Source organism: Eschrichtius robustus, chromosome 4 (genome assembly GCF_028021215.1).
Source record: "Eschrichtius robustus isolate mEscRob2 chromosome 4, mEscRob2.pri, whole genome shotgun sequence".
Taxonomy (NCBI): domain Eukaryota; kingdom Metazoa; phylum Chordata; class Mammalia; order Artiodactyla; family Eschrichtiidae; genus Eschrichtius; species Eschrichtius robustus.
In genome coordinates this window covers 52850109-52994287 of record NC_090827.1, presented here as the reverse complement: position 1 = coordinate 52994287, position 144179 = coordinate 52850109, and the positions used below count along the sequence as shown (strand labels likewise).

The window sequence follows — 144179 nt, the reverse complement described above, 5'->3', positions numbered from 1 at the left end:
CAGAAGGGGGTGACACATTCGGATTTCATATTTTGCGAAGATCAGTCTATTGAAGAATTACTTGGAGGGGATGTGGGAAGGCAGGGCAGACAGAGTGAATGCAAAGAGACCAGCTGGGAGACCATTACAGTGATCCAGGCAAGACCGCAGTAGCATGCACCACAGTGTGCAAGCAGCCTACGTAACCTGCCTTTTTGCCTTGGATTCTTTTTTTGTGAAAGCACAGTTATATTACTTTATTCACAGGTATGCAAAGATCAGCGATAAAACATATAAAGTGTCTAGCAGAGCGTCTGAAACATAGTTGTGAGAAACAATAATTGGAGGCTCCCTGTATCCCATGGCCCAACAACTGTTATGATCTCTTATTAAGTCCTGGACTTTCCATCTCTTCCACCAAACCCTGGACCTAGTCTCTCCAGGGATGCCCACCTCTACCTCCTGCCTCCTGACCTCACACTGCCCTTCTTGCCTCTCACCCCTATCCCACCTGGTTGTTCCTGTCCAGAGGACTTGACTTCTGCTTCAGTTCTAACTCTAAAGATTTTCCCACTTCTCCACCCGGTCTGTAATTCCGGCCTCCTTCCACAGCTACAGCCCTGTTGTGAAGCCCTACCCCAAGGAGTAGGAGGAACCCTGACGGCCTGTCCTCCTCAGGATGGGGCCCAGTAGCCTCCAATGGGCAGGCTTGAAACAACAGCTGCCTATAGGCTAATCTCCTGAGCCGACTCTGCCTGGACTTCTTCCTGCTGTACTTCAATTGTTAAAACAGAATACAACGGTTGCATTGCCAGGCCCATAAAACCAGACCTTTGTGGCCAAGTCAGTTCCCCCAGGATTCCTGTACCTGAGTGCACTGAAGTCCCAATTCCCTCCTAATTCCATTGCCTTTTGTGGAGTCCTCACTCATGACATACACATATTTGTCAGATGTATAAATATTTTCCCCCTGCCTTTTCATTTGTTAAGCAGGGTCTTTTGAAGAGAATTTTAAAATTATGATGAAGCCTATTAAATTGATTTTTTTCTTTCATGGTTTATGGTTTTTGTTTCCCACGTAAGAAATCTTTGCCTACCCCAAGGTAACAAAAATTTTTCTCCTAGATTTTCTTCTAGAAGTTTTATTTTAGCTTTTAGGTCTAGGTCTATGATCCATTTTGAGTTAATTTTTTTGGACAGTGTGAGGTAAGAGTTGGGGTTAATTTGTTTGTGGTTATTCCATATGGATATCTAGTTGTTCCAGCACCATTTATTGAAAAAAAAAAAAATCCTTTCTCCATTTAAATACCTTGGCACCTTTGTTGAAAATGAATTGATCATATATGGTTCTAATTCTGGACTTACTGATCTATTGGTCTATATGTCAATCTTTGCACCAATATCACACTGTCTTTATTATTGAAGCTTTACAGTAAGTCTTGAAGTCAAGTTCTTTTACAAAACTATTTTTGGCTATTCTATTCCTTTGCATTTCCAAATAAATTCTAGTATCAGTCTGAAATTTCTACAAAAAAAACCTGTTGAGATTTTGATTAGGATTGCACTGAATTTATAGGCCAATTTGGGAAGAAGTAACATCTGGACAAAAGTGAGTGTTCCAATTCATGAACATGCTATCTCTCTCCATTTATTTAGGTCTTCTTTAATTTCTCTCAGCAGTGTTTTATGGTTTTCAGCGTATAGGTCTGACACATATTAGTTAAATTTATCCCTAAGTATTTCATGTTTTTTTTGAATTTATTGTAAATGGAATTGTTTTTCCAATTATTTGCAGTGAGTATACAGAAATATAATTGAGTTTTATACATTGACCTTGTATCCTGTGACACCACTAATTACACTCTAGTTTTTTTGTACATTCCTTTGGATTTTTCTTGAACTCAATGCCATCAGCAAATAAGATAGTTTTACTTCTTCCTTTCTAATCTGTTTGCTTTATTTTTTCTTCCTGTCTTATTGTATTGGCTACAAGTTCTGATATATGTTGATTAGTAGGGTGAGAGCAGATTTCTTTTCCTGATCTTAGGGGAAAAAACATTTAGTTTTTCACCATTAAGTGTGATGTTACCTGTAGTTTTTTTTTTTTCTTTTTTAAATAAACAAACTTTATCAGATTGAAGAAGTTCTTTTCTACTCCTATTATGTTGAGTTTTTATCATGAATGAGTGTTGAGTTCTGTCAAATGGATAATTATCTATACATTGATGAACTTTGAATGTTAAACCAACTTTGCATTATTGGAATAAATTCTGATTGATCATGGTATATTGTTCTTATAATGTATAGCTGTATTATTAGTACTTTGATATGGGTTTTTATATGTATGTTTACCAGAGACATTGGCTTGTAGTTTTCTCTTCTTGTAATATATTTGTCTGGTTTTGGTATCAGCATAATGCTGGTCTCATAAGATGAGCAGTGCTCCATCTTCCTCTACTTTCTGAAAGAATGTGTGTGTGACTGATATTATTTCTCCTTTAAATGTTTGTTAGAACTCACCAGTGAAGTCAGTTGGGCCTAAAGTTTTCTTTGTGGGAAAGTTTTAAATTATAAATTCAATTTCTTTAATAGCTATAGGACTATTCAGATTTTATATTTCTTCAGTCAATTTCGGGAATTGTTTCTTTCAAGAATTTTCCCCACTGGAATTCCCTGGTGGCGCAGTGGTTAAGAATCTGCCTGCCAATGCAGGGGACATGGGTTCAAGCCCTGGTTCCGGGAAGATCCCACATGCCACAGAGCAACTAAGCCCATGTACCACAACTACTGAGCCTGTGCTCTAGAGCCCGTGAGCCACAACTACTGAACCCGCGTGCCACAACTACTGAAGTCTGCGTGCCTAGAGCCCGTGCTCCACAAGAGAAGCCACAGCAATGAGAAGCCTGTGCACCTCAATGAAGAGTAGCCCCCGCTCGCCGCAACTAGAGAAAGCCCGCACACAGCAACGAAGACCCAACACAGCCAAAAATAAATAAATAAAATAAGTAAATTAAAAAAAAAAAAAAGAATTTCCCCCATTTCATCCAAGTTGTTGAATTCATTTTTCAGTATTCAAGGATACAGCTATTCAGGGGTAATTCCTTACTACCTTTACTATCTCTGGGATATCCAGTGATGACCCTCCTTTCATTCCTGATATTGGTAATTCATGTGTACTCTCTTTTCCTTCTGATCAATTCAATCAATAATCTTACTGATCTTTTCAAAGAACTAGCTTATGGTTTCATTAATTTTTTCTCTTGTCTATTTTTTGTCATTGATTTCTGCTTTTATCTGTTATCATTTCCTTCCTTCTACTTACTTTGGGGCTTTTTGTTTTGTTTTGTTTTAGCTTCCTAAGGTGAAACTTAGATCACTGACTTTGGATTTTCCTTGAATTTTAATAAGCATTTAAAGCTATAAATGTCCCCTTAAGCACTTCTTTAGCTGCCTGCCACTAATTTTGATATATCTGTTTTCATCTTCATTCCATTCAAGATATTTTCTAATTTCCCTTGTGATTTCTACTTTGACTATAAAAGTATGCTATTTAATTTCCAAATATTTGGGTATTTTCCTGATACCTTTCCATTATTTATTTTTTAAAAAATATTTATTTATTTATTTGGCTGCATCGGGTCTCAGTTGCAGCGCGAGGGCTTAGCTGCCCTGAGGCATGTGGGATCTTAGTTTCCCGACCAGGGATCGAACCCGTGTCCCTTGCACTGGAAGGTGGATTCTTAACCACTGGACCACCAGAGAAGTCCCTACCTTTCTATTATTGATGTATACTATAATTTTGTTATCATTCTTTATATGATTTCAATCCTTTAAATTTACTGATACTTATTTCATGGCCCAGAATATGGCCTATTTTGGTGAGTTTTCAAGTGCACTTAGTGAATGTTCCACATACACAATGGCATACTGGAAAGAGTACAGGCCAGCAAGGCAGGAACCTGAATTATAATCTCATCTAAACAGAACACACTAAATGACCTTAAACTAATCACAAATTCTCTGTTACCTTATTCAGTATATAAATGTAATAAGACTCAATGATCTTCATGATCTCTTTCCCTTCTTTATTAATTCCTTGGCAACCCTCCAACTGCAGGTCTTTATTACATTATACATGGATTACTACAGTTGCTTCCAAACTAGCCTTGCAATACTTCTGCATACTATTATTCCCATTTTACAGATAAGGCAACTGAGTGAGGTTTAGGAGAGAGTTAGTAATTTACACAGGATAACAAGAGACAGAGCTGTGACCCAGACACAGATATGTGTGCTATCAGAGCCCTTGCTCGAAATGACCACAGAACACTTTGACTATTTCTCCACTGGTAAGTGACTGTGTCACAACTCTTGAGTCTACTATTTAAGCACTCTCTCTTGTCTTCCCCAATCTACAGCACACACTCTGGCCCAACTTTTTCCACCCAACTTTCTACTCTTTGGTATCTTCAGCCCTCCTCTACAGCTATAATATCTGTCTACTGACTGTTACCCCACATCATCTTAAAGTTTCTCATCTTTCATTCTATTTTAAGTACCTGGAATGGCTCATTCCTTCCCTCTGCTTATCTAAAACCTCTATCTCCTTCAATACCCAGCATTAATTCCTTTTCTTTCTTGTAGCCTTTCACTCTTGTAAATGGCCAGGGGATACTGCAATAGTACACCATTCATCTGCAAGGTAATCAAAACCTGTCTCATGATATCTTTTATTTGTCAATTAAATTTTGGATTTTCACTTAAACCATTCAGGTTGCTGAAGAGAGACTGCATGATAGGTTAAGAACATTGGTTTTGTAGTTAGAGAAAGCTGAATTCAAACCCTGGCTTTGCCACTTTGGGGCTGAGTGATTTGGGCACAGAGTTAAAATTTACTTAAGGATAACCCTAAAAAAGAGGTTTAGCTCAAGAGATATCCTAAAAAAGGGAGCTAATTTCTAATCTTAGGAAAAAAAGAGTGTTTTCCCATCATGCCCCACCCAACTTTTTTTTTTTTAATTTTCTGCCTGATAAAGGCTATACTGATCTGAAAAATGTTTATGGTCACAGGACTACAATGAACCTTATTCTTAACAATGGCAGAGATGCTGGATTATCCCACATCAGGACCCATGTCTTTAGAGCTCCTTCTATCCTCCATAGTATCTACCAAAGTTTCTTACTTGTAATGGATGCCCAGTTATGATCTGTTGATTTTTCACATTCTTCAGGATTAAAAATGCACATATAAATCCAGACTCAGATTTATCATGTCACAGACTGTTCTTTTCCACATTAGATTAGAAGTTAACATTTTTTTTCATACTTTGTAGTTTTCAAAACTTTTTAACTTCCATTATCTCAGGTAATAGCAATAAGATATAAAAATATTAAAAAATACCTTCAAACCAATCAAAGAGAGAAACAAAGTTTGGATTCCCTTGGTGAATTCTTGAACAAGTTGGCTGTAACAGTTTTCCAATGGTCTGCTTATTAACTCCAATACCTACAAGAGTTAAAGCGTTATTATAAAAAATAAATTTATGTTTTGCGTTATTATAAAAAATAAATGGTGTTCCATATAAATTTTATATTTTGCGTAGATTGCGTGGAGGCTGGGGGAGATAAAAAACATAAAGACAAAAAAATAAGAATTTAGCAAGTGTTCTCATGAAAATGGAAGAAGATAAATAAGGAAAATACTTTTCATTGTTTGCCTGAAATACAAAAGTATTTGAACTACTCTTTCTAATTCTTAATCATGGGGGAGAAGGAAACATTATTTAAAGGAATATTAATAATTAATTTTTAAAAGACAGTCTCATAAAAGGGCTAGACCAAAGTCCAAGAAAAGACAACAAAATGACCAACCATCCACCAGATTATTACCTGTTGCTTGTCTTTTTCTTGCAATATAAGGATACTCTCCCCAGTAGAATCTATTCCAGCACGGCCAGCCCTGCCAATCATCTGTTTATATTGATTCCTCTTTAAAAATTCTTTAGCAACATAGGGGGCTCTTAAAATAACTCTATGGAATTGATAAAATTAATTAAAAGTGGTACTCCATCTATAGCAATAGCATCTATTTTTTAAAGTTTTCATTATATTTATGTGATATTAAATTTAGTAACATATTAACTCAAAATAATAGGCAACTACTGTTTACCAAGAATCTATGATGTCCTAGGCTCTTTATGTACATTATTTGTAATCTTACAAAACTCTTGGTGATAATATTCTTACTTACTTATTTACAAAGAAGCTAACTAAAGCATATATATACATGTTAAGTTGTTTAGCGAAACTCACAAAATTAGTAATTACCAGAACCATAACTTGAACTTACGTCTGCTTAGCTGTAAAACTTATGGTCAATCCACTAGAGCAATAATCTCAAAATAGTTTTGATTTGATACTCCATAAATGAAAAATCTGACCATGGACCACCAACACATGCATATTCATTTATGAGCTTACAATACTGTCAACATAAAATTGTAGATTTCAACTGATTTTGACCTACAAACATGGTGATTTCTATCCTGTTCATGTATACAGAAGTTTGTAGCCAGCTTTCCTATTCAAAGGTGAGAGAAAACCTGTCATTTACCTAAAACAATCAGCCTACCTCTTTATTTATAAATCTCAATGGACAGACAAGATTACCAAATACATGAAGAAAACTAATGACATAAAAGAAAAACAATGAGAACATACAGAAAAAATGTCTGACAGAAGCAGATAATACGCAGAACAGAAAAGAACTTTAAAAAATTCTAATTAGTATCCACAGAAAATTCTAAAGGGTATTGTATTCACACTATGAGAGCAGACGGTTATAAAGAAAGGACAATAAAAGAGAGTTCTTAGAAATTAAAAAAAATTAATTAATTTAAACAATTTAATAGAACAACTAGATAATGAATGAAACATAGTTAATGGAATACATTTAAAAACTGATTTTGTTATATAGAAAGTAAAGGTGAAGAAATCACATAGTTCATATAGATTGAAAAATGTGTAAGAAAAATTAAGAGATGAAAACTCAATTTAAGAGGGTTTAACTGTCTAATTGAAGTTACAAAAGCAGAGAACAGAGATAACAGAAGAAAAGAAATAATAAAATAACTGAAAAAAAATTACTCTAAGATCAAGAAAGGCATAAAACTTTAGATTGAAAGCATGTACCAAAGGGCTAAGCCCTATGAATAAGAAGTAGCTAAACTGGGAGAGTTAGGATTGCAGAATTAGATTTCTCAGTTTCTTGAGTTTCAAACCTTGGCTTTGAAACTCATTTGTTGGCCGTGAAGTTGGGTAAGTTACTTCATTATTCAGTGCCTCAGTTTTCCCTTCTATAAAATGTGGATAATAAAATACGACCTTCCTCACAGAGCTGTTGTGAGGATCTATTAAGTCAACGCGTGTAAAGCTGTTATGACATGAGTGAGGGCGTGTAATAGCTGTAATTATTATTATACACTACGACGAAATGTTAAGGTTAAAGAGAAAAGTCTAAAAGCTTCTGGAAAGGGAAAAACAGCAAGCCTATGCAAAAACAAAAATGACCAACACTCGCTCCTCAAAGACATGGAAGAGTACTACAAGGGCCCCAAAGAAAAAAAACTGAACCTAGAATTCTGTTCCTAGCAAGGTGTTCAAGTGTGAGGCTAAAATAAAGACATCTTCAGCTACGCAAAGATTCAAAAATTTTTACTCCCAATGCAGCATTTAAAAAATAATTACCCAAGGATGGCAAAATAAAAAATGGATCATAGAAGGAAGATGTGAGGCACAAGAGGCAGTGGTAGGCAAAAAACAAACAAAAAAAAGGATAATTTACAGGTGAGTTTAAATAACTATTGATTATAAGATGAAAGAAAATTTAAAATCTAGAACTAAAATTCCAGGTAACTGCAACAATACATGAGGCGGTGTAGAAAAATACACAAATGCTAAGACTCTTGTTATGTTCAGCAGAGGATATAGTTATTGATTAATTCTAAAATGATAGAAAAACACAGTTGCGTTTTTTAACAGTTTTACAACTGTTAAAAAATTTAAGAGTAACCATTGAAATAAGAGAAAGAGGATACATAACTTCCTCTTTTATTTCAACAACTGTCTGAAAAACCAGAAAACTTAACCAGTGACAGAGTTTGAAAATAAAAGAATAGAAAAAAATATACTTGGCAAAAAATGTAGTCCCAGTATTCAAAATAAAATCACTAAATGAGGAAAACAAGGATGTATTCTATTCATAAAAGGTATAATTCAGCAATAAGGTATTTGCAGTAAACCTTTATATACCTAGTTTTGAAATACAAAGCAAGAACTTTTAAAAATGTAAAAAGGAGAAGTTGACAACTCCATAATTACAGTGGGAGACTCTGAAATTGACAAATCAAAGAATCACAAAGAAAAAGGAGGAGCTGATGACTAATAACTGTTACATATTGAGCTATAGGAAGCTACATACCCGGGCTTCCCTGGTGGCGCAGTGGTTGAGAGTCTGCCTGCCAATGCAGGGGACACGGGTTCGAGCCCTGGTCTGGGAGGATCCCACATGCCACGGAGCAACTAGGCCCGTGAACCACAACTACTGAGCCTGCACGTCTGGAGCCTGTGCTCCGCAACAAGACAGGCCACGACAGCGAGAGGCCCGCGCACCGCGATGAAGAGTGGCCTCTGCTCGCCGCAATTAGAGAAAGCCCTCACACAGAAACGAAGACCCAACACAGCCAAAAATAAATAAATAAATAAATTAATTAATTAAAAAAAAAAAGAAACTACACACCCAACAGAAAATACATATTTTTTAAAATCTCATGGATGATTTATAAAAACTGACCATTTATTTGTAAAAGTGTCACAAATGACAAAGAGTGGAAATCAATTATACTGGTAAAAACCAAAAAGATAATCAAGGATCTACTCTTTAAAAAAAGATACTAGACTCAAAAGTCTTTATGGATGAGTTCTCTAAAGTTTCAAGGAAATCTCTGTTAAATAAACTCTTTCAGATCATAAACAATGGTCAAAAGCTTGACAACTCTTTCTACACAACCAGGATAATAAACCATAACATCAAAACCAGATAGGGAGAGTAACAAAGAAAGAAGGAATTCTAACAGCAAGAAATCTACTAGTGTTATTTTTCATTAAAATATTAAAGTAAATAAAGCAAACAATCAACTGAGCAAATGCTGAAAAAAACATTTGATAAATTCTCACCCACTCCTGAGAAAGAATAAAACAACAAAAAAACTGTTGGCAAGCTAGGAACTGGAAAGTTTTGAGACCGGCCAACAATGACTTATATCTTACCTCCGAGCTGGTAGGTTAACACCTGCTGCTAGGGTGGATGTGCAGGTAAAAAGGCAGAGAACTCCTGCGGAGTAGGCCTCCTCCAAGAGCTTCCTTTCATCACTCGTTAAACCACTATGGTGATAAGCAACTCCAAATGGGATGGTGTGCTTTAAAACAGGACACAGGTTGCCACTGCTGATATTCTTCAAGTTCTTAATCACCTCATGTTTTTCTTTCTCTTTGTGTTTCAGATATTCCCTGGGAAAAAGATGTTAGACATGAACCCTTAATCTTATAGTGACAAAGTACCTAAAATTTTAATTTCAGTAGGTGCATGTAAACATTCTTTTTTTAAAAGAACATATTACTTTTATTGATATAAATACATAGAATGTTCTTAGAATTTTGATTTGACTTCATTAGCTATTAGGCAGTTTCTCTGAACTTCTTGTGAATCACAGAGCCCTGTGAAAATCTGCTTAAAACTAAGGAAAAAAATATTCACATAAACACAACACTTTGCATATAATTTCAAGGATTCATGAACTTCCTGAAGTTCAATCCTGTACCTCCTATGAATCCATGAACTCCAGGTTTAGACCCCTGCTCTAGATGTTACAATTATTTTTTCACAAGAACGTACATCTTTAGTGAAGATGATTTGTTTTAAGTCATAAATTTTCTTCTCTGAAGATGAAAACATATATTATTAAATCATATGAATTATATGTAAAACACTGTCTAAACTCTAGCATTTTAGAAGCCTCAGTAATATCCTCAAATGTCTCCTTACCTAGAAGCACCTATTATTTTAATTTCCCTTCTAGAAAAGAAAAAAAGGAAAGAAAGACTAAGTACAACTAACTACTAACTGACTACAAAGCAACAACTTCTGAATACCAGTAGCAAACAAATATAATCCAAGATATAAATATAATACACACAGCCCTATGTTGTTTTAGCATGCTTCATGGAAAGCATAGAGAGCTCTGGCTGGTGCTAACTGCACAAGGACAGTAATTTCACACGAAGCTGGGAAATGGGAGGCCAGGAGACAATGAAGAATTGGGAAGAAAGTGGTCAAGAGTCATCAGTGCAAGAACTAGAAGTGGCCGCTGAGTAGGAAGCAGAGACTTTATGTTATACGTTCCAGCCAGTGTTTGAGGTCCTGAAAGGGACAAATCCTTCTCAAGGAATTAAGACTTATGGATAATCACCCCATAATTTTAGAGAAGGGAGACATTATTTGTAACTGACCAGATAAGACATAATTACATGGACAAGGGTTTTGTGGGAGAAGTTGAGATGTGAGCTGGGCCTTGAAGAACAGGTGTTAGAGAGGCAGCAATGAGGGGGCAGGAAAGTGCAGTGTTGGCAGAGGGTAAAGCACGATTGTAGGCATGGAAATGGGAAGTTCAAGAATAAACAAAGAAGACAAGTAGTTCAGTCTGGATGAAGTGCAGGGTGGATAAAGAAAGGAAGAAATAAGGACAGAAAAGTAAGTTGAGTCATTATCTTAGCGTGAATTCTAGGCTAAGAAGCACTGTGGTATCATTTTCAGGGACATTTTTAGGGAAAGTGGTATGACCAGAGCTCTGGCAGTTGTCAGTAAATAGTGTTTAAAAGACATCCTTAACTTAGAAGTCAAAGGTGGTAATAGCTATAAAAAAGATAATTTTCCTTGAGATTGAGACAATCACTTGGGAAAAAATCTGCTTCAGTCTTTGCACTTAGACATACAAACATATTCTAGGTGATTTTACTATACCTGCTTCACATGAAATCTATGATTAGAAGGCAAATCATTAAGACATAGGCTGATATTCCAGGACTCTCATGAAATTATGTTTTAAGGACAATACTGAGATCAGAAACCATTTAGCCCCAGATTTTACTTCATCTACATGTAAACTACAGAATAATATAAAAAAGTATGCTCTAAACATGACATTTTAGTCAACAGCCACCAAAAAAGGGGGCTAAGCTATACTCAGAACATTCACCTTACGAAAGCAGCAAGTAATATGGAAAATGTATTTTAGAGGACGTTCTCCTTCAGAAAGAGTTTAAGAAAGTATCAAGGGTACTTATAATAATTCATTAACTAAGGGTTCTGGAGAACCAAATTTTTAAGTAATTCAATATTAAACATCAACATTTATGACCCAAATAAACTGTTATCACCAAAAAGCAAAATAAGTCAAGGATATAACTTGACTAATAATAAACCTCACATCTCCCAGTCAAAAGTTTGTCTCTAAATTTCCCCATCACTTAGTCAGTGCTACACTACCTTATTCTAAGAAAACAACTGATTTACTGAGAATATCTCAATGATAATTTAATCTCCTTAGGTTTTTATAATCTACATCATCACTGTAAAGGCAGACTCTGTTACTGAAATGGGAAACTCCTGAACTTTACCCCGAACATCTGCATCTCTGTGCTAGTCAATGAATTTAACTCTATATTAGATCAATCCATGATGACAGCAGGATTGGGAGGGGAGGCGGAGGATGGCTAGATTAGAATCCATAGTACTGGTCTGTGAACAGTGATATAGCACTGGCTCAGGGGCCAAAAAGAAGTCTGAAAAATATGATAAAACTACACATGGGACAAAAAGGTACAGAAAAAACTAAACTGTTCATACTTAAGTTCATTTTATACTTATCTCTACGACATAACAGAACCAACATTAAAATTTTATAGTATAAAATTACAAACTAACACATTTCTTAATTATTTAGGAAATTCAATTCAAATGTCCACACAACCTAAGTGTGAAGTTTACTAAGAAAACAAAGGCAACAGTACTTAATTAAAAAGAAAGTTAAGCTGAAGATATGATTCATCCATGCAGTGATCAGTGATTTGTCCTCTGATCATGTAGGCCAGCGGTTGACCTTGGCTGCATGTTGGACTCTGCCTGGGAGCTTTACAAAATAATGGTGCCTGGGTCCCACTCCCATATATTCTGATTTGTCTTGGATGTAGCTTGGGCACTGAAATTTTAAAAAGGCCCCAAGACGATTCACTGTGCAGCCAAGCCATTATATTAGTCAGCATTCTCTAACATGTAGAATTTTTCTCTGGCCATTTCACATATGTGAATTTCACAGTGCAATTTTCTTCAAGGTCAGGGCCTTTAGAATCTATTATAACAACTTAGTATAATGTTCTGCAAGAAGTAATTAGTGCTTGTTGAATAAACAGAACATACAGCATGTAAATCATAATAAAAATAAAACAGAATATTTTTAAAAGAGTAACATACTTGCTTAAAATTTTGCATATCATTGCTGCTACGTTTTCACAGTTCTTCTTAGTGGGACAAAAAACTAAGCAGGAATAATTGGGAATAACTTCTGTCACCAATGCTACCAAGTGATCAGGATCCATCTTTTTCAGAGTATCAGAATACTGCACAACAAGATTTAGGAACAAGGTAGTTAGCAACCGTGAAAGCCTTTCATTTTACCAGTGTAAAAGGTAAGTAAAAAGGTACGCTTTGAAAGGTAAGTAAACCAACCATAGGTTTGAACTTCTCATTTAAAATATGATCATTTAAAAGAAAAGATACAACCTATATTAAACAGCAAAATGTTAAGTCCCACTTTTCTCTTGGGTTATTAGGGTTTCGTTAGGTGTATTTAGTTTTAAATAAAGGAAGTGAAAATAGTTAATGTTATTAATAACCCCACTGCACGCCCATCTCCACTGAAGCAGAAAAAGTCCACAGAGAGAAACACAGATTGATCCTAATAATAGTCAAAGAACTGCATAAATAAGCTAAACCTCCTGCTTTTACTAACAGTTTTCAAAAACACAGATTCAATCATACTACAGGACATATTTTCAGAAATAAAAAATATATTTATCAAGCAGATGCAAAGAACTCAAAGAACGTGAAGAAAAATGTAAAGTTATTTAAAATCTCCTCACTTCCTTCGACTTTACTGAAAACTAATTAAGATACAGATTTAGAATAATATACCTTTACAGAATTCTAAAACTGTTGTAAAATCCCTTTCTTCCCCTTTTAATGTTCTTCACATAAATCACAGAACATTAACATAGTATACATTAACATTTTCATACACCAGTATCTGAGCTATACAGCCCACAAATATTTCTTCTTGTTTTGCTGTTGTTGCTGAATGAATAAACATTTATGAGAGAGGTCTCCAAACTTTCTTGGTTCCTGGAGCCCCAAGGTCAAAAGAAATAACTAACAGTTCTGATTGTTAGGTAGTTATGTCCAAACAACTTAATAAGTATGTATTTCCTCACAAATTAGTAGCCATCTAAATAAATAATACACATCAATTGAATAAAAATTTTTTTTATTGCATTCTTAAATAGCCATCAGAGCCCACTAACAGGATGTGCACACACTGGGCCCTGCAGTCTTTCAAACCTTAGAAATCCTCATTTCCTGTCCCACATTGATTTTCACATGGTATTTGCTAACAGTAAGTGCAAAAACAACCCCCAACTTCACAAAGGTACAATAGCGTAGAAAGGAATGTAGTGTGATCTAATGTTGACATTGGAAACTGCCTATCTTGAACCACACCACACTGTTTGTGTGGTGTCCAAGAGTTGTCAAGCATCAGTTGTTTCTCTGAAACAACTAAACTACCCCATGGTACCCATGCAACTCTTTTGTGGTGCCCCAGGGAAGCTGGGCACAAAGTCTGGGAACCTCACCTTCAGGGATTATCAAGGTTACCTTATAGTTAAGGAGACGTGAAAAAGTCATGCCATTCTCAGCTTTGCTGTCAACCTCATATATTGCGTCCTTTATTTTCAGATACTCTTTTAATTCAACCTCGAATTAAAAGGACATTTACAATTAATATCATATGTAAATTCCTTTTTCCAGAGTATCAAATTTTGTAAAATGTTGTAAAAAGGAAAGATATACAAAAATTTTAGCTCTTCTAAGGTATGTAGAATGCTTCAACTTAAAAGTTATTTCTTTCCCATCTAAGTTTATTTTTCCCTTTAAATCAAAACAGGGATTAATATCCTTGAAGAAATACTTATGAATTGAATAGCCACATATCTAAAAGAAAATCAGATACTTGTATGTGTCACAAGAGGAAGTATAAATGAGTCAAGTGTTCACACTCTATCTTTTATTAAGGAGTTATTTGTGGTATTCCTCAAGATTTAAAGATGCATTAGTCATCAGTTTTAATCTAAAAATGACCAAATTATTAATTTAACTATTTGTAGACAAAAAAAGTTTGTAAATACAGCTCATTGGATTTTTAAAAGAACAGCATCTACTTTGACAATTAAGGTCAGAAAATATCTCTTGAAAATTCTCATATTCGGTGTAAATGTAAAAACACTAAATTTCAAATTAAAATTTGGTGATTCTAAAAAAATTATTTTCTGAAAACCTATTTAGACACAGAAACTACAGACAGAGTATATGTACATTATAAGTTACTTTCGAATAGCTATGAACTACATTTATTTACTTTCTTCAAGTCTTTTAGGAATGCTGTTATTGGGGAGTTTAAATTTAAATCCATGTGAAGTCTTAACTTATTTAGAAAAAGCATTAAAACTACCAAAGCACAAATATTTGAAAATATTTTAACTTTTAAGATAAATTTTTTTATGTGCCAATAACTTGAGACATGAATCACTAAATTCTCACTGAATGAAAGAATTTACCTTACAGAATATAAAGTAGAAAAGCAGAATGGGTCTGAAAAATTTCATTCAATAAATACTCATTGAAGGCCCATGGATCAGGCACTGTTCCAGGTGCTACCCACACAGTACTGACCCAAGCCAAGATCCCTGACCTCTACACACAAACTTGCTACCATTCAGCCATGGTGAGTGGCATTATGTTCCTTCACTACTCTTAGAATTTTCATACAGTACATTTGCTACTTTTGTTTCTAAATAGAAGATGATACATAACAAACCAAACCTTAGGTACATACTGGTCTAAACTGACTCGTGTAATATTCTGCTTGCAGGAACTCTTGTAGGTCTTCAACGTTGTTCAATGTCGCACTCATACCAATAATTTGAGTTGTTTCTAAAAAAAAAAAAAAAAAAACCCAAAGTATTGAGGAAAATGTGTTACTTAGTATTAAGTTCAGCAAACTTTTAGTGTTCTTATTCTTCCTGAGTGATTTGAGAAAGAGGGGGCAGGTAAGAAAAATACCAACACAGTTGACCCTTGAACAACACGAGGGTTAGGGGTACCAACCTGCTTCGCAGTCGAAAATCCATGTAAAACTTATAGTCGGTCCTCCATATCCTCAGTTCTGCATCCCTGGATTCAACCAACCACAGATCATGTGGTACTGTAGTACTTACTATTGAAAAAAATCCACATATAAGTGGACCCATGCAGTTCAAACCTGTGTTGTTCAACGGTCAACTGTATAATACCAGAGTATTAATCTGGCAGATGATATTACTCAGAAGAGAGGTATAAGCTGGTAACACAGATTGGGAGCCATCAAACACAAGAAGCCCTTGAAGTCATGAGTATGGATGAGAATTAGCAAAAACTGTATGAAGCAAGAAACAAGAGAAGAGTCTAAGGTGAATCTATGGTAACACCAATGTACATGATGAATACGCTTAGAAAGCAGTGTCACAAAGGAGAACAAAAGGAGAAACTAAAGAGACTCCTTTCATTCAAATATCTATTAAGTGTAAGGCACTGGTGACAGAAGGACAAATAAGTATACAGCAGTAGCAAAGACGTGTCCATTATGTGCAGGTACTATGCTAGATGCTGTACTAAGACTGACTCGTGCTATCTTCACATCAATTCAGTGAGGAAGGTTCTATTACTATCATCCATTTTTGATGCATAAGGAAAAAGAGGCACAGTTACTATAACTTGCCCAAGGTCACAGACAAAGTTAAAAGTGAGCCAGGATTTGAATCCAGCTCCAGAGTCTGCCCTTAGCCATTATGTTATGCTATCTCTCAATGCTAACACACGATCAGTCTTACAGACAGATAGTAGGGAAACCAAGACAGAATGATGTTTCAGCATCCAAAGGAAAAATGAATGATAAATAATCAAATGCTGAAGAGAAATTAAGACAAGGACAGTCAGTGTACACTGGATTTGACAAGTAGATGATCATTTTTCCCCTCTTCCTCTGCTTTATATTTTTCCATAGAATTTGTCACCATCTGACACACCGTATGTTTTCTTGTTTATCTGCTTATTATCTGTTCACTTTCACTGAAATATAGGTTTGATAAAGGCAGGGCCTGATGCACAGGGGGTACTCAATAAATGTTTTTTAAATAAATGATTATAAAGTGCTACAACCTGACTAAATAGCACTGTTATCAAAATTTTAAAAATAATTCTTAAGATTTGACCTTTATGATTAATAATTTTCCATATATAAACTATTACAATATATAACAACTAATAAGCTATTGCAATAGTATATCAAAAAATAATAGAGAAGATATTTAGAATATTTCATATACATTTAAAGACTATCTGATGTTGTAAAATAGCTCCTTAAAGTGACTATTCATATACAATGTTTTCTTGGTATGATGATCATACTGATGGTGGCAACAGCAGCAAACCCTTATTGTGCTACGTGCTAGGCATGGCTGAATGCGTCCATTACATGTGTTAACTCATATAATCCTCACAACAATCCCATCTGGTTGGTACCATTATTATCCCCATTTTACAGATGAAGAAAGAGAGGTTGAGTCACATGCCTAAGTACACATAGCTAGTAAGTGTAGGATACTGATAGGGGACATCCTCACATGTTAACTTCATTTATCTTCACAATTCTACTCACTCATCCATTCTTCCAACAAAAATTTATAAGCTTACTTTAGACATAAAAAACTAAGGCAGAAAGCTTAAGTACCTTACTCTAGGTTACATAATCTAGCTAGTGATAGAATTAAGTCTTTTATAGGCCTCTTGATTATAAATCAATTAGTGACCACATTTGAAAGAATACTTACTGCTAGTGTAGAGGATTTTTGCTAGAGTCATTTCCAGTATAGCCCCACGGCTTCCTTCACCAATCATGTGCAACTTTGAGATTTTTAAAAAAAAGGGAGAAAAGTAAATCTGCATAGAATACCTATATAAAACAAGCATACATTTGATGAAATGAAGAAGCAATCTTTGCTTTATAACTCAAGCATTTTCGTTATGGCAACTAGAGTACACATACTTTATTTCACTGGTATTTTAAGTTAATGAGGTTGTCCCGAGGACAACATTCTGGCATCTGGAATTCATAAGTACTATTATAAAACTGAACATATATACATATATTCACTCTTCATGAAACACTTGACACAAAACTGAATCTAAGACTACCATGCATGGGGGCTTCCCTGGTGGCGCAGTGGTTAAGAATCCGCCTGCCAATGCAGGGGATGCAGGTTCGAGCCCTGGTCCGGGAAGATCCCACATGCCGCGGAGCAACTATGCCTGTGCACCACAACTACTGAGCCTGCGCTCTAGAGCCCGCGAGCCACAACTACTGAGCCCACATGCCACAACTACTGAAACCCGCGCACCTAGAGCCCGTGCTCCACAATGAGAAGCCACAGAAATGAGAAGCCTGTCCACCACAACGAAGAGTAGCCCCTGCTCACCGCAACTAGAGAAAGCCCTCGCGCAGCAACGAAGACCCAATGCAGCCAAAAATAAATAAAATAGATACATTAAAGAAATAAAAAATGTTTAAAAAAAAAAAAGATTACCATGCATGAAACGTCTTCATCTGTGTTATCTATATATTAAAATAAATTACTTATCCTCATAAAGGTATTAAGCAGATCCACATAATAATAAATGTTAGTATAATAAAAATGTTGATAAATTAATAAATGGAGTGACCAACCTCATCTACAACAACCAGACCCAGACTGTTAATCCTTTCGGTTTCAATCAAGGAGTTCACCAGACTATGTCCTTTTTCAATAGTGGCAATATATAGTGATTTCTTTTCCCTTCTTTTAATTGGAGGAAATTTTCCTTTGCTTCCAGCATATTCTTCAACAAAGAAACCCAGTTCTATACCAAAAGTTGACAAACCTGAAATCTAGAATATTAGTTAAAATAAACAAAAAAAATCAGATAAGAATCCTAATTATTAAGTGTTCACAGGAATTTAAAAAATCTAAAATAATGTTTAATACCAAACAATGGGAACAAGGTCACAGATAATACATACCTATGTATATATAAGAAATGTCATAATTAATGTATTAATCTTTGCAAATAAATGCCACTTTTAAACTAGATAATATAAATATAAATTTTAAGTGTCTCCTCTGATGTTAAAAAAAATCAAAATAACTCATTTATTTTGATAAAATAATTGGTTAGTTTCTCCTTGAAAAAGCAGGCTAAATATCAATACAACATGTAAAATGGAGTTTAATCCACAGGTTTAGAAAAAAATAAAACCCCTTCTGAAACAGGTAATTAGAAGAGATTTTCGGTTAAGTACTCTACACTGCATTTGCACATCCTAAAAATAATAATTCTCCATCATTAATAGAGATACCTTTTCTCAGTCAATAAAAAGTTGTTACATTTATGCTAGTTTTTATATCTGAATGTGGAAATTACATTAGCAAATACCACTTGTTAAAAAAAAAAAATCACACCTTTTCTTGAACAATTGCCACATATGGTAGGATCATTAAAACATCTTTTCGCCGGCAAAGCAGTTCTTGCAGCATTAAAATCTCAGCCACGAGGGTTTTTCCACCACTTGTTGGCAAGGAATATATTAAATTTTTTCTTTCTTGCACAGAATTCAATGTTAAGCAAGCATGTTGCCATTCTGTGGAATTGAAAAAAAAAAAAAGCCTTATTCTCCCCTTCTACAATCTCAAAGTTTTCTAAGAAGAAAAAAATCAAATTTTACCCTGTGTAGCATCTTCTCTTAGTGATAAAAAAAAAAAAAAAGGCTTATTTTCCCCTTCTACAATCACAAAGTTTTCTAAGAAGAAAAAATCAAATCTTACCCTGTGTAGCATCTTCTCATAGTGATAAATGTAACTATATATCAATGTTAATCGTCAAAATCCCCAATGCATGGTGTGCATTCTAGTTCAGGCCTGGTCAGTGAGGTGGGCAACTAGCCCACCTATTTGCCAGCTGCAGGCTGAGGTCTAAGATTCCACAGGGCAGACAGCGCCTGCTGGACAAGAGATGTCTGTCACCTGGGACATCGGAGGGGCTAACGGGCACTTCAAGGATCTGTGTGAATTCTAAGGCCTTCCTCTTATGTTCTGCAAGGACACTGTGTAAGCTTCCCTTCCTCATTCACCCAAATACCATCTTAGAGAGAAACAGGGCGAGGAGGAATAAAATTTATGAGGTTTTACACAAACTAAGAAAGACTATTCAACCAGCTCTCACAGGGAGCTGAAGTTTGAATGGCCTGAATGCCACCTTAAACTGATTGATGAGACAGTTTAAACCATAAAAGACTAGGATTATTAACTAGGACATCCAGGATTTCTACAGCTTAGCAAGGTGGAATTTATGAAAAGGATCACATCAGATCCAAAACAATGCGAAAACTAGTGTAACTACTCTGTAGGAAAATTTGACAAGGTGGATCATCAAAAGTCTTCAAAATATGCATCATTTTTATCCCTAGAAAAATGGGCAAAAGATATGACATTTCACACCAGGGAGAAATGCAAATGGCTAATAAATACATGAAAAGATGCTCTATTGTTACCTATCAGGTTGGCAAAATAAACAAATAAAAAATGTTAAACAGCTACCAAGAAAAAAGCCCCCCCACACATAAAATCCAGAGTTGACTAGAGTGGACACGAACAGGCATTTTTGTGTATGGTTGATGAAAGCATAAACTGCTACAATCTTTTTGGAAAGCAATCTAGCAGCATCAAAAATAAAACTGCACACTGCCTTTGATCTAGCAGTATTGCTTGTAGAACTCTACACCTACAGAAATAAAAGGGTATATATATATAGGTTATGTGCAAGATGTTCACCATAGCATTGTTTATATATAACAAAGAGCCATCAAGGGGTGAAGACTGAATTATTGCACAATCATATGATGTAATTCTCAGCCTGAAATATTTGCAAACGACTATGTATTTTTACTTTATCTCAATATTTTACAGCACAGGAAAATATAGCCATTATATTGTAATAACTTTATTTACTTATTTTTTTATCTTTTGGCTGTGCCGTGTTGCATGTGGGATCTTAGTTCCCCGACCAGGGATTGAACCTGTGCCCCCTGCAGTGGAAGCATGGAGTCTTAACTACTGGACTGCCAGGGAAGTCCCCTGTAATAACTTTAAATGGAGTATAATCTATAAAAATACTGAATCACTATGTTGTACACCTGAAACTAATATTGTAAATCAACTATGCTTAAATAAAAAATTTTCAAAAATATTTGAATTGAATATTTAATACTTAAATATTAAAATACTTCCGACTAGTATCACCCACTAGTTATCAAACTGCAGATGTCTGTGTGAAAATACAACTTGACCATATCCACATTTTATCCAACTCAGAGTTTTAAAGTATAAAATGACCAAAATAATGAATATTTAGGAATAACATCTATCTTCACACACTAAAAAAAAAAAAAAATTACATTAACTTAGTTCCCAACATTTCTATAGAACAAATTAAGCATAATTCTACACTTAAGAGGCAAAAATAACAGTATAAGGTTGAAGTTCTCTAGCTCAGTGGCTCTCAAACTTTCCACACATCAGAATAACCTGGAGGACTTACTAAAGCAGATTGCCAGGTCCCACCCCAAGGTTCTGATTCAGGAAGGCTAGGGTGGAGCCTGGGAATGTGCATTTCAACAAATTTCCAGGTGCTGCTGCTGCTGCAGTAGGAGCTGCACTTTGAGAAGCACTGCTTTAGCTCAGTGAAAAGTAGCACACATATTTATGCTTTAACTTGGTCATGCTTAAGCCAGATTAACAAATAAAAAGGGATTTTAAGAAGTTATTTACTGGGACTTCCCTGGTGGTCCAGTGGTTAAGAATACACCTTCCAATGCAGGGGACGCGGGTTCGATCCCTGGTCCAGGAACTAAGATTCCACATGCCGCAGGGCAAACTAGGCCCGCGTGCTGCAGCTAGAGAGAGGCCCGCACACCACAACGAAAGATCCCGCATGCTGCAACGAAGATCCTGCGTGCCGCAGCTTAAGACCCAATGCAGCCAAAAAAAAGTTATTTACTGAAGTTCTTACTTAGAAGCAATCAATATAATTACTGACAGTCATTACCAACGTCTAATTTGGCATGTCCTTGACACAGAACTGGAAAAACAACTATTATTATTATCCCTTTTTAACAGAGCAGGAACTAAGGCTCAGAGTGCAAAACCTGTGTTTGAGTGACACGGCCAGAATTCATAACTAGGCTGACAAACCCCAGCAGTTGAGAACCTACCAGAGTGTACCAGGCACAGTGCTAGTCACATAAGAAAAAGATGAGTTAGATAGAGCCCTGCCCTCAGGGTACTCATTCTGGCAGGAGATGCAAATTAGACAAAAAACAAGGTGCTAGGAGAAAAGCAGAGGGAAGAAAGTTAACATCTACTTCAAGGGCAATATACACCTGTAGCTCTTAAACTGCAAACCTTGCAATTTAGAATTTGTTAGACTCTTGTAGAGCCTTATATTAGACTTTGTTTCCTGTAGTCCTATTTCTCCAACCTGATCGTCTTCTCCTGAGATGAGAACTCATGTTTTCATGTGGTTCATAAGATACTAACTTAGGAGTTTCAGAAATAATTATGAAGTAATTGGATGATAGGCTGCTTTTCAGGGATGGAAGCAAGTGTCCCTTCTGTCTAAAATGACACATATTTGAAATATATGCAAGGACCCAGGATTTTTGAAAAACATTACAAGACAAATGAATTATTAATACTATTTCTTTGCACTTAAATCCTAATGTTAGCTGTCCTTAAAAATGTTTAGTTTTAATCAAACTAAACAGTTCAGTCAGTTTTACAAATACTGACTTCTTTCACTCAAGACATATGAGTAGTCAATGGAATTTCAGCAACTAAGTTTTGGTAGTAAAGTTAAGAGCCAGCCAAGGAAGCATTAGCTAAGAAAACTGAGGAGCAGCTAGACAATCAGAGAAAAAAAACCAAGAGTGGAATGTCAGGAAGTCAAGAAATGGGTGTTTCAAGAAGAATTTGGTCAATTTTGTCAGGTAAGCAACTGTCAAAGAAGGTAAGAACTAAAAGTATCACTGAGTTGCGACCCCCTAGTCATTGTATCTTAAGTGACAGCACAGAACCCAGAGTTGGAGTGGACTGGGAATTATCTGAAGTGAGGAAAGGGAAGCAGCAAGGATAACACGTTGGAGAAGTGTGGCCACGAAGGGAAGGAAAGAAGTTCAATAGTAGCAGGATAGGGATGGAAGGCTCAGAGAGGACTGATGTTTCGATTTGTTTTAAGGGGAGAAATATGACCATGGAAGCATCAGTTTTCTTTTGATTTGCATCAATATTATGGTAATGATGGTAAATTATTTTCATTCCAGCAAAAAACATTACCATATAATTTTTCAATTCCCTTGAACTGAACATAAAGGTCTCTCACTTTGCTGGGTAATGAATAAAAAGGACCAAGGTCATCTAATGATGACTCAATTGTTTTCTTAGCAACATTAATTTCTTCAGATAGGAGAGTCTCTTTGAGCTGTTTAGTCCTAGAAAATACTGGTGTTTGGGCCTTGGCATTTCCAGTCATGGTATTTTTTAGATGATCTTTAAGACTTTTTCTCCTATTCGCATCTGAACTAGTTCTGACTTTAGAAGAGGATTCATCAGTTTGCTGTGGTTGCTCTACGTTATTAATGGGCAATTCCTTGTTCACAGTCTTGTGAGAGGATGAGTTCCAATCCCTCTTTTCAGTAGATGGATCACCCAAATCATTTGAAGAGTTATATAAATTTTCAAAGAATAAAACCTGTGAAGAAGGTATATCATACAAAACATCAGTTGCAGGTTCAATAGAGACCTCTTCATGCCCGCTCTGGTTCTTCGTGTGCTCATCTATTTTTAATTCAGTACAGTCGCCTACAGTAGTCATGCTGAGTGTGTTGTGTTTAATGCTTTCTGAACAAAGATCTTCAGTGTCATGGTCTGTAGCATGTTTCCTATGTTCAGGAAGTTGCAAATATTTTTGTTCCAGGTCATCAACTTGAGCTAAAAAAGAGTTTTCAGCAAAGCTATCATAGTCACCAAACAGGTCCTCTTCACTGTCAATATTCTGGAAAGAAAACAAAAAGATTTATGGTCAATTCTAGCTTCATTAAGAATAAAAGTTTCAGCTGAGGGCTCTATCAAGCATATAATTATATGGTCACTTATGGTTCACAGACCTAAATGTAAATCAGCCTATAAAATAGATACTATCATCCCATTTTACAGATCAAGAAATGGAGGCCCAGAGAGGTTAAGTGACTGGCATAAACTGTCCTCCTAGTGATGCTGGGATTCTAATTCTTAAGCTAGTGCTAAATCCTTAAAAATGGCAGCAAGACCGATAACCATCTACTGGAAGGGGAGAAGTTTCTGATAACCGCAGTACCGTTTCACCTCCGATACTCCAATCTGCAGAGGCTGGCCTGTAATAAAATCATGCTTGTACCACTGGACACTCCAAGGAGATTGTTCTTAGAAATCTGGAATTGAAAGGGAGAGTCTGACTTGGTATGGTCTATAAACAGAAGAGATGTAATTTGGAGGTAGCAATATAGGGGGGTGATTAAGAACCCAAGATTTGGAGTAGGAAGTGTAGTTTCTTAACTTCTCAGGGCCAGATTTCTGTTGTAAAATCTAGATAACGTAAATAGTTTAACAAAGTACCCAGCACATAATAGGTCTGCAGTAAATGGTAGATTTTTAGTACAAGGAGCAGCAGAAACTTGTAAGTCTAGGTTTGCGTCTCGGTCATGCCACTTACTTGCTGCGTGTACAGCTTTTGTCTCGGGGTTTCATACCTATATAAAAATGGGGCTAACAGTGCGACACCTCACAGGTGAGGATTAACGGCGATAACAAAGACGAGGTAATCACGCGAAGGCTAGTAGATAAGTGGTCAATTGTTTGCACCTGGGAAGGGAACTGCCAAACTTTTTGGAGTTCCAACCACGCCTTCTTCAGCTGGTCTCCCACGCCTCTTTCAGTGAGCATGCGCAGTGGGAGACCTGGCTTTGTATCATCACCCCAAAGGTGGGAAATGGAACGTGGAACTCCGGGAAATTTGAGAGGTGACGGGGCTGTACCTCGACCGGCTGCACGTCCATGGTTTTTCGCCGCCGGCTCCCAGCCACCATCTCCTCGTCGTCCTCCTCCTCCTTCTCCTCATCGCCGGGCTTAAGCTCGGCCGCGGTGGGGGCGGCAGAAACGCTCTCCAAGCTAGGACGGTTCCTTTTGCGGACCGACACCCGCCGGCGGATGCGGGAACAACCTTCATCCATGGCAGGGGCTGGGGACCCTGCCCGAACGTCGCTCCGCGTGACCCAGCCGCCAAACCCCAGTGAAGGGGTGAGCGCAGCAACAGGGGGAGGGTAGCAACAGGCGGAAGCTGCGCTCGCCTCTCCATCCACCTTTGAGAAGGATCACAAACCAATAGTCGGGGCCTTGGGGCCGGAAGCGGAGGCACAGACGCAGGAGCCCGCCCTCTCTTCGTCCAATCGTAAGTGTCCCAGCTTGCGGCGCGGCAAAAGGGAGAGGAGGAGAACGGGAAGGTACTGCGCAGGTGCATAGAAATCCCCACCTGCTCTTTCTTTGGATTCCCAGCGTTCGCCTTCGGAACCTTTGAACCGAGTATTTGGGCCAACAGGGGAAGCATACCGGAAGTGACTTGTCCAGACGATTTGGAAAAAGGAAGAGGAGGAGCAACGAACCATGGCAGCTATGGTAGCCCTTTGCAGTGGGCTAGGAAGGAGAACGTTAACGCACTTCGTAACGGCTGCTGTCTGCCTCACAGATTCTGGGACTCATGCAGGTAAAGTCTCCATATCCTAGGCTCCTTTATAGCATTGCAGCCGTTTGGCTTAGCCCTAATTAGGTCGGTGGAGTCGTCACTGTTAGCTAAAGGACTCCGGTGTCTAGGCAGTTTTCTCCAAGGTAAATGGGAATCTGTAATGGCCCGTGACTAGTATTTTAAAGCTGAAGAGGGCGTGAAATATCGCCCAGTATTTTTTTTTTAAATGTACGAGGAGAGTTATGGGGTGATTCTTAAAAAGAGGCAGGGACTTGCCCAAGATCTTCGGGTAGACTTGGTAAGGAAGGAGCATTTTCAGTCACCTAGCAGCAATTTCCAGATGTCTGAGGGCCCGGATCTGGGCGAAATTGTGACATGGGCCCTGGAATCTATCATTTCTGCACTTTCATCTACTTTGTGCTTCTCTGTAAAGAATCTTTTCATTTTCCCTTGGGTATGACAATGCCTTTAAGTTTGCATTAAAATCTGTCTCTACTCATGGAGAGAAGGGAATATAAATTTCCGGAACAGATGGGAGGTTGTATGGGTGGGGATATATATGCCCTTTTCCCAAAGCCCCAGAAAGCACATTTATCCTAAGTCTAACTCTGCCTCAAATCTGAAGACTTTTAAGCTTCATTTAACCTTGTTAGTGTAATGAATATAAAACCTTTCTTTTCTGTTATGTCCCTTAATTCATCTCGCCTCCACAGAAGCAAAATCTTTCCTTAGCTGCTCAGCTAACAAAAATAATTAGTTCGTTGCTGTTTCTGTTTAATTTCAGTGCTGTGGAGAAGAAGTTGTTCACAATATAAACAGGTAACCAGCAATGAGGACCTGGTAAGAATTTTTTTCTTACTTTTAATAAGGCATTTGCAAATAGGACCAAGTTCTTATGTCTTTGCTATTTGAATAGAGTGCAGCTGAAGGACAAAAAACAATTAAGATGATAATCATTAGTCTGAGTTGGAAAATTATAATTGAGTAGTTACTTAAGTGAACTTTGAAGTAAGAGAATCCCTATATTCCTAGCAAGAAGCATGGCTTCTGTAACACCATATTTTGCTTCCTAGATATGTGCTTTGGGAATTTAAGAAGGTAGTTTTGGTGCATGCAGTAATTGCAGAAAACCTAACAAAGGGATTGTACAAAGTTTACATATACCTTGGCTCTCTTCCTCATTTCAAATTCAATTCTGTCTTCCTCCTATTCATCACTTTGGCTGGGTGGCGGCTGCTTTAATAAATGTGGGATCAAAATTAAAGTTTTATACCAGGACATTAAGTACAGTCTCTTCTAAACTGTAGATGTATTTTTATGGGTTTCAAGTACTATCACTGGACTTGGGCAGTATAGGTTTTCTTGCTACATACAAAGATAATTTGACACTAATCAGACCATATAAAGCACTTTGCACAGTGTAGAGAAGGAACACAGTCATTACAGGTAATGAATGTAAACTGGATTAAGAACATTTGAGGAGTTGGAAAAAAACAGAACCCCTCTAGTCCCTCTGAGCGTCCATCTTGGTCATCTAATTCACACCATAGTCAAGAGAGTAAGGGAAATTACTAGAGCTCCTCTTTAGGTCATTAAACCCACTAAGACTAATGAAAGCTATGGGCTCTCCCAGAAAAAGGCACACAGTCCCATTCATTTGAAATTTTGCATACAACTACAGCGGTTCAGGGACTTCATAGCCATTTCTACATTAAGAATCTGTATACTGGAGACACCTAAACTGATTTTAGGAGGGAGGCCTTGTGATAGAAGCATTAGAGGCAGTAGCGAAAAAAGAAAACCGAAAAAGGCTGACACAAACTTACAAAACAGTCTGGGGCCATAAAATTGTAGTCAAAGAACCTGATAGTATTACACTAAGCCTTGTCTTTTAAAATTTTATTTATTATTTTTGGCTGCGTTGGCTTTTTTTTTGTTGTTGCGCACAGGCTTTCTCTAGTTGCTGCAAGCGGGGTCTACTCTTTGTTGTGGTGTGTGGGCTTCTCATTGCGGTGGCTTCTCTTGTTGCGGAGCACGGGCTCTAGGCACGTGGGCTTCAGTAGTTGTGGCACACGGGCTCAGTAGTTGTGGCTCGCAGGCTCTAGAGTGCAGGCTCAGTAGTTGTGGCGCACAGGCTTAGTTGCTCCGCGGCATGTGGGATCTTTCCTGGACCAGGGCTCGAACCCGTGTCCCCTGCATTGGCAGGCGGATTCTTAACCACTGCGCCACCAGGGAAGTCCTGCATTGTCTTTTTACAGGAAAAATAGTGATAAAAGATCTAGAGAAATATGGGGATGGATTTAGGGATTATAATTTAAGAATTGCATATGGTATCTGTTGTGCTTAAGTTTTTCTTGATTTAAATCTGAGAATTTTTAGTCATCTACAGTCTGGACAAAGCATTTGAGGAGAGAATCATTTATCGAAGATTTGAATTTTTTTCCTCCTCCCATAAGTCCTTTTTTTCTCCAAAGATTGTATTTTATCCCAGAATCCTCCTCCATGACTTAATTCCTCCTTAGCCAAACTTAAACAAGACATTTGCACAAAATATGTTTGAGTACACTGAAACCTTTAAAATGGTGAATCTTTTTCTGAAATACTCGATTTTTCCTTTACAAGCCTAGCTGTTGTATTCTCTTTCACAGTAAGAAAGGTACAACTAATCCCTTGGAGAGATTTAAACGTGGTAACCTAAGATTTTAAGTTTTTTCGATTCAAAGTTAACACAAACTATATTACCATATTTTTTTTTCCTTTATCCTAGCCTGTTCCAATGGAAAATCCTTATAAGGAGCCTCTGAAAAAATGTATCTTGTGTGGAAAACGTGTAGATTATAAGAATGTACAGGTGAGCTCTGGTTTTACTTCACTATGATACTTGATTTTGGCTCCTTTATTAATACAATAGAGAAGCAAGTCAGTTTTTATAACAGGCTTTGTGTAGGGTGACTGTTTTAGCAACTTCATAATTTCAGATCTCGTTATACTTCTACGTATCGATACAAGGCATCTCTGTTTTATTCGGATGAGAGCCCCTTGGCTGTCCCTCATTTACTTTTAATTCAGCTTAGCATTCCTCTTTTTTCTTTGCCCAAAATGTCTTTACAGTAGCTCGCTGTGGCAGTGATTCTCAGTTGGTGGAGTTCAGTAGTTTGGGAAAAGCTCCTCTGGTGAAGTTGATCTCTGTACCTCACCACCAATATTGCTATTTCAAATGTAATTTTATCTGTTGTCGAGCACTCAGCAAATTAAAAGTGGTAAATTTAGGGGACAGAATGGTGCTGGAGCTAAGTATACTGACAGTAGTATAAAGTGATAGCTGCCTTGGTGGGAGAAAACCCAAGGAATTTTAAAATGCAACATATTAGGATTATGCATAGTGCCTAGAATGATGCCTGGTACATATAAAGTGCTAAAGAATTTAAATTAATAAAACATGAATAACAGCAAACGGCCTGATGTACCTATGCATCTTGAAGACCTCATTGTAGTCTGATATTATGTGATAGCCTATCATGATAGATGAAATGTTTTGTACCTTGTTATAAAAGCAACAGTATTTGAGAAAAGTTATCTGTGGAAAAGTCAAGAAAACAGCTTTAGCACTGAAAGAATATGCTCATTAATCTGTTGTACAGACTTTATTGACACACTGGATAAGAGATTTCAACTTTAGTGATTACCTTAGTTATTTTAAAAGATGACCTATTAATAGAATGAACATAATTGTGTTTTTATTCATATTTTTGAAGTTTGTCTGAAATGTATTAATAAACCTTTACATAACTTGAAGGTGTGGAATAAGGTTTTTTTTTAAAATTTACCATTCAAGATTGAATAACAAGTGTATTAATGTAAATATTTTTCCTTTTCAAATATAACTCAAAACAGCTTTTATCCCAGTTTATTTCTCCATTTACTGGATGCATTTATGGAAGGCACATAACAGGTATTTTGTTTTCTATATATTATAGCAACTTAAATGTAGGTAAGACTTATATAAAGCTACTTCTGTTATTTAAGGAAACTGGCAGATTTTCAAATAGTGCTACAAATTACTATGACACCAGATACTATGGGTAGTTTGAGAAAGCCTCTTCTTAGGCCAAAGACATGCAATTATTTTGCATGTCCTCTTATACTCAGTTAACTACAGGCTGACAACATGTAGAAAACTTGGGCTTAAAAAATTGCTTTGCTGTTTGGGAGTATACTATAATCATCCCCAGGCTATTACTTAAACCAGGGGCCTATTGCCTATAGGCCAAATCGGATCTGCCACTTGTTTTTGTAAATAGCTTGGTTTCCATAGTGTCTGAGCTACAAGCAGAATTGAGTAATGATGCCAGAGACTGTATGGCCCACAAAGCCTAAGATAGTTACTATCTGGCTCTTTACAGGTTTTCCAGTCCTTCCATGACATACAGTTGTTATGCATTTTGATTACTGGCATTTTTTTACGAATAAGAAAGCAATTTCTTTTATAGGTCTTTGTGGGAAAAAACAAAAAGAAATCACAAAAGCAATTAAGAGAGCTCAAATAATGGGTAAGAGCATCTGAAAAACTGAATTATGCTAACCAAAATTTTGCTCATTATCTTTTGTGAATAACTTTCATTATCTCTTTACAGGGTTTATGCCAGTTACATACAAGGATCCTGCATATCTCAAAGACCCTAAAGTTTGTAACATCAAATACAGGGAGTAAATTCTATAAAGTTATCAATAAATTTATTTTACAGTTGTGTGGTGGTAATACTGGCTCAAACTGTAAGATTTAATAACCTTTGAGTAGAGAACTGATAGGCTAAATCTTATCAAACTATAAAGTATTATGTTTTTAATTCTTAATAATTTGAAATTATATGAGGAAAAAGTGTTTCAGGAGTGAAGTTTCCTCTCCATATCAGAATGTTCATTAAGTAAATCAGATTATTTAAAATGTTAATACTTGTTACATTTTACATACATATGAATTAAAAAAAGGTACTGTGGGATTTTCACTTATATCTGGCCCCCAAATAGCTCATACAGCATACCACTGATAATGAGATGTTAAACATGGAAGGGATCACTTGTATTGGAATTTTACTTTAGGCCCAGATTCTGTGTTGTAAATCGTATTGTAGGGATATGGGTGTGGGAAAGTGGCATGCTTATATAATGTACAAATCCCACATGACAGGGTGTGGATTTGAAATTGCTAAGGAAGATTTTCTAACAAGTAAATAATTATGCCTGGCTAGGACTATGGGTCTTCCCTCTGTAGAGACGTTACGTGGGGATGAACAGTGGTGCTGTCACAGGACCTAACATTTACTCCTGGACTAGTCTATCATGAACTGGTAGTGTCCGTAAATAAACCGATCCATAGGCAATCTGTTGTATCATCTCCTCTTACTCCAGTGATACAAACTTATCGCCAAAAGATGGAGAATAACTGAGAAAAAATGTCCTACAAGGATTCTTTTCCTCCTTTTCATTGAGTACCCTGAAAGTTGGGACATCAAACTTAATTATTTTAAAATTAGGGTTCAGACCGAACCCCATTTCCTCTCCTTCCCTGTGCTTCTTATGTAACTAGTAAAGCAATCCCAACAGCAACTCATTATTTGCACAAATCATCCCTGGTATTATGTGGGCTTCATAAACACCCCATGGTAACTAATGCATGTTAACACATAGATAAAAGATGATAGTTTTTGACACTAGCTATGAATTTGCTCTATCATTTAGGAGATAAGTGATGGAAGAGCAGTGGTCAACATGTGGGTTCAGCATTTCACCCAGTGAGTAAAGCATGAAGGCTTCATGTGATGTGTACGCTTCATGGGAAATTCTGTTATGGAAAGGGCAAACAGAAATAACAAACAGTAAAAGCTCTCTTAACCAACCTCCACTTAACCAACTCCCTGGATTAAACAGGGGCTTTACATCCTCCTTAAAAATCACATGGAGGCCCATGACTCTTAACCTGTTGAGTTCTACATTACCAAGAGTCAGCTGTTTTGTTCCCAGACCTTATCAGTTGTATTTTTGTAGTGATGAATATGAGCATTAAAAAGAAAGTTACAGTTGCAGTGAAAACCAAGTAAATGCTCTGAGAAGACTTGATAAAGATAACTAGCTTTTTTAAAAAAATAGTTGTCAAATTAGGTGTGGTTAGGACAAATAAGATTGGGAATGGAAAATGAAAAAACCTAGTAGCATTTTGTACTTAGATTGCTTTGCAAATTTCTTTAAAGAAACTAAAATTGGGAATTATATAGGGTAAGTAATGGGTTTGATTTACATAGGAACTCCAATACATTCGTAAAAAAGTTCCTGGCCCTACAACAGTTTGACAAATGAATGTACACTTCTGCTTTATGTTAAAGTGAAATCTCTGATAGACACCTTATTTATGTATCATTTGAGTCCCAGTTAACTGGCCTTTTCACCTAACTAACCAACTGCTGATCCCAAACATATTGCATTACCAGGCTTTGTTCTGTACTCAGGTTCTGAACTGACTCAATTTAAAGTACTTCATAAAATAAATGGACTAGAACTTACCTATGTGTTACTGCAAAGAGCTGAACATAGTAAAAACAATAGGCATGTTTGGCTTTACCCTTCATCTGATGAAAAATCTCCTTTCGGCCTAAAAGAATCAAAAGGTAGGAGACTGTGGATATTCACCAGAACCCTTCATTTTCTCAATCTCTTCATCTGTTTCTGGGCTGCTCACTGTGGATGCTTTTTCTTGGTTACTGCTATCAGTATCTGTTTTATATGGTTTGTTCTGTATCTCTAACAGCCGTGACTTCTTGAATTGCCATCCACCATCTGCACCTGAAGCCTTACGCTTAATCATTTGCAGCGCACTACCAGCTGGACTAGCTTCAGGAATGTCAGTATATTCCACCATTAGGGTCAGGTTGTCTACCACATTGAGATGGTGGTTGGTATTACAACTACTTTTAGAAATATGTCCATTTTTCAAGGAGATAACACACGAATGAAGAAATTCACAATTGGGAAAAAAGGTCTGTAAAGCTTGACAAAGAAAAATGTTCTCCTGAGGGTCTTTCTGGACATTCTTCTCTCCTAAAGAAACAAACAAATATTTCAACATACAGTATTTATACTACAAAGCTTTTATAGTTATCTATTTGTTAGTAAAGTCAGAGACTTCAAAGAATCATATCAAATTATCTAAATTAAGAGAAATGATAATCCCAAATTTATATGCCACAGTATCCTCAGAGAAAATTAAAGTTGTTACATTTTTTAACATCAAGGTAGTATAGCTATAGTAGTGCCATGTTCTTTGTTCAGTGGGATTTAAGAGTATTAATGGAGGTTATTTTTAATCCTAAGGTGAACAAACTGATCAGTTAGTGCAACCAGCTCATCCGTAATTCCAATCAGTGAGAATTTTTCTTCAAAGCACAGAAAGTAGTGATATGTGAACTTTTTACTTACGTGTTGCTTGAATCTGTGCTTGCTTTCTTTTTTGAATTTCTCGTTTTAATCTGTTTACATCCTTTAGTAGTTTCTCTACTGCTCTCTCACTATGTTCTACTTTATTGCATATACTCTGGAAAATAAAGTAATTTAAGAGCATAGATAAAGTTCCAAATTGTATACTACAATCTAGGTTCACAAATAATAATAAAATCCTTCATGGTATATAACATCAAATATTTTCCTTTATAAAAATTTTATTTTATTTTGCTCTTTTCTGGAGGAACTCACCAACAAGCATTTGTATGGTGCTTCATAGGTTACAAAATGCTTTCCAGATATATTAACTTCCTATTTATACAAAGTTTTCTCATTCAAGTTATTTCCTAGATAATACACAGAAATAAAAAACAAAAATATTTAACTGCTTCAAAACAAAAAATACTGTACTATTTTGAGATGCATACTTATTGCAAACATTTAAGAAACTGCCAATAACAAAGTGACTTTCACTATTATAAAAGAAAACTAAAGAAAACTACTGAAGATTTTAATTCCTGTAAAACTACTTTTGAAAAGCAGAATGGCCTTATGTGTCATCAGTTTTTAAGTACTAATAACCTTTGACTCAGTGATTTCATTTTGGGAATATATCTTGAATCAGTAACAAAAATTTATATAAGATGATGTTTCTTAGAATAGTGTCAAATCAAAAGTAACTAATTTCCAATTATAATGTAATGGGTTGTTAGAGCCAGTTTTAGTGGATACTTCATGGCACGTCTGCCCAGCCTATTTCTCATGAACTTGTTCATCCTGCCATAAGAGTTCACCAGTAACCCTTTCACCAACTTTCACCCTAGCTGACCCAAGCAGAGATAATTACAATAGCCAATTGGCAAATCCTACTCTCTTGAATAGAAGAGATTAAATGCAGAAGCTATAGGTTAGCTCTTTGGTCAGCCAGTGGGTGAATAAACAGCAAGATCTGTAGATACTATGAAGGAAACCAACAGGCAGACACAAAGGGAGAGAGTTAGTTTTTTTGTTTTTTGGCCACTCCGTGCGGCTTGTGGGATCTCAGTTCCCTGACCGGGGATTGAACCCTGGCCATGGCAGTGAAAGCGCCGAATCCTAACCACTAGACTCCCAGGGAAGAAAGTTCTGATGGCATTCAAGCTCCTGGTTCCAATTCCTTCCTAGAGCTCAGTGGCCTTCTGCCCACAGTTCCTCTCACGAACCTCTACATTCCCTAATTTAGCCCAAGTTGGTACTTTTTTCTTTAAGTTAATTTATTTATTTTTGGCTGCGCTGGGTCTTCATTACTGCGTGCAGGCTTTCTCTAGTTGCGGCAAGCAGGGGCTACTCTTCGTTGTGGTGTGCGAGCTTCTCATTGCGGTTGCTTCTCTTGTTGCGGAGCACGGGCTGTAGGCGCGCAGGCTTCAGTAATTGTGACACGCAGGCTAACTAGTTGTGGCTAGTGGGCTCTAGAGCGCAGGCTCAGTAGTTGTGGTACACGGGCTTATTTGGTCTGCGGCATGTGGGATCTTCCTGGACCAGGACTCGAACCCGTGTCCCCTGCACTGGCAGTCAGATTCTTAACCACTGTGCCACCAGGAAAGTCCCCAAGTTGGTACTTTTCACATTAGAGTTCTAATATACTGCTCTAAGAAATATACTGCTATTAAAAAGAACTAAAATATGGAAAATGTTTAATGGTACATCAAATAAAAATCATGACACAAATTTCTATGTCCCCATCACTGTCAACAATGTAAAAGCACGTATACATTAGGGGGAAACTGGAGAAAATCGCAAAGTGCAAAGAGTTAAGTTACAATGGTAGGATTCTGGATGTTTTCCTATTTTCTAAAATTCCTGTATTATCATATTAAAAAACAATGTGCAATATTATCAGTGTGTAAAATGCATTAATCCCATTTCTCTTAGTGTGCTATATTGGTGAGTATGGTGGCCATGGAATACACTACTCAGATCTCCATTTGCAGGAAGCAGAGTTGACTGACAGTTCCAGGTGCCATCTTTTTGGGTCCACTACTGTGCTTGTGCTTAGGTCATGCTTCCCCTAGGTAGCTCTTAGCCACCGACTGAGCACAGTGGGGATATCAGTATAAGTCTATTCCTGTAGGATGCCTTTGCTCAAAGACTCTCCATCAGCCTGGCTGAAATTTTTCAGGCCTTGCAGTCTAAAGCTCTTCCTACCCAATCATTCTCCTTTCCCTGTCTCCTTCCTCAGGTGTCAAACTTACATTGCCAAGTCTCCCTGCCACTCTTGCTCCCTCCCCTCAAGGGACCTGAATGGACACAATGAGGTAGAACTTAGTACTGTGGTAGACTTTTTTGTTCCCAAATATTTGCTCCCTTTTTTATCCTGTAAAAGGGTTATGTATCCCTGCCTATTGCCATGACATCCTCTGGCCAATGAAATGTGAGTGGAAGTGACAGGCCAGCTCTGAGCAGAAGTTCTAAGAGCTGTTGTGAATTTCCACCAGCTTTCTTGCTCTTTTCCCTTTGTCATGAGAAGAGCATGTCCCACAGATGGGCTGGATCCTAGAATGAACATGACATTTAGAACAGGAGCAGAGCTGCAGCCAAGATACAATGTGAGTGAGACAAAACTTTTGTTTTTGTAGCCCACCAAGATGGAGGCCTTTGTTACTGAAGCTAAACTAATACAAAAATTTATGTCTAATCAACTGTCAGGTTATCCCTAAACATATATTCAGTGAGCAATGTGATATGAAGTCTATAGCTGATCTTTAAATGTTTTTTTAACTTACCTTTAATTCCTCTTGTAAAGAAGCATACAGTTCATTTATCTTATGTACCTCCTTTAAAGATCCATCTTCTTTAAAAAATTCAGAGCTGTAAAATATTACCATTTCCTCAGGCAAATGTACAGAACTCATTTTAATGATACAATGAAAAATTTATTCGTAGTTGAGGAATAATAGATGATTCTTTTTACTGGCTTTGTAGGGACCGTAATTTTGTCAACCTACTTATTTACAGAATAAGTAAAACCAACCAGAAAACCTAGTTATCTATCTTCACCTCAGCAAACTTTTTAGCCTCCTAAGTACTATTTCCAGGACTCAAAAAAGAGGTTAAGTGAAAACAGATAAAGATTGAAGGGGGGGTGGGTTCTTTCTTGGCAATAGGATCAGTCAATTATTTTACTGAGTTTAAGTCATCATTGACTGAAAGAGGCAACGTTATTTTATATACCACGAAGAAAAAAGAAAATTCTAAGGCATGTTTTGTAAAAATCCCGATTTGAGATAAATGTAAAACTGTGTCTTAGTATCAATGAAATGTGGTATTCAATTTCTGTAAGACACTGTTAAGCACTGTGGGAACACAAAAATAAATAAAATCTAGTCCATTATTCTCATAAAGTTTACACTTAGTAAGTATCCTGTAGTACCAGTGTTGTTATTTCTGACATTAATTATTCCCTTATTGCCCACAAAAAAGTTACAGCTCAGCAGTCTACAGTGTTAAGTCTTGGCTAAAGCCTCATTTTTTGTCTTTATTTCATATCCAATCTAATTTCTTGCCTTTAATCTGAACTGCTGCCTTAGAAAATTATTATTTTGAGGCTAGCTCTTTATTCTTAGAATAAATATGTTAAAATATGTAGGCTATACAACAATGCCCCTCTCTTCTGTATTTTATAAATGGACAGGTGCTAGAAGGAAATACTGAGAAATTAAAAGTCTGGTTTACTTGAGTAATGTGGTTATTAGTCAGTTTTCCTTTCATTTTTATTCTCGTGTAATAAAAAAAATTAACTTCAAAAAATGAATAGGAGTTAAGTTTAGTGGGGAAGCAGTTGAGGGATCTCACCTGTGTGTTTTTACTGCTCGACTAAAACCAGTGGACAAACAGGAATCAGATACAGTTTTATAACCCAGTTGTTCAGACATGCCCAAATTGGCCACCACTAAAGGTATCCTATGAAAAAGTCTGAAGAAATAAAATTTTTAAAAATAAATTTAAAATAAAGTGAAAGATTAGCATCTACTTATTAGTATATAGACTACCTTTCCCCTACAAGATTAAAAAAACAAAACCCCATTCCTTACTACTTATCCATGACAGAATTTACTGACTTGAGGCAAATAGCTTTTAAAATGTGTGAAATGTGCATAGTGTAAGATAACTGTGTGAAAAAATACTTTAATGGTTATTTTATCACCACATGTAAAAATAAAGGCAGTATTGTTGCGATTCATCCCATCTTCCGTGAATGATAAAACTACTCTTCCTTGGTACTCTTTTAACTTCATTCTCATACTCCATGAAAATGTTGTCTATATAACCTGCGGGGAGTCCTATTAACTCATTTTGGTGGATCATCAAGAACCACCCTGCTTCCTGGCAGAGGTTAGAGAAATGCTGCTCGGGTACGCAGGCTTCAGTTCTACATTATATTCCTTAGCAACCAACACCTAAAGCATGCATGTTTTTTCCACCTTATGGTAAATAAGAGCAAATCCTCAGTGCCAGAAACACAAGTCATCATTCCATACTGGGCTTCTAACTTCCTTATCTGACCTTCATTTTCCCATATAAAGAACCGATGGTAAGAAAGGCTAAAAAGGGTTATTGTGACAATCTAATGCAACAATATATGAAAATATTTGGTAAGCCATAAAAACTACAATAAAAATATTGAGTACATTTTTCTGTTAGCTGAAAACAGCCAGTGACTGGCCAACATTTACCCTTTCTGAGGTTTATATAAGGCATGCTCCAGCCGATGAGTAGAGCAGCTTTCTGTTATTATACTCGGTGTTAATAACAGAAAAACAAGTTCCTGGCTTGAAAGATGCTGCTGTAAGTTTTTGTGAAGCAGTCTCTCTCTAAATGTCATGATCTGGTCTGAATGACGTCGGAATTTATACCAACCAACCACATCCTGAAAGAAAATATAGAAAAACATCAGGTGTATACCTTAATGGTTACAGTTATTATGTATCTTACTGTCATAATAAAGCAGTAAAACTGGCAACCTTAAAAATGGCTTTCTTGGGACTTCCCTGGTGGCGCAGTGGTTGGGAATCTGCCTGCCAATGCGGGGGACGGGTTCGAGCCCTGGTCCGGGAAGATCCCACATGCCGCGGAGCAGCTAAGCCCGTGCGCCACAACTACTGAGCCTGCGCTCTAGAGCCTGGGAGCCACAACTACTGAGCCCACGTGCCACAAATACTGAAGCCCACGTGCCACAAATACTGAAGCCCACGCACCTAGAGCCCACGCTCAACAAGAGAAGCCACCGCAATGAGAAGCCTGCGCACCCTAACAAAGAGTAGCCCCCGCTCGCCTCAACTAGAGAAAGCCCATGCGCAGCAACGAAGACCCAAGGCAGCCAAAAATAAATTAATTAAAAAAAAATTTTTTTTAAATGGCTTTCTTAGTATTTACCAAGATTTGGGGCCTATATTAAAACGTACACTTAAGAATACACTTTACCTTTTATAAAGCATGCAAACTGACTTGCAGTTAAATTACTTTCCATTCAGTTACCAGGCTACAATTTTATTCAATATAGATTAAAGAAAATAAATTCTTAACTTCCTCTAGTTTCTCTTATGGCATTTACTGTCTTAACATTTTAACCCTTAGTCAAAATTTAAATGAAGAAAACACCAATGAAAACTAGTTAACTTCCTGTATGGATACTTGGTTTGCTAAGTAAGTAAACTGAACCCAATAGCTTTTAATTGAAATTTATATGGGAATGTTATCACCTACCCCACAGAGTTGGTTCCAAGATTAAGATCATATTAAAGGGTTTTGTAAACTATAACATGCTAAACAAACGTGTTGTTAGTATTATTTATTTATCTTTGGCTGCATTGGGTCTTCGTTGCTACGCGTGGGCTTTCTCTAGTTGCGGCGAGTGGGGGCTACTCTTCGTTAGGGTGTGCGGGCTTCTCACTGCAGTGGCTTCTCTTGTTGCGGAGCACGGGCTCTAGGCACGCGGGCTTCAGTAGTTGCAGCACACGGGCTCAGTAGTTGTGGTGCGCAGGCTCTAGAGCGCAGGCTCAGTAGTTGTGGCGCACGGGCTTAGCTGCCCCGTGGCATGTGGGATCTTCCCGGGCCAGGGCTCGAACCCGTGTCCCCTGCATTGGCAGGCAGATTCTTAACCACTGAGCCACCAGGGAGTCCCTCAAAAAGTTTTAAGAGGAAAAAAGAACCAAGAAAAAATGTATTTGGAAAAAAAAAATCTATTTTGATCATTCAGCAAGTTTTAACTGAACACCAAGTGGGCTACAGAGGATCCAAATTAGGTGCTGTATAGGAAATCATCCCTGCACTAGGAAAAATAGCAACTTGTAGCTAAGTAAAAGAACAGCAATGGATTAAGTCCTAGAGTACGTGGTACTGGGAAGGGGTATGGTTAGAATGTAGAAGATGATGAGATCAGTGTAAATCAGAATAGTCAAGAGGATGAGAACAAGATGAAGATTTTTAATGACTAGCTTTGCTTTCAGGGAAACCCCTTTGAATTTCTGGAAAGAACAAGCCTTTCCTCACCTGCTTTACATAGGACATTGTGAAGACAAATGCTGCTTAAAAGTTCTGTCAAAGTATTACATGTTTTTATGAGCTGAAAATAATACAAAGAAAAGAAAGGTAAATCAGGGAATACCTTTTTGACACTTGATAATATTTTCTTCAGCGCTCGCTCATTTACTTCACCAGAAGAATTATAAAAGCTGTAAAAGCCAAAATTAAAGGCATTTCAAATAAGCTAAAAATATGAATGATTTTATTAGCACTTTTAATTGTAGTTACTCCTAGCCCAACTACCCAACCAAAATCCATATACTTACTTGCCTGTTAGATGAAGTTCTAAATTAAATAGGAGAGAAAGTTCTCAAATTAACAGACTTAAAGTGGTAGAAATATGCGGTCCATAAGCAATGAAAAAGGAAAAGGAGTGGAGGAACTTTAAAGGATAAGTTTGCGTACCACATTTTTTTTTAACCTAAAACAAAACAAACTCTCCATTAAATACAGGTATTTGTAAGTTCACATAGCTAGTTCACAATTTACTCATTAAAACTTTTTTTTTACAATTATGATACATACAAAAGAATGTAATGTGAGTAATGAAGCAGCACAATAACAAAAAGACAATTTATTCATTGCTAATTCCAAAAGCTATTCTTTTCTTTTATAAATTTATTTATTTTATGATTTTATTTATTTATTGTTTCTGGCTGCGTTGAGTCTTCATTGCTGCACGCGGTCTTTCTCTAGTTGCGGCGAGTGGGGGCTACTCTTCGTTGCAGTGCGCGGGCTTCTCATTGCGGTGGCTTTTCTTGTTGTGCAGCATGGGCTCTAGGTGCGTGGGCTTCAGTAGTTGTGGCTTGTGGGCTCTAGAGCGCAGGCTCAGTAGTTGTGGCTCATGGGCTTAGCTGCTTCATGGCATGTGGGATCTTCCCGGACCAGGGCTCGAACCCGTGTCCCCTGCACTGGCAGGCGGATTCTCAACCACTGCGCCACCAGGGAAGCCCTCCAAAAGCTATTATTAAATTAAGAGAAGTGCTTTAGGAGTTGGTTGTTTTTTGTTTTGGGGGGTTGGGGGGGTGGAGGATAGGTATTGGTTTAGTTTAGTGACCTCTGTTCTGTAGTTGGAATGTCAAAGATTTAGGGAGAATAGAAAAATAATTCTAAAAGATTCTAAAGCATTTACTTTCAGTTTTCTTTCCCCTCCAGGGATTGCAAATAATATTCTCCTCTTTTTAACATTCATCAAGATCAACAATATTCTTTTCTATGATGAAATATCTATTATGCAAAATCTTTGACAAATACTATTCATTGTAATAGGTTTTTACTGGTAATTCTAATCTACACACTGAAAAAGTTTAGTTACATAAAACTGGAGAAAACATATCCTAATAGGCAATATATTTTTTCCTTTTAACTTACAAAGTGTTCCACCTACCAAAGGGGGATAATTCAGCTCATCGAACAGATCCTTCCATCTTACCTATTTATTCCAACATGAAAAATCTAAATACAAGAGTTTATTCCTGTGTTTCTCTAGGATGGTCCACTCCTGAGCTCCTCAAACTGGGACATAATGCAATACACCAGGGTGTATAAAACAACAAGATAAAAGTGTACATCTTCTGTGCAAGCACTGATTTTTATGTAAAGCTTCTGGGAAGGGGGGCAGTTTTTTTTTTTTTTTTTTGTAGAAATAGATATACTGTACAGTAGAATTCATGTTAAACTGTGCAATTTTTTTAAAGTGACTAAGTTTTAGGCTTCAATGGGCTGTTTTCCAGATTCCCCCTAGATTTCTGAGATAAGGGGAACAGTGTATTTCAGTGGAAAACTTTGCAAACAATGTAGCAGGATTGACAAACTTTTTCTATAAAGGGCTAGATAGTAAATATCTTAGGCTTTGCTGGACAGTCTCTGTTACATATTCCTCCATTGTTCTTTTTTTTTTTTTTTAACTCTTAAAAAATATATTAACTATTCATAGAGGTCCATATAAAAACAGGCCATGGGGCTGTACTCTGCCACCCTCTGTATCAGAAACATAAAACTGGTTATTAAAGCTTATCCAGCTCGGACTCCATGAAGTATGGTATCAGAAGACTTTGTTTTTAACATATTCCATCTACATCATTTAAAACAGTTGCCCCCAACCTTTGTGGCACCATGGACAGGTTTCGTGGAAGACAGTTTTTCCACGGATGGGGGTGGGGGGTGACGGTTCAGGTGGTAACGCGAGCGACGGGGAGCGGCAGATGAAGCTCTGTTCACTCACCCGCCGCTCACCGGTACCAGTCCAGGGCCCAGGGGTTGGGGACCCCTGATTTAAAACAAGAAAGAAACAGCATAGTATTATGCTGTTGGATTAGAGCTCAAGAATCCGGATTCTTCTAGTTTTGCCCTACCACTAACCAATTCTTCCCCCCATCCCCTAATTTTGTAAAGCTAAAAGGCTGAGGGACTTCCCTAGTGGTGCAGTGGTTAAGAATCCACCTGCCAGTGCAGGGGACACAGGTTCGATCCCTGGTCCGGGAAGATCCCACATGCTGCGGAGCAGCTAAGCCCGTGCACCACAACTACTGAGCCTGCACTCTAGAGCCCGTGAGCCACAGCTACTGAAGCCCGCGTGCCACAACTACTGAGCCCGCGTGCCACAACTACTGAGCCTGTGCACCACAACTACTGAAGCCCACACACCCTAGAGGCCGCTCACCACAACTACCAAGCCCGTGTGCCACAACTACTGAAGCCCGCGTGCCTGGAGCCTGTGCTCCGCAACAAGAGAAGCTGCCGCAGTGAGAAGCCCACACACTACCATGAAGAGTAGACCCCACTCACCACAACTAGAGAAAGCCCATGTGCAGCAACGAAGACCCAACGCAGCCAATAAATAAATAAATAAATACATAAATAAATAAAAGGCCTAGGTATGGGTTTCTCATCACTGGATCAGATGGCTTCCTCGGCTCTAAGACTCTATTAAGTTGGTCTAATTATTTAAGGTAGTTTCCAGAAGGTATTGAATCACCTTTTTTTTTTTACTTTCCCTCCTTAATCCATTGCTGGCCCAGAGTCCCTCAAGAAAGTACTTTTTATGAGTCTCCATCAAGAATCCCTCATTCAACAGGTATTTTTTATACGCACTGTCTATTAGGCAATATAGGAGCTATGCCCCTTTCTGGTATAGCAGTTTAAGACCACACTAAGCCTTCTGTCACACCTACCAATGGTGTTTCTCACCTTAACACTATGTTCCATGGCAACTCTTACACAACCTTAGAAATGGTACATACAGTGTGACTGTAAGACAGTAATGCTGATTTTTCATGTATGGTTTATATAAATCATAAAGCTATTTCACCAAAACTACACCATGTTGTTTATGGTTACAGTTGTTTGCTTTATGAAACATCATTGATTTATGTACTTTTCTATGTAAATACCTCAATAAAAAGTTTTTAACAATATCATAGCCTATCAGGGCTAAGAGTAGTACTACTATCTGTAGGACTATGAGTACAAGTTTCCACCCTGGAAAAGTAATAGGAAGCGGGTTAGATAAAGAACCTAACCAGTTAATAGACAAAAGGTAACATTAAAAAATATAAGTGAAGAAACAGATGATAAAATAAACTGGAATAAAAAGAAAAAAGGGCTGCTGTTGATGTATGAGAATGTGTTGCTGAGTTTATAATATGCGATGAGGTGACTGGGTGGGAGAAGGAAAAGCAATCCTCAAGGTAAACTGGTACCTGGGAGAGGCAGTGAAGACCAGCTAAAGGAAGCAGATAAATACAGAGAAAGAACTATTAGGGTTGAAATGAACAGGTGAATTTTCAGGTACTTAAAAAAAGTCTTTTCATTTTAATCTGTACCACCAGGTATAACTAAGATACTTTGTTAGTTTCAAAAATTCACTTGCAGAGAATAATTTTCACAATGGATCATTCACTTGCTCTTACTACTCACCTAAAAAGCTGATAGCATGGAATGTATTTCTGAATGTCTGGAAAAAAAGAATTTTTAGTTATGATTACATTAAGTATCATTTGAATAACATATATTGAGCACTTCATGCCAGGATGTACTTTACCATTATCTCGTTTATTCCTCACAACAAACCTATGAGACAGATGTTATCACTCCTTCCACTTTAAAGATGAGGTAACAGGCAGAGAGATGAAGTGGCTCACCCAAGCCAGTGGTGGAGCCAAAATTCAAACCCAGAGCCTCACTCATAACTGATAGAATGCTATACTCCTTCTAAATAGGTTTAGTAATGGCCACACAAAAGATTAAGTCACAGTTGCTACAGTCACTGAGTTCTGAAATGGTTATGCTGTAATTTTACCCAACTGATAAAAAACAGCTGCTAAAGGAATTATCTTTTGTTATTCCAACTGGTTCTTTCATAAAGGATATGTCAATGTTAATTGTAGACTAAAGAAAAAAGTCCAACATCTCTGAAGAGGTGAGTTTTATTCTCCTGTCAATAAAAATAATACATCTAAAGACATCTAACTTCTGGTTGCTGCAGGTGCTGTGCAAACATTGAATTCTGTCACAAGACATCATTACAAATCATGAAAGTATCAAGATGAATATGATGTTTCCTCTATCATCCCAAACTTTCAGATCCCTCAAGATTCAGTAGGGAACAGTGAAAGGAGACATTCACATATGATCACACAGAAAGTCATCAAGACAATACAAATTCTTCTAGGCATCCCATCTTTATGTGTCCCTGTGTCAACAATCAAATTTTGTCAGACAGCATTTACAGGATCACTGTAGCAGTAATCACCTATTTCAGATAATTCCTGTGACTATGATGTTCTCTTCCTTGGGGAGATCCTACCCAGACTACTAGCAATTTCATTTGTCACCTAAATCAAAGACATCAGTTTGATTATGGAGAATTTGTGAATCTTCATCTAGGTGAGGAATCCCAATATCAAACTGCTGTTGAAGAATCTTTTCAAGTAAACATCTGAAGGATGCAGACATCTTTGCATCTTTGTACATGCAAAGGCCATCTTTAAGGAGAAAACTACATGAAGTCACCATTTCAATAACTTGATATGTATATAAAGTTATTGATATTATACTATTATATATATATACTATTATAAAAGTAATTCAGGCTATTAAAAAAATTGGAAAACTGATAATCCTCTTCAGGTATTTTTCTTCTAGCAAATATATGTTACCCTCAGATAAATCCCTCTGAACAGAAACAGTCTTTAACTGATAACCGGCCAAACATAATCTGGTGTAGATAAGGCACAGTATAATAAAATGATGAAAATCTCATTAACCAAAGCAATGTAGTAATTTGTAGATCTTGCCACCTGTTTTAAAGTAATCCAACATTTTAAAATAATTTAAGCAAATACTTAAGTGCAACTACAGCACTTGCCAGATACCTTGAAGCTTAGCACTGCTCCTAGCACAGTGGAGTTGCTCGATAAATGGTTGCTTATTTAAACTCCTAAAATATGTCAGATACTTTGGGCAGCACACCGATTACAATTAGGGAAAAAAGACTTACTAAGGGCTTGCTTTTAAAGCTCATGTGTGAGCAGAAAGAAAAACATTAAGAAAATAAAATTACAAACAATATAAACGTGTAACACATGACAAAAGGCCAATTTCCTTAAGTTATGATATAGCATTACAAATCAATAAGAAAAAGCAAAATAGCCTAGCAGAAATATAGTCAAAGCATGGAACAGGCCTGTTCTTTTCAAATAAAAAGGTCTCCCCAAAAGTCAAACACATAAACACTTAACCTCATTTGTAATTTAAAAATGCAAATTAGAAAGGGGGAGGGGCAAGATGGGGCAGGGGATTAAAAGGTACAAACTACTATACATAAAATAAATAAGCTACAAGGATATATTGTACAGCACAGGGAATATAGTCAATATTTTATACCTTTAAATGAAGTATAATCTATAAAAATATTGAATCACTATGTTGTATATGTGAAACTAATATAATACTGTAAATCAACTATACTTCAAAAAAAAGAAATGCAAATTAAAATGGTTTTTTTTTTTTTCACTTATCAAGTTGGCAAAGATTAAAAGATGTGATAATACCTAATGGTGATAAGGGTAGGGGGACCCTGGCACTTTCACATATTGTAGAGGAGTCTAAGATGACATGACTCTTCCAAAAGGTAATGGCCTACCTCTAGGAATTTTGCTTTCAGATATACTCAAAGGCACAAAGATATATGCACCATAAAATGTGCACTGTTACATTGTTTTGTATTAATAAAAAAATAAAAAGTCATCCATAGCTGGTTAAGTACATTATGGTACATTTATACAATGGGAATACGAAGACATCAGAAAGAATGACAAACTATACACATTCATACAACTCTGCACTAATGATATCTTGGAGATATTTATCCATGTATATAGTATGATCCCACTTATGAATATAAAAATACACATATATTTATATGTGTGTATTATGTGTAGTATTAATGAGTGAAAAAACACTCATGAAACCAAGTCATTGCCACAGAGGTGACTTTAATGAGTTTAAATTTATATGTTTACTTTATACATATATCCTAAATTTACATATATACTTCCATTTTTACCTTTTTAAAGTAGCAAACAAAAAGTACAGTATGAGTATAAACTGATATAATCTTTCTGGAAAGCAATTTGCTAATACAGATCAAGAACCTTAAAAATGTTCATACCCTTTGACATGGTAACACCATTTCCAGAAATCTACCTATAATAGGTGTAGAATATTTATGTACCAAGATGTTCCCTGTAGTATAATTTATGATAATGAAAAACTGGAAACAACTCTGATTATAATTTATTTATTTAAAGGACAGCTAAAATCACATACAGTCATAAGAGTAAGACCATAGAGAATAAAATGCAGTTATAAGAAATAATATTTAGAGGATTATTTACTATGAGAAAATGATGACACCAAATTTTTTATAAAGTATACCACCAATTTTGTTAAAAAAAATATATATATATGCTTAGGAAAAAAGTGCATATGTTAGAGAATCAGAAAACTCCCTATGTATTTTAAAGCTCCATTTCCCTTTTTTTCTGAAAGAACAGCTGCCACCAGCTGCAGTTGCTTCACCACCCACTTCTCAAACCCTCTGCAGTCTAGCTTTTTCCCCATTACACTTCCGAAATTATGTAAGGTTTCCAATTATTTAATCACTGAGTTTTTTCAGTTCTCGTCTTCCAGCTTTTCTGCAGCATTCTACATTTCTGTTGAACCTGTTTTATCTTTTTTCTTGGTCTTGCTTATTGGTTCTTACTTTTGCTGGATCATCTTTCTGCCACTCACATATACACAGGAGCTATTTCATCCTTCTTTCCCCACAGTAATCTTAATCTGCTTCCTATGTCTCATATTGTTTCTTGCTTTAGACTAGGGCATAGCCATAACTTTAACTGAGAAATGAGTGCAATATATTCCTTTAAAATTTGATTTTTGGGACTTCCCTGGTGCCGCAGTGGTTAAGAATCCGTCTGCCAATGCAGGGGACATGGGTTCGAGCCCTGGTCCGGGAAGATCCCACATGCCGCAGAGCAACTAAGCCTGAGAGCCACAACTACTGAAGCAGGCGCGCCTAGAGCCCGTGCTCCACAACAAAGAGAAGCCACCGCAATGAGAGGCCCATGCACACCAACGAAGAGTAGCCCCCACTGGCTGCAACTAGAGAAAGCCCACACCCAGCAACGATGACCCAATGCAGCCACGAAGACCCAATGCAGCCAAAAATAAATAAACAAATAAATAAATAAAATTAAAAATTTGATTTAAAAAATTCATACCTATTTCTGGTGCTTTTGTTTGTTTGTTTTAGTTTTTGGCCGCACCACGCGGCATGTGGGATCCTTAGTTCCCCGACCAGGGATGGAACCCGCACCCCCTGCAGTGGAAGCGCAGAGTCTTAACCGCTGGACCACCAGGAAAGTCCTGATATCTATTGCTTAATAATTTAAAAAGTAATTTATACTGACCCCTTTCAGCATAAACTATCAAAATAGAAGACACAGAAATAAGTGACTCACCAATTGTATAAATAACTTCAACATCATCCATTTGAGAATCAGTTATGCTGTTCTTCGCTTCACCTTTCACTTCCCCAAGGAGAAAACCTTCCTATGAGGATAAAAATAAGCAGTATATGGAATACACTGATAGAATTACCAGTTTCAGTCACTTAACTAACCAGTATTTCCCAAGAATTTTACAACACGTAAAAGCGTGTGTTACCAGCTGGAGCACACACAAAAGAAAGGCTAGGTGCATTCCAGTTTACCTGGGCAACATAACCAGGTTAAAAAACACGAGTAGAAGAGATTGTAAACACCACTGTGACTTTAGCACTCTTGGAAGTATAAAAGGCTTAAAGGCAGAAATGAGAAAACAATGTTCAAGGAACAAGAAGTAGAGCAGTTAGCCTGAAAATAGAAGCCTCCCATCTGTAAGGAAATCTTAGATAGCTATGAACAGCACCAATAATGGACCATCCTGAATGACTGGCCACGGAGTCTGGATTAATGGCACATGCTTCTGGGAGTCAGTGGAGGCTTCTGAGCTATGAAATGACACAGGATGGACTTTTAGATTAAGAATGTGCACAATATCAAAGACCTGTAATTCAATATTAGAGTCTGCTGTATAAAAGAGGAGCTGTGAGCCCTGGTTCTTTTTAATATGCAGGCATTTTGCCACAATAGCGGTGATCTCTTTGAGTTCCAGAGAATTCAATTATTTCTCTTGGCACATTTAGAAACCCAATGAGCTTGACAATGAATTTTTTATCGTCTTTATAACTTCTTTAGTTAAAAATGGTTTTTTTTTTTTTATTAAAAGAAGAACACAAAAGCAATGTTTCCACAATGTGAGTCTTTGCTGGAATCAAAGGGGAACAACCCAGAACTTTACTCTCTAGCGTTCTACACAAACCCCTGGAAAAGAGACAATGCGAGTACAGCTCTCCATCAAACCGCCTTTTAAGGACTTCAGGAAAAAGACCAAAGGAAGAGTCCGCTCTAACACTACGGTACTTTGCAAGTGCTAATCCTTTAAGCTACAGAGGACTTATAGTCCCACTCTGGTTATGTTTACACTAAGGTATTCCAAAGTAATTTCTACAGCCACACACATTTTAAATCATCATACATCTGCTCTTTGCTAGGTGTTAATCTACAAGCGTATTTAAAATTGCATACATGAAAGACAGCAATCCCAACCTTATTAGGACTGCGCCAAAAAACTATTTTGGATAAGGTAAGCCTTTATTATAAAATGAAGGGCACAAAATTTAGCAGAAATCACTAGGTTTTGTTCAGTATGATATTCTCTAAACCGTATTAGCAAGTTACTAAGCACTTACTCTAGGACACTACTTCTCAGATTCAAAAGTTTTACAGTGTTTTTAAATTTCATACAAATGAAAGTTTTTAAAAATAGGTACTGTATTTTTTTTAAAAAACTACTTCACTACTTAACTTCATCTAGAGGTTCTGAACCTAGGCAAAAGTGTGAAATAAGCATTTAAATATCTAATATTTCAGGATAAATTTAAATGTTTAAATTACAACCGAAAGCATCCCACAAGGAACTAGCTCAGACCTTACAACTTAATAAATTTGATACCAATGCAAACAAAAGTCAGCTATCCAATATACGAAATTAATCTTCTTCATCTACTAAGATTCCCCCCCAAAATAGCCACTGGATGCATCATTTCTCATTCCTTTACAAGCCTTCCATTTCAACAAACGTGCACAGTAGCTGCTCTGCAGGGGAAAATTGAGTTGTCTGCGAAAACCACTGTGGGTAGTTAGGAGAAAGTTAACCGGCAATCTTCCCAGCGAGCGGTAGCGGGAGAGCGCGATGTGAACCTTCTATTCCTTCACAACCAAGCTGAACCAGAAAAGGGGGACTACTGAAAGAGAGAAGTGCGGGCGTGCGGGACACTGCGGGCGGGGCGCGGAAATAAACACTGGTTGCGAGAGGGAGGGCTAACCCTGGAAAAGGCTCACCGCCCGGAGGCCCCTCCGGGGCCGCCCGGGAGCGGGAGAAGGCAGCCCCGACTGCACAGAGCCGGCGCGGCGGCGTCGGGAGCCCGCAGGCGGGACCCGGGCAGCGACGGCCAGGACGGCGCCCGCGCGCACGCGCGCGGGTCCTTTTCCGAGGCGACGCCAGATCCCGCCCCGGTTCTGGGCTCACCGTGTCCGAGTCGGTGTTGAGGTGCTGGAAGGCGAGGGCGCCCAGCACAAAGCCAGAGAGCACCGCCGACGTGCTCTCGCCCTCCATGTTTCCGCCGCCGCCGCCGCCCTGCTCGAGCGGACAGGGCTCGGGCGGGCCGCACCGGGCCGGGTCCTCGGCGGAGCGGCGGCGAGGCGGGGCCGAGCGAGGAGGCGGGATCTGCGCCGGCGCAGTGGCCGCGGCGCGCTCCCCCGAGGGGCGGGGGGGAAAGTCCCTGGGGCTCTCTGGTGAGGCGCTGGCGGCGAGGCGGCTCTGAGAAGAGCTCCTGGTCCGTCCCTCTCGGTGTTGGGCACCTCTGCCCAGCGCCAGGCCACGGACAGCGCTTTGGTGGCTACTGAGGGACCCTGGCATATGTGCAAAACTGTAATAAATGAACACTTCTGACAGAATAGAGGCATTGCCTAGTGGCATAATATCACAATGGAAATGCCACGTTTGGGGTTTTCAGAGTGTCAGATGCTGCCCGTTACCCATTGAAACTTCTGGAATACTAACGACCGTTTCAGAGAATGTCTTTTCTGGATCTCTCCAGCGATGTCCCGTCCCATGCAGTGGGGAAAAGGGGAACGGGTTTCTTTGAGAGTTTGCTTGCTTTTAGAAAATTAAGGACTCAGTTCAAACAATATACAGACTTTTTAACATTGTTCTGACAATTTAATGATAGGTATAAACGTACTGTGATGGATCATTTGATATAAACGTAAGGGGAGTAGGAAGACCAGGGCTTGCCAATTTTCCACACACTATATGTAAAGCTATGGTTTTTAAATGAAAGCCAGCAAAATATCAGAGTGAATTGAATTGATATTGCATATTTCTGGGTTTTGTTGTGTGGCGGCCATATTGGACTAACACACTGAAGACATGTGTAGAATTAAAGATTATGTGTTTATTCCCTAAAATTGTTTCGTGCTGTCGTTTCAGCATCATCACTGTTAATATGAAGAGATTTTCACGTAATTTGTGTTTTATGGATAGTAATGATCTAAAGGATTAAAAAATAAAAAACGTTAGTCCAAGAGAGTGGAAGTAAACCCTCACATGTAAGGTCAAAAGATTTTTGACATGGTTGCCAAGACAATTCACTGGGGAAGGACAGGCTATTCAGCAAGTGCAAAAGAATGAAGTTAGATCCTTAGCTTATGCCATATATAACAATCAGCTCAAAATGGATAAAAGAGCTAAATGTAAGACCTAAAACGACAACATTCTTAGAAGAAAACATTGGGGAAAACTTCATGACACTGGATTTGGCAATGATTTCTTGCACGTGACACCAAAGGCAAAGACAAAGGAAAAAATAGACAAATTTTACTTCATCAAATTAAAAACTTTTGTCCATCACAGGACACTATCAAGAGAGTGAAAAGACAACCTACAGAATGGGAGAAATATTTGCAAACCATATATCTGATAAGGAATTAATATCCAAAATATATATAAAGAGCTACAACTCAATGACAACAGAAAAAAAAAAACAAACCCAGTGTACCCTGATGCTTTTGTAAATATGTTCCTATAAAAGGGTTTCATCTTCAGGAAATTCATGGAAAAGACTCTGACAAGTACAGGTTTCTGGTAACTGACTGTACTGCTGAACTGAATGAATAAGCATTTTCAGAACTCTAATGAAAAACTGATGAGCTCATAAAAGTGCTAACAAAAGATCAAGATGAAAAAAAAATTAATTACATGGGACTGAGTGAACTGATGAGGATGAGTATAATTTTTGTGACTTTCTGTTTGAATTTAAAAAAAGAAAAAATCCCACAAGGACTCAGAGGCAAAGAATATACAAATCAATTTTCACTGCAAAGTAAAGGAGCTGTTACAGTGGAGGATTACTGGACTGAATGTCAATATTATGACGTAGTATGAGTGTGTTTCATGTTTGGTAATTGCAATCATTGTTGCTTTTGTTGTGGTCATCCATGTACAATGCTTGGTGTCAGTCTATTTATCTCTTGTAAAAATAAAATACAGTGGGTGTGTGAAAAAAAGAAAAAAAAAAAAAAAAAAAGAAAGTTATGGGATCAACTTCCAGGTCATGCTCTTAAAAGAAAAGGGGATATCTCTCCTTCTCTCTCCCCCTCTGCCTGCTGGTGAGAATGCTGGGCCATGTGGATAAAAACAGAGCAATAAAGTTGAAGGAGGCCTTGAAAAAAAAAAAAATGAGCAAACATCTTGAATAGACATTTCTCTAAAGAAGCTATACAGAAGGCCAATAAGTACATGAAAAGATACCAATACTTAACATCACTAATCATGAGGGAAATGCAATCAAACCGTAATGACATACCACTTCACACCCATTAGGATAGCAATGGTATAATAAAAAATATATTTGGTCTCTGTTCCTGCATCCAGGAACAAGAGTTCCTAAAACCCTTAGTGTCTCCAGAGTGATAATAGTGTCTTCTGTATGCTAACTGTTGGGGAGGGAGGGTGGTAGACTAGATAGCTTAAGGATGGGAGCTAGTTTCCAGAAAGACCAAGCCTTGATCAGAGGATTGAAACTTTTAGCCCCACTCCTGACCTCTTAGGTGAGAGGGGCTGGAGATTGAGTTTAAATTGTTGCCGAAATCTCGGCTTCTCTGTGTACCGATGCCGAACAGAAATACGGAGACAGAGGTTTTGGAGGAAGAGAGAGTTGGCTTTATTTTTCTGCCAGGCAGAAGGGAAGACACAGCAGGCTAGAGCCTCAATAACTGTGCCCCGCACCTTAGGGAATTGGAGAAGATTTTTATATGTGGGGCTGGCAGTCCAGGGTATATGATAAGGATCAAAGTAGTGAAGGTCTTGCATTCTTCTTCTTCCTGCGTTACTTCAGAACAGTTGCAGCGGGCTTCAGGCAGCCGGGTAATTGGCAATTGCGTCCGTTTGTCTCTGGGTTATAAAGGCCTGCGACCTTTTTTTCTGAAATGCAAATGCTACAAGGGGTGATTTGCTACAAGGGGGTGCAGGATGTAATTCACATAGTGTTAAAGAGTAATAGGTTAGTTTTGTGAAGTACAAATCTAGTTACAGACACTACAGGTTAGTAACGGTTAAAAAAACCAACAAACCTAGGAGTGATTAACTCTTTCAGGCCAGGGTATGTTTCTTCTCTAACCTGTTCACTGTTCCCTTTATTTTCCTTGTTCTCAGGGGAGGGAAAACTTCATTTCTATTTTTGCTGCAACAAAATCACTAATGGCCAGTGATTTAATCAACCGTGCCTAAGTAATGAAACCTCCATTAAAACCCCTAAAGAATGGGGTTCCAGATTAAAGACTTGAATGTAAGACCTGAAACCATTAAACTCATAGAAGAAAACATAAACACTGCACTCTTTGACATCAGTCTTAGCTATATTTTTCTAGATGGTCTCCTTAGGCAAGGGAAACAAAAGCAAAAATAAACAAATGGGACTACATCAAACTAAAAAGTTCTGCACAGCAAAGGAAACCATCAACAAAATGAAAAGACAACCTATCAAATGGGAAAAAAATATTTGCAAATGATATATCTAATAAGGGGCTAATATCCAAAATATATAAAGAACTCACACAACTCAACAAGAAAAAAACCCGAACCACCCAATTAAAAAATGGACAAAGGAGCTAAATAGAAAAATTTCCAAAGAAGACATACAGACAGCTAACAGGCACATGAAAAGATGTTCAACATCACTAATTATTAGGGAAATGCAAATCAAAACCACAATGAGATATCACCTCACACCTGTTAGAATGTCTATTATCAAAACCGCAAGAAATGGGACTTCCCTTGTGGCGCAGTGGTTAAGAATACGCCTGCCAGTGCAGGGGACACGGGTTTGAGCCCTGGTCCGGGAAGATCCCACATGCCACAGAGCAACTAAGCGCTTGCACCACAACTACAGAGCCTGCGCGTCTGGAGCCTGTGCTCCGCAACAAGAGAAGCCCGCACACCTCAACGAAGAGTAGCCCCCGCTCGCCACAACTAGAGAAAGACCGTGCGCAGCAATGAAGACCCAACGCAGCCAAAAACAAAACAAAACAAAACAAAACAAAATGCAAGAAATGGAATTCCCTGGCGGTCCAGTGGTTAGGACTCCCTGCTTCCACTGCAGGGGACACAGGTTTGATCCCTGGTCAGGGAACTAAGATCCTGCATACTGCCATGACACAGCCAAATAAATAAATAAGATGTTGAATCAAAATCTGTGGACAAGAGCAACCTGAACTGAATAATTACAACTGACTAAATAAAAGCGGGTTTTTATCCTTTACTTTGAAAAAAAAATGGCAAGAAATAACAAGCATTGGTGAGGATGTAGAGAAAAGGGAACCCTTATACATTGTTGGTGGAAATATAAATTGGTGCAGCCTCTGTGGGAAACAGTATGGTGATCCCTCAAAAAAACTAGGAATAGAACTACCATATGATTCAGCTATTCCACTTCTGGGTATTTATCGAAAGAATACAAAAACACAAATTCAAAAAGGTATATGAACCCCTATGTCCATCGTGGCATTATTTACAATAGCCAAGATATGGAAACAACCTAAGTGCCCATCAATGGATGAATGGATAAAGAAGATGTTACATATATATTTATATATATATGTATACACACACACACACACAATGGGATACTACTCATAAAAAAGATGAAATCTTGCCGTTTTTGACAACATGGATGGACCTATGCTAAGTAAAGTAAGTCAGACAGAGAAATATAAATACTGTATGATTGCATTCATATGTAGAATATAAAAAACAAAGTAAATGAACAAACCAAAAGAAACAAATACATATATCCAGAGAACAGAGTAGTGGTTATCAGAGGAGAAAGGGCTGGGGGACGGTGAAATGAGTAAAGGGGATCAACTATATGGTGATGGAGAGAAAATAAATTTTTGGTGGTGAGCATGATGTAGGGTATATAGAATTAGAAATATAATGTTGTACGCATGAAACTTATATAATGTTGTAAACCAATGTTACATCAACAAAAAATATTTTAAAAAGTGATTTAATCAATACTAAAGGATAATACAGTCATAGCTAAACTAGATAATAAGAAATCTATAGGTGATAATTGTTGAAGCTGGGTGATGAGTCCATGAGGGTTTATTTTACTATTCTATTTTTGTATAGAAATTTTCTATAATCCAAAACAAAAAAAGAGAAACCTCTCCCCAAAAAGATGTGGGAATAATGGAATATTACTCAGCCATGGAAAAATAGGATTCTATGAGAAAAATCAAGGAACTGTCTGAAAAGCCTTATCAAATTCGCTGTCTCAGCTTCCCCTCATGGTCTTATATAGGCTAATAAAAACATTAAATTAGTTAACAAGAAAATGGGGAAAGGCAGAGGGAAGATTCAAGGGACTCTCTCAGTAAGGTGGAAATCTTTAGGTGGTTAATAAGAAATGGGATGAACGAAGTGTACATTGATAGGGTTGAGAAAAGGAGCTTGGGTGGACCAAATGGACCCCCTGTTGGTTTTGCAATATTAAAATGCACCAAACGGGCTTCCCTGGTGGTGCAGTGGTGAAGAATCCGCCTGCCAATACAGGGGACACGGGTTCGAGCCCTGGTCCGGGAAGATCCCACATGCCGCGGAGCAACTAAGCCCGCAAGCCACAACTACTGAGCCCGAGTACCACAACTACTGAAGCCCGCGTGCCTAGAGCCCGTGCTCCACAACAAAGAGAAGCCACCGCAATGAGAAGCCCATGCACCGCAACGAAGAGTAGCCCCCTCTCGCCGCAGCTAGAGAAAGCCCGCGCACAGCAACAAAGACCCAACGCAGCCAAAAATAAAAATAAATAAATAAATTTTAAAATAATAAAATAAAATGCACCAAACAAGTCTGCTCTATTTACCCCAGTTTGGAAGAATTTTTTAAAAGCTGGAAAGCAAAGAATACAATGAGAAACCTGACCTGGCATGGCCTGGGGCAATAGTCAGGCATACAAATCAAGATGAAGTTTGACTAAACGGGGCCCCTTGACTGAGGACCCAAAATCTAACGCACAGGAGGAGGTAAAATGGGTCTGGGGATGAGGAAGTCTCTGAGATACCTTGACACAGGAGCCTCATGCACTGTGGCACCAACACCACTTGGTGAAGCCCTAACATGGGCTGCAATTAGATTGAGAGAACACTGTATAGAAATGGAAGAGTTGATATCTTCTTCTTTATATCTTATTGACTTAGAAGTACTTATATATTAAAGGTATTGACCTTATGTCTGTCAAATATTGAAAGTGTTTTTTTTTCCCAGATGGCTTTTAAATTTTACACGCATTTAAGGTAAATTACTTTTAATGCAGAAGCTTTAGAATTTTGTATTTAAAGCTTTTATTCATGCCCTTAATCTTTCTAATGTATCGTGTTTAGGAAGACTTCCCTGTCTTATGATTAGTAACAATTATTCTTAAATTAGCAGGGGACATGGGTTCTAGCCCTGGTCCGGGAAGATCCCACATGCTGTGGAGCAACTAAGCCCGTGAGCCACAACTACTGAGCCTGCGCTCTAGAGCCCGTGAGCCACAACTACTGAGCCTGCGCTCTAGAGCCCGTGAGCCACAACTACTGAGCCTGTGCTCTAGAGCCCGTGAGCCACAACTACTAAGCCCTCGAGCCACACCTACTGAAGCCCACGCGCCTAGAGCCCATGCTCTGCAGCAAGAGAAGCCACTGCAATGAGAAGCCTGCGCACCGCAACTAAGAGTAGCCCCTGCTTGCCACAACTAGAGAAAGCCTGCGCGCGGCAACGGAGACCCAAAGCAGCCAAAAATAAATAAATAAAATTAAAAAAAAAAAAAAGAGGCAATTACTAACTAAGACTAATGCCATTTGCGGAATGGAACCCTAACAGAGATCATTTACCAAAAGTCTAAACACCGGATCCATACAAACAATAGAATTGCTTTAAAAATTTTTTTAATGGTAATTTGTTTCTTTCTTCACCAAAAGGAACTAGTACTCCTTAGAGAAAAGGCTGATTTTGAAAGCTGGAGCAAGAGAAAATACAAGATGAGCCTGAAATATTTATTTGGTGTCGGAAAATAAAGATGGACTCAAAAAATGAGGTAAACGTGTCAACCTGACATAGGAGTCAGGTGGAAAGGGCTGATACTGACCAAATCTGAGGCAAAATGTCAAAATAAATAACAATAGTAATAAATTATGTCCCATTGAATAAAATAAGAATCTTTGAGTCCATAGTGATACAAATGAGTGGATGAATAAATAAATGGGGTAAAAGAAAGCTCTTCCTTACAGTTGAATACCAACTAATAAATGTAGAAGGAATCACAAAATTAGAAAATCCCTTTTGGCAACTCTCATCATCATCATCATAAATGATACAGGCAACAGGTACTAAAACTAAAGGGTAAAGTTTGAGTAACAGCCTATTTATGTAGTGTCCAAGTATTTCCACCAAAGATATTTATGAATGACAGGAGGAAAAGTAACTTTACAAACACCACCTTTATCAAATAATGAAATAATGAAAGTTAACATCACCAGTAAAGAGGCAAATCAACATCAGATGCCTCCTGGTATGAAGCTCTGAGAAGACAACATCAGTTCAGCCATATTCTTGCTAAAAGTGAATTTTCTCATGAGGAATCACCAAAGTCAAATTGAAGAACATTTTATAAACTAACTGACCTGTACTCTTTATAAATGTCAATGGCATGAAACACAAAGGCTGAGAAAATGTTCTAGATTAAAGAAAACCAGGGGACTTCCCTGGTGGGCAGTTAAGAATCAGCCTGCCAATGCAGGGGACATAGGTTCGATCCCTGGTCTGGGAAGATCCCACATGCCGCGGAGCAACTAAGCCTGTGCGCTACAACTGAGCCTGCGCTCTAGAGCCCACGAGCCACAACTACTGAGCCCACACGCCACAACTACTGAAGCCCGCACACCTAGAGCCCGTGCTCCACAACGAGAGAAGCCACTGCAATGAGAAGCCCGCGCACCACAACGAAGAGTAGCCCCCGCTCGCAGCAACTAGAGAAAGCCCACACGCAGCAACGAAGACCCAACGCAGCCATAAATAAATTTATAAAAAATAAAAAAATAAAGAAAACCAAAGAAACAGGTAACCAAATGCTGCAAGGAATAACCCAAAATGACAGGGACAAATTGGTTTAATTGGTGAAAAGAATTTTACCAGATTTTATTCTGCCTTCTCTATAATTAACATATGATAACTCAGGAAAACCTGAGTAATAGAACAACTCTGAAATCTCCACTTCAAGAACTATTTTTAAAACTTACGAATAGATTTCCTCCAGTTACCCAAGTTGCTTAGCTTTGAATACGTTTGAATAATAGTTTGTAAATTTTCTGGCCTGAAATTTTCAGACTGAAACTTTCCCTGCCATGTTCGAAATTTTGCTTAAAAAAAAAAAAGCATGGATTTTATTTTTCCAATCTGGGGATTCCTTTAATACATTCTATTAATTTAAAAAAAACACCTCATTTTACAGGTGAAATACTTAAAGAACTATACAAGATACTTTCATGAATCAGAGATGTCATTATCCATGTCATTCTGAGTCCCCAAACTCAGAAGATAAGGTGCGATAATCTATTATAAACTCCAAATAGTTTAAAATTTCTAGAAAGCATAATCTCCCTTCAGCCCAAGTTTTACCCCAACATAATGATAATACAGTCTTTACCTCAAAATCCCCATAAAGTCCCACCATATGAAATTCTTATAGGAAGGCTCATAAAGCTTGGCATGACTCCTACTATGATTGATTCCTCCTACAACATTCCAATCTTACCAAGTATTTTCAGAGTATCATTTCCACAGTAGATGTCCAACAGGTACAAGATATGTTTCCAAAAAGAACATTATCAGACATACCCTTCCTTGATGTACCACCAGGAGACAAAAGAAAACCCACTAAGAGAAGTCAGCCTTAGAACATACTAGAAAAGAACATTTTAGATCCTAATTATGTTTCCGAGCACCAATGCATACTCTTGTGGGAATATGCTTCCCAGCTGTATTAGTTTGCTAGGGCTACCATAACAAAATACCACAGACTGTGGGGCTTAAACAACAGAAATTATTTCCGGTTCTGGAGGCTAGCAGTCCAAGATCAAGGTACCAGCAGGATTTTTTTTTTTTTCCTGAGGTATCTCTCCTTAGCTTCCAGGTGGAGGCCTTCTTGCTGTGTCTTCTCATGGTCCTTCTTCAGTGCACAAACATCTATCGAGTATCCAAACTTCCTCTTCTTTTTTAAAAAATAATTTTTTTAAAATTTATTTATTTATTATTTATTTATTTTTGGCTGTGTTGGGTCTTCATTGCTGCGCATGGGCTTTCTCTAGTTGCAGCGAGCGGGGGCTACTCTTCATTGCAGTGCATGGGCTTCTAATTGTGGTGGCTTCTCTTGTTGCGGAGCATGGGCTCTAGGCCTGTGGGTTTCAGTAGTTGTGGTGCGTGGGCTCAGCAGTTGTGGCTTGTGGGCTCTAGAGCGCAGGCTCAGTAGTTGTGGCGCACAGGCTTAGTTGCTCCGCAGCATGTGGGATCTTCCTGGACTAGGGCTCGAACCCGTGTCCCTTAGCATTGGCAGGCGGATTCTTAATCACTGCGCCACCAGGGAAGTCCAAACTTTCTCTTCTTGTACGGACATCAGTCATTTAGATTAGGGCCCACCCTAATGAACTCATTTTAACTTAATTATCTCTTTAAAGACCCTACCTCCAAATAAGGTCACAGTTTGAGGTACTGTTCGTTAGGGCTTCAACATGAGCATTTGGGGGGTACACAATTCACTCCATACCACCAGCCTGATGCAGTTAGAGCCCCAGATATCTAGTTCACTGGAGATCTGATCCTGACGCTCATTAAATGGTCTCTATAAACAGATGACTTCCAGAAGTAGAAAGCTTTCCCCTGTAAAAAATTAGTAAACAGAAACCTCAATTAAATAAAGTTGGGAGACCAGAAGGGGGAGCTCTCACACCCTGTGATGGCAGCAGAACTCAGCAAGAAGAAAGACCATTCTTTCCTGGCAAGGACTCAGCAAATGAAAAGCCACGGATGCTTTGTTTACTATCGCCCTCCCAATTTCCATTTCCTCTCTATAAAAGTGTGCTCCTTCCCTTGTTGTTTTGGAACTTGCATGTGGCTTGCCATGGCTGCAGAACCCCGAATTGTATTTCTCTGCCGATCCCGAATAAACCCATCTTTGCTGGAGAAATACCTGGCAGTCTATTTGTTTCAGGTCTACATGCCAAACACTTTATGTATCAAGAAGATGGCATTGGATATTGTTAAAGATAAACAAAGTTGGATATTAGTTAAAGTGGTAAAAAAAGATTTTATTTAGTAACTACTACCATAGGAGAAAGAGCTGAGCTCCACTCCAATTTGTGCAGAGGTGACTGGGCATTTTCAAGGAAGAATGAGGGAGTAGGAAGGGGAAGTGAGTGGAGGCTTGAGCAGAGGCAGGGAGGTGAAAAATTACCAGAAAAGGGTAAGAGGGTTGGTCAATGTAAATATGATTCGACCTAGACTGTCTGTGCCTGCTAATTGGCATTTCTTCTAGGCTTCTACCCTTCCAAAGAGACTAGGAGACAGAGACCCTATCCCTCCCGATGATTACATTTCAAAGGAGTAGTTTTCAGGTCCTTGAGAAAGACACTCTTGGACTGTAGGAAATACAAATACATCTAAAGGGACAAAGGAAGGATTTATAATTGTAAGCCCTTTTTAGTAAATGTTCTAAGAACGGGAAGTCAGGGGCCTATCATCCGGTATTGGCTGGAACAAACAGCAAATTCTTTTGGCAGTCTTCAGCTTTTCAAGACAGAAGTTCAAGGGGCAGCAGGGTCATCCCAGGGACATGACCTTAATCTGCTAGAAGCCATTTAGTTTGGTCAAGTCTCTTAGTGCATGGGTTTGGCTGGAGTCTTTTGTGCCAAGAGTTTTTGCAGTTCTCAGTATAAACATCTTTCTCCCACAACCTTTGGATCAAGATCTATGATCTGACGATGGACTTTAAAATCCCTAAATATCATTTTCAAACAATCAAAGTGACTGCAAATCTTTCTAAGGATTGGACTTTCCAACCGTTGGACTTTGCAACTATTGGATTAACTGACCCTGGAACCCTCTGGAATATTATCAGCTGCAACATATCTACATGGTCAAGTGTGTTATAGGCCTCCAATAATTAGCTGCTATTACTATCATCTTCCAGAGCCTTAAAGAAACCCAAGAGACATCAAGAATAGAAAGAGACAAGGGACTAATAATGGAAGCTGTTATCTAATTATTTTCTCACCAAGTCATATAGAAACCATTATGTGATTTATTTAATACAATTCAGGGCATTTGTCCTCCACAATCAGACCAACAAAATTCAGACAGCAACTGATACTTTAAGCTGTACATTTTTGTCTCCTGAATGAGAGAATCCCTGGGAGAGTTCTTCCTGTGATTACCTCATCAAAATGCAACTTGTAATTTAGACATGATGCTGGTGAACAAGATTTACTGTTTCAGCTGCCAAGGTTTCTCTTAGCTCCAGGAAGCTACCTTGTCCAAGGACCTGCCCTTTCTAGGGCGGCTGACATCTAACTGATCGTGCAGGGGTACAAAGGCCTGGCCATTTTGGCCCAGTGAGGGACAACTCTTGCGGGTCGTATATGCCCCAGAGCTTCCTATGGATTTGGTTTGGCTGAGGCTTTGCCAGGCTTGCATGACGGTTGGATTTCACCTTCTGCCTAATTCTATTCCCCCACACCACTCCCCAGCCTCCCAGGTATTGGTGTTACTGAACCAAACTTGAGTCCCCTTACCTGACATGCAGTAAAGTTAATCTACTGACACTGGCTTATGGTGAAGGAAGGTGCAGCATTTTTTGCAGGGCACCAAGCAGGGATAATGGAAAGCCAGTGTTCAAAAGACCCAAGCTCCCCGATGGCTTTTAGGAAAGATTTTTTTTTTTAAATTTATTTGTTTATTTTTGACTGTGTTGGGTCTTAGTTGCGGCACGTGGGATCTTTCCTTGTGGAGTGCAGGCTTCTCTCTAGTTGTGGCGTGAGGGCTCAGTAGTTGCGGTGCACGGGCTTAGTTGCCCCGTGGCACGTGGGATCTTAGTTCCCCTACCAGGGATCGAACCCGCGTCCCCTGCATTGGAAGGCGGATTCTTAACCACTGGACCACCAGGGAAGTCCCAGGAAAGGATTTTTAAAGGCAACAATTTTTAAAGGATTTTTAGGGGTGAGGGTCACAGGGTATCTGATCAGCTTGAGGGCATTCTTCTGATTAATTTGTGGTGAAGTAACAGGGTGATGTTTTGGGAATCTTAACCATTAGTCTTCTGCTTTCAACCGGTCTGTGGTCTACGTGCTTGTGGTCAGCTTGTCGTCACCATCCTCCACAGGGTGGGGGATCTTAGTTTCTGCAGAACAACTCAAAGATATGCCTCAGATTATTATCTCTGTCCCTTCAGGAGGGACTAGGAGTCCTGTGACTCTGCTTTATGACTGAACTGTTGTTTCTTGACTGCTTTTCCTTTGTTTCTGTATTTCCTTGCTTCTCTAATTATTAACTGCTTGAGAGCAGTCTTTGGAACTTGGGGAAGTCCTAGGAGGCTAAAAGTTTTCTACAAACAAGAAGCGGGGCACATGGAGGGGCTTTTGTACCCAAGAAGGCCCTGCAGGGTCCTGCTCGGTTTCACTGGTCCCTAATAAATGCCCTACAGGCAAAATTCCATCTCAGCGGCGGCTTTCAAAGAACACAACATGCACCAGTGGTCAGTTGTACTTTCCAAATATTCAAAATAAACCCATCAGTTGCTCGTATTTTATTAAGATGATAAATTACCAGGGGAGGTCTAAGATGCTGCATGTCACTGGTTTGTGCAAGGATGTTTGACCTGACTACAAGTTCTTGAACAAAAATGTGTGATACATAATTTAACCCTGACTATGATCCAAATTGGCTAGTCCTAGGCTGGCTAAAGAATTGGATATAAAAATAGGTTCAGAATATTTCTTATGATATTGATGATTGTCACTGCACTTTTTGCCTTTCTTCATTGTCTGACATTCAGGCACTTAATGTTGCTATGAAGTCGTTATCCCAAGGCAATTCCAACTAAAAATACCGTGTCAAAAAAGCAGCCCTGGGACTTCCCTGGCGGTCCAGTGGTTAAGAATCTGCCTTCCAATGCAGGGGACGTGGGTTATATCCCTGGTCGGGGAACTAAGATCCCACATGCCGCGGGGCAACTAAGCCCGCGCACCGCAACTACTGAGCATGTGAGCCACAACTAGAGCCTACGTGCCGCAACTACAGAGCCCACACACTCTGGAGTCCGCTTGCCACAGCTACTGAGCCTGCGCCACAACGAAGAGCCCACGCACCGCGAAGAAGATCTCACGGGCCGCAACTAAGACTGACGCAGCCAAAAATAAAATAAGTAAATAAATATTAAAAAAAAAAAAAAAAGCAGCCCTTATGGACAACTTGGTTCCTTTAGGAGCCGACGTTGACCAAAAGGGTGGAACTGAGAATTTCTGGTGAGGAAAGGGGTATAATCCTGGTTTAACAAAGACAGAGGTGCCAACAGAAGAACAAAGGCACACATTACACACTACAGATAAAGCTCTCATGACTTTTCAGACCAATCGTTCTCCAAACGTGATTCCTGGAGTAGCAGCATCTGGGAAGCCTTTAGATATGCAAATTCTCCAGCCCCACCCCAAATCTAAGAAATCAGAAATTCAGGTGGTGGAGCACAGCACACAGTGTCTCAACAGCCTCTCCAAGCGCCTGCCCTAACATTTGAGAGCTGCTATTCAAGACAATCTGCAAGTAACTGAAATGGTTTTCCCTCCGGACTCAGTCAGCATGCCCCAGTGTGGACTCCTAGACAGGCCCTCAAGGATGCTTTCCAGTCAATCAGATGACTTAAGTAAAAAAAATAGAGCCCACTATTCCTAGACTATCTTTTTTCCTCCCATCTTGTCTCCTCCTTTATATATTCTCTTTTTACCTTTGTTTAATTGTAACCAAGAGTAAACTCCTAATATGCTACCTAAGAGAAAGGTCTCTGAATTAGTCTCAAGAAAAGCCAATTATTTCTTAATTTTTCTGAAAGTACCATTTTGAGTCTGAGAGAGCTAAACTGGGATTGCCAGGCTGATGATATAATCTGGACCAGCATGCAAACTCCCAGTGGTGAGTCTAGTGTAATTGACACCTGGAGCAAGTATGTTGTTTTTTTTAACATTCCTTCCTCTATACAACAAAATTATTTTCAGTAATAATCACAAAATGAAGTAAATAATGATAAAGTCCAGAAAACAATTGCAAACGTTGAAACTTTTTAAAAAATTGAACTGTATGTATAATTATGCCAGGAAAAATAAGTAAATAAACATCAAATTAATAATAAAATAAATATTAGAGTACAGGAAAAGACAAAATAGTAGATTAATACTTTTTAATTCCATTGATGTATTTTTTTTTTTTTTTGAAATGGGAGAAACTCATATCTACACATTGGTCTATGTAATAATCAATAGTAATATTACAGTTTTTCCACCAAGGACATAAGTAATGAGGTATAGTCTCATTCTGTTTGGAATTCCTATGAAAGCCAGGGATTTATGTTCACTACAATATAACAATTTTAGGAATAATGTAAGTTATTGACCTAGTAGTCAAATAAAGCCAGAACAAAGAATCACAATAAAAATGGGGAGACACTTTAGCTGTGTTATTAGAATCATGTTAGTTATAGGTTTGATGCTTCAGAGGCATGTGCTTGCTTGCTTAAATTGGGATCCAATAGTATTCATCTCTGTTAAATATCTGTGGCATTTTAAATAGATGAGTTAATGAAAACTCAAATCATTTCAAGGAAAGACCTTTCTATTTGCAGTTTTAGACATCTATTTTTCTCATAAAAAGGATCATAGCAGGAATATGGAAAGCAATGATTGCACTCGTGGCATCAAATTTTGAACAAATATGCATAAAAATAAATGAGCATCATAAAGGAAAAAATAAGTTATCTTAACAGCATATCATTATTTATATAGTTTCTTCAAAATGAATGGAGTGTGTGATGGCCATGGATGTGCTCCAGTCAGGTCTCCTTCAAGAGAACCCACTGCGAGAGCACAGTTGGTGGAAAGCCTCCACCTGCAGCCCCTGTGGATTCTGTGGCCATCCTGCCCCCACCCCCATCCTGGCTGCTTCCAATCAATCCATGAGATGTTGGAGTAACTAATGCAGGCTCATTCTTACGAGATTCCAGAGTCCTTCAACAGGGGATTGTGGCTCAAGGACTCCCCGTCAGCCTGGTGGAGATTTTCTTAGCTTGCCCTGCAGCCTGAGACCCCTCCTCCACTGTCTTCCTTCCTTCCGTTCCTCTTTCCCAGGTGTCAGAGAGCTGGCATTCTGAAGCCACTGCCCGCTTACTCTCACTCTCTCCCCATTTATCTTTCACAGGCATTTTCCCCAATGTGTCTCTTGCACATTTAATCCCAACTTTGTGTCTGCTTTTCAGCAGAAGGACCCACATGGACAGAGTACCTGTGTTTTCATACACCTGTGAAGGTTTTTCTGAGCCATAAAGATCACACCTTCAAATCTGTGCCAATTTAAAAAATAATCTCCAATCACTGATCCAACATGAATATTCATGCTGATCATTTTACAGGTCAAAACAAAATCATTCTCAGTTTTTTTTCCCCAGCTTTATTGAAGTACAATTAAAAAATAAAATTATATAAATTTAAGGTGTACAACGTGATAATTTCACATATATATATATAGTGAAATGATTACCACAATAAAGTTAGTTAACACGTCCATTGCCTCACATAGTTGTCATTTTGTGTGTGGGGGGTGAGAACATTTAAGGTTTTCTCTCCTAGCAATTTTAAGTATACAATACAGTATTATTAACTATAGTTACCTTATTGTACATTAGATCCCCACACCCTTTGACAAACATCTCCCCATTTTCTCCACCCCTCAACACTTGAAAACCACCATTCTACTCTCTATTTCTCTGAGTTCAACTTTTTTAGATTCTACATGTAAGATTCTTCATATAAGATCATACGGTATTTGTCTTTCTCTGGAACGAACAGTAAATCTTTTGGCAGCCTTGAACTTTTTTATATAGTAACTCAGTAGGGGCCTGGATGGCCTCAGGGAGTGGGCTTAGGCTGCTAGAAGCCGTGTAAAAGTTTGGCGGAGTTTCCTACTGCAGGGGTTTGAATGGAGTGTTCAGGCAAAGAGTTTTCTCAGTTCTCAAAGATTTTAGTCAACCAAGTCCTTATTTCCTAGAGATGCAATGTTGTAAATTGGAATTTCATTCCTGGGAACCCGTTTCATACTACAAATATATCAGAACTGAGGAAGAGATGAAGTAGGGAGAAAACAAATGCAAATCTTTGCTTTTATAAACATGAATTAACTAAATACAATATATGATTCATAACCACAGAAAATGTTTTGAAGCACTTACGAGTGAGGTGTACTGCTAATAGGTTCCCACATCAGTGGCTCTCAAATCACTTAAGAATCACCTAAGCTTTATATTTATTGTCAAAAGAATGCCATGTAAAGAGACAGATATGCACACAGGGAAAATGCCCTGTGAACATGAAGGCAGGAATGGGGTGATGCGAATACAGGCTAAATAATGTCAGATTGCAGGCAAACCACTGTTACAGGAATGGGGACCCCTTCTAGGGCCCGAGAGTGGGCTCTTGTCTAACACTCAGAAATAAATTGTCCGAGGAGACACGCGTGCTGACAAAGCAAGAGACTTTATTGGGAAGGGGCACCCAGGCGGAGAGCAGCAGGGTAAGGGAACCCAGGAGAACTGCTCTGCCACGTGGCTCACAGTATCAGGTATTATGGAAATGGTATTAGTTTCCGGGTTGTCTCTGGCCAATCATTCTGAGTCACGGTCCTTCCTGGTGGTGCACACGTGGCTCAGCCAACGTGGATTCCAGCGGGGAGGCTTCTGGGAAGTTGGTAGGACCTATGGACCGGCGTCTCCTCTCTCCTTTTGGCCTTTTCCGAATTCTTCTGGCTGGTGGTAGCTTGTTAGCTCCGCGTTCCTTACCAGGACCTCCTGTTCTAAGAGAACTCACGCAAGTGGTTACTATCGGGCCTGGCCAGTGCGGACAGTTTCCGCCAGCGTTTCCCCTAACACCACCAGAAGCCAGGAAAGGGGCACAGGACAGAGTCTCCTTCCTGGCTCTCAGAAGGAACCAGCCGTGCCCTGCTGAGTCTGCACTTTTAGCCTCCAGAACTGTGAGACAGTGAGTTTCTGTTATCTAAGCCAACTGGTTTGAGGTAATTTGTTAAGGCAGTCCTAGCATATTAATTCATTTCCTAAAGCAGAAGATTATTCTGCTGTTTAAAAGCCTCACTGTGTAATACACCTAATCTTCTACCACCCTAAACCACAACCTCTTCTCCACTCTCCACCAAGATCATGCTCTTTCTCTATAACATTTTATTTTCTTATATCCCTGCTTTAGTCTGTTCAGGCTGCTATAACAAAAATACAATAAACTAGGTAGTTTATTAACAACATTTATTTCTCACAGTTCTGGAGGCTGGGAAGTCCAAGATTATAGCGCCAGCAGATTTGGTGTCTGATGAGGGCTTCTTCTCACTGTACCCTCCTATGGCAGAAGAGATGTGTTGGCTTTCTGGGGTCTCTTTTGTAAGGACACTAATCTCAGTCTTGAGGGCTCTGCTCTCCTGACTCAATCAGCTCCCAAGGACCCCAACTCTAATACCATCACCTGGGGGTTAGGACTAAAACTATGAGTGGTGGGGGGACACACACACAAACATTCAGGCCACAGCAATCCCTTTCATGTCTTCTCTCTTTCCTATACATCTACATTCCACCTATTGGCGTTCTAGTTTCTCGATTGTAGAAAGTTATTTTTGCTCCTATAGATTTTTTTTTTATCAATATCAACCATTTTTCTAAAATGTGAGCGTCATACAAATAGAGATTATTTATCTCTCCCCAAACTCCCACTTTATTTTCAATCCCTAGAATAGGCCCAGATCAAAGTTGACACTAAATAAATATTTGTGGAATGAACACATTTTGGTTCTTAATTATTGACTGTTGGGCTAGTAAGGTGTTTCTTGGATTTTTTTCTTCCTTCAGTAAGATTCTAAGTTCTTGGAGGGCAAGAATCTTGCCTTATACTTTCCTTGTATTCATGAATTCACTCCTAACGAATACCTGCTTTAAATCAGGTACCCTGCTAGCTACTGAAGGTACATTGAATAATAAAATACATATGGTGTCTGCGCCAATGGAATTTATAATCTAGCTGGAGACAGAAACATTATAGACATAATCTCTTATATGATGACATAATTACAACACTTTGATCAACACTTTGTAGGAAAAATATAGAAAGCTAGAAGCAAGGATAGCTAAGGTACCTACTCCCCCTAGTGTTGGGATCAGGAAAAGTCTTCTCAAGGACCTAAAAGTTTGGAAGGAAAAGGGCCAGGAAAGAACCAGTGCTCAGGCAAGGGAACATCAGGGGTGTGGAAGTCCTGACCAAAACTTGGCGAAAGGGTTACTTGAGTTGAGAGAGAAAACTAATATATATTTTGGAATCTTATTTTGACTCAACTGTGAAATGTTTCTTTATTCTGGGAAATCACCTGAATGAACCCTTTGATTACACAAATGTAAAGCAAATACTTACCCTTTGCTTTTAGGAGAGAACTGAAAGAAAAACAAGGATGTAGATGTTTTAGACGGAAGTCTTAATCAGTGCTTGGACTCTAAATAGTTGTAGATAATTGAATCAGTACTGCATACTGAGACTCATCTGCTTCTGTGGTGAGAAATGTTTCTTGATTTTATTTATACCTAGAGTTGATGGTTACAAGCAACGGGGGCTTACCCTTGAGGAGGTGGGTGTGGGCTTATTCAAGAATTGCTTGCAGGAGATCCAGAGCTTTTGTTCCAGGGCCAAAGAGCCAGAGCCTTCACCTTGTGCTAGAGGAGACAGTAATGGGGAAGAGGCCTGGACTTGGTACAACCTAATCTGTGCTGGAATGATGATACCTTACACACGACTCTAAGACTGCATGATCCCAAATATGCTGATGACTGCTTTCAAAATGACTGCTCCAATAGCAGAGCGGAGAACGGATCGGGAGGGGCAAAAGTGGATTCATTCTTGGTTATTCTGTATTTATGGACCTTGATAGTTAATTTCTTTGCATGCACTGGACTATTTTATTCCTCCTCAAACTTCCAAGATTTATCATACTATCTGGCATATACATAGTATGCCCTCCATATTTGCTTATTGAATGAATAGACTTTTTCATTAGGAAATTATTTTAAAGGTCATTATGTAGAGTATGGAGTAAGACATCCTCAGATCACCAGAATTTGGAAATAAGAACATCCTTTGAGAATGAAAATAATGTATATATATATATACTTCTTTGCTCATCATTTTTTTTCTTGATTTCTTATTCTCCCTGTTTTCCAAAAATGATTTGAGGGGATGAATGAAACCATGCATAGTGAGCCATTGGCAGTGGGGAAAAAAAAAAGAAAAATCAGAAAAAAAGAAAAAAAAACAGTCAATGTGTTGCCAAAGAGATGTGGGGAACATCCATGAAGGTGACTAGAGTAAACGTCCTAGAAGAATGACCAGAAAATGACTAATGTGAAAGGAAACTGTGACCTCACTGACTATTGAGAAACCTGTTTAAAGAAGGAAGGCAGGGAGTCCAGGTGAAATCAGGAAAAGAAAAGAAAAGATACCAGAGAGACTGACTTGGGTGTCATCACGTAGCTATCATGTAGCTTGACCAGAGGGGAAACTGGATGGTGGTCACTCATCTTTCAGCCCCACAGCAGTGATTCTGCTTCAGGTTTCTCTTGGCCGTGGATGAAAAAACTTTCTACGCTATACTGCTCTCTTGCTCTCTTTTCTTTTGATGGTGAGTTTGGCCTTCCATCCCTTTGACACAGTGAAGGAAGAGGCACTATATTTTGAAAATGTTCTGGCTACTAGAAAAAAAAAATAGGATCGTACATGGCACTTGGCATTCTGATTTGTACCTCAGTCTCCTGTGAATCTGATTATTATGAACTGGCCACAAAAGCCCGACCAAATCAAGCTTTTGACTTTAAAACCAAAGGCCATTTTAGCTATCTCAAAAGGAGATGATCACACTAAGGTCGTGGTGGGTCCCCATTTTGGATATTCTGTCCCATCCTCTCTAACCCCATTGGAGTGGTAGGGGAAGAGCCTGCATCCTCAGGGTAGCTGATTCCCAGATTCTCTTGCAGAATCTCTGCTGTGGAGTCATTGGCATGGCTTTGGCTTTCGGAGGGCTGGGGAGACTGGGTCATGGTATTTTCCAGGTAGGAGTCATGGAAAAAATGCCCCCCAGATGCACTTTTGTAAAGGCAGGTCAATAGGATAATCTAAGAGGCTGAAGCTTCAATCAAAATTAAGCAAGCTGATGTTCTCTTTAACTCATTCAAAACACATGTGTAGGTGAACCATCTGCTTTTTAAGGTCTTTAGTGACAGACTCATAGGCTGGGCTTTCCCTGGTTCCAAAGAATACTTCCTCTGGTTTTAAGTTCATCAGATTCAGAACCATATCACCATCTTCTTGGGGTACTCAAACCAGAGAATTCTCAGATCTCTAACATGTCTGTTTAGGCTAATTTAAGAAATATTGAATAAAAGAGTGCATGGCGGACTTCCCTGGTGGTGCAGTGGTTAAGAATCCACCTGCCAGTGCAGAGGACACAGGTTCGATCCCTGGTCCCAGAAGATCCCACACGCTGAGGAGCAACTAAGCCCGTGCACCACAACTACTGAGCCCACATGCCACAGCTACTGAAACCCGCATGCCTAGGGCCCATGCTCCGCAAGGAGAAGCCACCGTAATGAGAAGCCCGCGCACCACAACAAAGAGTAGCCCCTGCTCACCGCAACTAGAGAAAGCCCGCGCGCAGCAAAGAAGACCCAACGCTGCCAAAAATAAATACGTAAATAAATTAATTAAAAAAAAAAAGTGGATGGCCACTACTTACTCACAGAGGACTTATGGACCCCTGAGAATATGTCTGTGTCCCCCGTGGGTTCCAGTGGCTCCATTTTGAGAAGCACTGGGGAGATGATGGTCTTCACCTGATTGTTTACTCATGGACAAAGTTGGATTACCAGTTTTCTTTGCATTTAGGTTGAAGTTCTGCCCAATATGTTGTTAGTCTTTTAACGAGAGCAATACGTGACAGACTAAAATGTAAATAAAACAAAAACATTTTGGTTTGTTAAAATAACAATAAGAATTGTGGAGATTATTGAAGCCTAGAAATCAATCAGGAAGTGCTTGGCACCATTATCTCTATCAAGCTTTGCTCAACTAAACTCTGGTTTGATAAGGGTGGTGTTTTTCCTCAGGACTCCAGGGAGGGGACAAATAAAGAGTAATGGGTGAAGCATTACAAATAATCGGACTGTGTTATAACAGTCATCATGGTAGTTGAAAAGATTTTATTTTTAACAGAGGCCAGAGTGCATTGAAGCTATTAATTAGTCAGCAGGTTGTTTTCTTTTTTATTGTCGTTGTCAGCCAGTTACTCTCTGCTCAAAATGCAGAGGTGAACTTTAGCACTATATATTACAGGGTGGTGACAGCAATCCATTAATTAAAGGAAACTTTCCTGATTTGAAAAGGTTTTAACTTATGAACATGAAGAATGGAAGACTCCAAGACTAACTGTGGGATAAGATTGACTGTTTAACTACTAACCTACTTATTTTTATTCTGCCTTAGTGAAGGGAAGGTATGTTCCTGAATAATATTTAAAATACTAGTTTCCATTTATTACCACTTGCCCAAATATATAATTCAGAGCTGCATTTGGTCTTTAAAATTCTTTATTTTTAAAAGTTTTAAAAATTTTCCCTGAAATGTGAATACTTTAAGGAAAGAGACAGAAAATCAATCTCCATGACAAGTTTTCCAGTCATGAATGAATTTCGGTGTGGGATTGATTATACCATTAGAGAATTATACATCATGAAACCATGCCTGGAATCACCAAACAAGCAAGACCTATGTACATGCATATATGTGTGTGCGTGTGTGTGCGCATGTAGATACGGTGCAATACTTTCACCAGAGATGAGTACTTTACCCACTCTCTCTAGAGAGTAGCTAGATAAAGTATCAGCATCTGAGCAAAATGTTGTTATTATCCAGAAAATTCAAATATAAAGTCAATTTAAAAAATTTGTTAAAGGTTTTAGTGGTTATTATAATAATGTAATGATTCTTACAAAATTGGAGAGATATTTTGGGAAGATTGATAAGTTATGGATACTACGGGGGATAAAAGTGATTACAACTGTCTGAGGAAGAAGACCCTCCCTAAGCGAACCATTTCTTAATGGAAAATTTTGCCAACATTCTTATTATCCTCCACTTTTATTTTCCTTTGTTATCATCTCTCTCCCCTTCCCCAGAGGTGCCAAATTCTATGGTGGGGTCTTCTGTCTTAATATTGTTGTGGAGACCCAGGGCACTTGGCCATCAAACTCCTTCTCTAATCTTTCTAACAAAAAATAAAATAAGAAAGAAAGGAAGAAGGAAGAGAAAAGAAAAAAAATAATGAAATCTAAATAATGATGAATACTCAAATCTAAATAATGGAATCTAAAGCTTTGGTGGTGATGGGGTAATAGAATTCCTGGTGGAAGAAATTCTGACTAATCAGGACTAGCTGAAATTTATCTATATTCAAATTCAAACAACTACTGAAAGAAGCTGGGCAGGTAATGAAAATGAGGATGTAGCCTGGGGTTAAGAAAAATTTTGGTAAGTACTTAAGTAAAAAGTACATGTCATTTTCTCCTTAAGTCCACTCTACTATAAGAAATACATCAATGTCATGGTGATGACAAAAGACCACAACAGGGATGGACATAGAGTACACAGGAGAGGTTATGTCCTATAGGAATGGGAGCTCAGTGCTGCCTGATTCTAAGAGAATCCAGAAATTCCAGTCTTAGTGTGAATACTTTAATATGTGGGCAATCAATTCAAATTTTCTAAAAAATATTGTATGGATCGTTGTAAAGGCCCTCTGGTTTCTGACTGCTGATTTAAATATAACCAGTGAATAAATGGATTGGGAAGAGGAGAGCCTGGGCTTTCTTGTCAGAGACTTTTTTCCGCCAATGTACATAATCCTTGAAGCTACACTCTTGCCCTTTTGGGGCATTCTGTTCAATTTAGCAAGTGTGCATTGAGTATATCACTATATCATAACAGTGTGCCCTGGGATGAAAAAGTTTTGTCATTGGTTCTTACTTTGGAGACTTGATCTGAACATTTGTAGGTTCAGATATCACATCCTATCATAGTGGTTCCCAATCAGACTGTAGATTAGAATTCAGAGAGTCACATCCTGGATCCAAGAATTAGGTTCTAAGGCCATCCATAATGAAAAAGTTGGGTATGTCAAAATTATCCTTGAAAAGTTCCCTGGGAATGCTCCATCATGGAGACCGACAGACTTTATCACCATGTCAGTTTTTCCTTCAGTATTGGAATAGGTTCATTGTTTCCTGGACTGAGCACAGATGAACTAGTTGCTTGACTTTCAGGGCTAAGCTCTTAAAAACATGCACTCTAGCATTAAACACCAGAATCACAGTCAGTGGAGGAAATGTTCACACTTTGAGAGACCTCCCAGGAACTGAGACCTTCAGAAGGAAAAGCAGATTTATGTTCCTCATCTCAACATGCTGCCTACTATTCAATTTTGGCTCTTTTCATTATTTTAGTCATAAAATTTAATTCAAATAAATTAAATGAGACATAAAGTACGGCATGAGGTATTAGGCAGCTTCACTGTAAGTAATGTGCCTCCATGCACCGTTATGTTTTTGTTGGAGAAATACTTTTATGTAGTTCAGTAGTTCTCAAAGGATAGCTCAGGGACTCCAGAAGTCCTTGAAGCCCTTTCAGGGGGTGCATGAAGTCACAACTGCTTTTATAGTAATATTTAGAGGTTATTTTCCTTTTTTACTCTTATTTTCTCACACGTGTGATTGACGGTCTTTTTGATGTGTACACCTGGCCAGGCTCCTCAGTTACTTAATCAAACACTAATCAAGGTGCTGCTGTGACATTATTTTGTATAAGTGATTAAAGTACATAGTTGACTTTAAGTAGGGGAGATAATCCTAGATAACCTGGGTGGGTCTGGTTAAAGAAGAACAGAATCTTAAGAATGAGTTTTCTGGAGTTCATTTTCTAATTTAACTAGACTTAAAGACACTAATGCCTCCATTTTCAGTGCTAGAGAGGGCACTGGTAGTCCATTTCATAATATGTAAGAGATACCCAAAATATGGCCATTGGGTACTTCTAATCAATAGCAGGAGAAGGCAAAGTTCTGGGTGACCATGTATTAGCTATTTTAGAACATTTTAGTCAAACTGAGGAATATAATGAAATTGGCTAGTTGCTCCTAACTGCCCTCCAGCAGGGAAAAGAAAAAGGCTTCAAATTCTCAGGTTGAACTTTACATAAATGGTCTGAAAGCTTCTATATCTGCCCAGAAGGAAATCCTTATCTCCTATAGCTATGGGCCAAGATTTCTGAAAACCAAACCTAGAGACTCATCCTTCAGTGGCTGAACTACAACACAAAAGTGAGGGCATTGATTGGGAAGAAACAGGATCCTGAAAATTGACATGGGGACATCTATGGGCAGATCTTGATGAAGGTAGGAACACTGAACTCCTCCCCTAAATTCTGCAGAGTCATCTTTGCCAGTAGAAGCAGCTTTCTACCTCTGTCCAAAGAACCTGTAATGGCCTCCCCTGAAGTACCTGCCCTGCAAGACACTGATGATCCTCCTCAGGACCTGACTCTGTCACTCTTTGCTTCTAGAACTGTAATTAAACTCAAGTCCCGGCAGGCCCTGAAAGGTGAGGTACAAAGTATGAGGTACCTCCATGAGAAGGTGAGCTATGCTCCAAAAGAACTGCATGATTTTTCCAGTTTATACAGGCAGAAATCTAGGGAATATGCGTGGGAATGGATATTAAGGGTGTGAGAGCATGGTGGAAGGAATAGAAAGTTGGATCAGTTGGAATTTATTGAGATGGACCCACTAAGCAGAAATTCTAGATTTCATGTTTTAGCTCAAGGGGTTAGAAAGAACTCTAACAGTTTGATTTGTTATTGAAACATGGATCCATAAGTGGTCTACACTGAATAAGTTCAAATGCCAGAATTGTGTTGGTATACTGTAGAGGAAGCATCCAAAGGCTTAGGGAGATGGAATGTTAGAGTGGATTTATCATGTAAGACCTGATCATTCACTCTGGGAAGGTCGAAAGACATACCTTTTACCTCAACTGTGAGAAACATATTTGTGAGAGGAGCCCCAGAATCTTTGAAGAGCTCTGTGGTTGCTCTTCTCTGTAGGTCAGAATTTACAGTGGGAACTGCTACCATTCAACTAGTGTCCCTAAATGCAATGAGGATAACAGGACTCCAAGAAGCCAGGTGCCAAGTGGCTGTATTTAATTACCAAAGACAAAGTGACTACGATTGTAATGGGCAGCAGAGTCCAAGTATATAGTAATCAGAATAGTCTGACTCAAAGAAACCTGTGGCGTTGAATACCTGATCAAAAGAAATAGATGGCAATCAACTAAATTCTCAGTTGTATAAGTGGAAAAGTTCTAGGTTAGTCAACAGATGTCTAACTCAAATCCCAAAACAGTCACAATCTCTTGATTAATTCCCAAACTTTAGCCAGTTTACAGACCCAGAACCACTTGAAAGAAGAGGGGGCCGGGTCCCCTGGAAGACTGCCAAAGTTTTATAGTGTTATTCTGTTTCCCAGTCTTCCACAAAGGGACCTAAGGCCATTTATGAGGGTGACTGCTCTTTGAAGAAAGGGAAATAATCAGACTTTTCAGGGATTACTGGACACTATTTCTGAAGTGATACTAACTCCTAGAGACCCCAAATGTCACTCTGGTCTATCAGTGAAAATAGGAGCTTGTGGATGTCAGGTGAACAATGGGGTTTTAGCTCAGGTGCATCTAACACTGGGCCCAATGAATTCCCGAATTCATCCTGCGGCTATTTCCCCAGTTCTGGGATGCATAATTGGAATAGACAGACTCAGTAACTGTCAGGATCCCCATGTTGGATCCCAAACTTGTGGAGTGAGAGATTTGGATGAGAGGTCAGGAGAGCGGTGTGCAAAGGGCAGGGTGTGGGAGGATGAGAGTGGGGGTGGGGCACTGTGATGTGATCAAGCGCCCAGAGAAGAAGAAGCTCTGCAGAAACCAGGGGAAGGTGAGAAAGGTTTTGCTGGAATGTCAGGGAGTTAAAGTTGGAGAGCTTTAAGATCCAGCCTAAGATATTTGATATATTTGGACTTTAATTTGTGACCATTAGGGAGTCACTGCTGGCTTTGAACAGTAGTGTGGCATGAAGTAAAACTCTGTGCAGGTGGAAGGGACAGAATAGCGGGAAGGAGCTACAGATAAATGACACAGTTCCTGGTATTAAGCAGTTTACAGTGGGATGATGAAGCAAATACACAGATCAAGGTGGGGTATGATGAAGGCCCAAGAAAGGTGTGAAATGAGAGAAAAGAGGGGTCTCACACAGAGACTGCAGACAAGAAATGCGAGACTTGCCTGTTCAAAAAATGCTTCAGCAATCTGCTACACCCCCAGATTTCTCCTTTGCCAGCGTGGATTCCTCCCTCTTAAATTAAATCAATATCTGCCATTTGGCTCCAACCATGACATCTTATTTGCAATAGGCACCTATTCATGAGCGTATTGACATTTGCTCAAAGCTTTGTAGCCTAAACGCCTCCGTTAACAATTGCTCACAATTGCTGTCAAAGCAGGGGTATGGAAAAAGATGCAGATAATACAACAAGTCCTCAGGTAAGGAGGAGCTCTTCAGAATCAATTCTTCTTGTGTTGGCTCCTGGAGACTTACCTGGACTCCCACGGTCTTTTCTTGTTTATTTATTTAGTTAGTTAGTTTTATTCATGAAGTAACTAACAATGTTGTGTTAGTTTCAGGTGTAGAGCAAAGTGATTCAGTAATATATATATATTTTTTCATATTCTATTTTCATATTCTTTTCTGTTATAGGTTATTACAAGACATTGAATATAGTTCCCTGTGGTATACAGTAGGTTCTTGTTGTTTATCTATTTTATATACAGTAGTGTGTATCTGTTAATCCCAAACTCCTAGTATATCCCTCCTCCCACCTTTCCCCTTTGGTAACCGTATGTTTGTTTTTCCCATGGCCTTTTGTCATCAGTTAAATATAAAACTCCCCTCTTGTCCGAACTCTAAGGGCTTGCTACTCAAGGTGTGTCTGTACATCAACAACATCAGCATCACCTGGGAGCTCCTAGAAATGCAGATTCTCAGGCCCCATCCCAGCCCTAGGAAGAATCTTCAATCCCAGGAGCCCCAGGGATTCCTACCCACTTTAAAGTTTGAGAAGCTCTGGACTACTTGCTAATCCCTCTTCTTCATTCTCCTATACAACTTCATTTGGCCTCAGATGTTGACAAGGGGTCATGCATGGACTTGACAGTTTTATCAAAAGTCTAATATTTTAAGACTGGAAGGGATCTTAGAAATTATGTAAGAATAAGGGAACCATGTGATTTTTCACTCAAACCAGGACATTTTTGAGAGTGAAAGGAAACATCGTTAAAAATATATGCCAGGGACTTCTCTGGTGGCTCAGTGGTTAAGAATCCACCTGCTAATGCAGGAGACATGGGTTCAATCCCTGGTCCTGGAAGATCCCACATGCCATGGAGCATCTAAGCCTGGGCACCACAACTACTGAGCCTGTGCCCTAGAGCCCGTGAGTCACAACTACTGAGCCTGTGTGCCACAACTACTGAAGCCCGTGCACCTGGAGCCCGTGCTCCACAACAAGAGAAGCCACTGCAGTGAGAAGCCCGCACACCGCAACAAAGAGTAGCTCTCGTTCACTGCAACTAGAGAAAAACCCGTGCACAGCAACAAAGACCCAATGCAGCCAAAAAAAAAAAAAAAAATATATATATATATATATATATATATATATATATATATATATATATATATATATATATATATATATATGCGCCAGGACAACAGGCGAAAAACAGGATTGTCTCGAACAACCTCATTATTGAGTATATACTATCAGCTAAAGTTTAAATGTATAATCTCAAGTCCCAATAACAACTTCTCCAGGTAGGTGTTATTATCCCCAGGTTACAGATATGGTAAGAGTAAGAGTAGGGGGTTGGTAAGAGTAGGGGGTTGAACTGTAGCCTCCCAAAAGATATGCCCAAATCCTAACCTGAGAATGTGACCTCATTTGGAAAAGAAAGTTCTTTGCAGATTAAGTATAATTAAGTGAAGAATCTCAAGATGAAATCGCCCTGCGTTAGAATGGGCCCTAAATCCAGGGTGACAAGTGTCTTCATAAGAGATAAGAAGAAAAGGCCATGTGAAGACTGAGGCAGGGAGCATGCTGCCACAAGCCAAGCAACACGGGTAGCTACCCAAGAAGCTGTAAGAAGCAAGGACAGATTCGCCCCTAGAACCTTTGGAGGGAGCTTGGCCCTGTAGGCACCTCCATTTCAGACTTCTGGCTTCTAGAAGTGAGAGAATTAATTTGTGTTGTTTAAAGTCACTAAGTTTATGGTAATTTGTTATGGCAGCCCTAGGAAACTAATACAGTGAAGGGAGTTGTAAGTGCAGGAAGGGAGGGAGGATCCTTCCTAGGTTTAAATGAAAGAGCCTTAAGGTGTGCAAGGAAAGGGGAGAGGTGAGGTGAGTGAAAGGGAGCCTGGGGACCACCCACCATTACTTCTTCCCTCTCCCTCCCTCATCACTGCAAAGATGAACCTATCTTGGCTCTCCTGTGTTTTAGGTGAGATAAAGATGGAGAGCTTGGGCTTCTCTGGTGGCGCAGTGGTTGAGGGTCCGCCCGCCAATGCGGGGGACACGGGTTCGAGCCCTGGTCCGGGAAGATCCCACATGCCAAGGAGCAACTATGCCTGTGCGCCACGGCTGTTGAGCCTGCGCTCTAGAGTCTGAAAGCCGCAACTACTGAGGCCCGGCAATGAGGAGTGGCGCCTGCTCCCCGCAACTAGAGAAAGCCCATGTGCAACAACGAAGACCCAATGCAGCCAAAAAAAAAAAAAAAAAGGTAGAGAGCTTTTACACTTGCACCAAGCTGCCTTCAATGTCTGCACAGAGCTTTGTCCTTAACAGAGCAGTTTCAAACTCATAATCACATTTGACCCTAAAAAGAATCCATTCTACTGATGAGAAAGCTGAAGCACAGAAGACTAAATGAATTGTTCAAACTTACAAGTGTCTGTGTCAGTCTGGAGTCAGTCTAAGACTTCAGACTCCAAGTTATTACCATTCCACCATTCCGTTATGGGACAATAATTCTTTTTGTAAAAAAATTTTTATTCATTTATTTGTTTTTTGGCTACACTGGGTCTTCGTTTCTGGCGCGGCCCTCCTCTAGTTGCAGCTAGCAGAGGCTACTCTTCGTTGCAGTGCATGGGCTTCTCATTGCAGTGGCTTCTCTTGTTGCGGAGCACAGGGTCTAGGCATGAGGGCTTCAGTAGTTGTGGCTCGTGGGCTCTAGAGTGCAGGCTCAGTAGTTGTGGCACACGGGCTTAGTTGCCCCGCGGCATGTGGGATCTTCCCGGACCAGGGCTCGAACCCGTGTCCCCTGCATTGGCAGGTGGATTCTTAACCACTGTGCCACCAGGGAAGTCCCTTCTGGGACAATAATTCTTACATAAAGAATAAACCAAAACCAAAACCAAAGAAGCAAACCTAGTTCATGAAATTTGGTCATGAGCAACAAGAAATCATTGGAGATTGTGGGCACTCAGCTCCTCTGTCTGGATGGGCAGAAAAAGGCCATCCTTAAACGAAATTACCTGCACTGAGACTTGTTGGGTAAACTTTGGTACAATCATTCAGCATTCCTTAGTCATCTTCCTTTGAGGAAATGAAAGGAGGGTAAGAGCTTTGCCTGAATGTATGGTGTTAAATGAGTCAATATAATCTTTGAGGTTTTGTGCTAAATATGTGTTTGTTTCCAGCAAAGACTTTAGACGAATTTTGGCACGTGTGCTTTTTTGTTGTTGCTGTTTGTTTTCGTAAAATGGCAGACTATAAAGAGGTTTAATTTTGAGAAGCCAAGCGCCTGAAACTTCTTTATTCTTAACTTGGTTTTTAGGACCAAGTTACAGTTTTTTTCCCTTCCTAGTGGGGAAAGGAGTTGTGATACCTGCCTGGTAGGAGGTGCAGAAGCCAAACATTTACATTCTTTGCAGGGGGCTTCTCCTCTCTTCCTCTCTCCATTTCCTCCACACCCTGGGCTGGGGCAGACTCTTTCGCAGTATTTGTTGTCAACACTCTTTGAATTCAGTTTGCTTGCCGTCCCAGTTTTTCTAGCTTGAAATTACACCCGAAAGAGACCTGTACGAGATTTTGGTCCCATTCAGCGACGATCTGGAAACGCTGGGAGCCTGATTTTCTTGTCTACTACAGTCTCAACATCCCTTCTCATGCTTACTCTTAAAAACAGATCAGGTTTCTAAGAGGCATGAACCGCAGTGAAGTAAATACCCATACAAGCTTTTTGCTCTTTACTGTTCTAAGAAGGGCTAGCGACGCAGCGATGCGGGCACTGAATTCCCTGGAAGCGCGCGTCAGCTGGATGCAGCTTGCGGGGGCCTGGCGTTTTTCTGGGGCTTCTGTGAGAATAGTGTTGGGTGAAAGGTAGGGGAAGCTGTGGTGGGAATCTTGCCCCAGGAAGAGAGCGACCCTCGGCGGAAGCATTTCTGTGCCAAGGGAACGGCGGCTGAGCTGGGAAGGCGACTCGTGGAGAGAGCTTTCCACTTTCAGGAAGAGCAAGATCTCGGCCGGCAGCTCCGTAGAGTAGGGAGGGGAAGGAGGAGGGAGAAGGAGGAGTGGGAGACCTGGAAGCGGAGGAAGCCGTAGCTCAGCAGCGCCGTGGGCATTTCCCTCTCCTTGACAGCCCTGCCGAGAGGTCGTTTTATACACACACAAGCAGGACCTTCTCAAGCGTTCCGGACACGTCAGTAGTTCATTCTGGGGGTGAGAAAATGCTAACGTGCTGCAGATGAAAACTCTGTTCCCTAAAGGACCTCCGCTGAGAGTGCTGGCGAGGAGGGGCGCGGGGAAGACTGGAGGCCGCCCGGGAGGCTGCGGCTCTTTCCGTGCAGATCCCTACCAGAAGCTCCCCGTTGGGTGGCGGAGGAGGTGGGGCGAGGGCAGGGTGCAGAAATTGGGCGCTGGGCGTCCGAGCCAGCCCACCAGCAGCGCAGTCCTGGACCAGGCGTCAGTTCCGCCAGCGGCTCGTGTGCGGTGGTGCGGTGCACTGCGCCGCAGGGATCCTCGTTCCGGGAGGGCCTCCGTGAGTCAACGCTTAGTTGCCCCAATCACCACCCAACTGAAATCAGACACAGGGCGGGACACGTTCCCCGCTGCGCTCGCGTGTCTCCACGCTCACCCCCAGCTCTGGTCGCCTGGCCGGCGCTACCAGGTCTGCGCAAGCGGCAGCAGCTTCGGCGGGGGCCTGGGCCTCCAGCCGAGAAAGAGTTAACCGGCCGCGGCGAGGTGGAGCCCGAAGAGGAAGGAAATCTCTGTCCTTCTGAAAGTTTTTCCCGTCCTCTCTTGTTTTCCCTGCAGAGGTGAGTGCCAGGCGGCGGCAGCGCTGACTCCCGGGAGCTGGGCTCCGCAACTCTGCTCCCGGAGCTGCCAACCGACTACCTGGGGACAGGGACAGCTGTCGCGCTCGGACCTCCTCCGTGGACCCCTTCTGGGCGCGCCGAGCCATGGATGGCGCGGAGCTGGTCGGGAAGATCGTTTACACCTGGCTGACTCTGGTGCTCGGCTTCATACTCCTGCCTTCGGCCTTTGGGGTGTCTTTGGGCATCTCCGAGCTCTACATGAAGATCCTGGTGAAAACTTTAGAGGTGAGTGCATGGGGGCATGCCGCGCCCCCTCCTCCGAGGGCGTTAGGGAGATCCTGGGGCGATGCGAAACGAGGGTAGAGCTGAAAGCCGAGTAGACGCGAGGGGACCAGTGAGGAAAGTCAGTGGTCCGGAGGGGTGTGCGTTTTAGTTTATCCGCGGCTGCATCCCTCCTCTCCCGCAGAGCTGGAGGGATTCGGGCTAAAACCACTGGACCACCCTGTTGTTGCTGTGGTTGAAGGCAGAACTACCTCCACCCCCTGCTGTTGTTATTATGATTTTTACTGATCAGAATATCAATGCAACCGCCTTTTTATCATCGAATTTCTTTATATCCTTTCTGCGGGGCAGCTGTCACCTCAGTGTCCTTAGTTTTTACAGCCCCAGGTTTCAGAGGTCCTTTCGTGGACTAAGGCATCCTGTCCAGAAAGGCATCATGTTCTAGTGTATGCTCAATATAAGAAACCAATTGCTGGATGGTAGAAAGAAATCTGATTATATTTTAACAGAGTCATGGAAATTTAATCTAACCAACGGCACTTGAAATGTCATTGAAAATCTATATTCGTTGACCTCAACTCTAAGTGGGCCTGATGGGGAACAACTACAGCTTACCCTTAATACAGGGCTTTATTAAATCACAGAGGGTTCCCTGTTGATCCTCTCATCAGATGCTCCCCAAAGCCTTGGAAGGTGGGGAGAGCAAGTGTTATTCCCCCTTTTACAGGTAAGGAAACTGAGACTCTGAGAAGCTCAGTGGTTTGCTTGAATTAAGTGGTGGAGGCAGGAGTCTTAACTGAGGAGAGGGCCTGTAGCTATTGGTTAATAATGCAGACTTTGGGTGCAGATTTGCTTTGATTTGGTACCAAAATCCCAGCTCTGCTTCTCAGTATATGACCATAGGGAAGTCACCTACTTCTTGTACTTCATTTGCCTCATCTATAAAATAGGAGTAACAATAACAACTATTTCCATAGGGTTGTTTGAGTTAAAATATGTCAAACATCCTAGAATGGTATCTGTACGTGTTTGCTGCTATTAAAAGAATAATATTATTCTTATTATTAAAGTAATAATAAAGTAATAATATTACTACTTAGATTCTAGCATCCTTGTTTCTGTAGCTACTAAAGTACCTTCTAATACGGGTTTGCATTTTTCTGCCCTTATTCTATGTCTGCCCCCAGGCGTGGCTTTATTTGCTCTTCTCCCTCAGGCAGGAGGGTGGCTCCCAGATATACATCTCTAATCTTTTATCTCTTACCTGGAGATTACCAGCAGATCTCCCACCAGCTAATCTCCTGCAAATCTATTCTACCTGCTCATCTCCTGCTTTACCCCACATTTTTGTTGTACTTCTCTTTGTGGCTATTTTTCTGTCTAGTCTTTGAAGTTATATTGGATTCTTCATCCTCAGCCCTCGTGGTTTAAAAGTTCTGTTGTTTCTACTTGGGAGATATTTCACAGTCTTGAACTTATTTTGTTGATGTCACACTCTGAACTTGGTCACACTCTACTGTGAATTTCTTAGCTGCCTCTTACTGTTAGATCTTCAGAATACCCTCCCCGTAGCAGTTGATCCTCTTCAGCTGGTGTTCACTCTTTCTCAGAACTGAAATGATTGAACTGTTCTCCCATATAGCAATGTCTTTTGGAATTGATACCCCAAGTGAGGATAGAGTAAAGTAAGTTGCACACCCTGTCTTCACCAGGTGCTGACTCCTACATGCTTGCTTGAGTAAGTCAGGATACAGCTAAAGAGATGTCAAGGAGAGAGGCCTGCTAGTTGCTGTTAGCCTGGCAAATAACTATTATACTCTGAAGGGATATCTCCAGTCCAGGGTCTGGCTTCAGTGTGGCAGGGCCTCAAGTTTTAATTTTTGTCTATCTAGACTTGAAGAGACTTAGAGATGCACTCCTAGTTAATCAAACTCTCAAGAATGCTAGTTTTCTAATTATAGTGGGAGATACACCACCTAGCTTGGAAACCAGGTAGATGGCAGCATAAGGAACCATCCTCTTTGCTCAGACCAAAGTTATTAGGTCAGAGAGATGCTTGGCATATATGGAATTAGAATGGGGATTCATTTTGTGAGCCAACTCTGACTTGGTGGTAGCTGCCTGGAGCTCCTGTGTTTGGGAGCAGCTGGACTCCTCAGGAAAGAGCTATGATTCCGTAGTGATATCTGCTTTAGGCACAGGAGAGGGAGATGGCAACCCAGGGTTTTTCATCCTCTAACCAGAACAGCGTTAGATGTTTCAGAGACATTTCTGTTAGGCAGAGGTTGGTACAGTGGATTGTTTTTTTTGGCCAACTATGGGGCTAATTCTCTTAAAAATTGTGCTGGTTGTTTAATATTAGAACATCTTTAGATCTGGAAATATACCCTGCCTTTTTGTAGAGTCCATTCAAGGCCCAGCCCTTCTGTTACTCATTATTCTTTAGTATGTTCTCAACTGATTTGCTTCTTTCTTTCTTTTGCATTCCAGTCCCAAGAATATTCTTTGGGCTCTTTGATTGGAATTAGCTATTTCACAGGTTTCCTTGGTTACAATTTACACACCATTTTAAAAGGTCATTTAGTTTGGTACATGATGTGTTTACTTCGATAAGTTTTCTTGACAATGGGTAGCTTTTTTGTGACCATAAACTCAAATTCTGGAAGTTGCAATGTGTGTGGGGTACCTTCAGAATAGCTGACTGTGGTAATTGCTAATTGTCAAGTAACTCAGCCAGCTATATGCTCTTCTTGGGCCCCTTCTTAGCTCATCAGTTCAGGTAATAATTATTTATTGAGTACCTACTGAATGCTGCCTTCTGCATTGCTGAATATCTCTAGATGTGTTCATAAGTCCCTGATATGGCAAGCTGCTTGAGGATAAGGCTCGAATTCTTAGCGTAGTGATTCTCTAAACCAGTGATTTTCAAGGGGTATATAACAATTTCTTAGGAGTATATATGCCAATATGGTAGCAGTATATTGGGGAAAATTGTTTTAGGAATACAAACCATGAAAAGTAAAACTTTTGGCTGAGAGGATTTGTAGAGGGTAGTCCATCTGCACGGTGGGGTGTATATATCTGAATCTCTGGGAGAGTGGGTGTGAATTTTTTATGTTTATCAAACAGGAGCATGGATTAAAGGTTGAAATATGCTGTTCTCAACCCTGCAAGGTTAATGATGCTTCCTATTCATTGACCTAAGGATTGCTATTCGTTGGCCTAAGGTTCGCTATTCATTGGCCTAAGGTTCATGGTTAGAGGGAAATAAAGAATGGGAAGAGAATATAGGATTGATGGAGAAGAAGAAGGCAGGGAAATGATATGTAAATTATCTAATCTAACCAGATAATACAAACAATAGACAGAGAAGATAAATGTTAATGGACTGATTTTTCCCTCAACTTTTGAGGAATAAGTTGGATGCATGAACAACTTACTCCAAATTTCTGGCATTGTAACCTTGGGCAGATCACTCAACATCTCCACCTTAGTTTCTACATGTGTATGTAGGAATATGCCTCACAGAGTTATTGCGCAGATTAAATGAGGAGAGGTGAATAAAAGCACTTGATACATAGTAGGTGCTCAAATCTTAGTGGAGTTTGAATTGGAACACTCTTTGGTTGGGTTTTTTTGGGGTTTTTTTGCTCCTATGTGGCTAAGATTTAACCTATCTTCAGATGGGTCAGCACACATACATACTCAGAACAGCCTACTCCTGCCTTTTATTTTAGTTATTATTCTTTCCCTTAGCATTTCCTCCATCCACCAATTAGTTTTCCGTCATTTTAAAAAGGCAGGTCAATAATTTTCAGCTGATAAACACCTCTTATTATAACACTCAGGTATTATCCCTGGTGTTGGAAATATAATAAATCTGCTAGAAGGCCATGACTGTTTATGACAGAAAGTAACAATAAAGAAAAGCTACCAAAGCAATATGCTTTTCAGATAACTTAATTCTACAGCACCTCTCTGGGTTAAGGTCTGTTATTATTCCCATTGATAGACTGGAGAATGGAGGTTCAGAGAGGTGATTTGTCTGGACAGTGGCACACAGCTGTCAGTGGTAGAATCAGGATTTTAATCTGAATCTAGAGCCTGAGTTCTACTCTGCTAAGATGACAGACTCTGCTGAGAGACTTTTATTTTGCTACAGATGATGGCCAGCTATTATTTGAGTAAGCCTAATATTTTGAATTTTTATATAATTTTTACATTTTTCCTTTTTTCTTTCCCTCTATTTAGTCAATTCTTAAATGTCTTTTTAGTGTGAAAACTGAAAGTTGAATTGTCTAGGTGACAGTGTCACGTTTTTGCAAGCTTTTGGCCTAAGCTTTAAAAATTATACTTAACCCTTTATTTTGGTGACTTGTGGACAGCTACTTATTTTCTTCCAAGAGGATTTTGAAATTAAGTGGGGGTGAAAACCTGATTGAAAGTTGTCACCCTTCTTGGTAGGGTTAGTGAGATGGGGAATGGTAGCTGGGATTGTTCGAAGTTGCTGTCTTCAGAGTCCTTTGCAGACAGAGCTGCATCTTTCCTGGTGCGTTGAGGTAGATGTGTCCTGAGATACCTCAAGAGATTTAGAACCTCTAAAGAGATATTCTTCCTCTGTATTTGGGCTTACCTGATCAGCTAGAGAAGCTGGCGTGGTGAAAGAGAAATAGCTATTTATTGGGAGATGCACTGATGGTCTGGAAAAAAACCTGATCATTTTGGCACCTATATAGATGTAGGGAGGGAGGAGAAAGCCAACGTTTTTCTACCTTGTGGCTGATTGTGTGATGGTCATTGGATAGATTATCTCCTTTAATCTTTACAACAACCCTTGGTATTGTTCAGAGATGATAAAACTTAGACCCCAGGAGGTTAAAGTCTTGTCTGAGATGATTACAGCAAGGAAGTGACAGAACTGCAGTTCACGTGTACTTCTGTCTGTCCAGCTGCAGAGCATAGGCACTTGGTCATTTTCACTGGAGAGTTAACCCAAAGAATAAAACCATTTTCCAGTACAAATTGCCTTTGGCATTAAGTGACTTCTCCTCCAACCTTAAAACTTGCTAATCGTGAACATTGTAACTACATTTTGGAGGATAGACCTCAGAGTTAGCATTTCAGGAGAAACTTCTGATGATGGCACAGGGAGCTCTTTGGAGCACATCATGTTATTGGAGGAATGCCCCCATATTAGTTTGCTGCCATAACAAAGTCCCATAGACTGGGTGGCTTTAAACCATGGAAATTTATTTTTTCACAGTGTTGGAGGATAGAAGTCCAAAACTAAGGTGTCAGCAGCTTTGGTTTCTTCTGAGGGCTCTCTCCTTAGCTTTAGATGGTGCTGTCTTGCTGTGACCTCACATGGTCTGTCTCCCTGTACATGCCCCTGGTTCTCTTCCTCTTGTTATAAGGACACCAGTCATACCGGATTAGGGCCTCACCTTAAGGGCCTCATTCTAACTTAGTCACCTCTTTAAAGGCCCAGTTTCCAAATATAGTCAAATTTTGAGGCACTGGGTGTTAGGGCTTCAACACATGAATTTTTGGGGCGCTTTGTGTGGGACACAATTCAGCCCATAATAGCCACAGAATACCAATGTTTTCCATCTTATAAGCATGGACTAATTGTCCTGGTCTAAGGTAATTACCATTTATATAAAATATAAAATCACATGCCCACAATGAAAAAAGTGAGCTCCAGGATAAGGATGATTGATTGTTTACAAAATTTTATTTTAATCATGTCTTAGGTCTCCTTACAACTGATAATAGGTAACAAGGCTTTAAAGTGAAAAACTGTGGAAATAAACCTTTACCTCTATTGAGAAGAGATGGGAGGTAAAGTCCGGAGTTTGAGAATTTCTGCCTAGATCAGCAAGGAAGAGAAAAGGACACAACCAGATTAAGACTCCGAGCCTATTATCATTTGTGACTTGCCACTTGAAGCTGGGAAGATTAGGCCTCTATTCATAGGCTGTTTTCTAAGCACCCATGGCATGTTCCTACTTTGCTCTTTGGGATGTTGTGCAGGGGTCCTGACGTAGTCAGATCATGCTTTGCTCCTTGACCTTCGTGTACATGTTTTAGGTTATTTATTTTCTACTACTTATTTTCTTACTTATTTGAGAAAAAATGTTTACCTCTCTGCTTGAGCCCTTCAAGCCCAGCAACAACTGAGGTCTTTGCCTTGACATATTTAATAAATTCTGTCTTTTTGCCCCTTCAAGAGTGCCTAAGTCATAATTATAATTATTATAGTGCCTTTTACCTCTTGTTTTGCTCTTCTCCCACCTCCCCAAATCAAGTCAATTTAGACATTGTTAGCTTCTAGAATTGTAGTCATCTAGATAATATACATATATTTTAAAAATTAAGTTATTTATTTATTTATTTTTGGCTGCGTTGGGTCTTTGTTGCTGTGCGTGGGCTTTCTCTAGTTGAGGCGAGTGGGGGTTACTCTTCGTTGCGGTGTGCAGGTTTCTCATTGCAGTGGCTTCTCTTGTTGCGGAGTACAGGCTCTAGGCATGCGGGCTTCAGTAGTTGCAGCACGTGGGCTCAGTAGTTGTGGCTCGCGGGCTCTAGAGCACAGGCTCAGTAGTTGTGGTGCTTGGGCTTAGTTGCTCTGCGGCATGTGGGATCTTCCTGGACCAGGACTCGAACCCGTGTCCCCTGCATTGGCAGGCGGATTCTCAACTGCGCCACCAGGGAAGCCCCCAGATGTCTTTTTAACTTTTTGTTTGTTTGTTTTTAAAACTTTTATTGGAATATGGTTGATTTACAATATTGTGTTAGTTTCTGCTGTACAGCAAAGTGAATCAGTAATATATATATATGTATCCACTCTCATTTAGATTCTTTTCCCACATAGGCCATTACAGAGTGTTGAGTAGAGTTCCCTGTACTATACGTAGGTCCTTATTAGTTATCTATTTTATATATAGTAGTGTGTATATGTCAATCCCAATCTCCTGGCAGATGTCTTTTTAGTTAGGGATTTCATGGATTCCTTTCCAGCTTTCCAAGTCTCACACTGCTCCTTTTGAAAGCTTTTGTCTGATACAGGCAATTAGGCATCTTTGAGTGTGTCTCATCCTTGAATGCCTAATTTCTCATGAAAATAATATTCTTTGTGCCCTGTGTGTATGTCTTAACATGTGTTAATCTCATTTAATCTTCAGAGCAACCCTATGGAATAGGAACTATTATCCTCATTTTACAGATGAGGAAACTGAGGCTGAGAGGGATTACGTAATTTTAAACCCAGATAGACTTGATGCCATAGTCTGTGCTCTTGCCCTTCATGCTTTCTGACCTTTCCAAGGAGTAATTTATTGGGGTACCAGGTGTGTGTGAGGGTTTTTTAATAGGGTAAACATGATCTTTTCCTCCTTTTATTTGGGCATTACCAGTAACTAATAAAAGAGTATACCTGGGATTTGGAATACTATTACATCAGAGATTCAGTGGGGTATCTCTTCAATTCACATAGCACCAGGGCTTAATGATTAATTTCATGTCTATATAAGCATGGTTTAAATATTTTGCATTGTATCTGTGGCACAGTTTACATTAATACTTGTTGTTTTTTGAACAGTGGGCCACGTTACGAATTGAAAAAGGAGTCTCAAAGGAATCAGTTCTTAAAAACTCAGCTTCTGTTGGTAAGTCTTCCTTTTCATTTTAATGGTTAAAGTATCCAAATTGGGTAGATGTATCTACCCAATTTGAACTTCATATATGCATAGAGTAGTACATTTTATGGGCCTTGGATTGTTCATAATTCTGTCCTTTATGCAAAATAGCAGCCTTCTGAGTTTTGGATGAGTTTTTACTGTAAAGATGTAATATGTGCTGGTTCATCTATGTGTTCTTATAGGGTATTTCTAAAGGTATGCATTTAAAGGTGGTTGCCCATGGTAGTTAATGGTCTTAAGAAAAAAAAGGCTAATCGGACTACCTGGGGTTAAGTTAAACCTACGTTTGAGGTTTCGTTAGCACCTTATTCTAACTTGTGGTTCTCAAAGTATGTTCCTCAAAATATTCTTTCCTGCTAAAAACTAATTAGTAATGCATGAAATAAAAAAATAACTCGCTTGTGAAATAAGCTTGGGAATCACCACATGCTACACATTCCTTTTGGAGACTAATAATGTATAGTAACAAAGGCTCAGAAAAGTCCTGTAGTAAAGAAACTCACTTAATTTTTGTTAGAAGTGAGTTAACAAATCAACCGCGCTAAGCCGTCCCTGCTTCTATATGTGTGCTTTGCCTTTGTCCCAATAAACCCTTTCACTTGGGTTAAGAATTTTAAGAACTTTTAAGACACTGGGTTCAAAGGGGAGTAGAATTCTATGGAAGTGATGGCTGTGAAATTAAGGAGAAATAAACCCTTGATTTAATTAAAAGATTAAGGCTTTATGTGTTTTTCAAAAATAATATAGAAACAATTCTGTGCCCATCTGATTTAGGGTTAAAGATGGTCAAAATGTCAAACACTTCACTAGAAGGAATTTATCTTCTGAAGGCTTGTCTAAGAGGAATTGTAGAAATTATATGCTATAGTGCATTTAGGAAATAAAGAATCTGAGTGAAAACATCTGTGCATTTTTGTGTAATTAGATTGTTATGTTCAAATGATTAAAGCAACTAGTAGAGCTTCATGGTGTCTACTTAAATACCAAAGGGTTAGCACCAATAACATGTTAACCAAGACTGGATATTTCTGGCTCTACTTGGTCCTCTTCTTATTGACCTGAGAGAGACCTTCTCTCAGGTGTAGCAGATCTACTAAATTTTTTTTCTGGGTTCTTTTTAAATGTGTGCCCTTGTGATTTAAGGAGAGAACAAACTTTATTGCTGATTTTTTGTTGTACTTGGTGAGACTTTGGGCTGTCATTGTTCTTGGATGAAATTCTATGGGACCCTACAGGTTGGGGTGCTGGTGGCGCATGTCTTGGGCCGTGAATTTAAAAGGGCACAAAGTGTTTCAATTTGGTAGGTTAAGAGGATTAAAAAACCACTAGCTGAGGGTGTTTGTAGCGTTGTTTTAGTTTTTTCAGGCTAATGGGAGTGAATATTTCCACTTGTTGGATTTTTTTTTTTTTTTATCATGCATCTGTCTTTTCTATTTTTGGTCTTTGCCTTTTTCTTGGTACCTCCAGGAAAGAGTGGAAGTGAGCAGGAGGAGAAAATATATATAATAATTGGTTTAGAGTATGGCTAATGCCTACAAAATTTATCATATTTCATTCAGAGTGGCTGCTCTTCCTTTTAGCCTGTGCAGTTGGGAATTGACTATTGCAGTTACTGAGCATTTGCTACCTGTGAGGTTGACAGGGGATCCCAAGATGATTAAGACATGGCTCCTGTGGGGAGACAGGCATCTGATAGGCCACTGTGATAAATGCTAAAATAGTGGCATAAGCAAAGGATGAGGTGAGATCTCATTTAGGCTCTGCTATGTGCTGCTTTCATCTGTATTAATACCACAACTGTACATGGTATGCACCTCTACTCCCATCCTGACTTACTTACATCCTGCTTGAGTCGCCCTGTGGCAGGGTGTGTGCCCTGTTGAGAGTCAGTCTCAGCTGACTCTAAACACCTGTACATTCTGGTGTTTAGAGTCAGCCGAGAGGTAGTATCACAGTCCTAGGCAGAGGCAGAGGGTGATGAAACCCTGAGCACCTGTGTGCCTGGCTGGTGCAGTCGCCTACCCTCAGAGCATCGTGTCTTGGTACCGCAGCCAACCGAGCACAAGTCAGTGTTAAGCTGGCCAAAGTTTAGGCAAGGGTCACTGGCAGGCCACGGGTCCCAGGGGTGTGGGTGCAATTTTGAGATGTCTGAATGATATAGTGCTGATGATAGGTTTAGGGAATTGAGAGGGAGAGATGAGCTAAACAGGGACAAGAGTTATGTTTATTTTCTGCACCAGAAAATTCCTTCTGCCGCTCTTTTACTTGGTGAAGCACACTTCTGGAAACAGTTTTCAAATCTCCCTCTCCAGTTAAACCCCTCTTGTGTTGTACTTCTTCTGTGCTTTTATTGAATAAGCCAACTGAAAGCTGAACCTCGGGAATTATTATCTTTGTGCTTAAATACTTCTTTGCTGTCCTTGGCTGTACTCTACCGTGTCTTCTGTTAAAACACTGTCCAGCTCATTGAGCTTCAGATATGATCATGAATAAAAGCTCTTTAAGAAGCTCTATCATTGTACCTTCCTCTTCTGGGTTTAAGGACTTTTCCTCATTGTTAATACAGCGGTGAATATAAATTTTCTCCTCCCTTCAAGTAACTGTGTTATAGGTAAGCATTCAACTTCAGTGGAGAATACAGAGTTACCCTATACCCTAGTTTTTGTTCCCTGAGAGCTGATGTGCTAGAAGGTAAAACAAGAAGAGAAAAGGGTATTGGGTCTTTTGCTTTGCATCAGCTGTACTTTTACCACTCTAGCCATAGAACAAATGCATCTTCTCAGACCCTGGCTTGTGGTCTGATGGAGATTTTAGCAGCTTTCATTTTACTCTGCTGTAACTAGTGCAAGGGACCGTTTGACTCTGAGATATTTCTGGCTAAGGAGCCACCAGTCTCGCTCTTTGGGTACCTGATTTCCAGAACTTATGCTGTCAGACTTGAATGAGTCAGTAATTTTAATTGTGATTGAAATGAATGTAATTAATTATGTCATTTTCATGACTCAGGATTAATTCCACTGTAATTGCATTATGATGCTAGGACATCATAGTGATTAGCGACTAAATGTCGACAGGCAGTAGTTAAGGCCTGCAGGTGCCTTTGCCTGGGGAGTGAGTCCTAAACAATACAAATAAGTAGAGGCTGTGGCTCAGTCCTTCCGGTGTTTTTCCCTGGGGTGTGTTGCTGGCCTGACTCGGCATTGTTGGCAGTAGGAAATGCACTTGCCTCCTCAGGTCTTTCACGTTGCCCTGTTCCAGCAAGGATTTGGGGTCACGTGGCCCACCGTTAATTAAGCCCTGGGCTGAGTTTCTCTTCTGCCCAGTATCTCTTGCCCTCAGCCCCCTCCACCTCTTCCTCCCCTCAAACACACACAAAGGACAAAATGCTATGGTGAAGCCTTTGATGTTGTACCTGTCCAGAGAGAATTCAGGCTGCCTAACGTTTCCCTCTACTTTTACACTTGGGATTCTTTTGTGAGAATTGACTAACCACGTTGATGCCAATACAATATTGGTTACATCAACATTAATCAGATCTCTGAACTTCCCAGAAAATGTGGGATAATACGTTGTAACAGAAATTTGAGGAGTGTCATGTTCTGTACTCATTTTGTCTTGGGCAGGCCGTTTTTGATAGTCTGTTTAAATCAGCTAAGTTGATTTCGTACTATTGTCTTGGTGTAAGTTCTCTGAATATAAATCAGTGTCTGCTGTCCTCAAGGATATGGACTATAATGCATTTAATGGGGTTATCTTGCTCATAAAATCCTAGAACACGTCTAACTACTTGCAGAGGGAAAAATAATCCAGTTATGGGATATGGAAGGATTATAGGTTGAGATTTTCTTTATCACAGCCAAATGTCTACCTGCTTTTACTAGTCTATCTCTGTTGGTAAATCTTGTACCTGATGGTGACAATGATGATGATGACGATTTTCAAACATAAGCAAAAGTAGAAAAATAGTATAATGAGACCCATGTAGCCAACTTGTTTTTGTTTTTTGTTTGTTTAAGTACAGTTGATTTACAGTATTGCATTAATTTCAGGTGTATAGCAAAGTGATTTGGTTATACATGTATATATGTATATATCTCTATCCTTTTTTGCTTTGATTCTTTTCCGCTGTAGGTTATTACACAATACTGAATATAGTTCCCTGTGCTATACAATAGGTCCTTGTTGTTTATCTATTTTGTATATAGTAGTGTGTATCTGTTAATCCCATACTCCTAATTTATCCGCCCACAACTCCCTGGCTTCCCATATGGTAAACCGTAAGTTTGTTTTCTGTATCTGTGAGTCTGTTTCTGTTTTGTAAATAAGTTCATTTGTGCTATATTTTAGATTCCACATATAAGTGATGTCATATAATGTTTGTCTTTTTCTATCTGACTTAACTTTACTTAGTGTAATAACCCATATAGCCAACTTTTGTCAAGATTTTGCCACACTTGATTCATCTATCACTCCTCAGTTTTTGCTAAAGTATTCAGTGCAGATATAAGATTTCATCTTTTTATACATTTTTTAAAAAAGGACTTTAAAAAATAACCACAATGCTTTTATCCCTTTTACAAGCTTAATATTTTCTTAATATCATCTAATGCATAGTCCATATATACATTTCTGTAACAGTTTCAAAATGGTTTGATAACTGATTGTTTGATTCGACATTCAGTCACGGTCCACAAATATGTTTGCTTATTTATTGATTGACACTGCCTTTATTGGACATAAGGAGTACAGTTTCTCTTCTTGGAACAAAAATTACTTGATAGAAGGTGATTCTGAAAAAATTCACTAGCATACCATGTATTTTAATCCTCATATGTTAATATAGTTCTGCAGAAGGCAAAGGTTTAATTCTTTTTTGTTTGTTTTAAAACCGTAAGATCAGTCATCTGCATTTCTAAGTGCAATATAATGAAAACTTAGTTCGGTGACACTTTGGAGAGCAATTTGGCGATTCGTAGCACTGTAACCCTACAATTCCACTTCTCCTAAGATACCAGACCTACCCAAACCCTCAGCATGTGTATGTTAGGAGACGTGTTACAGCTGCATACAAATAGTGGCAATGTGGAGACGACCCAGTCACTCCTTAGGAGGAAAATTATGTAAGCTGCTTTATTTGTACTGTACAGCGATCAAAATGAATTAACTGGATTTAATGAAGAAAACAAAATGGACAAACATTGAGAAGAAATGTATAGTATAATAACACTCATTTAAAATTTAGTACCTTAAACAGATACTATATATTTATGTAGATGTATGTAGATAAGTGTAAAATACATGTGGAAATGATATATCTGCTAGGAGGGAGGAGAATAGATGGGGAGGTGGGCTTTAACTGTACCTATAATTTTTTTCTTCAGAAATATCTGAAGCAGATATGACAATGGAATTTTTTCTTTGTTGAACTCATATTTTTTGGTTAAACTTGTATTTTAAACATAAACATTAAGAAAACCAAACAAATAAAATATCAATAAGCCTTCAGCTAGAGTCTGTAGTCTGATAAATGGAACTAGTTTCATATGAATAGAAAATAGGTACCTGTCTCAGGGGTGTGATTGATGCTTACATGCTCCAAAATACATCTCTAGTCAGCATGCCTAGTGCCTGAAATAGAAACTTAAACCTGTGGAACAAAGGCGTTGTTAATTGAAGTATATTACCTCTTAGAGCTGGGTTTCACAACCTCAGTACTACTGACATTTTGGGCAGAGTAATTCTTTGTCACAGGGAGTGGTCCTATGTGTTGTAAGATGCTTAGCAGTGTCTCGGGTCTCTACTCACTGGATGACAGTAGCACACCCCTAATGTGACAACCAACAGTGTCTCCAGATATTGCCAACTTTCCCCTGGGGGCAAAATCCTCCTGTTCCCTCCCCCCTCCCTCCTTTGGGACCATTCCTTTGGGAACCACCTCTCTTAGTGAATAATGCATTAATCTATTGGTACCCACTCTCACTGGCATAATTTATTCTAGCTTTCTAACTCATAGTCCCTTGAAGGAGCAGAACTTGATTTCTACAGTTTTTGGTGGCTGGTTTGGGGGAAGATGGAATGCAAGGTAAGGCATGGGAATCACAGGGTTAACAGGGTCACTGGATGGTGGCAGAGGAGGCATGTTCCTTAAGGACAGGTAGAGGTGAGACAAGGGAATCTTCCTTCAAACTTCACCTCGCAATCCGAGGAAAATAGACTGCTTCTTTTGGAGGAAACTTTACTTTAGAGTGGGTTAGAGACTTGCATATGAGTATGTGCTCGCACCTCTGGAAGAAGATGACTTAGCACGTAATTCTGGCCAACAATGAGTAAGCGGGATGGAGTGGTTCTGGCAGGAAAGAGGAAGACAGAATGTCAGAGCAGACTAATGCTTTTAACTGCATTGTGAGGGATGGATGGAAAAGAGCAATTTAAGTGGTAAGTCACAGAAAGAAAGGCTCCCATGCTAATAAACCAGTTTTTCCAGTATATTTTAGCCCATAAAACATACTCTCTACTATTTTTCAGATTGTTTTTCTTTTCATACAGCTGTAACAAAGTGGATGACTTGCCCTGTGCCCTGTCCCTATTTTCTATGAAATTAGTTTTTAAAAAAATGTACCTAATATAAGCAGGTTTTAAATCTTTCTCTCCTCAGCAGTAACTAGTTGGGGATCTTGTTGGTGATTTAGCTCTCTTAGTCCCAAATACCTCAGTAGTTTAGAAGAGGGTACCTTCATCTCAGAACTGTGGAGGTTTGAAAAAGCTGGGTGAAAACTAAGACACAAGGATTCTTTGAGAGTGAAAAGATAATAGGATCAGATGATAGGACAGTCAACTCGAGAACACATCCCCTGTTTATTTAGAGTTCTCTTTACTGTTGGGAGGAGCGGACATCTCATCAGGTGCCCATCAAATTCAAAATCCAGCTTGTCATTTTAGAAGTGTTCCCAGGGACTTCCCTGGTGGCGCAGTGGTTAAGAATCTGCCCGCCAGTGCAGGGGACATGGGTTCGATCCCTGGTCCGGGAAGATCCCACATGCCGCAGAGCAACTAAGCCCGTGTGCCACAGCTACTGGACCTGCGCTGTAGAGCCCATGAGCCACAGCTACTGAGCCCGCACGCCACAACTACTGAAGCCTGTGCGCCTAGAGCCTGTGCTTTGCAACAAGAGAAGCCACTGCAATGAGAGGCCCGCGTGCCACAATGAAGAGTAGCCCCTGCTCGCCGCAACTAGAGAAAGCCCGCGCACAGCAACCAAGACCCAACGCAGCCAAAAATAAAGAAATAGATAGATAGATAGATAGATAGATAAATAAATAAAAAAGCGTTCCCAAAACCAACCTCCCATTCACCATGCCGCTTCTGGCCACCCTACCCCACAGAGAAAACCCTAATCAAAACTCCAGAGCTTCTCCATTTTGTTTCTGCCTTATAGATAAGAACCTATCAATAATAATAATAATCACCACTATTTCTTAAACACCAACTCCACTGTGCAAAATTAATTTACATTATTTACATGAGGATAACATCTTGTTAATCCTCATTTTACTGATGAGAAAACTGCAGGTGAAGAAGGTCAAGTAACTTGCTTCAGATCACATCGTTAGTCAAAGGTAGCCTGAAAAGGAATCCCAATTTGTCTTTCCTACTCAGAATCCCTCGCCACCACTTCCTACCCTAAGCCATGCCTTCCTTACCAGCCCCTCTGGCCAATGTCTTCTAATTCTCCCTTTGAAGGTTGAGGTGACTCTTCCACAAATGGAATCTCCTCTGCTGAGTGTTGGCTTTGTCACATCCTAGGAAACTCATAACATTTCAATCCTAAATCATCAACCGAAATTTTAAAGAAAACAAATCCGTTAAGACTATCCAGCATTATGATCAAAGATACTGTACATAAATGCCAAACCATAAGGTTGACATTTTAATTGAATTGATGGTTCATTTGATGATGAAGTTTATGGACTCTTCTATGTTGTGGGATTTCTTGTTTAATCAGATTACTTATGTTGTGGGATTTCTTGTTTAATCAGATTACTTATGTCCAAATAAACGAAGTTAATGTGGATGTCAGTCAAGATATGGGTCAACAGTGTATTGAATGAGATGTTAAAATGTTAGTTGTTAAAATGAAACTCTGCCTGTTATTCTAAATGCCTGTTGGTTTCTCTGCAATGTTGATTGACAACTGATTGCAATGTCCATACTTCCACCCCATTTATGCTTTAAAATGGATATAAACACATATTTAATTCTGTGATTAGTATTTATATCTGGGGCTAAAATCCTCCCATTTTATAATCAGCATTGATTATTTTATAAGTTTCTGGAGAACTACTGGGGTAAATAATGATGAAAAAGGAGGTAGATTTTCTCATCCACCTTTCTCAAGAGACTAAAAGTACATCTCCAGTACTTCTAGCTTAGTACTTTTAGTCTTGATAACTGAGAGACACTAATAGAAAATTACTCACAATGCAAAAAAGGCAAATTATTCTATTATAGATATATAAACCATGTAGAAATCAGGAAAATAGAAGCTTTATTTCAGTAAAGCTTTTGATTTTATCTTAATCCCAAATAACAGGGTCAACAAATCCATTCTACCTGTTACCCTTCCCATGACCCTGGCAGACATCACTAATTGATGACGTCTTTGGCACTGAACCAAGATGTGGCCTCAAAAGTCCTCTTTAGCACAAACCTGCAGACAGCTTCTCACTACCAACTGACCTGGGGTTGGCCTTCCTGATGAAACCTTGTCACACTCCTGATCTGGAGATTAGATGGGGCTTCTCACACTGCTCATCAGAGGACCACTAACTGAAAGGAAGGGAACCTGTTGAGTAATTGGGTTTGGCTTAGATTTGGTTGTATTGTTTGAGGTTACGTTGATGACTTTGACATCATTGAAGTGCAGTATGGTGGACTGAATGCTTTTAAATTAGTCAGGTTTTAAACAGCCTAGGAAACAGGAATAGAGTTTAAAGTAACCTTGATGGTTTTGATGAATGAGCCACCAGAGAGAGGGAAAACATTCAAGATCCTTTACCCAAGGAGGATGCTCCAAAATGGGATAAAAAACCAGGCTTGGTTACATGCATGATAGGAACTGGCCCCTTCAGAAAGCCACAGGCAGAGTTTTAGATAAGCAGGCAGTGGAAAGCAAGGCACAGAACCTAGACTGATGCTGCAGTGCATAAAAGAGCCAGCATGTTTAACTACACAGTGATGCACTGCTTTGAATTACTAGCCCTGGTCTTGGCCATGAACAGTGATTCCTGTGTGTCTTCCGTGTGCCTACGTTATACTCGGAACTATGCCCACAAGCAACCCTTAGCCTAGTTAAGGAGATATCACCAAGATCCGGATATCTGTGTGGCAGTTGAGAATCGGGCAGCACTGGTGTTATTGAAGTCCACAAACATATAAATATAATTAATTTGAGGAAGAAACTTAATGAGCGTAGCATGAAAGGAGATCATTTTGGATGGGGGACATCAGAGAGGGTTTTTTTGTGGATGTTTGGTGTTGAACTGGCCATGTGGAGGTGGATTGAGGTTAACTAAGGTGATGGCTTTCTAAACTGGGAAAATGAGGGAATCATTTAAATAGCAGTGGGAGTGAGCTTAGTTTATAGAAGAGACGAAAGATAGAAATAAGATTAGGTTATGAAGGGCCTCAAATGCAAAGCAGTTTAGATGCGATATAAAGGCACAGGTAAGTCCAGGTTTACTGTTTGTATTAAGGGTGGTAAAGAGGAAATTCTGAAGCCTGTATAAAGGGTTGAATGAGATCTGTGAGGGTTGATTATTTTTTTTTAAATGCATTTTTAAAATATTTATTTATTTATTTATTTTTGGCTGTGTTGGGTCTTCGTTTCTGTGCGATAGCTTTCTCTAGTTGTGGCAAGCGGGGGCCACTTTTCATCGCCGTGCACGGGCCTCTCACTATCGCGGCCTCTCTTGTTGCGGAGCACAGGCTCCAGACACGCAGGCTCAGTAGTTGTGGCTCACGGGCCCAGTTGCTCCGCGGCATGTGGGATCTTCCCAGACCAGGGCTCGAACCCGTGTCCCCTGCATTGGCAGGCAGACTCTCAACCACTGCGCCACCAGGGAAGCCCGAGGGTTGATTTTTGAATTTAGAAAAAGGAAAAACAAAAAACAAAAAACTGAGGGATTATACATTTTTCAGTTGGTTAATTATTAGAAGGAGGAAGCCATCCCACTTTCCCTCCATATCCATAAAAGATGGAACAAAAAGATTGCCTTAAATTGAAGTAAAAAAATTGATAGATGTAAGAAAGAACTTCTCATTAGCAAAAAAGGATACGAAAACTGGACCAGGCTAGTAGGTAGATTACGTAGAGATTTTTTGCAAATTGGATAGATAATTGAGAATTTTGGGAGAGGTATAAATTATATAACAAAACTCTTTTCATTTTTTAGCTGTGCCTTGTTGTCTTGGTTGTAACAAATTCCCTATAAATGTTTTAAGTATTTCAGTTTTCAATCTGTCTTTATGTGGTGTTTATCTCTGTAACATCGCTGTCTGCTTGTGGGTCACTGGCTCTATGGGCAGAGAAAGCAAGAAAGCTCTTCATCAGTTCTGTTATTTTGCCAGCAAGTGGTAACAACTCCTCAAGCCCTCTTCACCTTTTCTCCTTTCTTCAAAAGATTTTGTAATAGCAGTTCCCAATTTTCTGGGTTTTTTTGCTGAAGCACTCGGGGCAGCGTAAGTTTTCGAACCAACAAGAAAGTGAGGGGCGAGGGCACCAAAGCATGCCTCGTACACGGAAGGTGGGGGAGATAGGGAGCAGATAGTGTGGGTTCTACGTTTGTTGAGAATAGACTCTTGGGCTCAGAGAAAGGAAAGATCCCATTGGACTTGTGATTAGACAGTTTTTTTCTTGGGTTGGGATAGGAAGAAGCCAGTGATGTCTGGATGCCCTGGGGGTGAGCCAAACTCTTAGGCAGGGGCCTCCTCCTTGGTGTGCCAACATCAGAACAGTGTGATGAAAAGCTCTACTCTGGACCCCTTCACTCGCTTTTCTAGGTCAGGTGCCTGGTATCTCTGCTTCTCTTCCTCAAAAGCTCTGTTTCCCGCAAAACTTGGGCTGGCTAGAGAAGAGCTTCTATACCCTGGAGCCCTAGCCCATTTTCTGAAGGTTCCTCAGGGAGCAGAACTAGTAGACCCCTTACGTCTCCTGTAACTTCTGGGATACCTGGTGAACAAGAGTAAAGAATGGGACGCTTTTGTGTTAGGGCTTTAGAGCCTTCTTCCTTTCCAGGTGTTTCTCTCTGGAAACAGGATTTGCCTCTGTGCTTCTCTGGTGTTGAGCGCTGGGCAGCCTGCACCTGCTAATTTCACCTGGGAAATAGAAGCGGACCCTGATGTCTGGGTGCAGGGGATGCCATGGACAAACTTTGTCGGTGGATCATTTGGCCTTATTATCTTTGGATACCTGGAAAAATGCATTGTATGCAGAGGACAGCAACTTGGAGGAACGTGGCTTCAGGCCTTTACAAAATTTAAGGTACTCTGGAGACAGTGCATACACATAGCAAATGACACCCTTCTTCAAGTTGAAAGAGAAAACAGCGTTAAGGGCAGTGATTTCGGGTATCCCTTTGAAACCAGTGGCATTCTCTTGATTTAAGCAGGGGGAAGGGACTTCCCTGGTGGTCCAGTGGTTAAGACTCCGTGCTCCCAATGCAGGGGGCCCGGGTTCGATCCCTGGGGAACTAGATCCCACATGCCGCAACTAAGAGCCCGCACGTCGCAACTAAAAGATCCCACATGCCGCAACTAAAGATCCCGCACACAGCAATGAAGATCCTGCGTGCCACAACTAAGACCCGGTGCAGCCAAATAAACAAACAAACAAACATACATACATACATAAATACATAAATAAATAAATAGCTAACTAACAGAGGGGAAGTTGATAATGAATTCCAGAGACCATCCCTTAAAAAAAAGAAGAGAGAGAGAAAATGAGATTAAGATTGGATAGAGAGTACAGACGTTGGCTATGTGTGATTAATTCAAGCATTCACCTGCTTGGTAGACTATGTAAAGTACTCCAAACCTTTGCAAAGGATAGGTGTATGTTCTTTTTTTCAAAGTGTGGTAAGCTTTTTGTTTACTAAATTAAGTTGGTATCTGTTAGTGTATCATGCAGATGAATCCTTTCCTCTTCCTGCTTCTGCAACAGCATTAGCACAAATTTACTTGACTAAATGAACGTCCTCATTTTCAGTGACTCATATGTTCTAAACAGTGAGTTTCCTTGCCAGTCAGTGGTCAACCCACATGACCCTCGGCAACAGACATCGTGTGTGATGCCAGCAGGCATTGCGAAATCCCAGCGTGTGACGGGTGCTCAGCCTCTGATGCTCAAGTGAGCCTGTGCCCAAGATTGCTAATCAATAGAGAGGCGTGTGTATCAGGGTGTGTGTACAAGAGAAAAACAGGCATTTTGTAATCAACAAAAAAGAACTAACATCTTTTTTTTTTAAAGGGAGGGCATTGCCTTGCCATTTCGCCCTCACCCTCGTAGGACAAGTCATCCATTGTGTCTTTTAGTGTAAGCCTGATTTAGTTTTAGAAACTTATAACTGATGTTTTGTAAGTTTGATGTAACATGTACTTTTTTTCCTGTCTTTGCTGATAATCAGTTAAAACAACTCCTGCATCATATAATGAATGGGGCTGGTGGTTTATGGGCTCAAGGAAAATGAAAAAGGGGAAAATGGAGGTCTGCTGATGTGAAGAATGTTGAGTAATTTTAGAAAAAGGGGTATCAGGTGGAAGAAATTGTAAGCAAAGGCAGGAGAGTAGGAGAGCCTAAGAGATATTAGGGGCCCAAGAACTGATTTAGTCTGGTTGGAGCTAGGATGAGTGAAGGTGAGTTGGAGGTGCAGAGTGTCGAGATTGGATATTTCAATCCTAAAGAGCCCTGAATTCCAGGCCAAGAAATTACTTAATTAAATTCAGGACAAATCTGGTAGCTTTTTGGAAGCGGGGTTAGGAAGAGGGTGGAGAAAGTGGAGAAAGGAGGGTGGTAGATGGAAAGCCATTCTGGAAGGTACTGGGGCCTTGAACCAGAGCCATGGGGCTGGTGCAGAGGTGCAGGGTCTGTGCAGCCATATAAAAATGTGAGCCTTGGGGAAGAAGTCAGGACTACAGATGTACATTTGGGAATTATTTGCAGAGGGTGGAAGTTGAAATGGTAGATTGAATGAACTCACTGAGTGAAAGACATTTATAGAGGCTAGAGAAAAAAGGGGGGCAGGAAGAGATAAATGAACCAGATGAGTATCAACCAGGGAAAAGAATAGGAGCAGAGAGAGTGGAAACTCAGAGGAGAGAGAGTTCTAACTTTATATTTTCTCTCTCCTTATTCCTCTGCCCACTGATACTCTTCTGTGCTATATTTTTCGATAGATGTTTTCTATCAACTCTTTTTCAGAAATAAAAACAGTGAATACCTTATCTGTAAACTGCTTTTCTGTGAGTGTCTACACACGTGAGGTGGTGGTGGGGTTATTAGGGACTTTTAAAGCTAACGTAGAAATTACGTATTTTAGGGTAAGATTTGAAATGCAGGGGTGACACTGGTTTATGTGGAAATTGATCGTAGTACGGTCTCACTTTGTTGCATCTTTGCAGTTCTGCAGAGGCTGAGCCATCAGACTGATGGGATTCTGGGAGAGCCAGCAGATGACACACAAAGGATATGTGTGTGCAAGTTCTTGTGTAAACATTTTAAATTTGGGTTTACACATCTTTTAAAAACTTTCTGGCCTGGGTAGTATTTACATTCACATGGTACAAAAATCATAGCAATTTAAAAACATGTGCTTTGATAAGTGTAGCTTCCAGCCGTTACTTTCTACCTCTATGCCATGTTAGTGTCTTATGGATGTTCCAGTGGTTCTTTATGCGACCTCAAACATGCTATTGTAATGGAAATGTTTGTTATTTTCTTGGGTTGCTAGTACCAAAGATGATGTACAGTAAACACTACTCTGAGCCAGTTTTTCACTTATAGCCTGTAGTTCTTTCCATATTATTACTTAGAAAGTTTCTTTTTTTTTAACAGCTACAAGAAATTTCATTACATCAATGCAAATGGTTTTTTACCTGTAGTTCTCCACCTTTTGCTATCAAAGAATATGTGGCGATTCACACCATTTGTAACATGAATTACGTGTAACATAAATCTGTGACATGAATGGGATTGCTCTGTCAGAGAGCATTTGTAATTTTGATTGATGGCCAAATCACCCTTCATTAATGGTTGTACTATTTGTACTTCCACTAGGGGTGTATGGAAGTGCCTCTTTCCCCACGGCTTCACCAATGGTGTAAATGTATGTCAAACTTTTGGGTTTGTGCCAGTCTGATAGGTGAGAAGTGGAAACTCATGTTAGTCTTAATTTGCATTTCTTTTATAGAGAGTGTGATTTGGTACACGTTTTATGTTTAAGGGCCATTTCTATTTCTATTTCTGGAAACTGTCTTTTGGCAATTTTTCTTTTCTTTTCTTTTGCCCATTTTTCTCTCTCGATTTCTGTTTCGCTTTGATTTCTGGGACCTTCTCATATATTAAAGTGATTAGCTTTTGTCTGTGCTGAGCTAAAAATACTGCTTTCAGTTTGCAATTGTATTTTCCCCTTTGCTTATCATGCTTCTTACTATGCAGATATTTTCTTCTTTTTTAAATAAATTTATTTATTTATTTATTTTTGGCTGCGTTGGGTCTTCGTTGCCGCACGCGGGCTTTCTCTAGTTGCGGCGAGTGGGGGCTACTCTTCGTTGCGGTGCGCGGGCTTCTCGTTGCAGTGGTTTCTCTTGTTGTGGAGCACAGGCTCTGGACGCGCGAGCTTCAGTAGTTGTGGCACGCGGGCTCAGTAGTTGTGGCTCGCGGGCTCTAGAGCGCAGGCTCAGTAGTTGTGGCGCACAGACTTATTTGCTCCACAGCATGTGGGATCTCCCAAGACCAGGGCTCGAACCCGTGTCCCCTGCATTGGCAGGCGGATTCTTAACCACTGGGCCTCCAGGGAAGTCCGATATCTTTCAATTTTATGTAGCCAAACTTATCAATATTTTCTTTTTATAGCTTCTGGATTTTTATTTTTTTTAGTAGAAAGATTTTCTTTCTGCCAAGTCTTAAGGGAATTCTCCAGTGTTTTCTTTGACTACTTTTATGGCTTTAAAAAAAAAAATTTAAATCTTTGATTCATTTATTCTGGTGTATTTGTCCAGATGGCTACCCAGATGTTGCAACACTGTCTATTAGAAAGCCCATCTCTACCCAAATGATTTGTGATGCAACCTTAATAATTTCCTGAATTCTAGTGTAGTTTTGTATCTATTCCTGAACCTTCTATTCTGCAGTGTTTACTTGTCTTGTCATGCACTGGTGCATTGCTTTAATTATTGACATTTTAATATCTGGCAGGGATCATTGTTCTCATTGCTTTTCCTTACAGAACTGTCTTGTGAATTCTTGCTTATGATCCGTATGATCTTGACATTCAGCTTGTCTATGTTCCAGAGGAAATACAACTATCTATTTTTACTGGCATTGTGGTAAATTTATAAATTTACTGAGGGTGGTTTGACCTTATCTGTGTTGAGTCTTCTTCTCCAAGAACATTACATCTTTCCATTTGTTTAGGTGTTTCTTTGTACCCTCCAGAGGTGTTTGAAAGTTTTCCTTAGACAGTGTACATTTCCTCTTAAGTTTATAATTCCAGTAGATATTATAAATGGAGCCTCTTCTTCCATCATATCTTCTAACTGATTGTTGTTTGTATATTGGAAAGCTTTGACTTTAGTAAGGCAGAAGGATATAAAAAAGTAAGAATTCTACTTATGTAGGTTTCAGATTTCCTTTTTTTCAGGCATGCAGCTATTTTATCTTCGTAGTGATAGTTTTACCACTTCTTATTCAATTTTAGTTTGTATTTTATTTCTTTTCCAGTTTATACTTCATTTCTTTCCCTTGTCTAATTGTGCTGGCTGCTACTCCAATACAGCCTTGACTAGCAGTGGTGTTAGTTGCCGTTCCTGCTGGGGACGGGCTGTAGTGCCTGTAGCATCTTCCCTGTAAGCATCAGGTTGGCTTTGATCTAGTTTTCCATCTTATGGTAAATACTTTTTTTTTTTTTTTAATTTTATTTATTTATTTTGGCTGCGTTGGGTCTTCGTTGCTGTGCGCGGGCTTTCTCTAGTTGCGGCGAGTGGGGGCTACTCTTCGTTGTGGTGCGCGGGCTTCTCATTGTGGTGGCTTCTCTTGTTGCGGAGCACAGGCTCTAGGTGCGCGGCCTTCAGTAGTTGCAGCATGTTGGCTCAGTAGTCGCGGCAAGCGGGCTCTAGAGTGCAGGGTCAGCAGTCGTGGCGCACGGGCTTAGTTGCTCCGCGGCATGTGGGATCTTCCCGGACCAGGGCTCGGACCCGTGTCCCCTGCATTGGCAGGCGGATTCTTAACCACTGCGCCACCAGGGAAGTCCAGTAAATACTTCTTGATGCTTGTTTTGTAAATCAAGAATGAATGTTGAATTTGTCATGCTTTTCAGCATATCTGGTGATGAGTATTTCCCCCACCCCCTTAGGCATATTATGGTAAATTACATTAATAGCTTAATATTAGAGTCGTCTTTGTGTTTATGGACTAAACATTGCTTGGTCATAATATGGTGCTGGAAGCTGTCTGCCAAAATTGGAGTTAGGATTTTTGCAATTGATCCTTATATTTGAGATTAGTGTATTACCTACCTACTTACTTCCCTCCTTCCCCCTTTATGCCCTTTCTTCTCAGATTTAAAGGTTTGGTAAAATTCCTTGTAAAATGGTTCGGGTCTGGGACAGGTAAAGTTTCCTTACTCCCCACAACATTATTGCATTTGTGCAAATGGTTCTCTTTAGAGCAGGGATCCCCAATCCCCGGGTATGAGGCCTGTTAGGAATTGGGCCGCACAGCAGGAGATGAGTGGTGGTCGAGCAAAGCTTCATCTGTTGTTCCCCAGCGCTCACATTACCTCCTGAACTGTCCCCCCCCCCCCCACCGTTTAGAGCAATCATCTCTTGGTGTCAATATTAGTAATATTTTCTTAGTTAGAAAGCTATCCATTTTGCCTAGCTTTTTATTATATTCATTTGCGTAGGACTTTATGCAAAGTTGTTTCTTATGATTTTTATACTTTTCTGTTTATGTTATTTCTTCTTTGTAAATTCTTATTTTGCATCATATGTGGACTTTCTCCCCTGTCCTTATTTTGTTTTTCCTACTTGGATTAACTAGTGGGATGTGTAGGTGTTTAAAGTAAACTTTACCCTTTTCATGTTAAAAAAAAAAAGTTGAATGTGACTCTTAAATGTGCCAACTGGGGAAACGTTACTGGGGGGGAGGGGAGCACGAGTAGTTTCATAACTCTAAAGTTTTTTTTAAAAACTAGGCAATCGTGATTGAGTAGCTCTTAGGGAACCAAAGGAGATGCTACGTCAGCATTTATTTTGAGCACATTTCATGTATATCATGGGTCATGATAGTTCTGCTGATTTTGCCCCCTTTTCTTTTTATGGACCTATTATATGGTACATACGAATGTCATTCTAAAGCAGGGACACTTGTGAAACTTTTATGTAGTGAGTTTTTTTTTTCTTCAGTTTGCATTGTATTCATATTTTTGTTTTTCATCCTTACCGATCTCTCTACTTCCAAGAACAGATAAACTTCAAACCTTAAAACAGCAACCAAAAAATGACCTAGCCAACAGCAACCCCTCTTACAAGTATATTGCTAATTTGACCATCAAATCGATAAAATATTATCAATAATAGGTGAAACTAAGCAGAAAGATGTTAATGTGTGTCTGTGAACTCTCAGTGTTCTAATACTTACTGGTAATAACATGTTTCTCTCATCCTAAGTATTTCTTCTTCTAAATCATTTTAGGTTGTAGGGTGAGGGGTTAACGTAGATCTGTCACTCGTAGCAACAAAATAATTTGATTCAGAGGTGGGGACCAATCCAGGTTTTGTGGGGGCCTGAAGCTTATACAATTTGGAGACTCTCTTTAAGAAAAAGAATACACAAAGTTAGGTGTGGGAGCTCGGAAGGGGCCGTGCAGGTGAGGAGACTGAAGCTTAACCTTCTTAACTTTACAGTCACTCTGTCTTTGGCTCAGAGACCTTGAACTCAATGTAGAGTCATGGCTGAGGATACAACAGATTGTATAGAGGCTGTTTTCTACAAACCTTGGCTGGGTAACAGTCCAGGTTAATGAGGATATAACAGAGGTAAATGACTTTAGAATAAACCCTAACAGTGACAACGATAAAACATCAAGGGTGATTATTATCCTTTCTAAACCTTGACTAACCTGCAAGATGCCTGGGGCAGCTGCTTCTGCCTCAGAGAGGACTTGAAGAGGAAGGATACCGCAGGACATCTGTGTGCTGAATCACAAATTGGACAGAACAGCCTCCTGGGCAACTCGGACCTGGCTGAACTACAAACTGAGGGAGTATTAAATGGACCACTGCCCAGGGGCTGTTTTTTATTGGGCTTACTGTAGGAAGACCTAATGGGATGTGCTCCAGGCTGTAAAAGATTCCTGCCCCAGATGGAAAAACAAAAAAACAAAAAAACCAGTGACTTGAGTTCCTGCTTCCTGGGAGGGATGATTAAGCCTAAGTCAGTCAGTGACAAGTGCGTGTCCAGATTAATGACAGATGGAGGACACTTATAGGTTTTCCCATATCAAAGTTCCATTTCTTCCTTCAAAGGTAGGAGAGATACTCAGTAGAACTGCTACTCAGGGCTTCTCTTTAGCAAGGAAGAACTGGGGCTGATGTGGAGTTGATGGGAAAGATCTTACATCTTTGAGGTTTGTCAGAGAGCAACTGTTGGAGAGTGACATGGAATTTGAAGGTTTAGGATATGAGAGAACATTTGGTTTTGGAGTCACAGACTTGGTTTCAAATCCTGGTTCTATTTCTTTCTCTCCCCATGGCTCCAGCTAAGTTACCCAATCACTCTGAGCCTTAGTTTCCTAGTCTGTAAAATGGGGATAATAGACAATACCTCATAGGATTATGGGGATTACATGAGTGTACATGTCAAGGGTTTGGCACACAGTCTGGCATCAGGAAGCATTCAATAAATGTCAGTTGTCTTTTTAGTTTAGGAAGGAAGACAAAATTATTCGTGGGAAGGGTAGGTATGATTGGCTAGAGCCTCTAATTGGGATTATAGCTAAAAGTTGTGGAGACTCTTAAATGTGACAGTTTTCTTTTTAAAAAATATTTATTTATTTATTTATTTTGGCTGCACCGTGTCTTCGTTGCGGCTCACGGGATCTTCGTTGCGGCATGCAGACTCTTAGTTGCAGCATGAGGGATCTAGTTCCCTGACCAGGGATTGAACCTGGGCCCCCTGCATTGGGAGCGTGGAGTCTTACCCACTGGACCACCAGGGAAGTCCCTGTAACAGTTTTCTGATTCCCCCAAAAAATTGAGGCATAATTAACATACATTAAACTGCACAAATATCAACTGTTCAACAAGATGAATTTTTACGTACTTGTAAACCAATGTGACTACCACCCAGATTCAGCTGAAGAACATATTCATGATCTCAAAGTTCTCTCAGGCCCTGCTTAGTAGGCGTGACTCATCCCTCAGTCCTCATTGTAACCTCTCTTTTGATTTCTGCCATTATCAATTAGTTTTTCCTATTTTTTTTTTGAAATTCACATAAATGAAATCATATAGGATGGGCTCTTTTGTGTTTTTTTCAAGCAGCATAATGTTTATGAGATTTCTCCATGTTGTTACATGAATCAGTGGATTTTTTTAAATTGCTGTGGAGTATTTCTTTATACAAATACATAATAATTTGTTTACCCGTTATTGTGTTGATTGACATTTGGGTTATTTTACAGTTTTTAGCCGTTAGGAATAAAGGGGCTATGACCATTGTTGTGAACCTGTTTACTTGTTTTTCTTGGGTACATACCTTGAAGCGGAATTGCCAGGTCATAGGGTAAGCAAGTGTGTTTAACTTTTGGAAACTGCTAAATGGTATTCCAAAACGGTTGTACGCTCTCAGAGCTGTGTCTGCATTCCATAGCCTCTTCAGTGCTTGGTATTTTTGGCCTTTTTAATTATAGCCATTGTGGTGGGTAAGTAGTAGTACATATCTCATTTTGGTTTTTAAAAATAGCATTTTTCGTACGTTTCTCTCACTATGTAAAATAATGCATATACTTTATTGAAAAATTAGACATTGCAGATGTATAAGAAAATTAAAAGTTACCCACATGAAATCCTATTACTCAGAGAAGACCTAATATTTTGATATCTTTCCTTATAGTTTTTCCCCCATTCCTATATATTTTAAAAAGTGTAGTTATTTTAATTTAGTTGAGTTGGGGTTGGACCCTGATGTCTTTACTTTTATAGATTCCAAAGATATTCTAATGTGCAGCCATGCTTGAGAACTACTGAGTTAGTTCAACTCCTTTTTTTCCCTCTCCCATCTGTGTATTGAATATTTTAGTGCTTGGCCTGGCACTCTCTGTAATGACTGAATGAACGAATGAATGAGATTTAGATGAGGAAATTGATTCCCAGCTAAACTGACTTTTCAAATGAGTTTCTTAAACAGATTTTAAAAAAAATACAGTATTCAGTTTTAAAAAGTAAAGAGCATAGTACAGTTAATTCCCTTATAGCCATCACCCAAATTCAATAAGAATTTGCTTTATCTATCCTTTTTTTCAGTTTTTCCTTTGTGGAAGTATTTTATTTAATTAAAAGTTTAATTACAGATGTAGTATGTGAGCAATGTCGAAAATCAGAGAATACAGATAAGCAATCAGAAACACCGTATTCTCACTTTTTTTTTTTTTGTGCTGTCATGTATTTTAATGTATAATTGTAGTGACTCATTTTAAAACTTTTTATTGGAGTATAGTTGCTTTACAATGTTCTGTTAGTTTCTACTGTACAGCAAAGTGAATCAGCTATACATATACACGTGTCCCCTCTTTTTTGGATTTCCTTCCCATTTAGGTACCCAGAGAGCATTGAGTAGAGTTCCCTGTGCTGTACAGTGGCTTCTCATTAGTTATCTATTTTATACATAGTATCAGTAGTGTTATATGTCAACCCCTATCTCCCAATTCATCCCATCCCCCCACCCCCCGTACTCTCACCTTAATGAATGTCCTTTTATGGGAGTATTTTAAAACTAGATATTATGTCATTTTACCTCTAAGTACCTTAGTATGAGTCTCAAAAATCTGACTTTTTAAAAACATAATCTGGATACCATTATTACACTTAACTAAGTTAGTAACAGTAAACTGGATTTTTAAAGAGTCCTTAGGAAGGAGAGCAGTGGTAGTCAGGAACACAAAGGATTCACTGTGAAGTAAGCATACTCAAATCGCCTAATTTATGTGCTGGAAATTGTAACTTGACTAACGGCCCAGGGAATTTTTTGCACATGGTATATCTCAAGCTTAGCCTTGCGATGGTAAATTATTTTGAAAAAAGATGGCAAAAAGTGGGCTGGAAACCTGTGCAATTGGGTGACTGCGTAGTTGATTCACTCATTAGTGTGTGAATATCTGTGATGATTAATGAACTGGAGAAGAATGAGGACAGAGCTCAGTGGTCTGTTCAGGGATCTGTCCTTCGCTCTGGCTCGTTAGAATTGTATCAGGACCTTGAACTATGCCAAGAGATTGAACATGGGTCTTATCTCTCCGGAGGCTGGCACTGAATATTTCCGCTCTTTAATCCCAGCTGCTCCGATCCACCCCACTCCCCAGCCCCAACCGCATACAGTTAATCTTTTTTTAAAAAAATAAATTTATTTACTTATTTTTGGCTGCGTTGAGTCTTTGTTGCTGCGCGCTGGCTTTCTCTAGTTGCGGCAAGCGGGGGCTACTCTTCGTTGTGGTGCGCGGGCTTCTCATTGCAGTGGCTTCTCTTGTTGCAGAGCATGGGCTCTAGGTGCACAGGCTTCAGTAGATGTGGCACGTGGGCTCAGTAGTTGTGGTGCACGGGCTTAGTTACTCTGGGGCATGTGGGATCTTCCTGGACCAGGGCTCGAACCCATTGGCAGGAGGACTGTCAACCACTGTGCCACCAGGCAAGCCCGCATACAATTAATCTTTACAGCTACTTTACCCTGGTCTCTTTAATCAGGCCAATCACATTTATGGATCAGGAAGGATATTGGGGCATGGGAGGGAAGAATGTAGGCCTGGCTTTCTTGCCAAGAACTAGAGACCCTCAGAGGAGATTCTCATAGCAGAAAAAGGACCTTGCCACCACTAGTTGGTGCTGGGACAGGTAAACTCCTTCCTGCCCAATTGCTTAATAATTGGGTAGGGGGATGTAGAGTAAACTTTTTTTTTTTAAGAGACGTAGTATTTATTTAATTCTATAATAGGTAAATCATGGAAATAGGGGATTAACAGATATTGTCTCCTTCAATTCGTTTTTTTCTAAAATTGTGGTAAAAACACTTCACATAAGATCTACCCTCTCAACAAAATTTTAAGTGTACGATACAGTATTGTTAACTATAGGCCATCCAGCAGATCTCAAGTACAATTTTTACAAAATTGAAGCATAATATACATAGACAAGAGTGTAGAATTATAAATGTACAACTTGGTGGATTTCCCAAAGTAAATGTACTCATGGACCTCTCACCTAGATCAAGAAATAGGACATTAACAGTGTCCCAGAAAGTGCCCCTAATGCCCCCTCTAAGTCACTACAGGACGAGGAAGTTTTTTGTTTTGTTTTTGTTGATTCCAAGCCAGATTTAATTTTTAAATTTCCTGTGGAAATAGTGCTAAAGGAGATTTCTATTTCACGGTACTGCTACTATATGATCACGTATATTTTGGGTTAATTAGGCTTATGATTGGATAGGACTCTAGCTCTAAACAGACTAATTCAAAGTTTCCATGAGAGAGTGTGTCTTAAACTCTGAGCTTCTGACTTTTGGAATATAGCCTATTGGTAGGTTAAGGATCAACTTCTGTACATAAGCCTGCTATATCCACTTTTGGTCTGTGGTGGACCCTGATTTTCCGTAATTGCTGACCTAGAAAGCATACTTTACAGCTGGAAGATGGAAAAACTAGCGTGATTTATAAATGGGCAGTTATTCCAGGAGTTCACTCAGCTAATTTAGAGTTAATTATATTTGAGATGGTTTTAACTTCAGCCTCCATTTCTTTTAACAGGCCTTTCATAGCTAGTATTATTTATGTACCAGTGACTTGCTCAAGGCAGGTGGCACAGACAGCTTGTGCAATTCATCTCTTGCATTAGATATAATTGTTCTAATTTTATTTTCATCCAAGCATGAACCTTGTCGTGTTGGCCGAAGCATTGGTGTAAGGACAAAGTTCAAATGTTTATGGCTTTCCTTTTTTGAGGTTAACTTGCGAAACAAAAGGAAATATTTTCTAGAATCAGGGTTTTACCAATTTAAGAACTGTGGGTTCTCTGAAGGATCAGGATTAATTTATTAATAATAACGAGGTTTCCTTAATGACAATAAAACCAGTGTAGAAACTGTCTGTGCTAGTTAAATCTGATATGTATTTATATCTATATTTTGAAGACTTTTGGTCTACTTATGAACATTTTTTGGTGTCAAAAGAAATATTTCCTCTTTTTCTAAGGTGTATTTTGATGCCTGATACATAGTGAGTATCCCCTATACGTGGATTGAATTGAATATTTTTTCCTGTTAGAAGTTCATACTTAGGGTGAATTCAGTCAGTATTTCTGACCCTCAGTAGTCAATATTCAGGAAGGAAGTAACATTATAAATTCGGTAGTGCTTCTTTTGACATCTAATTTTATAATACCTAATTTCAGATTTTGTGTGCTTTATTAAAGAGCTCTTAAGCTAGTACCTGCTTTCTTACAATATAGAGCTTCATCTTGGGAATAATTGTCAGTTCCATGTAACTTTTTTTTTTTCTTCTTGGTTATAGCACATGTGTAGCCAACACCTAATTTAATAAATAAAACTTTACAAAACAAATTCTCCTGTTTATCCCTCCCTGATTCCATTGCCCTGCCAAACCTGAAACTACTACTCTGATTTTGATGTTTATTATTTTCATACTTCCCTTATACATGCATGTATTCTTAAACAATACTTAGTATTTATTGTTTTGCATTATTCAAACTCTATAAAAATATCACCTTTCACATATTACTCTGAATTGTTTGTTCCTTCTGATGTTTGCGAATTATCTAATTTGGTAAATTTTAGTTAATTTCTTTTAACTGCTATGTAGTATATACTTCATATATCCATTTTAAAAAATATGAGCTGCCATTTATTTATTTACGTATAATTGACATACAACATTATATTAGTTTCAGGTGTACAACATAATGATTCGATATTTGTATATATATTTTTTAAATTAAATTAAATTTAATTTTTCTTGGCCACACCATGTGGGTGGCATGTGGGATCTTAGTTCCCCGACCAGGGATCAAACCCGTGCCCCCTGCAGTGGAAGCACAGAGTCTTAACCACTGGGCCTCCAGGGAAGTCCCGATATTTGTATATATTGCTGTATATCCACCTATTGAATGAACCTTTGTATTGATTCCACTATTTTGCTATTATAAACAATGTGGCAAGATGTTCTTATATATGCCTGTTTGTGCACAATTTTATAAGAATCTCTCTAGAATATAAGGAAAAAGCTCTTCCTTAAAGTGGAATACCAAACAATAAATGTAGAGGGAATGAAGGAGAGAGAAAATACTATTTTAGAAGACACATAGTGTCTTTATCATATCACTATGACACACATAGTGTCATAGTATTAAAATACTATTTTAAAAGACATCAATTTATTTGGGGTGAAAGTGTGAGGAGCAGGATATTTCTGTAGTTTCAAAGCATCTCCTTTTTATAGATACTTATAGGTAATAATTATCTACTTATTAATCAAAAAGAGAAAAATAGTAACTTCACAGTGGAGGAACCCTGTAAGCACTGACTACCTCAAACCAAGTGGTCAAAGTTTAAACGTCACAAATCATGGGACAAACTGACATCAGTGCCTCCCCATGTGATGCACTGAGAAGGATACAGCATCACTTACATAATATTCCTGCCCAAAGTGTACAACCTGCATCTAACCGCGAAGAGACATCACGTTAACCCAAATTGAGACATTCTACAAAATAAATGGCTTGTGCTCTTAAGAAATGTCAGTATCTTGAAAAACAAAGAAAGGCTGAGGAAACTTTTCATATAATAGGAGACTACAGAGACGACATGTAAAGGTATGGTACAATCCTGGGTTGAATCCTGGACCAGAAAAAAAATGCTATGAAAGATATTGGTACCATTGTCAGAATTTAAATAAGGTCTGTAGATACTAGTATTGCAGTAATGTCAACTTTCCTCATTTTGATAATTGTACAGTGGTTATGGGAGTTCCCTGGCGGTCCAGCAGTTAGGACTTGGTGCTTTCACTGCCGTGGCCCTGGTTCAATCTCTGGTTGGGGAATTAAGATCCCGCAAGCCCCGCGACAAGGCCAAAAAAAAAAAAAAGTACTGAGGTTAAATAAGTGAAGCTCCACGTCCTAAAGAAATCTATGCTGAAATATTTGGGGGTAAGGGGCATGATGTCTGCAATTTGTTCTCAAGTGGTTCAGAAAAAAGTATTGTTTTATACATACAGAGATACGACAGTAAAGCAAATGTGACAAAACATTGGCAGTTCGTGGATCTGGGTAAAGTGAACCATCACTGCAGTTTTTCTGTATATTTGCAATTATTAAACGCAGATCTTCCTGCGGTGTACCTGGAAGTAGAGTTGCTGGGTCTTGGGCTGTGACTATCTTTAAATTTACTAGACAGTGCCAAATTGTTTTCTAGTGTGGTTGTGCTAATTACATTCCATTGTCCCAGGTCTTTACCAACGCTTGATATTATTCAATTAAAAATTTTTATCAGTCTTCATGGGCATGAAATAGTATCTCATTGTGGTTTTTGCATTTCTCTGATTATAGGGAAGCTGAACATCGTTTTAAATGTTTATTTAAAAGTAAGTAAGTCATTAAGGCTTACTCTTTTTATGAATTCCTCGCCATATACTTAAGCATTTTTTTAAACTGAGTTCTTTGACTTTTTCTTATGAATTTTTTGTATGTTAAGATATTCTGGAAATGAATCCTTTGTCAGTTAGATGCATTGCAGTTACCCACATACTTTCAAAAGAGGCTTAAGGAAAATATAAAATTGAGTTATATTTTATTTGAGTTACACAGAATAAAGTAGGTCAGAGGGCAGAGAAAACATTGCACATCAAATGTGTAGTGGCTAAAGGGTTGGCTTCTGTTTACAGATCTCTTCTCTCCTGGCTCAGTTAAATAATATGAGGCAACTTGAACTTGTATTTTTATCTCTGGTCCTTCTGAAAAAGGTTATTTTTTAGAAGGGCAGTCTCCTGTCTCCAGTGTATTTCATTCAGCGATTTCCCAAGTAACTGTTCATTTCTTCCCTTCTAGACTTAATAAAAAAAGTCTATACTTTGCTAAATAATGAAACTCTTGCACTGCTAAATATTGGCCAGTGCTCGGATTGAGTAACCTGCTCTCAGTGGTACTGCAGCACCTACAGAGCAAGAGGGTAATTCAGTAGCAAAACTATTTGGTTCATTTTCTAATACTGATTAAACCCTTTGCAGAGATGAGGAAAGATTAAACCACTTGGGGTACGCTACTGAAAAAGATAATCTAATGATCATTCAAGAACTTACTTTAGTGCTCTCATTCTTAAGGTGGTTAGGTATTAGCTTTGCATGCGGGCAAAAACAAACAAAACCCACCAAAAAACTCAAAAGTGAAATCAGAAAACTTTAGCCTTTGTAAGGACTTTCCCAGCCCCCTGCCCCCCATTTTATAAAGGAGAACACCAAGTTCGGTGACTTATTGGTTAACCCCGGTCACAGAGCAAGCTGGTGGTTGTCCTAACAGAACTTGACTTTGGATTCCAGATCCTCTTTACTTTCTACTCCAGTGCATTATGCTGCCATCCCTTCAAAAAATGGGTGTATTACAGCTCCTCCTACAGATGCACATCCAAGTTCTCCAGAGGGCAGATCACATAGCTGTCTCTACTTTCCTCATTGATTTCCTAGTAAACTGAAAGATGAGAAAATCAAAGGGGATCTTCTTTCAGGGAACTCAACGTCTTAAGTCTTGACTTTTCTAATTAATGTAAGAAGTAAATTCATTTGTGATATGCCCCATAGGGACAAATGGATAGCCATGTCACTGTGTATATAGCTACTTTTTATTTTGAAGATCTTCTCATCTATTATTTTTATTCAGTGGGTAGAACCGAGTGGCAGTAGTCATTTTTCAATCTACCAAACTTATGCTACTTTAAAAAATCTTTGAATTGTTTTCTTTATGGAAAATACAATAACAGTATAAAGAGGAAAACCTAGTCCTATTGCCCAGAGATAACCACTTAATGTTTCCTTCTGGACATTTTTACTATATATATATTTCATAGAGTTAAGAGTAAACCATAGTTTTAGATCCTGACTTTTTTCACTTAACATTATAGTTTTTATTAATGGATATACTATATCTCATTGTCTGGATCTATTTTTTTTTAATTAATTAATTTTTGGCTGTGTTGGGTCTTCGTTGCTGCGCGTGGGCTTTCTCTAGTTGGCGGCGAGGGAGGGCTTCTCATTGCGTTGGTTTCTCTTGTTGCGGAGCACGGGCTCTAGGCGTGCGGGCTTCAGTAGTTGTGGCTCGCAGGCTCTAGAGCACAGGCTCAGTAGTTGTGGTGCTCGGGCTTAGTTGCTCCACGGCATGGGGGATCTTCCTGGACCAGGGCTCGAACCCATGTTCCCTGCATTGGCAGGCGGATTCTTAACCACTGTGCCACCAGGGAAGTCCCTGTCTGGATCTATTATAATGAAAATGCTACAGTGAACACTCTTGCCTGCGTTTCTGATTATTTTCTTATGACAGATTCCTAGAATTGGAATTATTGAATCATCAGCAAAACTATTTTTAGTTTCTTCATGCCAAACAGATTTTGACAAAATTGCTCCTAGTTCCACACTCATACAAATTGAGTATGAGAGTACCTGTGTCATTTCTGTCTGTGAACTTTATCATTAAACAAACATATTGCTGATTTGATCATGCAAATAGGCCACTCTTTGTCTGATTCACGTTTCTTTGATTACAAGTAAAAAAGCTTTAAAATATTTATTAACTATTTATCTTTTTTCTACGAATTCAGTTCATGAACTTTGCTTACTTTTTTGCAGGAGCCTATGTTTTTCTTATTAAATAATTTTTACATATTAAAAACATCAAATTTTTGCTATTTGTGGTAAATATCTTTTGCCATTTTGCTTGCTTTCTGGCTTTATAGTTTTTATCTGGGGAAAACATAAATCTTTGTTTCTACACAGTCTAGATTTATACTTGGGGAGAGTTTGTTTCTGTGAGTTCTTTTGCTAATGATTCATAGGGAGAAGGTGCAAGCAAAAGGGTTATTGAGGACCAAATTCCTCTGTAATGAATTGAAATCATTGGGTAGAAGCCGTTTCACACAGACTCAGGGATTTTTACCTCTTTTCCCACTGCAGTTGCTTGTCTTTTATTTCTGAAATCTGCTTCATGTTACCCATTCGATTTATTTATTTGTCTTCTGCACACGTTAAAGTAGCCTCTTTGATCAGTTGTTCTTCTGTCCTATGGCATTTTCTCATGTCCTGATGCTTTCTTTTAAGGTATTATCCAAAGAGATGAGTCACCCATGGAAAAAGGGCTGTCTGGTCTGCGAGGAAGGGACTTTGAGCTGTCTGACGTGTTTTATTTCTCCAAGAAGGGATTGGAAGCCATTGTGGAAGACGAAGTGACCCAGAGGTTCTCCTCAGAGGAGCTAGTGTCATGGAATCTCCTCACAAGGACCAATGTAAATTTCCAGTACATCAGTCCGAAGCTCACCATGGTGTGGGTGCTGGGCGTCATAGTGCGCTACTGTGTCCTACTACCTCTGAGGTACGTCTCCTGCCCAGTAACTTGATGGTACAATTGGTTCAGCTTTCTTTTTAAATCATGTATGGAATGGCCACGTGAGAGTATTAATGATACTAACCCACCCCTTCCCATTTAGAAAACACCGCTAAACGTGACCTCCACCAAAACATATTATTTATTCTCTCACATTTTTCCCAAATGAAAGTGTGTATTCAGAATCCAGTATATATTAACTGCATCCGTGTTGCTCTTTCAGTCATGGAAAATTTGAGGATGGATAGAAAAGGGAAGTTAGAAAAAAGAAGAGAGAGTATTTACAGTTTCACGTTCACCAGCGCGTCATCCAAACTGTGACTGCCTCTCTTTGCTGGTCTGTAGCCATTCATAGCTGCACAGGAGAAAAAAAATTCCTCAGAATGGTTACCACGGGGGAGAGAGATATTTGGAAGGGTGAATTTGTTCCACCTAGTTCCATTTTGATCACTCACTTTTCCTATTAAAAGTTCACCAGTTGGGCCCCGTTTTGGTTCTGAGTTTGCGTGCTGCCTCATGAGGAAGTAGCCTCAAAGCCCAGTTTACTGGAGCCACAGTGTGGATCGTGAGTTGAAGGGGTGACACCGGGCAGTGGGATGAAGTGGTTACGGTCTGTTTAGCGTGGTGATGGCAGGTAGTAGCGCGGGTGCCAGGCACGATATTGCTGTTGATTGTCTTGCTTCATTTCCCTGGACATGACCTTGGTGTGCTCTCAATACAGCTTTCCAGGCAGTTGCTTCCAGCAGACTAAAATTGGCACATGAGTTGAAACCTCTTTACAATCCCTAGGGTGGCCTATCCTTGCCTCATTCAGATTTATTATGCGGGAAGAGATTGCTTAAGTGTAGGCAAAGGCACATTTCTAAGAAGCTCTTTCTCTTTTCTTGTGCTCATGTTGCCACTGTGTAGATGTTGGGGTATGTCTTTGGGGAATCATTTCAGCTGTGATAACAAAGTGAAATTAGGACACACTTGCTTGAACATTAAGCCAGTGTTCCCAAAGTGGGGTTCATGCACTCTGGGGTGCACAAGATTATCCATTGTTGTGTTTGGGAAATGTTTCAGCTTTTATTTATTAGAAGTTTCTAGTCTATTTATAATTAGTGCTTCCATTGATTTTATTTTTATTCTTATAAAGAAATGAAATTTCAGTAAAGTTGAATATATAGACGAGCTCTTACATCTTCACTTGGTCCATGGGTCAGGCACCGTATCCAAGGCAACCTGAAGAAAGAGTGAGGATTTTACAGCCCAGAGTACTTGAGATGCCCTCATATGTTGGTTAGCTTTCACTTGCTGGGGGTGCCCACCAAATAGTGATATGATTCTATTATCTAGTTTAAATTAATGCTCATAAAATAGATACATGACATAAAAAGATTCTTGCAAAGAAACCACAGATTTAGGATAATCCAGTAATATAAGCACCCAAGAACAAGAAGAAAATGGCAGAATTGAGGCTCCTACTCTTAGTACATACTCTTCATGGGAAAGAATTGCTTTGTAAATGCTTTTTAAAAGAAGCAGTTGCTACAAAGTGAGCATTTAAAAAACAGATTGTGCTAAAATTGTGTTGATGGTTGAATAACTGTGAATGTGGCAAAAACTATTGAATTGCCACTTTAAGTGGTGAATTGTATGACGTGTGAGTTGTATCTCAGTAAAGCTCTTAAGCAACACAGATTGTGGCAGAAAACTTGTGTCATCTGTGAGAACTCTCATGTTGGCTCACTGAGACTGGAAAACAGAATTTTCTGTTAATTTAGCAAATAAAAATGTTCAGTAGTTCTGAACCCAGTTGTTAAACATGTTAAAATATATAACCTCTTCTGATTTAATGTGTAGGAACAAGTGATTCTCATTAGGACAAGATGGCACAAAACATTATTTTAAAACTTTTGTGTGATTGTTGGATGAGATTAAGCAGTCATTTAGTTATTGCATTAGTGACTGACATGAAAATATGGCATCCAAAGAAAAACTGAATCGGACCTTCAAATCGCTGTGTCAAAAGGTGTTAAACTAAGACTTTAACAAGGTTTAACAACTTAACAAGGTCTTTATAAGGAAGCCCCATTTATTTTGAAAGGTATAAAATCTCAGCTTTTTCTTTTTGAGGAATTCTATTTACATTTCTAAAAATGACTATTTCCTTTTTGAAAGTAAAAGCACTTTTCAAAAATGAGAAAGTGTCTGTGGAAATGAGAGGTATTGTCTGTCACCTTGTTTACTAACTTCTGAGCTATCTAGAACCACACAAGGGAACCACACTTAGATTTGCATGGAAGGATTCCTACATGGTGATATAACTTGGTGCTCTTACTATGAAAGAGCCTTTAAGTAAAACTTTCTGGTCATTTGCTATAAATTGTAAATTTCTTTGAAAAAAAATTGAATTGTGCCCTTTTGCCCCTGTCATTAATAAAGCATAGAAAAACAAGTTATTTTCAGACCTTTGCAAGGTATTTTCCTTTTACAGCCTCACCATGCCACACCAAAGTATCTTGAACAAAATAAGTTAACTACTTTCAACCTGAAATGACTCCTTTATACAGCATAAAACTCTTTTCTTATCTTATATAAGAAGTTAATATGTGTATATTTTTAAAAATTTTAAAAAATACTTCAGAAAAGCAGAAAGGCAAGACTTTTATTCTCTTCACTAGCCCGCTTAACCCTTTGATGATTGCATAGATTGAACGTGGCAGTTTTGTGAACAAATTTCCAGGCCTGCTATATGCATCTATAGACTGGTTATGTGCTTGCTGTTATTTTGAAAATGGTATCATACTCTACACATTATTTTGAGATTTACTCTTTTTTTTTCTCAAAATGTGCAAAGAACCATTCTTCCATGTTAGAATCTATAGATTTGCCTGATTCTTTGAATGGCTGCATCATATTGCATAGTGTAGATGCTCCTCAAGTTATTTACAGTTTAATTTTTTATGAACTTTATATTCCTTCCCTTTCCCCCCTACTGTTCAACTAGGTTTTGCATTACTGTTTCTTTTCTTTTTCAGGGTTACCTTGGCTTTCATTGGGATCAGTTTTTTGGTTATAGGAACTACCCTGGTTGGACAGCTGCCAGAAAGCAGGTGAAATGTTTCCTTCCTCCCAGCCATTAATAGGATTGTCCATTTTCTTAGCTGTGTCCACAAAGAGAATATTTGTGTGATTCCTATGTGCTGTGTCAAATTTATGGCCTCAGCACGCGCATTAAAATGCTGCTCACTTCATCTTCATAGTCTTTATTTGATTTCCCATGATGCTTACATTTAAATTGACAGAAGTTGCTTTTCAAAAGGGGAAATGAAGAGAAGGAAGCAAATGGACTGAGGGACTCAAGGAAAGCAAGAGAGTCTTGTAGTATTGTCAAGCTCATGAGGCTGACACCATGTCACCAAATTCTTGGGCAGGAATTTATCATGCCGGTCCTTGGTCAGGATTTATCGTTGGTCAGGGTGGAAGCTATTTTCCATTAGAGTTTTGTCCTAAATGCCTCAGCGAGACGGTGAGAATTGAACAGTATGCTGCTGTCAAGGAGCACATTGAAGCTTTTATTGTATTGTTTCTTAGGAGTGCCCAGAGCTGCACAATAAAATGTTTTCTCTTTCCTTCAGCCTCAAAAACCGGCTGAGTGAACTGGTCCACCTGACTTGCTGCAGGATCTGTGTTCGTGCCCTCTCTGGTACCATTCATTATCATAATAAGTGAGTGTTTGCTGGCTTCCTGCCAACCTTTCTCTAGGTAAATCAGCGTGTGATTGACAGTAGTGGGTGGGAGGAAGCAGGTGAAATAAGAGTATTTCCAGTGTGTTCATCCCTACTGCTTAGAGCGTCACAGACATAACAGTGCACAAAAACACTTTTCAAGGTTGTGAAGAACCTAGGGGCAGGACAGGAATAAAGACACAGACATAGAGAATGGACTTGAGGACATTCTGGGATGAAGTGAGAGAGTGGCATGGACATGTATACACTACCAAATGTAAAATAGATAGCTAGTGGGAAGCAGTTGCATCGCACAGGGAGATCAGCTCAGGGCTTTGTGACCACTTAGAGGGGTGGGATAGGGAGGGTGGGAGGCAGACGCAAGGGGGAGGAGATATGGGGATATGTGTATACGTATAGCTGATTCGCTTTGTTTTACAGCAGAAGCTAACACACCACTGTAAAGCAATTATACTCCAATAAAGATGTTTAAAAAACAAACAAAAAAACCCCCTACTTTTCAAAAGCAATCCATTTGCAGAGGGAACATAATAATAAACATGTAATGACCTTAATAAATAGGCATTTATGGTGTGCAGGCCAGGCCTGTACTTCTCATAGGTCATCCCTTTGAGAATGCACTGTATTATCCTGTTTACGGGGTGAAGAAATGGAAGCTCTGGGTTTGGTTGTCTAGGGTCACGTGGCTAGTAAATGGGAGAGTCAGGTTTTAATCTGGATCCATGTAAAAATTTTTAAATGGTGAAGGTGACAGGCCTGCAGAATAGTGGAAAGAAGACTAGACTTGGGAATCCTGAGTCTGGTTTCTAGTCTCAGCTCTGCCACTTCTAAAATCCCACAACTGAGCCTTAAAACAGAACCCAGCATTCTGCTTACCTCACCCCTCATCAGAGAGGAGAAAGGTAGTAAGTGAAGTTATTAGCTACATGGAGATCGTTTTGATTGTTTTTTTTTTTATTTTTTTTAATTTTTAATTTTTATTTATTTATTTATTTATTTATTTATTTTTGGCTGTGTTGGGTCTTCGTTTCTGTGCGAGGGCTTTCTCTGGTTGTGGCAAGTGGGGGCCACTCTTTATCGCGGTGCGCAGGCCTCTCACTATCGTGGCCTCTCTTGCTGCGGAGCACAGGCTCCAGATGCGCAGGCTCAGTAATTGTGGCTCACGGGCCTAGTTGCTCTGCGGCATGTGGGATCTTCCCAGACCAGGGCTCGAACCCATGTTCCCTGTATTGGCAGGCAGATTCTCAACCACTGCGCCACCAGGGAAGCCCCATTTTGATTGTTTTTGAATTACTTTTCTGGAAACTAAATTTTATTTTTTTATATTTAATATCATTATTTTAAAAGTTCTATGACAAGTGTCTCTTTTTTTACTGACTGGATCTTTTTTAAAAAATTTAAAATTTTTTGTACAACTTTTCAAGGTTACTTGCCACTTACAGTCGTTATAAAATATGGGCCACATTCCCCGTGTTGTACAGCACGTCCTTGAGCCTGTCTTACGCCCAGTAGTTTGCTCCTCCCACTCCCCACCCCTCTGATGCCCCTGCCACACACACTTTTAACCACTCGTTTGCTCTCTATATCTGTGTGTCTGGATGTTTGTATCTTTTTTGTAGAAGGGAAACATTTCATCATTTGGCTTTACCATGTGTTACCAACATAAAAGGCCCCTTAAATTTCTAAAATTACAGGATTTGTGATTGGGCTGTGAGTTTTGGGGTGAGGAGTAGAAGAAAATGTTTTGGTAAAAGTGTGATTAGAGGAAACATCTTCTACAGAAAAGGAGCTTTAATTACATAGAGAGGAGTTCACAGCTTATTGTAGAATTGCTTCTAATTTTAAGGAAAACATACTAAAGTTGTTATGCATTTGGTTCCCTTTCTTCTCTGTATGGGTCCAAAGAAAACCACTTTGCTTCATTAGTGTGAAATACCATTTGAACTTTAGGACAGAGGTTGGCACACTAAACTGTGGGCTTGTAGGCGAATTGTGGCCCACCATCTGATTTTTGTAAATAAAGTTTTATTGGAACACAGCCACGCTCATTCATTTATGTATTATCTGTGGCTGCCTTTGTGCCCAAACAGCAGAGTCCAGGAGTTTTGAAAGGGATTGGCTGGCTAGCAAAGCCTGAAGTATTTACTCTCTGGCCTGTGATAAGAAGAGTTTGCCAACCTCTGTTTTAGGGGGATAGGAAGGAGGAAACTACAGTGAATTTACTCTGGATCATCCTGAAGCCACTAAAAGTGATACTTATGAAGATTGAAATAATGTGAAAACACTTATGGTAAAATAAGTAAAACTTACATATCACAAAGTTTATTAAAGTTATGGAATCTTTGTAATTCAGTCTAATGTTTTAAAATTATTTTTTCATCGTAAAAGGACAATATGATCATTACAGAAAAGTGATATAAATGTATGTAAAGGGAAATCATGGACCCCTCCTCCTATACTCTTACCCCCCTCCCATCATACTGCCTGGAGACAACCTTTTTAAGATGAGCCCGTATACTTTGAAACTTTATTTTTTTAGTGTACTTTTAAAAACAAAATAGCATGAATTTCTACATGCTGTTCTGCAAAATAGTGGCCATTTTTCAAGATTTAGTATTAACCATTGTTTGTAATTGCAGGCAGTACAGACCCCAGAAGGGAGGCATTTGTGTTGCCAACCATACTTCACCGATAGATGTTTTGATCTTGACAACAGATGGGTGCTATGCTATGGTAAGAACAACGCGTTGATATTTCAAGCGTTGATATTTCGAGTAATTGCATGTGTTGTGGATTGTTCAAACTTTTGTTTTATTTTGGCACAAATTAGAAAGTTAGTTTTATATTAGAAAGTGATGGGGTTATACTATGTAAGTATATAAGTTATCAATATTAATATATTTACATGAGGAATATATAGTGCAAGAAAAAGAAGGAAAACAGCCATTATATTTAAAGTAGTAAGAAATTAACTTAATGAAATGTAGACATACTTGAGCATGATTGGACTTTATAAAGTTGGTTCCATCTTGCTTGTAAAATTCCTACAATGTTTAATAAGCAATAAAAAAAGTAAAAAAAAAAAAAAAATCCCTGCAATGTTTAATGACACTTTGAGATGTTAAAGTCTTCCTCCTTAGAGCTGTACAAATCCCTTACCAGCCAATTAGTTGTCTCCCTTCAGGGAGAGTCATATGCAATTAAAGAAAAAAAACCTGTCCCTTTAATGAAGATCAAGCAAGGAAGGCAGATATTTATACCACATTGCCTTTCTCAGTTCTTGCCTACAGCCGCAAAAGAAAAGAAAAGAAAAAAAAAAAACCCATCAACAAACCACAAAGTCCACAGTAAAAATCAGACACCTCAGAAGACTTTTTGTGGCGTTTCTGGCATGTTTTCAATTCAAAGGGTGTTTTCTGTCACCCTGAAGAACTTGTCAAGATTTCCTTCCTCTCTTTTATGTATATGTCAAGTAAAATTTGGAGGATCACTAAAGATGTTCTTTCCTGCTGGCGGTAAATATGCCCTAAGCTGGCGTGTGAATAGAATAATGGGAGAGGAATCCTGGGGAATCTTCTTTTCATATCTCATGGTGGTGGCTTGTGCTTCAGAGAGAACAGATGGATTTTATTTCACGTGTCAGCTCCAGTGACTGATAGTCATGGTCTGGTGTGCTTTCCTGGGAAGGCATTTGAAGGGAGCCATTATTTAATTAATTAACTTATTTATTTTGAGGTATAGTTGATGTACAGTATTATATAAGTTTCAGGTGTACAACATAGTAATTCACAGTTTTTAAACATTATACTCCATTTATAGTTATTATAAAATATTGGCTATATTCCCTGTGCTGTACAACGTATCTTTGTAGCTTATTTATTTTCTACATAGTAGTTTGTACCTCTGAGTCCCCTCCTCCTATGACTGATAGTCGTGTTCTGGTGTGCTTTCCTGGAAAGGAAGGCATATGAAGGGAGCCATTGTTGATTTAAGTGTCTGCTGCAGATAGGCAAGTAGGGAGTGCTGGCATGTGTGTTGGTAGCTGACAATCCGTGGCTTATACAGTCATTGAGGGGGGTTTAAAGACCTTTGTAAAAGCTTCTAGCTCACTGCCAGATATTTAATCTGTCTAAGATACAAGTTCAGATATATAACTCTTGGGCAACCACATTTTAACACTTTATTAAATTTCTCTAAGTTGTGGAGCTCTTTCTGAATTTAAGGAAGCTTAAACCACCACTCTGAAAAGACTTAATGGGAATTGGTAGTTCTTAACCTTTTTTAGGATAGCAATCAGTTAATATTTATGTATCCTTTTTTTAGAAAAACAACAACATACATTTGCCTCATACAAACAAAATTTTGTGTATAATTTCAAGATATTTATGGATCCCAGAAAGGCCATCCAGAGACCCCAGAAAGCCCTTCCAGAAACCCTCATGTTAACAATCCTGGATAGACCCCACACAGTTCTGGGTGTATATAATAATTCCTTGCATTTATGTGCACAAGCACTTTCACATCCATTGTGTTTGACCTTCTCTGTAATCCAAAGGGGTTAGGGCTGAGATGTTGTAGTTGAGAAAGCAGAGGTTCAAGCATCTTAACCAACTTGCCTAATCATGATTTTGTGTTTCTGATACAATATTCATTCCCTGTCCTGGTCAACAAAGAGTTGAGTATAACTCATTTGTGACTGAGGGCCTCAGAATTTTGTTAGCATCTTCCATGCTTCTTGATCATATATAACTGCAATTACAGTTGCAGTATACAATTGTATAATTTACAGTATTAGCCAAGGCTTAGAAAAGCATAGAACCTGCGAACTTTCTGATGGGTTGAGTGATAGAAACCAAAAGCCAGTTGGATTTCTTTATTTATTTATTTAGTTTTAATTTTTTAATTGTAGTTGAGTACAATATTATGTTAGTTTCAGGCGTACAACATAGTGATTCAACACATATACATTATGAATTGATCACCACTATAAGTTTAGTAACCATCTGCCACCATATAAAGTTATTGCAACATTATTGACTATATTCCCTATGCTGTACATTACATGCCATTACTTATTTATTTTATAATTGAAAGTTTGTACCTCTTAATCCTCTTCACCTAATTTTGTCCCCCCGTCTCCATCCTTTCTAAGCCAACCAGATTTAAATCAGAGGCAGCAGAGGGCAGAAGTGGGAGGAACTGTACAGCTAACCTCCAGAGGTTGTATTTGTCCTCTTTTGGCTAAATACAAACTATACATCAAGATCTCTTCTTAGTGGCTTTTCAGAGGTTTTTTTTTTTTTTTTTTTTTCCTTCCTAAACAAAGCTCTCTACTTTTTTTTAAAATCTAGAAATATTTTCTAACTTAGAGAGAAATTGTAATAATAAGAATGTTGCATGGAACATCCATATGCCCTTTATCCACATTTACCTGTTGGTAACATTTTGCGCCATTTGCTTTATTATTTACATTCTCAAGTGCTGCTTTCTCTCTCTCTATGTAAAAATGTGTGTAAAATATTTCTATTTTTAATATGTTTATATGTCATATTTATGTGTAATGCTAATATAATATTGGAAGTCTGAGTCTGTAACAATTCATTCAATTCATCAAGTTCTTTCTTAGTTTTCCGCAACCTATATTTGTATCTCCCTTTTCTTCACAGTGAATACCCTTTTTCCCAACAATATCAACCTGTTTACTCATTTTCTCAATCCTATAATACATCTAAAATTGCTTCAGAATTGCTTCACCTGTTTTACTACAAAAAGAAAAAAATGTAAAAAAATTCAGGGTATTTTGCATTTCTTGGTACCCCACCCAAGATGGAGCAGATGTGGTCAAATACTATCTTTGTAAATTTCTTAGATTTTTTTTTCTTCCCCCTTCCTTCAGTGTCCTTTTATTCATTTGAAATACAGTTGGGTTCATTTGTTTAAATTTGCTTTCACTTTGCTAGTTGCATCCTTGTTATTTATTTTTTAAATTTGTGAAACATTAATATGCTTTGAAATGTCAAAACTAGACAAAAAACTACACTCATAGAAGTTACCCCACCCATGTCCATTCTACCCCATTCCCTCCTATCCTTGTAGGTTTCCAACTACATTGGTTTTGCATATGTTTTCTTTTTGTAGAGATAAACAAATACATGTGTATACTTCCCCTTCCATCTAACACGAAAGGTGGCATACTTTATTTGCTCTTTTGCAGTTGCTTTTTTCACTTAATGATATCTCCTAGAAATCACTCCTTATCAGTCATAGAGATCAACCTTATTCTTTTCCTAGCTGTATAGTACTCCACTGTGTGCATGTACCATGGTTTATTCATCTAAGTTCTTATGTTTGGACATTTAGGTATTTTCCAATATGTCGCAATTACAAATAATGCAGTTATAACTTTGTGTATATATATTTCCATTTTGTTGGAGCTATATCTTCAGGGTAAATTCCTAGAACTGGAATTATTGAGTTGAAGGATAAATGTATATGTAGTTTTGATAAATTTGCCAAATTTCCTGCTATGGGTGTTATAATCTCCTCATCCCAAGCAATGCATGAGGGTGCCTGTTTCCCACAGCCTTGGCTTAGAGCGCATTGTCAAGCTTTTGAATCTTGGTTGATTTGATGGGTCAGAAATTGTATTTCAGTGTAGTTTTTCTTTTTTTTTAATATTTATTTATTTATTTGGTAGTGTCGGGTCTTAGTTGCAGCAGGCGGGCTCCTTAGTTGCAACACTTGGGCTCCCTAGTTGTGGTATGCGAACTCTTGGTTGAGGCATGCATGTGGGATCTAGTTCCCCGACCAGGGATCGAACCCGGGCCCCCTGCATTGGGAGCGTGAAGTCTTAACCACTGCGCCACCAGGGAAGTCCCTCAGTGTAGTTTTAATTTGTATTTCCCTTATCTTGACTGAGTTGAAAGACCTCTACTTTTTAAAGCTAGAGTAAAGCTAGTATAGCAACATAGCTTAAAATTCAAAGGCGCTACTAAAGAATACTTTGTGCTTATATTTGGCCCGTCATGTCCTTTGAACAGACTAAGAACTTCAATCAGTAGAAGAAGGCCAGTCTTTTCTCTGAGTGGGGAATAGGAACTTACTGGTACTATAAAGAAAAAAAGGCTTTCTTTGGACAACTGTGCCTTTGCATTTTCCCCTTTTTCTCATTGTCCTTCTAGGTTGGCCAGGTTCATGGTGGATTGATGGGAATTATTCAGAGAGCTATGGTCAAGGCTTGTCCACATGTCTGGTTTGAACGCTCAGAAATGAAGGACCGACATCTGGTTACTAAGAGGTAAGCAGCATCATTACACAGTATCCATTGGGGTAGCACAAAATCTTTTAAGCCTTGGTCTTCCTGCCAAAGAAGGCAGAGCAGTACTAAAGGTTAAAACTAAAACATATGGAGCTCTATTTGTGGTTGGCCTTTTCTGGTGAATCACCTGTCTTAGCTAGATTTAAAAATTTTTGAATTCTGTAGTCATAGTGGGGTAGATGATGAGATTAGAAGGCCCATACATTTACATTGCCATGACTTAGATATAGTCCAGTCACTGAATTTTTAAAGTTGAAAATTACTACCTTGAAGGTAAATAACTGGTAACAGTTGGCTGAATAAATAGATGGTGGATTAAGTGTTTGCTGAATGACCGTTATCACTTAAATCCATGTAGAGACAGACAGAGCTAATGCTATTTATGGAACAGGAGAAGGAACTTCTGGGGCTTGGGGTACAGTTGCTTACCAGAAACCTTTGTTTGGAAACAGCTTTTTGCCTGAGGCCTTTAACTGAAGGCACTCTGATCATTGCTGTAAAGATGAAGGTGGGCCATGCTTTTAAAAGTAAAATGGAAAGTACCTGTTGAAATCTCTTTAAGGTTAGAAAACTGTTCCCCATCTTGAGATTACTGAGCAATGGTATATACTCTGGCAGCTGTAATCTCTCTATCTCAGCTTTACCAGCCTTTACACTTTTTTTAGAAAGGGACCAACTTGAGTTTATTTTCTTTACTTGTATCTTATTTCTTTCCTCCTTATTGCTTTACAAGTATATCTGTGTTAGTAGAGAGTAAAGAATACCAAAGAGGATTCCCACCTCTCTCTTTTTTAAGGTATAATTTTGATCCTTTGTTTTTCTTCACAGACTAAGAGAACATATTGCTGATAAGAAAAAATTACCCATATTAATCTTTCCTGAAGGTAAGAAGGGGCAGTGCTTATTACCAAGCTTTAGTTGATAACAAGTACCAAAAGTATATGAGGAATTGGATTGTTCTAGAATCGGCATTCTTAGTTCAGATCTATGCTGTCCTGTAGGGATGAGACGGCCTCTGAGCTAGTAATTCCCTGCTTTCTTTTGAGATTTGATGGAAGTCCTGGTACCTTTTTGACCTTAGAAGTTGTTTCTGGGTAATTAACTTAGAAAGGTATTGTCCATAACTTTTTAAAGTCCTTATTTTAAGATGTGCTGAAATTGTCACCTGTTGTGAGGAAATTGTATCTTTAGAGTAGCCAATAAAAAAGTAAAATTCGTTATTAAACCTGCTTAGAACTGTCGAATTACTACTACTTAAGCAGGAGTTGATTTGTAAAATGATACTAAAATATCTGTAATTTTTTTTCTTTTTGAAAAAAAATCTGTAATTTGATATGACTTGAATATTTTAAATTATTTTATATCAAAATGATTCCTTTTAAAAATGACTGCTTTAAAAAATATTCACCCTCTACTCCCATTTCCTTATAGGAACTTGCATCAACAATACTTCAGTCATGATGTTTAAAAAGGGAAGCTTTGAAATTGGAGGAACCATATATCCAGTTGCAATTAAGGTAAAACACCCTCACCCCCTGCAAAAGAGGGCAGTGACTTGGTAATGTTATTTTGATATAATTTCAAACTTAAAATTTGCAAGAATAAGGAATACTTGTGTACTCTTTACTCAGATTGACCAATTGTTTACAGTTACCCCATTTGCTTGATCACTTTTTCTCTCTATTGAGATATGTATATAGATATGTGGGGTGGTACTGTGTGCCAGGCCAGTGTCTGAGTACTGAGGACACCATGATAAGCAAAACAGATACTGTTCCTCCTTTTACCCACCTTCCAGTTAAGTGGGGAGACAGATATTTAAGAGTCATGTCAATAACCCTCCTGTATCAGTGCTATCTGGCTCTAGTCAAGGGAGTTATATGGCCTGGTTTGCTCTTTGGGTTTTGTTTGTTTGTTTTTTTAATTTTTAATGGAGTATAGTTTTTTTAATTGTTCTTTTAATTTTTATTGGAGTATAGTTGATTTACAATGTTGTGTTAGTTTCAGGTGTATAGCAAAGTGAATCAGTTATACAAATACACATATCCACTCTTTTTTAGATTCCTTTCCCATATAGGTCATTACAGAGTATTGAGTAGAGTTCTCGGTGCTATACAGTAGGGCCTTATTAGTTATCTCTTTTATATACGGTAGTGTGTATGTGTCAACCCCAATCTTCCAATTTCTGTCTCCCCCTCTTACCCCCTGGTAACCATAAATTTGTTTTCTACATCTGGTTTGCTCTTTGGATCCTTTCTGTCAAGTGAAGTAGCTTCTCTTTTTTGGGGGGTCTGATAGAGATGTTTGGCTTATCATCCACTGACATGGATAAGAGAAACTGTCTCTTAATTCCTAACTGGAATGCATTTTCTTTTCTCTTTTCTCAGTATAATCCTCAGTTTGGTGACGCATTTTGGAACAGTAGTAAATACAACATGGTGAGCTACCTGCTTCGAGTGATGACCAGCTGGGCCATTGTCTGTGATGTGTGGTACATGCCCCCCATGACCAGAGAGGTATGCCATAGATAACAGCTGGTCTTTGGTGCTTTATCTAGTCAGATAAAGGCAAGAAAACCTTTACCTGAAAACCTGGGTGTCTCCCTTCCTTACATTAGCTATAGTTGGACTTTCTGCTTTCTCAGCATTAGTCATTAAAAAGTATATATACCTAGCTGTCTTCAAAATCAAGCTGGTTTTATATACAGGGACTCTTTTCCATAATAGTTTTTACAATTGCCATTGGTTTCTTGAACCTACAGATATTGTGGAATTTTGTATCTTGAATAAGGCTAATATAGAGCATAATAAACATATATACACGTGATAAAAATATTAAACAATACAGCACTGCATTTTCTTGATAGAACAAATGATATTTGCTATGATTCAGAATAGAGCATATTTGAGCTAAAATATGAATCTTATACTTTAAAACAAATCGAAATGATTGTGAGACATTTGAAAGCATTATTTGAAAACTCTATCTTAAGGAAGTACTTGTGATTGTTTTTTTCCAGGAAGGAGAAGATGCAGTCCAGTTTGCTAACCGGGTTAAGTCTGCTATTGCCATACAAGGAGGGTTGACTGAGCTTCCTTGGTAAGAAATTTTTCAGAAGTATTATCACTTGTTTTTAAATTTAAAAAACTCAATTTTTAATAATGTCATTTATTATGCGTGTTAGCTGGAGGTTTAGCTGACACTGACAGTGGCTTATACAGCATAACGATGGCTTAACTAAGATAGATTTCATCTCCCGTACGTAAACATAGGCAGTCTAGACTGCTATAACAGCTCATTCTGTGTTTGTCTACCATCCTCCGTGTGCTTCTACTTTAGGGTCCAAGATGGCTGCTCCACCTCTACCTAGTGAGTACAGCAAAATGGCTAGCAGGGAAGAACTAAAACAAGAAAGACACATTCATGTCTTTAAGAGCACAGGCTGGAAGTTGGACAAGCCACTCCCACTTGTATCTGTTTGAACTGACACCTTGCTGCAAAGGAATCTGGGAAATGTAGTCTTTGTTCTGCATGGCCATATGTCAAGCTAAAATTTAGGGTTCTTTCACCGAAGAAGAAAGTGGGAATCGATTGAGAGGAATGGACCCTGGGAGGCAAGGGGCAACTTACAGATTTGTTCATATTTAACTCCAGCTATAACTATATTAAAGAAAACTTAAAAACTTGACAGGAAATAAGTGAAATATTTTAGGTATGGATATCTATGGCTTCAGTTTTTTGTTTCTTTGAGCAAGATTGAATGTAGGTGGGAGTATTAGTCTGCTCAGGCTGCCATAACAAGCTACCATAGACTGGGTGGCTTAAACAACAGAAATTTATTTTGTCACAGTTCTGAAGGCTGGAAGTTCTCTGTTGTGTCTTTTTTTTTTTTTTAATTAATTAATTAGTTTATTTATTTTTGGCTGCATTGGGTCTTCGTTGCTGCATGCGGGCTTTTCTCTTTAGTTGCAGCGAGCGGGGCCTACTCTTCGTTGCAGTGGCTTCTCTTGTTGCGGAGCACGGGCTCTAGACGTGTGGGCTTCAGTAGTTGTGGCACATGGGCTCAGTAGTTGTGGCTCACGGGCTCTAGAATGCAGGCTCAGTAGTTGTGGCACATGGTCTTAGTTGTTCTGTGGCATGTGGGATCCTCCCAGACCAGGGCTCGAACCCGTGTCCCCTGCATTGGCAGGCGGATTCTTAACCACTGTGCCACCAGGGTAGCCCTGGTGTGTCTTCTTATAAGGGTACTATTCCCATCTTGAGGGCCCAACACTGATGACCTCATCTAAACCTAATTAGCTCCCAAAGGCCCCATCTCCAAATGCCATATTATTGGGAGTTAGGGCTTCAGTACATGAATATTGGGGGGCACACAAACATTTAGTCTGTATCAGCGAGGGTTATAATAGGAGATTGATTCTTACACGCACACAGACATAAGATTTGCAAACTGGCACAAAATAGTCCATACTTCAAGTCCTGTAAGTGTAATAAAGTCCCTGCTGTCTTTTTGGTGTTTTGAAAACACTTGACATGAAAAGTTCATCGGAGACAATTTTGGTAATGTTGTAGGAGCAGGATGTGGCTCACCAAGTCAGGCTGTCAGCCAGGCAACCAAAGCCTTCTGAACCTGCAGAGGGACGCAGGACTGTTTAGGGATTAAGCCTCTGGAAGAAGGGCTGGCTAGATTCTTTTTTTTTTTTTTTTTTTTTGAAACTTGACTCATTCATTTTAAAATTTATTTATTTATTTATTTTTGGCTGTGCTGGGTCTTTGTTTCTGTGCGAGGGCTTTCTCTAGTTGTGGCAAGCGGGGGCCACTCTTCATCGTGGTGTGTGGGCCTCTCACTATCGTGGCCTCTCTTGTTGCGGAGCACAGGCTCCAGACGCGCAGGCTCAGTAGTTGTGGCTTACGGGCCTAGTTGCTCCATGGCATGTGGGATCTTCCCAGACCAGGGCTCGAACCCACGTCCCCTGCATTAGCAGGCAGATTCTCAACCACTGCGCCACCAGGGAAGCCCTGGCTAGATTCTTATATACCCTTTAATGCAAGGGTGGGGAATGTCTCTAAAATATTTTATCCATTCACATACCTTGAATACAACTAATTTCACCTAGGAAAGCCTGTCTCTGGCATCTGTCATGCTAATGAACAAACTACTAATTTCTACAGTGAAAACCCATTTCTAAAATTCATTATGCTAATTAACAAACCTTGGGAAGTTGATGGGAGATCAAGATAGCTGAAACCTTATAGTGGCACTTCTGGAGGGTGGCCTTCTGATTAAATGCCTAGTTGACCACTCCAGGAGTATGCGTTCTTGATGTAGGGCAACTCACTTTAGGGCCCTAAAGTCAAGACTAGGGTTAAGACAGGTTAAGACTAATATTTGTATTACACTCTCTAAACTGGAATATGTGAAACTAAATTGCAGACATCCTACCATCATGAAATGACAGGCTTACCAATGTCCTAGTTTACAGATGTCCTAGTGACCCATGTTCATATGTGTATCGGGCTTCCTCTTCCTTGTTCATTGTTTTCTACTCTTTATCCCCTTTCCTCTTACCTGACATCCCAGCCCTGCTCCTGCCCTGAAGCCATTATGAAAAGCTTAGACCTTTGGACCTATAGCCTCAGATACCAAGGAAAGGAAGAAAGCCTTGCAAAATAAAAATAGCCTAAGGGAGTTAGCTCCAGGACAGACTCCCAGTCAGATTGGCTTGAACGAAATGGCAGAAATGATCCTCAGAGTTTTAAAATTTCCTTTTATCAGGCCATCTGCAGTTTTATAATAAAAAGTTACTTTTAATTACCTGGCCTCTTCTTTAAAAAGAAAATAGGCTCACTGCCTTTCCAGATGTGTTTGTCATTTGGATATGAATTAACATGTCTAGATTTTTTTTTTCCCCTAGATTAAATGAGAACTTAGTTGTGTCATCTTAAAGTGGCTTTTATATATGGCTGCTGCCCTCCTTAAGAACTAAGATCTGCTGTCATTGCAAAGGGGAATTGGGTAAAACTTTAAAGTCTCTAGGGGTGGCAAGTCACAGCTGGGATGCCCAGAGCAGCATGAGGTTTACTTGAATGCTTGTGAGGGAGAATTGTGTAAAAATAATGTCAGGATGCTCAAGGACAAATGTTGCTGACTGAATTTTTATCTGTTTTGGCCTGGACCTCAGGAAAGGAGGAATGGCCTTTCTTCTGTCTCTCCCTCCCTTCCCTAGTTCTTACTATTCAGAATTCACATAAATGCTCTGAATAGTTAAGAGACAGCTCATGTGGATAAAAGAGGCTCTTGTGGACAATTCTGGAGACCTAACGACAACTTATAACCTTATTTCATGGAAATTTCCTACAACTGACCCCCTGGAAGATTTGTGGACCCAAGTCTATTTTTAAGTTGAGGACCTCCTGGTGGGCCGTGTCTTAGTTTTGACTTTAGAGGCCAGGACATGGCAGTTGTCTCAGGCAGTCGTCTGTTTGTAGGTCAAGTTCTGTCTTCATGGCATTGAGTTCACTGGCTAACCTATGATCCATTCATCATCATTAGAGAGCACTTGGTAAACATTCATGCTTAGCTGGGTTAAAATTAAACAGGCAGAGTATAAAGTAAGCAAGTTCTTGGTCCACGCTCTCCTAGGAGTTAAAATCTGAAACATGAGATTAAGAGAGAGAGAGTGGCTCTGACAGTCCAGTCCCCTTCCAGCTCTTCCAGCTTGTTGTTTCTTTGTGTTGTCCAAAGAAGGAAGGGCACACAGAATACTTATAACCCAGGCAGGTCTGTTTTCTCCACCCTGGAGAGCGTTCAAAGATTCACAGGCTCTGAATTAAGGAATGCTGCTTACATAGGCACTATTATTGGTTGAATGCAGTTTATATTTTTGTTGCTTGTTTTATTTTGAGTCTGTTTTGGAATATGGAAGATTATAAATACTTGAAATATAGTGGTTTGAATCAAAACATGACTTGTTAGACGTAGGATTAGATTTGAATAATGATGAACCCATTTCTCTTTAAGGAATTTACCCACACATACTCAGTATCCTCACCATTTCTTGTGTGTTTATTTAAAATTTTCCATACGGCTTTCTGGTAAGATATCAGTTGATTTAGATTAAAAATACCTAGTACTTTACTTTCCTTGGGGAAAAAGATAGGTAAACAATCCTAGTTTTAATACAGTTTCCAAATATTGAATATAGCAGCCCTAACTTCTAAAAAGAAACCGAGCAGAGAGATTGTTTTATTTTAATCAAACATCAGAGAGATTGTTCCTGCCTTAAAGTAACACAGGTCTGGTTGAGTGGCAGAGCAGAGATTGAAATCTGGTTCCTTCTGCTTCCAAATCCAGTGTTTTTTTGCCTAATCGCTGACCAGCTGCTAAATGTCATGGCACGGTGCAGCATGCATTAATAGGTAACCCTTTTAAATCACTGCTGGGAGTATCTTTTATTTATTTGTCTTTCTATTCTCAGGGATGGAGGGCTGAAGAGAGCCAAGGTGAAGGACACCTATAAGGAGGAGCAGCAGAAGAATTACAGCAAGATGATTGTGGGCAACGGATCTCTCAACTCGGAATTAGACTGAATGCCACCCAGGCTTTCCAGAACTAGTCCTTAGAAATGGAATGTGGTGGAGTATTTTTTGGAGGGGAGGGCGTGTTGTTTTGTTTTACCGTTTTTGTTTTTTATTGTTAATCTTTTCTACCGAGTGATTGTCTCTACCTCTTTATGCCAGAGGCAGAACCCACGGTGCCCTTTTTGGCTTTTGTTGTTGTTATAGCATTAGCCTCATGAACTGTAAGGTAGTTCACTGAGTTTGAACAGATTCTCTTTTCTAAAATGATGACGTCATTGTAGATTGAATGAAATATTTGTACAGGAAAACGTGCTTCTAAAACACTTTGGGAACTCGTGTTTGGAACTCGTTGATATGGTAATTCTCAAGAAAATACCCCAAACTTTGTTCATGATCAGCTTTCTCACGCTCTTTCCTCCCACTCCCTTTAATCACTGAAACAGGGATTACACACCAGTTTGAGTTACTATCATGGTTTTGTTCTACTACAAGGTTGAAAAGAAAAATGGAAGACAGTATTTAGGAGAAAGGACAGCTTTGTGGCCACTTGATCCGGAAGTTGAAAGGAAATTAAATATTTTTTACTAGCGTGTTAGAAGAGACATCCTGTTTGGTGAGCTTTACCGAAGGAAAGTGAGTCCACGTGACTATGTGTGCACACTTCTCTGCAGGCAACTTGCAAATAAACATATGTTAGCCAGCAACTAGTGATAAAGTTTTTAGTTTTCCCGTTTGTTTACTAAAGGTACATACCTAAGGCGTCTCCCATCTACTGATTTGTTTGATCTTGTAACCAAACACATTTCAGATAGAAGGAGCCTTTGACAAAACCACAGATCACACTGAGTGTCTTCAGCGGGGGTAGGAGGAGTGAAGTGTGTGACACTGTCCTTCGCCCTCCACCCCTTTGTCCTTTATTTCAGAACTTTCCCAGTTCCTTAAACAGGAAAATAAATGGTAAAATTACCTTTTGGAAACTGAGCCTTAAATTTTTTAAAGGGGAAAATAAGTGTTTCCCGACTCCGCAGCATAAGCAACGTTGATAACAGTATAATGCAATCAGAGTGTTATTCCTCTGCTGGTAACCATGTACAAAATGTGACACTGTCTTACGGTGAATATAAATAAATTCTATATTTCTAAACGTCTGTTGCATTATTTTCCCTGCACCTCCACCCTCTTACCCTCTTCTGATTTTGAGTAAGTTAAATTCTTTCTCATTACAAACAAGGATTGTTTGTTTTTCATTTCAATGAAAGAGTTAGATTTTCTGGGACTGGAACATCTGGGAAATGTGAAACATGAACCACTGGTTTTGGTGTGTTTTTTCTTTTTTTTTTTTAGCCTAGTTGTCTGGACTCTGACCCTTGGATTCCGTTCTTTTGCAGGTGAACTCAGGCAACTCTCTCTTAACTGACTCTAGGTAGGCCTGCCCCAGCGCTATCAGTGTGTATTCTTCTTATCAAGCTATAGGGGTTTGATCCCAAGGGAAGATTTGCAAACAGGTGACCATCTTGGTCAGCTACTCTTCTCTTCTCACTTCCTCCCAACTTTTCCCTTTGCTCTTGCTTTAACCTTTGCCCCCACCCAAAACAAACAAACAAACAAACAAAAACTCTCCTGAGGGTGAGCTTGACCGAAAACCAGCAAATCCAAATATGTATGTTGGGGTGACTCTTTGTCTTATTTGTTTTTTCTCAGAAGATTTCCTTTTCCTTTTTCCTTTTCATATTCAGTATAGCTTGAATTAATAAATCCATTTTATTAATTGGGTCAGTTCTCAGAAAAGCTGATAGAACAACTAACAGCTGTTTTGTTTGGACACTGATAATATGTATCTTTCCAAGGGCACTGTGAAAGTAATAATGCTGTCATGTATTCACTAGAAAATCTAATGCTATTTTAATCAGAACCTTCTTGTAAGTCTTTGACTTACACAACCAGTTTTCAGGTTGTTTTAGGAATTACAATGTTACTGAAAACATATTTTTAGAAAGCAAATACTGCTCAGATTTAGCTTATGCTCCCTAGAACTCCTTCTTTGGACTTGCCTTCCCTAATATTATTTTATACCCACTTTAGAAATATTGTGCCCGAAATATTGTGTGTATTCCTGAGTCTTCTGTAACTGTATTGGGATATCAAGGGTAGGCAGGATTTGGTAGAAAAATCCCATTAGGTAAGAACTTTCATCTAACCCTTGTACAGATTCATTCACTGAGCCTTGAGGTTGCCTTTTTTTAGTCCTACCCTTTGTCTTGGTGACATTTATAGACATCGAGTTTCAGGAATGCCAAGGGTTTCTGAAATGCCCTGGCACATTCTGGGACTGGAAGAGCAGCCATGTCTGAATCAGCAAATACACTCAGAGCATAGGGGGAGTAGTCCTGGATCACAGCCTGGGACAAAGAACAGTGGCAAGGAAAGTTTTCTTATATAAGCAGACTTTCCAAGGCCAACTCAACTTTGTCTTGGTGATTTGCCATTATCCCCTCGGTGCACATGCTGCGTTTGGGTTATTCTATTGATACCTGCAAATATATGATAAGGGCTATTGGTTTCTCGTGACTACAGAAAATTTACTGTGGTCATGAGGGCTGCCTCTTGACCAGAGTTGCTCTCAGTCATTGTTTCTGAAATATGGTACTTTCTTAAACGTGGTACTGCGGATCTAACCTGCTTCTTGCTGGGTCTGAGTAGCTTGTGCTGGGAGGCTGGCGGGGAGGATGGGATCTGGGATTGGTACCGAGAACTAGGGGCCTTATTAGGAACTTGACAAAAGCTATATGCTTGCTTTTGTTTTCTTAACACTGGTTTCTAGCGAATTGATGCTACTGGTGTTTGATGTTTTTTTTGGAGTAATGGTTAAGATGAGATAAAGAGTCATAAAGACATTTTCTAATTGTGGCTCTAGCACTCATCAGCTTTTCAGCCTTTGACAACTTACTTCTCTGATTCTCACTTGTCTTCTTTCTACTTATTGTGTAGTTCTAGAACACACACAAATGTATATGAAGGTGTGCAGGTACACTTTAAGGGCAATGATAAAAATAGATACCTGCATGCTTGTTACCAGGCCAATAAGTAGAACATGACTGGATCCTGGAAGGTATGAAAAATCACAAACTATTATTCCATTTACAGTCAATGGACAGTAGGGTTCCTTTTAGCTTATTGTAAATATGCTTGCATATCTCTTTTTAGGCATGCTCAAGAGTTTCCCTAGTTGTTTGTATAGTAGGAATTAGGACTGCTCCAGGATAGGGTATGAGCATTTCACCTTTAGCGTAGAAGTAGCCAAACATTTCCAAAAAGGTTGTACCATTTTACACAACCCAGCAGCAGTGTATCAGAGCAACATTTACATTTAGTGTAATAACATATTTGGATTTATTTTTAATCTTGTTTTGTGCTTTCTCTTTCTTCCATTTTAAAAATCTCTCTCTTCTTCTTGCCCTCTTTTGGATTTATTACTTTATCCATTTTCTCTACTTAAATTGGAGTTCAGTGGTCTTAATTTGTTTTTATTCTGTGGTTACTTTATAAATTTCAACTTGCATACTTATCAAAGTCTAAAATTGATCACTATCCTTATACTCCTGAATAATACAAGGACCCTGAGTTCCAGTCATTCATTCTTCTGCCAATTTACATGATATTATGCATTTTAATTACTTATATAATCCCACAAAATATTGTCATCATTGTTGTCATCATCATCATTTTGGTTATTTTATATAATCAGCGTTTACCCACACGTTGACCACTTTCTTTCTTATTCCTTACCTCTTTTATCTCAATCCTTTCATCCGGGATCACGTTTCTTATTGAGAGTCTGCTGGTGGCAAATTCAGTTTTTGTTTTCTGAAAGTTTATTTATTTTGTATACATTCTTGAAAGTTGTTGCTGGATATAGAAGTTTATGTTTATATCAACAGTTATTTTTCTCTAAACACATTAAGGATCATTCCATAGTTTCTACTGAGAAGTCAGCTACCAGGCATAAGTATTCCTTCTCTGAAGGTAATATTTCTTTGAGTGTATTTAAGATTATTTGTTTTTGTTATTTTACCACTTCACCATGATGTATCTAGGTGTGGATTTCTTGTTATCTATCTTGCTTGTGACTTGTTGGTTTCTCATCTGTGGTTTAGTATTTTTCATCAATTCTCAGATATCCCTTTCAATAATGTCTTTTTCCCATTTGCCCTCTCCTGTCTTTCTAGAAGTCTGCTTAAACAAATATTAGACTTTCTCACTGTATCCTACCTGTCTCTTCATCTCTTTTTTATATTTTCCATTTCTTTGCCTCTAGCTAGACTTTTTTCTGGACAATCTTATGATTGTACCATTTCACTAATTCTTCAGTTCTAATCTACTATTCTGTCACTGAGTCTTTAATTTCAGTTTTTATATATCTCATTTCTATGAGTTATATTTGATTCTTTTTTTTTTTTCCCTAAATTGAAGTACAGTTGACTTACAATGTGTTAGTTTCAGGTGTATAGCAAAGTGATTCAGTTATTCATATATTGGGTTGGCCATAACATCTTACAGAAAAACCCAAATGAACTTTTTGGTCAACCCAGTATAGCTATATACATATAGATAGCTATCTCAGATTCTTTTCCATTATAGGTTATTACAAGATATTGAATATAGTTCCCTGAGTATTTGATTCCTTTTCAAAAGTGCTTAGTCTTCAATAAGTTTTGAAGCATCTTACACATATTGATTTTATATGTTTTTCCTACTATTCCAAAGTCTTCGATCTTTTGCGAGTCTGAGTCTTTTTTTCCCCCTGTGGCTTCTCCTTAATGGAGTCATTTCTTTGTGTGGTTAGAGAATTTTTATGATGATGTCATCTTTGGAATTTTATCTGCCTTCAGGCCTTTAGATCAGGGATCAGCAACCTACAGCCCATAGGCTAAATCCTGTGCTCTGCCTGTTTCTGTAAGATTTTATTGAAGACAGCCACACTTATTTGTTCACTCACTGTCTGTGTTTGCTCCTGCACTACAGCAGCAGAGTTAAGTAGTTGCAACAGTGACTGGATGGCCCACAAAGCCTAAACTATTCACCCTCTGGCCCTTCACCTGGAATAGTTTGCCTACCCCTGCACTAGGGCACAGTCAATCCAGGACTACTTTAAACTAACTTATTGGCTTGAGGTTTATTGAACCATGTAAATAGTGAGAATTTAGCCTGTAAACCCAAATGAGGCCATCTGGTGGTTTTGAATTCTCTGCATAATGTTTTTGAGATACATCCATATTGTTATGTTTATAAGCAGTTCTTACCTTTTAATTGCCAAGTGGTTTTAAATCCTTAGGGGGAATTATTTTTCCCTTTCACTTAGCACTAAGGTTTGACACAGACAATTTATCAGGCTGGCATCTGGGAGTGAGGGATGGGTGATTTCTACTTTCTTCTTACTTAAAGGGTGTAACCCTTTGAGATCCCACCCTTCAGGGAAGGGTTTCTAGTTAGACTTCCCACCTTGGGCTGGCCTTCAGCTTTGTCTCTTGTCCCTTAGGTCATTGAGGCTCTGGAAGCCACTGCTGAAGTTTGCTTGGCTCAGCCAACACTCTCAAGGTGAAAGCCAACAGCTGGCCTCTCTGCTCTGCTTATCTACTGGGATAACCTATCTTCCTTCAGTCTTTGGCTTGAGTAGTCATAACCTTCTTGCTAGTTTATGGAAGCCGTCAAAATAATTTTCTTTTATCATATAGAAAGAGGGTGGGTACATGTTGGTAGAAATAAAAGTTCTAGAAAGCAACAACTTTCAAAAAAAATATAGTTTCTCTGAGTCATTATTTTAATATAAAGAGCAAAAAAACTTCTTTAGAATTATAACTTTGAAAATTAAATACTCTGCTGAAGGCTTTTTATAAGATGAAGTGATATACAGGAAGATATGGACCAACACAGGGAAAGTTAAGAGGTTTTTAGCATACATACTGCTAAAACCTAACAGCATGAAGGCAGCTGAAAGCAGATGCAGTGGTGTTTTCTGCATTTTTGGGTGACTGGCAAGTTCTCTGACTGCCCATGTTACAGCCTGGGCTGAGGTCCCATCAAAGCCTTTGATGGCCCTTCATGGGAGTCAAAAATCCCCCTTATGGGCACCCCCTACTGTTGTAGGAAGCATATAGCAGTTCTGGCTACTTGTTGGCCTCTTGGCTCTATGTCTGGAAAAGATGGCCAAGATAGCTTTGAAAATAGAATATTTATACTCTGTCTTGGTGAACTAAAATATTTTGAATCCCTTTGAGCTCTAAGCTATGATTAGGGTGTGAGATGCCTGGAAGACTGGGAACAAAGAGTCAGTCTCTTTGCAAGGTGAAATATGATACTACTATTAAAAATAAGTGAATTTATTTATTTTTGAGTAGGGTTGAAAATCGTATCCCTTAAGTTCTTGCCAATTGTAAAAATCAACTGGGAACCAAAGCTTTCTTGGGAAAGCATTCACATTACTGTTTCTCAAGCTTTATAAAGTAAAACACCTGTATTTGGTGACTGCTATGTGTGGCTGTTCTGGGTCTGGGGACACAGCAATGACAACGGAAGACAAAGTTGCTGGGCTTATGGAAATCCACTAAAGCAGGTGGAAAACAAAAAAATCAAGAAACCTGCTTGGACAAAACCATCACAAGCAATTCAGAGTGATCTTCAATTTTTTTATATAAGCCTGGGATAGTAAATGCCTAAGCGTTCTTTAGAAGGAGTTTACGGGAAAGTATACTTCTCTTACAGCTAGAGTATAGCATCAGTGCAATCGAGCTCTGTGACTGGGAGAAGGGGGGAGCCTAATCTCTCTGGAATGCACACCTGACAGTGCTCAATGCTGAGCAGACTGAAGGTTTGACCTTGGTTAAAGCTTGCTTATTATAGCAACCATCTGCTGATATAGGCAGCCCTGACATCTGGTTGTTACTAAATCAGGCACAAGTGAAAGAGTTCCAAACTT

General features: G+C 39.1%; 4 protein-coding genes and 1 pseudogene across 13 annotated transcripts in view; 3 read left to right on the top strand and 2 right to left on the bottom strand.

The window, feature by feature from the left end:
- HELQ (helicase, POLQ like) overlaps positions 1-25167 on the bottom strand; it is a 41665-nt gene extending 16498 nt beyond the window's left edge. For 2 of the 6 annotated variants that reach the window (XM_068542712.1, XM_068542713.1), the window contains exons 1-11: positions 24621-25167; positions 22885-23602; positions 18958-19136; positions 18186-18386; positions 17293-17365; positions 15261-15358; positions 14024-14122; positions 12566-12711; positions 9307-9546; positions 5869-6010; positions 5381-5485 (exon numbers count right to left, since the gene is read on the bottom strand). In XM_068542712.1, coding sequence (XP_068398813.1) covers positions 5381-5485; positions 5869-6010; positions 9307-9546; positions 12566-12711; positions 14024-14122; positions 15261-15358; positions 17293-17365; positions 18186-18386; positions 18958-19136; positions 22885-23602; positions 24621-24815 — 2196 coding nt within the window. In that variant the 5' untranslated portion in view covers positions 24816-25167. Of the gene's footprint in view, positions 1-5380; positions 5486-5868; positions 6011-9306; positions 9547-12565; positions 12712-14023; positions 14123-15247; positions 15359-17292; positions 17366-18185; positions 18387-18957; positions 19137-22884; positions 23603-24620 lie in introns of those variants that run through there. The other 4 variants (XM_068542715.1, XR_011073904.1, XM_068542717.1 and 1 more) reach the window with 4 other exon arrangements.
- On the top strand, positions 24544-30110 carry MRPS18C (mitochondrial ribosomal protein S18C). Of its 5 annotated transcripts, none has more exons than XM_068542720.1 (7): positions 24544-25033; positions 25181-25345; positions 26109-26164; positions 28092-28175; positions 29219-29276; positions 29815-29874; positions 29959-30109. In XM_068542720.1, exons 2-7 carry the CDS (start codon positions 25246-25248, stop codon positions 30033-30035), a joined length of 435 nt encoding a protein of 144 aa, XP_068398821.1. In that variant the 5' UTR covers positions 24544-25033; positions 25181-25245; the 3' UTR covers positions 30036-30109. The 5 variants fall into 5 exon arrangements, with proteins under 5 accessions (XP_068398821.1, XP_068398820.1, XP_068398823.1 ...); XM_068542719.1 differs by having other exon boundaries at positions 25138-25345; XM_068542721.1 differs by lacking the exon at positions 24544-25033 and adding an exon at positions 25079-25096.
- A 40-nt stretch (positions 30111-30150) lies between these two features.
- On the bottom strand, positions 30151-49746 carry ABRAXAS1 (abraxas 1, BRCA1 A complex subunit). Its single transcript, XM_068542718.1, has 9 exons — positions 49574-49746; positions 47404-47494; positions 43295-43331; positions 39459-39525; positions 37528-37721; positions 36647-36766; positions 35578-35662; positions 32795-32909; positions 30151-32416 (listed from the first exon to the last, which is right to left on the bottom strand). The coding sequence occupies exons 1-9, from the start codon at positions 49658-49660 to the stop codon at positions 31980-31982; spliced, it is 1233 nt and encodes a 410-aa protein (XP_068398819.1). The 5' UTR covers positions 49661-49746; the 3' UTR covers positions 30151-31979.
- On the top strand, positions 43605-44319 carry LOC137764433 (E3 ubiquitin-protein ligase RNF138 pseudogene; annotated as a pseudogene).
- Positions 49747-80737: 30991 nt separating the features above from the next.
- On the top strand, positions 80738-138350 carry GPAT3 (glycerol-3-phosphate acyltransferase 3). The gene is made up of 13 exons (XM_068542711.1): positions 80738-80859; positions 81454-81740; positions 89335-89401; positions 118291-118561; positions 121597-121671; positions 122197-122286; positions 124947-125040; positions 129489-129604; positions 130454-130509; positions 131057-131142; positions 132013-132141; positions 132645-132724; positions 137104-138350. The coding sequence occupies exons 2-13, from the start codon at positions 81600-81602 to the stop codon at positions 137213-137215; spliced, it is 1317 nt and encodes a 438-aa protein (XP_068398812.1). The 5' UTR covers positions 80738-80859; positions 81454-81599; the 3' UTR covers positions 137216-138350.
- The last annotated feature ends 5829 nt before the right edge of the window (positions 138351-144179 follow it).

Coding starts and splice junctions, on each gene's coding strand:
- ABRAXAS1 (XM_068542718.1), bottom strand. CDS start 49,660: ATGGAGGGCGAGAGCACGTCGGCGGTGCTCTCTGGCTTTGTGCTGGGC. Junction 39,526..43,294: donor CCATGCTATCAGCTTTTTAG/GTGAGTAGTAAG, acceptor TGGCTTTTACAG/CTTTTATAATTCTTCTGGTG. Junction 37,722..39,458: donor TATTATCAAGTGTCAAAAAG/GTATTCCCTGAT, acceptor ATTTTCTTTCAG/GATGTGGTTGGTTGGTATAA.
- MRPS18C (XM_068542720.1), top strand. CDS start 25,246: ATGGCAGCTATGGTAGCCCTTTGCAGTGGGCTAGGAAGGAGAACGTTA. Junction 25,346..26,108: donor AGATTCTGGGACTCATGCAG/GTAAAGTCTCCA, acceptor GTTTAATTTCAG/TGCTGTGGAGAAGAAGTTGT. Junction 26,165..28,091: donor TAACCAGCAATGAGGACCTG/GTAAGAATTTTT, acceptor CCTTTATCCTAG/CCTGTTCCAATGGAAAATCC.
- GPAT3 (XM_068542711.1), top strand. CDS start 81,600: ATGGATGGCGCGGAGCTGGTCGGGAAGATCGTTTACACCTGGCTGACT. Junction 130,510..131,056: donor CATATTAATCTTTCCTGAAG/GTAAGAAGGGGC, acceptor ATTTCCTTATAG/GAACTTGCATCAACAATACT. Junction 132,725..137,103: donor GGGTTGACTGAGCTTCCTTG/GTAAGAAATTTT, acceptor TTCTATTCTCAG/GGATGGAGGGCTGAAGAGAG.